This window comes from Gymnogyps californianus, chromosome 1 (assembly GCF_018139145.2).
Source record: "Gymnogyps californianus isolate 813 chromosome 1, ASM1813914v2, whole genome shotgun sequence".
Taxonomy (NCBI): domain Eukaryota; kingdom Metazoa; phylum Chordata; class Aves; order Accipitriformes; family Cathartidae; genus Gymnogyps; species Gymnogyps californianus.
The window spans coordinates 87,230,355-87,341,856 of NC_059471.1; the positions used below are offsets into that span (position 1 = coordinate 87,230,355).

General features: G+C 39.5%; 2 protein-coding genes across 9 annotated transcripts; one reads left to right on the plus strand and one right to left on the minus strand.

The window, feature by feature from the left end:
• Positions 1 to 346: 346 nt before the first annotated feature.
• Positions 347 to 43,147, minus strand: SMPX (small muscle protein X-linked). 8 transcript variants are annotated; one of them, XM_050915260.1, is made up of 5 exons: positions 43,071 to 43,147; positions 39,460 to 39,519; positions 34,386 to 34,475; positions 30,276 to 30,429; positions 347 to 1,456 (listed from the first exon to the last, which is right to left on the minus strand). In XM_050915260.1, the coding sequence occupies exons 2-4, from the start codon at positions 39,496 to 39,498 to the stop codon at positions 30,289 to 30,291; spliced, it is 270 nt and encodes an 89-aa protein (XP_050771217.1). In that variant the 5' UTR covers positions 39,499 to 39,519; positions 43,071 to 43,147; the 3' UTR covers positions 347 to 1,456; positions 30,276 to 30,288. The 8 variants fall into 8 exon arrangements, with proteins under 8 accessions (XP_050771217.1, XP_050771220.1, XP_050771216.1 ...); XM_050915263.1 differs by lacking the exon at positions 347 to 1,456 and adding an exon at positions 20,604 to 20,660; XM_050915259.1 differs by lacking the exon at positions 347 to 1,456 and adding an exon at positions 23,579 to 24,433.
• Positions 43,148 to 54,518: 11,371 nt separating this feature from the next.
• On the plus strand, positions 54,519 to 86,884 carry MBTPS2 (membrane bound transcription factor peptidase, site 2). The gene is made up of 11 exons (XM_050907953.1): positions 54,519 to 54,593; positions 60,694 to 60,842; positions 62,529 to 62,667; positions 66,553 to 66,656; positions 69,115 to 69,242; positions 73,103 to 73,221; positions 74,160 to 74,340; positions 76,775 to 76,869; positions 78,839 to 79,034; positions 84,834 to 84,909; positions 86,251 to 86,884. The coding sequence occupies exons 1-11, from the start codon at positions 54,519 to 54,521 to the stop codon at positions 86,471 to 86,473; spliced, it is 1,485 nt and encodes a 494-aa protein (XP_050763910.1). The 3' UTR covers positions 86,474 to 86,884.
• Positions 86,885 to 111,502: the final 24,618 nt, after the last annotated feature.

A 111,502-nucleotide genomic window follows, 5' to 3' on the forward strand; every position in this document is an offset into this window, starting at 1 on the left:
CTCCTGATGCATTCTACCTCTTGACACTTTCATTTCAACCTGTCTTTTGGGGATGTTCGCCTCCAAGGAATGCATTAAGGGAAATCAGCCATAAGCGTGTAAGGATGAGGCAGGATAGTAAGCAATGTCAGTATTGCATATTGGAAGTAAAAAATACAAGAATGTCCTTTTAATTGAGCTGCAGCGAGTAGGGCTTCTTTCTAATTTCCTGTACAAAGCCATGCAAATATATGTAATAACTTAAAATACAAAAATATTGCCAGTTAGCTTTTGTGTTTTCTGATGGAGCAAACAAGAATTAAATGGATGTCATTGTTGGTAATATTCAACTTGAAATCTGTTTTCTAACCAGAATAATTATCTTTATTTTAATTGAATAAACAAGAGCCAGGCAGAGAGTTTCAGAGCATGTAGAACAGTTTCAATCAACAGTAAGAACAGTTTCAATCAACAGTAGAAGAGTATTATTACAAAACAGCTCCTATTATCCCTTCACAGTAAAGAACACGAGAGAGACCAAGGAGACACAGTGTATTAAATTTCTCTAACAATACGATCTCATTTGCAAAAATAGAATATGCATCGAGCAGTCTTCATTTATGTACAGCCTGTATAAAAGAAGTGTCAGGGATTAGTCGTCGTATGTAACAGTGGGTATGATCATACATGATTTTTGCTCAGCATCAGTATTTCAATGTTCCCTTTTTATTTGGGCTTTTGAAGATAGTGATCCTTCAACCTATATTCAGGAGCATGTTCCATCAAGCCCGATGACCTGTTTATTTGAATAAAGGTTGCAGATTTTCTGTCAGCTAGCTCACATTTTGTATTCTCATTGTACAAGTAAAGGTGACGTATAAATATCAGAACACCAGTGCATTTTAGATTCTCAAGAAAAAGAAATACTTGGCTCTACAACAAAAGAAGAATTTAGCTAAACTCACCAGAAAGACCATCCCTTTTAATATTTTCATTTCCTTTATTACACGATGCATGATTCCTGTTCTATAACCAGGAGTACACAACAGGAAATTAGACGTTACATTCCTCATTTATTCTGCATTTTGTCAAATCATTTTAAAACTCTTTTGTCCATATTGATTTTTTTTTCAAAAGGAAAGAAACCAAATTAATTGCCAATAATGATTTTTTTTTTTTAAAAAGTATTTATTCTACTTTTGCTCAAACTTCAAATTACACTATTCCCTGTTCTCAGGTCAAAATCATTGCTGAATATATACACATTCATTGCTAGTTGCCGTGTTCTGTTTTATTTCAGCAGTACTTTCCTATGTTAAACAAAATGGACAACAAGAAAGTGTTGATAGAAATGTACAAAGAAGATGCTTCCTATGGGGTATTGCAGAGTTAGGAAGTTCATAGTCTTCATACAAATATATAAAATATTTTAAATTATCTCCATTCATTGGAATCCATTTGGTTTCTCCTGTCAGACCTGTGTGATAAATACAAGACCAGAAATTAATCATTTATCAGTGCACTCACAGGTATTTTGAGAGCATACAGAAAAGTACCTGTAAGTTGTGAGGGGGAGTATATTCCCCACACCTGCAATTTTGCTTTCACTGAGTGTACTTGTTTACACCCAAGCTTGGGGAATACAGAGTGAGTGTGAAACAAATCTTTTTGATCCACTAGCTTTTTCCACCCACACTCCAAATCGCTGTCTGATGAAACTTCATGACTCTGTTAAGAGCTCAGGGCTTTAAAGCCCTGAGTTTTGCAGGCAGGGCACAGGAGGCTCCTGGGCTGCCCCTGCCCTCGGGCGAGCAGGGTCCAGCCCTACACAGACCCTGGGATCCATCCCCAGGGAAGCCCTGGCACTGCTTCAGCAGGCACAGGCGGCAAATCCTGCACTATGGCACAGCAGCGTGGCCACGCTGCAGGTAGTAGGGATGCATCAATTGGACAAAAATCAAAATAGTATTTAATTTTAACAGTAAATACTACTTACTGGTATATACATATATGTATATATATTATTTTTTAAATATTTTTTTTCAGCTGCTTTGATTATCCACTTCCCTTGCTTTCTCTGTTCTGCCCATTAGAGTCCTTACTGGTAGTGAATCTCCTTCGTCTCCTGTCCAAACTGAGCAGTCCCAGGGATTTTCAGCCTCTCTTCTTTTGGTAGTGTATCTGTTCCTGTAACTATTTTTGTCACAACTCCACTCCTCCCCTATTTCTGCTTTAATTTTCATGACCGACCAGCACTGAAGACAGTATTCCAGACATGGTAGCGTAGTATTTTCTGTGCTGTTTGTATAAATCCCACTGGAGTTAATTTATTTACTTATGTAAAGCGAGGTGGGGGGGTGTTTAGCTGCTGTCTGGGGAAAGATTAACAATTTCCATTGACCTGTCTACAGTGACTCTTTCCTTCATAGCCACAGCTAATTTGAAGCCCAGCATAGGGTCTAGTCCTGTTCTCTTTGAAGCTAAGAGATATCAGTGGTTGCTGTTGATATTAGTGGTTCCAGACAGCTCAGTACTGAGGAAAACAGGTTGTGCAATTAACTTTCAAAAGTTTAAGACACTAACTTTCCCAGCATATATGTTTAATCAGCTAAGATGTAAGTATTTGAGGTGGAGGAATATCTCTATTTTTGGTAAATTTCTTTGCACTCATGAACCTTTAACAAATGCTTAGAAAGTAGAGAAAAAGCGACAGGACAGAGAAAAAAATGACAACCTTCTATATTTCATGATGTGTTACATAAAGAAGTGAGCTTTTGCTGTGCTCCTGAACGTGTGTAGGCTGTACACATTTGGACAAATATTGGAGGGACATTCAAAAGGCTGGAATTGCTTAGCTTTCAGAAGAAACACTTCCCTGGAGAAAAGAGGTGCTATTAAGAGAAACCCTGCATGGCTTACACTAACTGCTTGAAAGTGTTGGCGACTTTCGAATAAAGAAGTCAAAAGTTAATTAACTTGACTTGAAAAAAAGTGAGGGGGTGTCATTGTCCACAGGAAAGAGGTCATAAAGCCACACGTAGTGCTATTAACATGCTCTGTGGCCATTAGCAATCAAACAACGTAATCATCTCGTAGCCTCATTCAGTAAGCAATGTACTGTTCTGTTTCAGCTGAAATTTCCTTCCAATCAGGTAATTTTAGGTACTTATCTTTCTGATCTCAAAAACAAAATCCAACTTTAAGGCTGTGTTTGATGGCTCCCCAGGATACGCACGCACGTGTAATCCTGTCCTATATAATTACCACCTGCCTACACACGCTCTCCATGTGTTTCAGTCGAGTATTCTGCTTTCTCTTTCAAACTGTTCTGTGCCTGTTCCTGAATATCACAAGGTGACTGGTTTCCAGTGGTGGGTGGATAAAACATTGCTGGCTGTGATTAAACTCGAGCGCTCAAGCCCAAGATCAGGAGAGAGAGTGCAGAGCGCAGCAGGCACACCTGAGCATAATGTGGTCCTCGGTGTCACAAGTGTTTTCTGATCCTTCTGCTGAAAGAGGCCAACGTCAGGTTCTGCCTCCAAACGCATCGTGGGCAGGTTTGTGGCATGAAGAACAGCTGTAATTTGGCATTCTGGTTTTTAGGATTACATGGTATTTTTTATACCTTTCTAGCAGATTCAGCATCTTAGATGGTAAGGCTGTGTTTCCTGCAGGTGTCATCCTGGAGGAGACATCTGCCCTGCGTGGGAGCTCCATGCTTATCTTCTACAAGTAGTTTAGCCTTTCCTTATTTCCTGAGCTCCTAATACCAGCCGTCCTGTGCTGCACACACCAAGCCCCAAGGGATCTTGGTGATAAGTGTACAAAGAAGATGGAGCCAGAGTTTCCTCAGTGGTGCCCAGTGACAGGACAGAAGACAACAGGCACAAATTGAAATATAGGGAATTTCATCTAAACAGGAAACAGAACTTCTTTTACTGTCAGGGTGGTCAAACACTGGCACAGGCTGCCCAGAGAGGTTGTGGCATCTCCATGCTTGGAGATATTCAAAACCCGACTGGACATGGCCCTGGGCAATGACCCTGTCCTGAGAAGGGGTTGGACTGGACAGTCTCCAGAGGTGCTCTCAAGCCTCAGACAGTCTGTGAGTCTGGAAAAAGCCTTTGGTTGTCCCGAGGGAAGCTGTCCTCCACTCACGAGGGCCAGGGTGGATTCGTGGGCCTGGTGCAAGGTCCCTGCTTGCCCCTGCTTTGCTGTAGAACTGTCAGTGAGTTTACAAACTAAAACAACAAGGCGTTACATACTCTATTACTGTGTTGCTAATAATCCAAGTAATCTGGCTGCTGGGATTACTTTTAGCCACATGATCTATTTCTTCAAATACTCCTTTGTCCTCCCTTCATTTCCTCATATATCCCAGACGTTTGACACCCAGCTCCTGCTGAAATCAATATTAATATCACTCAATACCTTTATGACCTCAGGGCTAAAAGGTCCCAACTGGGATCATATCCCATCCAGCTGAGCAAGCACCTCTCTTCTTCCCCCTCCCATGGCACAGGACTCTCACTAGGCAGTGGATCCACCAAAAGATCTGCTGTCTCCAGTTTTCCCAGTCACAACTGAGACATGGAGCTCTAGTCAAAGGAAACCCAGTCTTTTAGGAGGCCATGCATCTACAAGACTAGTTAATTAGCAGGAGCAGCAAAAAAAATACTATAGCGCCCAAGAATCCTGCCACTTGCCATCCAAATGCAGGAGCAACCAAATTGCCACGATGATAAACCTTGCCTCAGTGCTCAGGTGCTGAGGAAAATCAAGCCCACTGTTCTCAAATTTTGTCTAAAGAACACTGCTTGCAAGTAGTGCTATTTTAACACCTGCTAATAATATTATCTTTCTCTCAGGTGTACTCTCTGCTCTTTGGTTGCTTATAATTGCTACCTGAACTCCCCTTGCATTCAGCGGACCCTCTATTATCTCCCCGTGATGCTCCAATCCACTCAGACCTCCCTCCGGCCGGCTCCAATTCTCTCTCTGCCAGCTCCCAAAGGCACATTATTTTTAGAGCCCAAACTCCTCCAGAGATCAATGGGAGTCTGTAAACTCAAAAACAGGTTGCTTATGGTACATTAATAATCCTCACAGTTATGTTCCCTGGTTATTCTTTCAGCTGCTGCAGCTTATCTACCAGAGCCTCCCTTGCCACTCCAATCAACCTTATTATACTGAACAACACTCTGCCATTTTAAAGAAAACAGAAAAGGATGTACTTGACAGCAAATGCTTAAATGTTGTCCTGATTAAGGATGGACATAAGCACATGCTTAGGAGCTTTTTTGAATCATGGAATTAGAGGGTTTTTCAGCCCTCAAGACTTTCTCCGTTCCCTGTCTGAGAATCTGCAGGGCTGTGATTGCAGTCGGTGTGATGCCAGTGTTAGCTTCTGGGACAAAAAAGATTGGGTGCCCGAGTTTTCTAACCACAGGAAAAAGCAATGGCTATTTTTATGTAAGAAATGATTTAATTTATGTGCTATTCAACATAGATGCAACTTCAAAAATAAATCTAAATAAATTAATGAATTGCAAAATTTCGCTTTTTTTCTTCTTCAAAATTACAGTTTTTAATGTTGCATCTCTCTTTTATTCCCTGAAAATATGCCTAAACTGGTTAACAGCAAGCAGATAAAAGATTTACTCTAAAAAAAGCACCAGTAATTCCAACTGTCAGTATTTTCTGTTCTTATACAACACGTTAGCTGAAAGAAGATGAAGCATGAAATGAATCCAGATTTTGGCTGTATCTCCATATATGCAATAAAATGACCACATTCAGTGCTAATATTATATAATTAAAGACCGTGCATGAATCACCTGAGGGCTAAATAAAATTTGTCTTCATTTGAACAGTTTCCAGCCTTATATATTTAACCCTAAGATTCTGTTAAGGCAGCCTGTTTCATAAGAAGTAACTTTACAAAGGAGAAAACAGGCATATCCTATTAGCACTTCATAGAAAATCAGCGATTATAGCAAGTGCAACAAGGTTCAGTAAATGCCTCCCACTCAACAAGCTTCCAAAGTGAACGACCACATGATGTTTACTCCTCACCAGAACCCATTTATAGATCTCTTACTCACCACTATCACAGTCATACATGCAACATTTAGGAAAAGGCAGCAAGAAGCCCTCTATTTGGGAGTGGACAAGGGGGTTACTGTTGGAGAACTGGGTCTTTTCTTTACAATGCTGTTTAACCAAGCTGTGAAGCATGATTTAAATCGTGCAAACTCTAAAGATTATAATCAACTGAAAGCATTCATTACATACCGTGGGCATTGCACATGGACAACAGGTATGGCTGCTTGGAGAAAATTTTGCACCGATTGGAAAAAAGTGATTAAAAGGGTAAAAAAATACCTCTTTAAAAGTGCAAGTGGGAAATGAAGGTAATGACTTTCTATGGAGTTAGGAGACCTAGGAAAGAGTTTTGTTCCCAAAACTTTTAAATGACATCTGGTCATTCCTAGCAAATAGCCCCCTGGGAATAAAAAGGGTATCAGTTTCAGTAAGGTAAGAAGGGGACAGAGTTCATGAACTTTTGTTAGTCTGGAGCAGAATTAGCCTAGAATTACAAACACACTGATCTTCAGAAGGAAAAACTTGGGAAAAAGGTAAGTCGAGGGACTTGTCTTTTTTGATTGCTCTAGTGAATTGGGAATGTGAAATAAAGCTGGACTATCTCCTTTGACTCCCTAATTCTGCTACACGTCTGGTAAAAGCCTTGTCCTTTCTTAGGCAGTAACCTGAAGTGTCAAGGGATCTGCTCTAATTCATCTGCCCTCACTTCCTTTCAGTGGGCACCACTTGCTAAGATCATCTTCTCTTGTGCAACTACTTTAATATTTATATCTTATCGGAATCATTGTCCACACAGACAGTGGAAGAAGCAGTAGGAAGTCAAATGTGCTCCAGGTTAGCGTATTAATACTGTGATGGGATGTCAGAGAGAGGGTTTAGGTTGCAAAGGGGAGTTCATCCTTTGACTCCCTCCCAGTGGTAGCTGGTTGACTAAATGAAAAAGCCTACTTTAAATTAAACTATGCTTTCTTGCACGCTTTTTGCAAATTATTTCAACACATTTGTTTCTGTCAGGATAGTAATAGCAACTCTCATATATCTAAGCATCTCTCATATATCTTTTAGAACATATTTGCTCTCATTTGTATTTTCTGGGCATGGTCCTGGGCAGCCAGCTCTAGGTGGCCCTACTTCAGCAGCGGGGCTGGACCAGATGACATCCAGAGGTCCCTTTCAACCTCAACCATTCTGTGATTCTGTGAAATACTGGAAAGATTAAATAATTTGTCCTATTTTTTTTTTGCACTTTACCTACAGTCAAATGAAATATGTGGAGAAGCAGCTAAAAATGGAGATTCAGGTTGTGCATACACATATACACAGAGTTTCAAAACAAAAAATGTCAGAACTTTTATTCTTTAGATTTGTCTGACAAAGAATGTTAGACAAAAAAGATGTCTTTTCCACTGAAATACAAAAATCATCTTTTTGATAGTGAATTTTGCTTATCTTCACCATGAAGAAGTTATTGAAAGCCATATGCTCACTTTCTCATACATATGTTGTTCCTCAAATTAATTTACATCTGTCTTCAGACAGTATGACATGGGGAACTAAGGACAGTTTTGACCCTTTCCACTGTTTGTGGTTCGGTAGTGCACGCACAAGGGAGCTGCAATTAAGTACTGTGTAACAGCATGTCTAGTCAACCGCAATAGACCTTTTTATTTAAGACAAAAAACCAGTCAAGTGAAAACATTCCTTGTGTTATACTGCTGTCAAAATTTGTTACCTACACTGACACAAAGCTTTGTCAGCAGAGGAACTTGCAAAAGAGAGACAATTTAGTCCAGTGGCTCTCAAGTGACAGCTATCGAATGGAGATCTTTCAGATCAATATGTTATGGCAGCAGATTTATCTCCTGCCAAATAAGGAACAAATCTGGGGCATTTTTGAAAGGTATAAATTGGATACTTAGCTGACATAACACAATTAAGAAGAATGGCGTTGCACTGACCTAATGGCTGCCATAACAGTTTAAGTGGTAAAAAACCAGATAAGATATCAGTATGTGTCTGAAGCTCTTTCTTTGGAGGATTTTTGGCTCAGTGCAGTAGTATTAAACTGTGCATGGTTGCTAGGTTGTTCCCTTAGATATTTGGAGATTGCAACTACTTGAGCACAGCAGCTGATTTATGCAAGTGGTTTCCAGAGAGTCAATAAGCATGAACAAGAGAACATGAACAAATCATATGTGTGAATATCATTCATGGTGAGGCTTGTGCACAGACTCCTGGTTGAAGCCAGGTGAAGCAGCAGCTTGGCTTCTTTACATTCTATACGTCAGATATTTTTTAACTTTCTAAAGCAAATTACTAAGTATTGTGTAAGCACAGAAATCTATCAGTTCCCTGAAGGACCAATATTTCCCATTAGTTGTCATTGGATTAACCATGTAACTACAGTAAAATCCAATGATTTGGATGGTTCAGCTGGTCTCTAGGATATTTGTTATTCAAAACGAAAAATTCCACTATAAATTTTTCAGGCAAGAGACTTGTTCTTCACTTATCCAGCTGCAGGCATCTTCTCATCCTGAGAAGACAACAGTGCAGCTAGCTCACTCAAGGTATAACATCTTGAAGTTTTTCTCAAGTTAGATTTTTTTTCTTTTCTCAAACCTCCTTCCCTGCCGTGGACCAGAGAGCCAAGCAGAGGTGGCAGGTCTCAGAGGGCCCAAGCCATGTTCTGCAGGGCAGGGTCCAACAGTTGGGAACCTGTGGGAGTCTTTCTTACTTTTGTCTAGGGACTTCAGGGCTCTGAATTCTAAGGCGAGGCTCTGAAACCCCTAGAAATTCTGGACTGACCCTGGGTTCTGGTATCTCCAAGCTTCCAGCTGTGGATTTGCCATAAGGGGTCAGGCAGCCCTGGAAACCTTAGGTGGAGCTGGAGCCCTTAGACGTCCCAGGCTCCATGTCCAGAGTGAGGAACTTCGGGGCAGCCACGACACACCTGGCAAGTCCTCAGTTTGCCATCACTTTCCAGGACGCTCCCAGGAGAGCTCCCAAGAGTAAAGGCTGCTGAAACACTTGGGAAAAGTCATACTGAAATATTTCTATTTTTTCTGGATTATTTCTCCTTAGAATTTCTTTCTCTTGAGAAGCAAAACCTCTTATTTTCTTTCTGAATCAGAATCAATCTTTTCCCAAAATTTCTTAAAGAACATGAATTCTAAATTTTTGTTCTCTGAAAAGACCTAATGTCCATAAAGCCATGATACTTGACGTGAGTTATACTGCCTTTCTTTTTTTCTCGGTAAGTGGAACGCAGACGTAGATGACCCAAATGCTATCATATGTGGTTCCTAACAGTCCAAGATGTTGCAACTAGTAGCAGTTTCAAAAGTGAATAAAACCCCTCAGACTTCAGCATTTCCAGTGAAAAAGAAAGAACTTCTTCCCATAACAAATGTCTCTAGTTCCCAACTAGTACTAATTCAAAAGCTTTAGGATTTGTAACGTGTTACAAACGTTGCACTCTCTAGAGCATGGAAATGTGTTCTGAACTTTTCTATCTATCTCCTCAGTCTTATGAGTCTTTTTTTTTTCTTTTGTTTGGGCATCTCTTGGCTGAGATCAGAAAGCTGCCTAAAACTATGTGATGGGCTGCTAGTTACCATTTCGATGAAGTAGCACCTTAATGAGCACAGTTTTTTAGCTTATGGATTCACTACAGACACTGGTATAAATATATTGTTTATAGGGATAAAAATCAACAGTTTCTTAAAGTTGGGAAAGCATATCTTGAAGTTTATCATATCTGAGCAGTTCATAAAGAGACTGAATTTTTAAGGACTGACTATGCATAACACTTCAAAAAGGCATTACAAAAAAACCTATGCAAACTCTGACATACTTTCTGTTATTGGTATTGCTACTGCTGCTATCACTTTTTCTGGAGCTACCCTTAACGTTTTCTCTCCCCAGTTTACATGTCTTAAAGAACAGTGGCCGTAACATACATTTACCTCACATTAAATTCAAGTTTTCATTTCAATTTTCTGCTTTTCATTAACGTTTTCCCTCCAACTTCTTATAACCTAAAGTGTCATCCCTGTAAAAAGGTTTTGCAGATCCATCTTCAATTGCTTTGGAAGTGTATGAGGTCATTTGTGATTTGTAATGGGAAGCAAAGACTGAGCAGTATATACCAAACGCTGTGATTAAAGTTGTTGATGAGGAGTTGCAGTGGTTCTTTCTACCTCTGTTAATAAGAACTATGCTGCAGTACTTACTACCTTTTAAATTACTGCCTCATGAAGGGAAAAAAAAAGGTTTTTCCTCTGTGGCACTTTACTAAGCCCTGCTAAGTTCATACAGATGTGTGCCTATAATTATTATTCTTTGCAATTATTAATCAATATGGGGGCAAACCGTTCTCTGAGTTCATGTTAAGCTATTCTTATTCACCTATACCACCTCTGCTTTAACAAGCATTTGATTCCTAGTGTAGGTATCACTCAAGGGCTTGGTCCCCTTTTTAAGGTGTCATCCTGATCGTATTAGCAAGTACACCCAAATAGTCTGTTAATGAAGCCAGATGACTTGAAGAGCTTAAGTAGTAAAAAATTTATGGCACTGAGATTAGAAGGGGATTTCCAGGACAATTTAGTTTTATTTCATTTTCATTCCCCATAATAGCAACTCAGATTCTCAATACAAAGGCTAACAGACATGGTGAAACTTCGGGAATTATTGTCATAGCAAATTCATCAGTGAGGAAGCCAAGGCCTAAAAGCTGATCCTGCAAAGTGCTTATTACCTCCTTCAAGGTGCTACAAATCCTATTGATTTCTCCAATGATAACCAAAACCACTTAGCAGCTTGCAGGCCCACAGCAAAAAATAACCGGTAGAAATGCACCTGGGTGGTGGTGCACCGTGAAAATGAAAAGATGTTGCTAGGTCCCCTTATGGACTGGTAATTTTGATGTCTACAGGACAAAGATATGTACAGAAGGGGCCAGGCTAAGCACTATTAGAAATAAAACAATGATTGATAAAATATTCAGTACAGAAAAAAGCAGCAATAAAAATCAGCTGCTGAAAGAAAAAGTCCAAAAAAGCTGTGACATTTAAAACAACGGGACATCTTCGTGGTACTGAGAGTGATGAAGGCTCTGTAAGGAAGCGCTCATTGATGCAATATGAAATGCACCTGCTGAGAGTTAATTGTATGACTGGGGTTTCTCAACCGGCATGTGTCTCTGAAAGCAAAGTTTCCAGCCAGGAGAAAATGTATATGATGATGAGTGCTCTTGCTGCAGAGACTCCCTACAGTCAGCGCTTGGTAGCCCACCACAGGGATAACTTGGGGGGAAATGCCTCACAGGTGTCTGCAGCTAAAGTACGAGAGGCAAGAACACAATGGCTGGTATCGCGCTGTGTAACCTGGATTAAACACGGTCGAGTTACTATAAAGCTAAAATCAGAATTCCTGCATTGTTTCAAAAGTGACTTATGAGTGTGGGGGCCACAGCCTTCAGACTGGATCGTGAGCTAACCCACCGCAAGCACAACGGCTCCGAAAGGTCAAACCCTCTCATGTCCCACGTAGGGCAGCACAAGCAGGGGGACCAAAGGCGTTTTGCACTTCTCAAAACCTTGCTGCCTGCTCTCGTGGCAGTCCCATTCATTCCGGTGGAAGCTTCACCCCGCCAGCCTTGCGTGTGCCTTGGCCAGGCACTCAGCTCAGAGCGACCCACAGACAGCTGCATGGGCCAGCCACCGCCAGGAACTGTGCTGGCAGTGAAGGAGGACGTTTGATGTGGCATCTCGCAGCCTTGTCAATCCTCAGTCAGTAGCTTGGACTGTAACATTTGGTAACAATCTTAATGGCCTGTGTCTGCACCGGACCCATAGCGTCAAGGGTTTGAAGCCACTGAACAACAGGTGTTGGAAGTACTTAGAAATGTTATTTGTTATTCGGGGTGGACAGGAAGCTGGAAAACTAACAAAACACAGCTTCTCACAAAAAGTACCTGATTTAGTTTTAAAATTTTGATTCTTTCTCAGGACATTGAAAATCCCCAGATGTTCTGTGCTTTCTGTGAAAATTCAGGCCACCCAGCTTCGTTTTTCTAGAAAAACAGCTGATTTTGGGAGGCTGAAATTTGGAGAAAGGTGTCTTTATTTTTACTGACATTTTTATGGTAGGGTAAAGACTCTTCCTGTTGAATCCTTTCAGCAGTCTTATTGTAGTCCCTCAAACAGTGCAATAAAAGCCTTTGTAGGAGTGGGTTATCACCCTCAAGATCATGCTGTTTCATGCCATATGAACTCTAAAATGTGTAACTGTGCTACATAATTAAATGATGAACAATGATTTTCAATTAAGTTGTTTTACTACACGAAAGAGATTCTGGAGGAAGGCACTTGCCTCGCACTTCTTTTACGCTGGCACTTCATTTGGTGCTAGCTCTCCGATCAAATATTAAAGCTTTACTCTAAATTATGTACCAAACTTTCTCACAAATCTGAATGCAACATATCACACAGCAAAATGCTGCTGCTGGAAAGGTTCCCTGATTTCACACCTGAATGCTCATGTCTTTTGTTATTGTCCTGCTGGCTGCCACTTGATACTCCTGATAAGCTGGCATTTTCTCCAGAGACGCATGCCCAGTGGTAAGCAACACTGCTTGGTATTTGCATGGTTTTCACATGCTGAGAAGGGTTAAAAAAATCATTTGTATTTTTTAAATAAAAAATTGTAAGCAAGAGATTCTGAGTTTTTATTTTGCAGGAGATGGTAGAGTTGTGGGGGCAAAGGCTGCAGAAAGTGAAATATCTGGCACGCTGCCGATTCCTATGGAGTCCACAAGTACGTGCCCTCACTCATGGCATTTCTAAAGTACCATTGGTCTTTGTTGCCTACTGACATTTGTGGAGTCAATGGTTTTTTCCTTTTCAAAAAAATTTGAGGAACTGAATGCTAAAAACCACATGTTAAAACAATATTAAGTTGATAAATGACTCACATAAGCATCAGTTAATCAGTTAAGACTGAACACATAGCCTAATAGTGGTTACTCATATTCAAAAGTTAAGATATAGGTACCAAATTCTCTCTCCCCTATACTTAAAGTGAGGTAGGTTACTTCAGAGATGCACTGGTATGTACAAAAGATGAATCAGCATTACTGTGTTAGTTTTGTAACCATACATAATTTTGCAGATATGAGATGGTCAGGGGAAAATTGTTATAAATCATAGTTTTCAGGTAACACAATATAAGGCAGGCTGTACAGTATGTTAATTCATCTGCACCGACAAACACATAAACACTCCCTCTTAGCTTCCATACTGCCTGATTTTTCAGTTCCTACCAGACTTCAACATTGTTTGAACATTTTTATTTCCTTATTCTTCAGAATTCACATATCCTCAAGGATGCTAGCTCTGCCATTCATTTTTCATTGCAAATAGTCTCCATCTCTTATGCAACTTTAATGTTTGAGGGGAAGGGTCTGAGCATCAGGTGTTAACTTGTTAGACTTTCAAAAGCCATGTGTTCAAACCTTGGCAAGGCAGACTTTGTCTTTCATTTCTCCCTGAAGAAAATGTGCATTTCATGCTGGTTTTAGAAAGGACTATGTCAAAATAATGGTTTATAAAACAAAGTCCAATCATGTGTGTCCTGAAGGTAATTGAATTTTGATGCCGTTTGTACATACATAATTTGGGATTAAAGCTTTATATATTTATATCATGACTGTTTACGAATTTCAAATTCCAGGCCAATGAAACTAGAAGCAAACAGCATCTTGGTGTACTGCAAACACAACTTTTCTTCCTTCAGTGAAGCAAAAGGGGAAAATGACAAGAGAATTATTAGGTTGGATAATTACGGGAGAAAAAGCCAAGTTTGCTTGATTTGTTGCTTGAGAGTTGGCATGGGCTGAGGCTGCTGAAGTTTGTTTAAAATGCAATGAGCTTTTGTACCTTAGAGTATGCCAAGAGTCAAACTGGTCCAACACTTTCTGATGGAACATTTCTCCACTGGGAAAGGTTTATGCTTTGAAAGTGTAACTTTTTATGGAAACATCTTGCTTTCAGCAATTCTCCTGATGCAACATGGAACATTGAGCATGACTGATCTGGGCAGTTTCTTATCAGCCCCCCCGTGCTGGCTCCCGGCAGCCTGCCAAGAGGCTGGTGCAGCTCTTTGCCGGCGGCTTCCAAGGGCCGACAACTTCAGGTCTGCCAGACTCAGAAACCCTAATTCCTGCTCAACACTCCTAACGTCCAGAAGTTGCTAGAGACGGTTAGTTTCTCAAATCAGTGGAGAAATACTCTATTTTTTAAACTCTAAATAGTATGGTTTAACCCCAGCTATTCCTGCACCATTGTGGTCCAGCTGAGGGCAGGGCCCAGCTCTGCAATATAACTTAAAATTGGCATGTCCAAACTGGTTCCACAGCCTCTGCCTCATCTCAATCTCCTGCTGCATTGATCTCAACCTTCATTCAGGTGTGTGATGCCAAACACTTTAATGTTGCCCTTCAAGGTTCATTTTGACAACTCCAAGTCCTAAAAATTATACTGTATGCCCCATCTCCCCCAGACTTGAAGACTGGACCATGAAAAGTTTAAAAAAAAAGAAAATCCAAATAAATTTTCTATTAATTTCATTTCCTCCTTGGCGATTTGACCATGAGGGTTCACTTCTCTCCATTTTTCTCTGCCACTGCAAGGGTCTTTGTAAACATCCCACAGTGAACGGGTCAGAAGCCAAGCCCCATGCAGATGCTAAGCAATACTCACCCATGTAATAATAATAAAAAACCCCTGTCCAGTCCAAAGAGATTTCTAATACACAATAACACACAATTCATGACACAACAACTTTGAGACAAAGGGAGGGATAAGGAAATGGCAACTCAGTTATATTGGGTATAATAATTAGCAGACTTACAATAGGAGCTGCTTGGCTGCTGACACACAGCAATGACTATTATTTTTATGCAATAGGCTTCCTGAGCCATCTCAGGACAGTATTTTGAAAGCATTTAGCTGGTTAAACATGCAAACCCCCTAGGAGTTAGGCACTTAACATTTTTTTGGGAAGCCTACGAGGTACCTATCTGCATCTTTACAGAGCTTGAAGTATTTTAGAAGTCTGCCCTCTAGTTTCCCTTAAGAGTTACTGTCACGATGCAGTATTTACATATCTGTTTTGATTGTGATTTTTCTCTCTGTAACAATTATTTCCCCTTCTTTTCCACCAAAAAAAAAAAAAATCAAATTCCCCAAACCCTACCAACGACCCAGGGTGTAAAGCAACTAGATTCAGCGTTAACCCTTTGGGGGTACCTTTGAGGGTACTAGAATGATGATATGAGTAGAGTCGGTAAAACCACAATTTCATTTGAAAACTAATGCTTTGGGAAAAAATAGCCGTCATTAATGACAAACCCAGGGAGCACAAGAAGAGAAATGACTGTCAGAAATGAGTCTTTTGCATTTCAGCACTTCACAGGGCCGAAGGAGCTGCAGGACACACTGTTCCTTTACGTTACTGTTGAGAAGAGGTTGGGGGGAAGTAAAAAGGCCCACCTCTGCGGTAGCCGGGGAAACCCAGAAGGGCAGCAGCGCGGAGCGCCTTCTTTCCGCTGCTACAGAGGGAAGGACGAAACACAGCGGTTTAACTTCTACAAATCCTTCCTGCACAGAGGGAGGTGACCCCCTGACGCCTTTGCCGGTAAAGACAAAGAAGCCCCTTGGCACTTAAAACCCAGGAAATCCTTGCCCGGCGCGGTGCCTTCACCCTCCTGCCGTGCCCGGGGGCCGGCGGCGCTTCCCCGCCGCCCGCGGCGCCCCCGCCCGCCGCCGCCCCGCCTCGACCCCGCCGCCCCGGCCGCCGGGGGAGGGGGGGACCGTCGCTCGCCGCTTCGAAACTAAACTGCGACTGAAGTTACAGAGAGCGTCGCCCCGCTGCCCTTCAGAAGCTGCCCAGAGCCAAACCCCAGCGGGGGCTTTGCCAGGATCTCGGGCGTCTTTGAAGGGCTCGGCGAAGGGACGTAGCTCTGCCGTGATTTCAGCTCTTTTCAGGATTTTTCAGGGATTTCACGGGCACTCGGGCAGTTTGAAGCTCTGCGAGGCAAAAGCGGCGCTGTTCCGTGCTGCTCTTCAACTGAAAGAGATGTGCCCAGAGATCCCGGTCAGCTGGAGTGATGTTTAGTGGTGCTCGCACCCCGAGGTGCGAAGGCAGGGGAGGTTATTTCTCCTCAACTGTGGGGCTGGTGTGGAGCCGTGCGGCTCGCCACTTTAGTACGGCTGTATTGCAGGAACAAGGATGGGGAGTCTGGGGGTGATGGGGTTGGGGCAAGCCGAGGGCTGCTGCTCCTGAAGCAATACCCATCCCTAAGCTCTCTCAGATTGATCTCTTTGCTTTTAATGCATTTAGCGGCAAGCTCTGTGATCTTGCAGACACTGAGAAGGGGCTCCTCTCCAAGCAAGAAAATAGAAATCTCAGCTGTCTTGATTTGGGCAGTGATATCCAATTCATTCATCATGAATTCTGCCTCTTTTGCCACCTCACCCAGGCTGTACTGCAAATAGCCCACATTTGACTCTCTGTGCTAGTTACAGTTTCTAAAAATGCTACTTTCTCCTGGTCATATGGCTGCTTCTCCACAGAATTCATAATGTATGAGTGAGTGTTGTTGCATATAAATATAGTGTACATCTGATATGCCTACAGATAATATCATAGCACAATTGAACCATGATTAATCGTGGTACTATTCACCCACCTGTTTTCTTTCAATATAACTCTGGCATGTGCAATAAAAAGAGAGGGCCTGAGACAACGGTCACATCCCTGCAAATATAGTTACAGAAGAGATGGAAGCTGGCTATGGTTTTATTTTCAAAATATTCAAATTGGGACTGGGAGGTCTCTGTGCACTTTGCAAACATTTTTTCTGAAATGCTTAGCACTTCATATGAAGCACATTGAAAAAATACAGCAAATGGGAGGAAAAGGAAGGGTGGTAAGAAAGCGATTGCTAACTGTCAAAACCCAGCATAGTCTTTCCCTAACCCACATTCTCTGCAGCCTCTTCTGAATATTTAACACTCTTGTCCTGGATTTTGTGGCGTCCTTGCCATGGAAAAGTGAGAGGTCTTAATCAGCTCAGGAAATTTGACAGCCATCTTGTACATAACCCAGAGGATCTCTTCAGAGATGGATAAGCATGAAGGCAAGACATCATACTCAGGCTGCTAATTTAACTTGACCTGTAACTGACTGTATTAGAAAACTGTGTGTTCTGACATGTGGTCCATGCAGGATATGCTTAATCCCTCACATTGTCTTGCTTCTTCAAAGCTACTGCAGGTAGCGTGGTAATTGTCTCTACTTTGGAACGCTTATTGTTGAGTCATTTAATATTTGATACATATAGCTACAGTACACATGAAGTTCTTTCACATCAGTAACCAGCATATATATATATGTTGTGTTTATAGGGTTTTGTCATTTATTAGAGCTTCAAATGTAAGCCCATTTTTTCCCATGGAATAAATAGATTTATTCAAAACACAAATGAAGGCGTTACAGCATGTTGTCTGTACAAGACTGCACTGTTAATAATTGATTTTGCAATCCGTGACAGGCGAGCATTTAGAAATGAGGTATTAGGATTGAGTGGAAGATATAAGGGAGAACTAAACTTTCCCATGACACCCTGTTTCACAACACAAAATTGGTTTTTTGACTAAACAAACTGAAGAGAAAAAAAAAGTATGTTTTCCACAGAGAAATAGAAGGAAAAGGTGAGAGGAATCACCTGCTGTTAAAAAACACACATGCAAGACCAATTGTTTTTTGGTTTTGAATTTGCACCAACATGATCTACAGTTTCTGTGGAAAAGATTGCTTTTGCTCAGGTCCGCAGAAAGGCTTTTCTCAGAATGTACGTGCAACAGTTCCTGTTGGAGCGCTCGCACAGCTGTATCAGTACAAGTCCTGGATCTGACTGCAGAAGGACACAGAGGCCCATTCACTCTTAACAATTAACAAAATGCAATTTGCATATTCAAATTTGGAGTGGGATTTTGAGAAGCACTTCAGCGATTTAGGAGCATAGTTCCCACTGAGTGGCAATGGGATTGTGCTCCATAGTACTGGGGGACAGAATCCCAGCAATTTAGATGCCTAAGGTGCAAATGGGACGTAGGTGCTTAACTCCAAAACCGCGATTCTCAGAACCATGGTCCATCTACACCGTAACCTCAAACTGTGCTCGTGCCCATCTCCAAATACCTGAGTTTTGATAAACCTGCTCAGCTGAGTACCAAGGAGACATGTAACCCTAAGCAGCACCCAGAAACTCGGTGGGTTTCCACAAAGACCTTTCTCCTCAGCACCTACCTCATTGCATCAGGCTTCGTACAAAAACGCAGCAGCAGCTACCCTGGTTTCTTTCAAAGCACAGCTTGAGGAAACTGTTGCTACACAAATCAGCCTTTAGACAAGGTACACAGCAATCCACAGGCTAAGGCACATGGAAGCAGGTTTCCCTGCTGCCAGCTGAGCTCCGCATTGCTAAGCTGCCGTCAGGCTCGCTTGTCTATAGAATAATTTTAATTCATTTCTGCACAGCAGCCTAGCTTTAGCTCAAATTCTAGAAAGGGTCCCCTCCCACCAAGGTAGTCTGCAGTCTCCAGGGAGGCAAGAAATGTGGGTTTTAATCCTTTTGAGGAGAAGAAGGAATTGACTTGCTTTATTCATGCATCCTGGCTGGGTATGTGTGATAATTGCTGAGCCAAGGCGGAAGGGAGGGGCCACCAGCACATTCCTTCTCTTCAGTGTTTTCAAATCGCTCTTCTTTTTAAAAAAAGTACTCAGGTGCGAATCTGGAGGAGACGGTTCACACTGTAAATCCGGTGTGAGAGGAAATGGCTCCTGGCTCTACTCAGGACATTGCTGAAGCCCCAGAGAAGACAATCTGATTGTTTTCAGTTTTTTCTATTAGCTGTATCTAAATAGCTCTCCACACAAGCTTCACAGTGCTGCTTGCAGAAGTGGCTCAAGGTTTCTTGACAGCATCTGCAGCGCCATCTTCTTGAGATGGCAGAAGAGCAGGTGTTTCTGCAGGGCAGGTGGTTTCTGAATGACCTGTGTGATCAGAGACACTGGGGACTATGGGTGAGACAAGGGTCTCTACCCCACTTTCTTCTCTCTGTAACCTTCTATGTCTCCTTACAGCCAGTTTCCTCTTGGGAGGGACCAGGACTTGTCCCTGAGCAATACTAGTGCACCCTGGCAGGGGAAGACAACGCTGGCCTTCATCCAGCCCTTGGGACACAGCAATCAAGGCAGAAGGTGGTGCCATAGGCTCTGGGCATCTATTCTCCACTCCTGTCTGCCTACCCACAGGGTCTGGGGCACTTCAGCTCCCCTCTTTGATGGTGAAGGCAGCCAGCCAGTAAGTGTTTAACAGAAGGCAGAGTCCAGACAGTTGCATCCACTGGTAGATCATGCAAGAGGATCACCTCCATGGTAAAGAGACTTTGGGAGACACAGAGCTTGTAGTGCCTCTCTGAGGCAAATGAGTAGACAGTGGTGCAATGTGTTGTTCTGCCATCTACCATGGCTACCAGAAAGAGCTGCCTGCATCATTCTGCCCAAAATGTGTCTGATTCCTGTGCTGTTAATAAAATCCCAGACACTGGTGAGGGACATGAAGGAACACTCCATTGGCTCGAGGCACTCTAATGCCGTTGCACATGATTTTCATACCACGGGCTTGCCTTGATGGAAATGGTTAGATGCCAAAACTCTCACTGCAGGTGGGGTCCCAAGGACTTGACTTAGCTGAAGGATGGTCAATCTTCAGCTCAAAAATGAGGCCTTTAGCCTTAGGTCAGCACAAGCTTCTCTGGGAGCCAGTCTCCAGTCACCTCTATGGTGTCTATTAAAGTAAGGCATTGAAGAAGTCGGAGCTAATTGCTCTATTTCTCATCCTGCCTTAGGGAAATAGATTTCTTTAATTTCAACCAAACTGCAAATAACTTCACACTTGGACATGTGACCAAGTTGCCCCATGACCCAGCAAGCTACTGCTTGTCAGCTGAGCTGTGGTGTTTGGCCAGGTTCAACCTCTTATTCTCTACACATGTGAAGCAGAACATGAACATCTTCTGCTGATCAACATCAACATGAACAGGTTTCTACTGGTTTGTCAAAGACTTGAAGCATGCACATGCTCAACAGTGACTCAGGTGTTGTCTACAAACGTGTTAAACTGCAGTAACTTGACAGACAACACTTAGCTGCTCCTTAAATAAGCAGAACTGGTTTGCCCCAGATGTAATTGTTCAAACATACAATAGCAAATCTATTCCATGCCAGACTTAAGAATAAAAATAAGAAAAGCATATAAAGAGTGGAAAGGACTGCAATACCACATCATCGCCCAATTTGGTACTTTTGGAATGAAGGGCTTAAACTAAAAAAAAGGGGTACATATGAGATATACCCATCTGAATTCACTTTACTTTCAGCAAAATGGCCTGAAAAGCTGAAAATATCTCTTGTCTTCACGGAGAAAGTTCTTGTCTTGAGAACTGAAAGGGAGAAAGATTACATTTTTTTCCAAAATAAATGCTTCCATTCAAACCCTGAAGAGACAGATTAATTCAACTATGTTCAGACAAAACCACAAAATGAAGAAAATTGATAAATTCAAAAGTAAAAGGTCTGAGATCCTTAATTAAATGCTTAATTAAGGTCTGAGAGCCTTAATTAATTACAGCAGAGGACATACTCTATTCTGGTCTTTGACAATCTTTGGGAAGGATACTGCACTCAAGAACAGCATGATTTGCAAACACAGAAACAACTGGAGGTTTGCTTTTCCTTGTATTCTGCCTATTTCAGATCAAATATTTGTTTTCAAGTCTTCGGATTTGTATTTTCTTCCATTTCAGTACACACTTTGTGTTGGTTTCATCTTATACATAAAGGCAGCACCTTTCAAACCCTTGAAATAACACCGTCTAGTTATTGTCATCATCCTTCCCTCAGAACAGGAGCAGTTTGGCTTTGGGGGAAGCTTTTTGTTCTTTGATGTTTCCTCAGTAAAAGCAATTTTGCCAGTCCTGCTCTCTCCTTGTGCGCACCAGTATTGCTGCTACTACCACCGCTGTTAAAGTGCACTAACACAGCAGCGGACGTGGGCCGGTTAGCCTGCTTCTCCCGTCGTTCATAGGAAGCAGGGCAAATACGGCCGTCGCCCTCTTCTTCCCTAAGTGCATTCACGGCCGCAGCTATTGTTTGCTCCGAGATTACATTTCTGTACCGTGAAAGGCTCTGTAAGGCCGTGCAGGAGTAACAGCAATTTTAAGATGAGGTTCGCTCCAAGGCAACAAACAGGAACAAAGATGTGGGAGAGCTAAATGCTGAAGGACTCAATTTATTTTTTTATCAGTTGAATAACTGAATTATTAAATTAAAAGCAATATTACGGCTACTTTACCAAAGTGGGGGAGTAAGTTCTGAACACCAAGTCTGAGGGTTTTATTCTGCTTTTATTGAATCCATGTCTGTACATGGAGCTCAGCCATTTGCAGTCAGAAACATACAGCCATACTAATATAACCACTAAATGGAGAGAGAGAAAACCAGACTTTATACTTGTTCCCAAGTTCAAGTAAAGGTTAGTTCAGCTGAGTTTCCTTTCAACTAGCTACAACCTGCAGCAAATCAAATGCGAAAAATAAAGTATGACCAACACTGAGAGTAAAACCAATACATATTCCCATAGGAAATGCTTATTTATGCTGTGTACTTTGTTCTCTTAGTGCATGGAAATACAGTGTATTTGAGACTGCTGCTGCAAGTCAAAGGGGAATTAGGAGTTTAAAACGTCAGCAGATAGGGACAGCAAAAACCAATAACGTCTGCAGCATAGTATTTCCTCAGTAGTGTTGCCAACTGGGCAACAGATGTTGGGATCACTGTAACGGTGAGCTCTACCTATATATGATGTTCTACCTATATACAGTGAGTTCTACCGTTATACGATGTTATTTATTCTCAGAAGGAATTTCCAAACAAGTGTGAAGTAGAGGTAGCCCTGGCACTAAAAAGAGCTACATTTTTCAAAACAAGGCACACAAGGAGCAATTTGGTGGCTGAAGCAGGCATAATGCTAAGTACAGAGCAGGGCTCATGACACTTGTAGATGGCCTGCTCCCAGGCAGGGGTGACAAGGCTCATGCAATATCGAGCCATGTCTGCAAGATATGACAAAGTACAGTGATGCAGTAATTCATGTGGTTCTTGAGCACAAGGCTGTGAAAACATAAATAGGTAGTCTTTTATCAAATGAAACGAATAAAAACTATAAAACAAAATGATGAGGCACTAAATTTAGAAGAAAATTCGTTTGATTATCACTTCAGAGCTGTGATATTTCAGATTGTACTGTCAGCTTAATTGGCTACAATTTATGTAGATTTGATAAAACTATCATCTGAGCTGTTAATAACGTAGGAAGTTGTGCTTCATGTATTCAAAAGCAGTTAGCCTTTTTACTCTGATGTAGGCACTTGAAAACCTTTGTGCTGAGTACATTTTGAACTGTGTAAGGTTAGAGAGAATGCAATTGCTTATTATTTTGGGTTTCTGATGATGCCTGTCATTACAGTGTCTGAGTGCTCCAGGCATACCTAACACTGGCGGGACAGTTCCCAGGTACAGAGAAACAGCATCGCTCTCATCTCACTCATAACTCTTTAATAGTGGTCAGTATGATCTCTTTCCCGCTCTCCAAACAGTTTCTAATGCCCATGGTTCCCTGGTTACAACTAGTTCTGCATGGGTTTATATGCGTGTGCCTCAGCGTAAGCGTCATTTAAGTCCCAGGACCTTCTCTAAATATCAGGATCTGTTCACACAGCAAATAGCTGAAGTTTTAGGGATTCCTGACATCCTGTTCTGAGATTTCCAAGAGGAATATATTCCAGTGGTACTTCTTGTTTAATGCTGCAGTTCCTTCATTCTACCTCTTAATACATACAGCAGAGATAAGCAAGAAAAAGCCTGCTGACTGTGTCCCATCTTCACACTTCACCGATCCCTCCGTGCCTGGTATCTTCAGGAGGCCTCCTGCCTTTCTGAGCTTCATTTGAGGGATGTCATCCCAGAAATTGCATCTAACTCAGGGAATTGACTGAAAAGCTTAGTTCTTACAAAAATCTGTCATGAACAGCACTGATGGAAACATCGGGGTTTCTATATAAAAGAGTCTGACAATAAAAGTTCAGGACCAAGTAATCAACAGAGTGATCACAGGAAAGCAGTTATTAAATAGCAGTGGCTCATTTTTTTTTTAAAAAGGAGAATTTTCAGCTTTCAAACAAAATACTTGGAACTTTCTCCCAGAAACTGACAGTTGTCACTCGAGAATGGAGCAGAGATTTGTGGGAACACATTGCTAGCGTGGGAAGTATTTTGTTACTTTAAGGGCATTAATGTTTCAAAGCGAGAGGCTCAATGAATAAATTTCTTCTGTGTGTAGAGGCCTGTTCATCTCTACATGTCTGCAAACTCTCTTGAGTATGGTGAAGGTAGAGGAGTAAATAACATGCTCATGTTCTAAAAATTAGTAGAGAGTTCTCTGAGTTATTACTTTGTGCTTGTCTCTTCCAGTAATAAAAATGCTCTGCTTGAAGACACAGTTTGGAAATAAAAGACTTTTTTTTGCATATTTTATGTTTTGAAAAAATACGAGTATCCATTCTTGTAGTTTGCTTCGGAGCAAAATGTTTTCTGATTTTTCAGTGCTTGTTTTGAAGTTATTAGTCGGTTTTCAAAACCACAAAACACAATCTTTTCCTAACTAGTTTATGTAGAAGCATTTATTGTTCATAAGAATATGCCCTGTTCTTTACTCAGTAAAATCAACCTCCTAACACATACCTTCAAGCTTTCTTAGGCATCTAGAAAGCAGAGTCTCTCCAGTCTGCTTTCCTCCTCACTTCCACCATTCAACAAGAGAATGAGAAGGAAACCTATCCTCAACTTGCAAAGGCATGAGGAATGATGTGCTGGGGGCTTACCACAGCATTGCGTCAGTGGTAGAGACAAGACTCTTAGTTTGTGACGGACGGCTGCAGGCTATGTTAGAGACAATGAACTAAATTTTTACTTCTGAACACAGAAACTCTAGGAAACAAAACATGAATAACTTTTTTTGCTCGAGGAGATAACATGATTCCAAAGGTTCCTCTGATATTAAATTATGTCCTGGAGATTCCAGTTTTCTCTTTGAAAAGAAATTTCTAGCTCTTCTGTTTTAAAGTCTGAAAGCATGACATAAATAGACTCAAAAAACCTGGAAGGCAAACAAAAAGAACCTTAAACATGCTGTTAAAAAATCCTAAAATCCCTAAAATACCTAGTTTTTTAGGACAATTTTACAAACAGAAGTGACCTGACAAAATTGATGGCTGGCCATGAAATCCCCAAGTGCTGCTAATCTGGGAGTTCTGAACCAAAGACAGCAGGATGGTAGGAAACAAAGGGTAGAAAAACACAAGAAGTACTTTGAAATTAACACAGGCCAAACAGCGAGTGGGTTTGGGGATGGCCCATCACCGGGCACCACTGAAAAGAACTTGGCTTCAGGTACTTATATTCATTGATGAGATCCCCTCAAGCCTCCTCTGACTTTGGCAGAAGGGTCCCGCAGAAATTCTTGCAGCACATCCTCCTTCTTCACCCCATTGTTCCCACTCCAGCTAAGGAGATCTGAGCTCCTGACCTACCTTGGAATCCTCTGAATGCAAGGATTCCCTTCTCTCACACAAGGGCTGGCTACTTGGGCTTAATCAAATATGAACACATTTTCTTAAAACTGTGGGGCTGTTTCAAGAGCTCAAGCACTGTGTGTCAGAGCAGTGACACTGGGAGAGGTAGATGGCTACTGTTAACTGAGATGCAGCTTAAGAGCAGTATATAGCATGAAACTGTAAGGAAAATCCGCAGTACTCAGTGGACAAAGTTATAACGTGTATTTTTAGCCCAGGGTAACTGACATTTTTTGTAAATAATTAATAGCAACACCAAGGAATATCTTGTAAGTATGGATATAAGAGCTCTATTCCCTAAGGGACGACTTCTTTTTTTCCCCCTTCCCCTCTCTTTCTTCCACCAGTGATGCCAATCTCAGAGGCTGCTCTGCTGACAAGATTCCTCATTTTATGCAGGGCAGGATTCCCAATATCTTATAGAGGAGGTAATGCTGCAAGTAATGCAAAGGCTAGGCTGGCCTGGGAAGCTCTTGCTAGCTGTTTATTCTTCTGCCCTCAAAATACAACTCCTTTGCTTCTGTAACCTGACAACAGAACTACCTTCTGCAATTAAACCACCCTCCCCAGTAGAGTTGCAGGTAAAGACAACAGTTTATCTTCAAGTACCAGCTGCATGGTTTCTCACACCTTGAGAAACCCTCTCATCACCATTGTGATGGGGATCTTGACAAGCCCTTTCTCCAAACACGACCAGAACACAGCGCCAGAAGTGCTGCCCGTACGTCTGCGACAGACTTTTTTGTAACTTCAAGGCAGTAAATTTCCCTTTTTGCCTTTTGAGAAGTTCCTTCAGTAAGTATGAAAGCCTCCTTCAAGAGGAAAAGACTAGACCACTCTGGCTGAAGGTTTAGGTCCTTTAGAACCGAAGTCCAGCATTCAGACTCCATGGCCCTTCACGATGCATTGCAAAAAGTCTTGTTACACAAACCCCCACACTTCAGGACACAAAACGTGAAGAAGGGGTACAGAATGAAGAACGAAATGAGTTGCAGCAGTAACTGGCTGCAATTATATATATTCTCAGGTGAAATGCCAGTTTGTGCTCAGGCCCATTTTCAGGTACAATCACCATACTAGTTATCACATGAGATATCACAACAATCACCAATAAATCTCAGCCATAGCAGGCTCCATTTGTCACAAATTAAATGCTTCCTATCATTACTTATTCAGTAGGAAATATATTTAGCTGATTAGTGTGTACTATTTTGTTACTATTTTATTTTGCATATGTTTCACTCTTGTGCATGTAGAAATGTGCACGTGCAAAGTGAGTAGCAAAAAAAAAATTGTAGATGGAGAAAAGGAAAATTAATCACAACTCACGTTGTATATTAAAACTAGCTGCATCAAACACATCATCTACAGGTCTGTGGAAGAAAAAAATTCTTTATGACAAAGAAGAGTATGCTAATTAGTTAATTATAGATGACAGACCAGCAGCAGGGGATGACTACAGGAATATCTTAACTGATAAGAACTTTATGACCTTCAGTGTATCCAGCTTCATGACATCTCACTAATTATATCCCTCCCACAAACTGTTAGACTCACAACTATGATCTTAGCAAGTCTATTCATGTTTCCTAATTTGGTGAAAAAGCAAGACCAAAGATACTTAACAGAGGTTACTCTAAAGTGCAAATTATGTAGGAATGGGATGTAAATAATGAACCAACCTACTGTTTTGCAGGTTCCTTATTTTTGCTGATGGGTTTGAACTCTGTAAAACCGAGCAAGAAAACATGGATCAAAATTAAAGCAAAACTGGTCATGTTCACTTGCAATTTACTGAAACTGTCCGATGAAAAATGACAATACTAGGAAGAAGAGTTAGAAACAACCGTTGTAGTTGTAAAACCTTTGGTATTTTTGACATATTTATGCATATTTTTGATATTTTTATGATATGTTATAGGATCACAGCGTAATGGAAATTATCCAGAGAATTTTGAGTTATTCTACCAGTTTCAGTGGGTATTTCCTACAGAGTACCACAAGAAATATAAAAATACTATCAAAGGGAAATCCCTCAACAGTGAATATCTGAGAAGTTTATTGTACTGATGTGAGAGAGAATTCATTTCCAAACTGTGAAAACCAAAGAACACCCTTCTTTATCAGTACGCACTCTGCACAGGCATATTCTATTGACCAGTCAGTTTACCATTCTTTAGAAAGCATCACATCCAAAGGATGATCAGTAACCCCTTCTTGGAGATGAAGTAAAGTATCAGGCAGATGTGAGCGTGGATTTCTTGCAAATAAAGTTAATCTCCAATGGCGTGGCATGGCCAGTCATAAAACAATTCACTGACTATACCACATTTTATACAAGGCTGCAGGTCATGCCTAAAACAACTGAACTGATGAATGTCCTCTATAGGGGATAATCCTTAGATTCAGTACCATTCAAGGCTGCTGAATGTGGCAAGTGATTGATTTACATCTCAATTTTATGTAGAATTTATGCACATGCTTAGTTCTGCACTGCACCCAACCCCAAACTTCTAGTCTCCAGTGAGTACGGTGCCTGCAACTTTTCTAGAAACTAAGTTTTCAGATATGATCTGTGACTGTACTATCCAAAACCCAGAAATCTGTGTCACTGTCAGAACCTGATAACCAATACAACATCAAAAGAAGGATGGAGACAGAAATGACTTCATAATGACCTCACAGCTTTCAAGATGCCCTTTACTCTGCTGACCTTTCTGTAGAAATCTTTTCTTTAGAGTGAATCTCTGTGCACAACCTAAATGTTTCTGTCAGATTCTCAGTAAGCTAATTATTAAAAAACTGTTTTAAACATTGAAAATAGCAATCATCTGAGAATAAATATGGGGTTAAATTTATGTCTAAATATCTCTTACAGAGAAAAACCTCTTTAAAGCCTCACATTAAAAATTCATATTTCTCTGGGCACTGCTTTAGTGCGATGACTACAATGTTACATTTTACAAAATGTTAATTTTCCTTTTCCCAAGTTTTCTGAAGAGAAAGACTCTGTTATTTCTTTAAAATAACAGGAACATTATGACACAGCAGGGTAAAAGCAAGAAAAAAATAAACACTTTTTCCTTCTAAATGCCATATTTATGCTGTACATAAAAAATAAGTTAATGTTGCAGTGTGTATTGGGGCAATTCACTCAGATTATATGCCATTTCTTTCAAGATTCCTGGTCCATAGCACTTCTGCGTTCCCAGAACCCTTTGGCACTGCTTGCTGTTTTCTTTTGTTCTTCATTTACTTTTCTGTGCGGTAAATTCCAGATGATGTTCTTCTACCCAGCTTAGCTCCTCTGCCTCTCTTCATGATAAAAAGGACTTGTGTCAATAGGCACAATTGGCAATTCAGGTGACTACTATGTGACACAACTATCTTTTTCTTACTGTAGCCAGGGGTTTTTTGTATTGAAACTTCTCTGACATCTGAATTTTAATTGTAACTGCCTGATGCATCTTTACTGACCCAGGCTTTTCAAAGAAAATCAGAGGATAATTTCATGGACAGAAATGATCATTAATTTCTTTAAGGCTCAGAATGTAGAACAACAGAGGCTTATAGGCCTTGTTTGAAATCAGATGGAAATTATTCTGAAATCTGCATTGAGGTGCTGAATGTTTCCTTTTAAATAAAATAACGATAGAATGGTTTGGGTTAGAAGGGACCTTTAAAGGTCATCTAGTCCAACCCCCTGCAATGAGCACGGACATCTTCAACTAGATCAGGTTGCTCAGAGCCCCATCCAACCTGACCTTGAATGTTTCCAGGGATGGGGCATCTACCACCTCTCTGGGCAACCAGTTCCAGTGTGTCACCACCCTCATTGTAAAAAATTTCTTCCTTATATCTAGTCTAAATCTACCCTCTTTTAGTTTAAAACCATTACCCCTTGTCCTATCGCTACAGGACCTACTAAAAAGTCTGTCCCCATATTTCTTATAAGCCCCCTTTAAGTATTGAAAGACTGCAATAAGGTCTCCCTGGAGCCTTCTCTTCTCCAGGCTGAACAATCTCAACTCTCTCAGCCTTTCCTCATAGGGGAGGTGTTCCATCCCTCTGATCATTTTTGTGGCCCTCCTCTGGACCTGCTCCAACAGGTCCATGTTTTTCTTGTACTGAGGGCTCCAGAGCTGGATGCAGTAACTCCAGGTGGGGTCTCACCAGAGCGGAGTAGAGGGGCAGAATCACCTCCCTTGACCTGCTGCCCGTGCTTTGTTTGATGCAGCCCAGGATATGGTTGTCTTTCTGGGCTGCGAGTGCACATTGCCGGCTCATGTCCAGCTTTTCATCCACCAGTACCCCCAAGTCCTTCTCTGCAGGGCTGCTCTCAATCCCTTCATCCCCCAGCCTGTATTGATACCAGGGGGTTGCCCCAAACCAGGTGCAGGACCTTGTACTTGGCCTTGTTGAACCTCATGAGGTTCACATGGGCCCACTTCTTGAACTTGTTCAGGTCCCTCTGGATGGCATCCCGTCCCTCAGGCGTGTCAACCGCACCACTCAGCTTGGTGTCACCTGCAAACTTGCTGAGGGTGCACTTGATCCCACTGCCTATGTCATTGATGAAGATATTAAACAGTACCGATCCCAATACAGACCCCTGAGGGACACTACTTGTCACCGATCTCCATCCGGACATTGAGCAAAATAAGATGAAGTATGAGCTGTGGTGCTAGTCATAAACCTGTGGCTCAACCCATAGGTGTCTGGTGCTGTCTGCAGTGCCTGAGGGTCCCTGCCTGGTCTCCAGCTGCCACTCCAGAGGAGCACAGATCTCCCCAAGGTCCGATATCATATTTCTGAGCCCCGCATAGATATATAGCAAGTCCTTGGATGCCACAAGTGGCATTGAGTACGTTTGTGTGATCAAATACATGGAGCCATTAGCATGTCAGTTTTGAATTACAGAAATAAAATAATATCAAATATCTAATGTTCCAAATACTGACCTACTTGTCCATCACTGCAATAAATTTATTTGCATAGTAAAACATTTATTTGTATTTAGATGTACAAATACAAGTCCTATATTCTGTAAAACTGGAACTTGTGCTTGCGAAGCAAGAAGCTGGCATTTTTAAGCTGGCTTCAATATTCCTAATAGCTGAATGCACTTTTTGTTAGGCCGGTTGATGGGTGCCATATATCGTTGGAAATAGTCTCCTATATGCTCCATGTTTGAAATAACAGAGAATTCCAAGGGTTATGACCTTTTCTTCTTATATTCCGTCTTTGAAATATGGAGTGTGATTCCAGGTCCTTTGAAGTAATTGGAAAGCCATCTTTTGACACAAAGAGGTTTCTGGATCAGCCTGCTTCTCCTAGAGCCATGCAAAGAACCTCTCTTTTACTCACCTGCTTGTTCCAGCTACTGTTCAGCTTTGGGGACAAATTTCAGCTCACTCTTTATGTTCTGAATCTCTGACAAGTTGACAGCAGGACCTGGAAGTTTCTTAGCTCCTGGGAGATGTTTCTTGTCTTTCTCCTCCTCTGTCGAAGCAGGAACACTCTGTACAAAAAGGATACCAGTGACTTTACTGCCGCAACAGCAATCTCTACAGCATGAGCATAGCTCAGTTATTTGAGAAATAGGAAAGGATGTTTTTATACTAAATGCAATCCCAATGGAAATTGGGGGGAGGGAGGGCAGGAGGGCAGGAAGAGATAGGTTATTTTGTTGGTTGTTGTCTAAAATGTCTAAAAACATTCTGAAAAAAATTAGAAGGTGCTCAGTGCAGAGGAATGTGGATCTTTTGGTAAATGAGTAAGAATTTACAGTGTCAGACCATTAGCGGAAAATTAACTGAGTGGAGCATTAAAGGCAACTCCCAGGTCCTTCATGTCTTAGGGAAAAAAAGCAGAAGAACCATTTTTATCATCTAATTTCTTTCAGAGACTCATAGTTGCCAGCCGGTTGGGGAGGAAAACCATCATGCACTTCTGCAGCTCTGGAGAAGAGCTACAATAGTAGGTTATGGACCCAAAAAGCTCCATCCAAGCTCAGCTTAAGTTGATGTTTAATTTTTCTTAACCTCAGTTGCAAGACCAGAAGGGATTTTGTCATTTTATGTTTGAATTAGGGTAGTGCCTGATAGCTATTTTGCTGACACTGCAAAAATTCAGGCTAAATAACAGCACTTACACAATAGGGAGCATCTCAGTTAATTTCCCGATAGACCACAGTATTTCAGCCCTTGGTACTTCCTCAGCTGTACTATCGCTCCTAGGTGAGGTAGAGCATGTATTTTAGACAATTTCTATTCTAGACTGAGCAATGTTTTGAAGGAGTAGTTTTCCAGTAGGGAGTTTAAGGTTCTTCCAGCCTGTTCTGTATTTTATAAAGCTAGCACACAGGGGGAATGATGTAGATTTAAAGATGAATTAATATTTTACTGCAGAAAATTTCACAATGAAATTATTTTCTCTTTTTTGATTACTCTCTGAATGTCCTCTTGGGATGGGCTTTTTGGAGTTAATTCAGTATTTAGATTTATTAGCCACCCTTTTTGGAAAGGTGTATTGACTGTGAACAGTCAATTCTTAATATTTGACTTCATTTTTAAAATTCCAAAGTTATCTGTCAAATATTATTGGCCAGTAAACTCCTCTTTTTTCTGTTGACTAATAGACTACATGCTAATCAGGAAGCAGACTTTTTGCAATATCAAGTAGCAAATAAAAAAGGAATTTTAGAAAACTGAAATTTTCTTCCTATATTTGACCTTTAAGAACTTTCTAGAGATCACCATACATAAGAAAACTGAAGCAACAATTATATTGCTTGGCTTAGTAAACTTGTATTATCTTTTCTCACTTTTTAGCTAATACACTATTAGTTAATACAAGATAATACTATTTAATAACATTATACTATGGTTTCTGTTTGATCATTTAAAATCCCAGCCAGTAATCCAGCCCCAGCTACTATATATACTGTCTAATATCTAGCTTAATGATCTAACATCCTGAAACAGTAGCAAAGCACAGCAGGAGAATAAGTAAATTGATACAGAAGGTGTTTGGAGCGATGCACAAAATTGTATCAGTAGTCAAAGATGCCATGAGCTTGTATTGTTTCCTTTGACAGTTTTCTTGCACAGCTAGCTCATCTGAATAATCGGGAAAAACCACCATTCCCTCAACCCCTTAGTTCTTACTAGTACATGGCAGATACTATGTTAGAAATATCATTTTAAGTCATCTACAATACCATTCCTCTCATAGTAAAAACGGTGCAAACTTGGACCATGTTTTGGAGACTTTGCGCTCCATAAATTGATGTTAACTTTCCCTTCTAATCTCAGGTGTGTGCTATTTATGACTGCACCCCTCCCTATATCACCCACTCCGTGTGCAATGCACAGCTGAGATGAGACCTCGGCCTTCAGTTTTACTGAAGGAAGTCTGAAGAGTGACTTAGATATACGACAAGAGTTAACAAATACATGCACGGAAATGCACTTCTGACTGAAGAAGAGTTATTTTCTGAAATTCCCACCCCCCATTTCTTTTCATGTTAACATGTCTGCTCTGTTGACCTTCAAAAATACGCGTTCCCATCTGACTCCACCATCCCTTTGAGTAAGACCCATATTTCCTTCATCTCCTTTGCCAAGGTTTTAAAATATAGTGAAAAATGCTAAGCACTGTTAGCAAAAGTTGTATTTGTCTAAAGCTGCTCTGAAGAATCACGAGCTGTATTGCAAAACTTAACGAGATGAGAAGACTGAAAAGACCAGTCCACTGGTAGCATTTTATTCTATTCCTATTACAAGATCTGTTTCTGTAGTCTTTACTCCCATTGGTTTGGTTACATATTGGCTATAAAACCAGGGCCAAGAACTTTCATTCCATAATGTCTGTCTCATATATAGTATTCAAGTAGCTGAGAAGCAAAGCAATATTCAATTACCCAACCAAATCTAATCATCAGCACTAGTCATTTATTTTATTTCTCAAACACTACCAGAATTCACACATGCTATATTAGTTTCTGCTTAATAATATGCATTCCTTCACCAGTTGAATTGCTGCAGAGAGAATATGCTTTGATTTCTTTTCAGGGGAGAAAGCCACAATATGTGTTCAAGGTCACTTCGTATGTTTAATTTTGTTTTTTTAAAATCTTCTTAAGAAGAATTAAGTCAGCCTGGGTTTGATTTCTTCAGGAAATTTCACTGTAAACAGAGCACTGTTTATATCAAATATGTCGAAATTCAGACAAAAAATTTGTCCGATTTAGACAGAACAGGAAGAATTAGCTCTTACGTAACTAAACCTGACCATTTTAAGTGCCTGTACCAGGTCAGAAGGAGCTGATGATTTGTCCAAAACTAATCTGGCTGCTTCTTGTTTGGGGCTGAATCACCAGCAGTGCCACTGCATGCCTGGAGAGAAGTGGCTATCCGCTCCCTCCTGATCATCACGGCCCTGCTCTGCGTGAGGGCCAGACTCTCTCCAGCCACGACAGCTTTGCTTCGCCCGCACGGCAGCAAGTCCACCCGGCCGAGTCCTGCCAGAGGCAGCCCGGCTGTATGGGGTCGATTGGAGCCCTTCCTGCCCTTGGCTCTGAGGAGCATCGGCAGCTCTGGCCCAGCAGGACCAGTTCTTGGCTGGGGATTATAAATCCAAAGTAAGCCAACTGGCCAGGAAGCCATAAGCACCCATCTTTACTTGAGTTTTTTTCTTGTTTGGAGGATCTACCACTACCTTTTCCTCCACCGTTGGTTTTAGTTCTTATTTATTATAAAAGGTCATGATAAATAAGATGCTTTAATATTATCCAGAAGTACGATATCTGTGTTTAATTATAACTTTTGTGATCAATGTTTGTTAACGTATAAATTGGATTTTGTATTCAAAACTCAGGGTTAAATACTTCCTGTAAAATATAAGCATGAAAACACAGATTTCAATCTAAAATGGAGTATTTTCACCCCTATGCAGGTAAATGGGTTCACAATTTCTGTTTTTAATTTGCAAGTGTCTTCACATTCAATTTCTCCTTGTTGATAAATATTCCAAAAAGTGTCAGGTTTGAAAACCTGTTCCAATATTGTTAAGCTGTAACGATAAATCACACCATGGGGCAGCAGGTAGTACCATATTCTTCCAAAGCCTTGCTATAACTTTTCCTGCTGTATCCCATCAACTCCCATCTAGATAAATACTGCTGGTGAAATCCTGGCTCTCTTTCCTGACAGCAGATATCATCCTGCTGCTGAAGCAAAGCTATGCACCTTTGAAACAGTTTAAATTCTACAGGTGCCTTGGCATCAAAACCAGAACTATGTATATATGAAGTGTTTAGTAGATGGCCATTTATTTCCATGAATGATCCGTGCATGTTCAGCTCTGGTACCTAAGATTGGTATGCAGTGCTATAAGATTGATTAAAAGGCTTTCTTCCATCAATGGCAGGGATTCTCCCAGGAAAAAAAAATCAAAACCCCCTTTTTTTCTTACCTCCTCCACTTCTTCAGGTGTAAGTTCTTTTCTTTTATGAGGGTGGCCTGCACCAGGTCGAAATGCTCCCATTGGGATGTTAATATTAGCCTGTGAGAAGGAAATTATGATGCATATAATAGTGACTGATAAATAAACATACAGTTGGTAAATGGCAAAACTCAAAAGGGGTGGGACAAGCATATAGACATTATCGTGGTTTCCAAGCACTTACGCCTTCAATGTATGCATCATCACACCGCTCCCGTGGGAAAGAGAAGTGCTTTCATCTCCATTTTAAAGATGGAAAGTGAAAAAACAAAGATACCTAGAAAGCTTTTGAAGTTCTGCCTTTTAGTCTAATGCTCCCTGATTTCATTGGACTTTAAACAAATGAGTACTAGACACCAAAGTATCTTTAGGCACCTGGGTCTGCTTCAATTTGGTCAAGGTCAAACAGAAAGTGAGTGCCAGAATCAGCATTTAAGTGTAAAAGTCACCCAAATCCTACAATAACACCCAAACCACTGGACCACTCTCCTCCCCCAGTGACACCAGTTCTCACCTCATTTAATCACATCTAGTTAGGAAGGAAAGCCCACCCTGAGCCAACTTAAGCCACGAGTGTTTAAAATGTGATTTTACCGACAAAATTTACCCACAGATGCTACAAACTGCAAATGTAATGCCTTAGTCCTAGAAATACGCCTCTCACTTGCAAAGAGAATCTGTGGGAAAAGGCAGGAAGGCTTTTCGACCCTCCAGCCCCTGCTGGGTTTTGCCCAGCCACCCCAGCCCCGTCTGCAGCGGGGGCTCACGGGTCGGAGCAGGCTGAGCCGGCTCCAATGCCAGACAGACTGCTAGCCCCCGGCTTTAGCAAACTCCCTCCAGAATGATATCCGCACGACTGCATCAATCTGATTTTTTTATCTGTGGCAGAAAGCCAGTAGCCATAACATAAATGGGGCTGATAATAGATACCTTAAAAGCAAAGATTTTTGAGAAAAGAATGGCAGAAAACATTGCTTAGGAAAGAGCAGCTAAAATGTATCTACTTCCTGATGTGACCCAGCCTGGATTATTTTAAAAGTCTAATGGTGTGATCAACTAAATGCACAATTTATACCTATTCTTATCTCATGATCTCAGTAGAGAAGCTGCTGCTAGGAAATGTCATCAAAATATCATGACTCCCACTGGTAAAACCAGGGGGTGAATCGGTTATGTTATGGAGCGGAAGCGGAGAACCTTCCAACAGTGAGCTGTGTTATTGTAGTTTACCATCTGACTGATTTGCATTAAATGAAGATGAATAGTCCCATCCTTCTGCTCAAATCGTGGTCTTGCAGATCATGCCCCAGGTTGGGCAACCACAGGAAAACAGCCCACTGTTTTCAGTAACAACAACTGTTCTGGCAGCTGTAATCAAACGTTGAGCAAATTAAGAATCCATCTGCCAGGAAATAAGCACCTTTCCCTGTATTCTATTTATCTGTTTCCCATTATTTTATTTATGCAAGGTGATGCTGCCATTTCAGTGGGGCTGGTAAATGTCTGTAGGGCCATGTAGTTTATAGACAACTGGGTATTCATTTCATAAAGCTTTTTCCCTTAGCATTAGTTTAGATATTGTGAAACCTTTCATCTGCACTTCCTAAGTTCCCAGGAGACAGTGCATTTTCAGCCTCACAGTACTTAACCCATTATTTCATTTATGGGTGGAAAAAAACAGCTTTGCTATTTTTAATTTTAAGCATCTCCCCCGCCAGGCTCTGGTACCTCCAGGCAGCTTCTTTTTTTGCAATATGAAACTTCTCTGCACTTTACAGCTAGCGTGGTCATACAAGTTTGCAGAGTTGAAACATTAAGAGTTACCTCTCCTCTTGGTGCTCGTTTTGAACTTCCCCTTGGAGTCAGTAAAAGCAGAAGCCAGCCTCCTGCGGCTACCCAGGACAGACCACAGCACGGTAATTCTGATACCCAGCCCTTCCATTTCCTACTGTGATTGACGGACCGACTGTGACTAAAAATGGTTCAGGAAACAAAAATGAACCACTAAGTGCCAGACTGCTAATTAAATTAAATAAACCACTCTTTGGTCTGTTTCAGCATTTTCAGTAATCTGTGTCACACAAAAGCGGTTTGAACTATTTTATCTGCATTAAGTGCATTCATGTCAGAGTTTGGACAAGACGTATGCAGACATGAAATACTAACTTGGTAAAACAAGCAGCCTTTAAGACATAGTTTACCACTGTCTGGATTTGATAACACATACTATAAATTAAAATATTTCTAGTGTGAAGTGAAAGTATGACTGATTTCTGAGCAGTTCCTGACCAGAGGTACCAGAGCCCTGAGCTATAAATCTCCCTCTTAATCCAATGCTGGTCCCCTCCTGTGGATGAGCAGCTGTATAATAGGTGAACAGTGGACCATAATCTGTACACCAGTGTAGCTCTGCAAGGACTGTGTTGTGCTGCGATCAGCAAAAGTTTGCAATTTTGTTTTTAAAATATGTTTCAAGGCTCTTGTCACCTGTCTGCTGGGACAGAGATACGAGCCTCAGTGATCTCTTCCTCGTCTGCTCCCCATCCAGTAAAATGCTAAACAGGAAATTTTTTGGTCTTAACTCCTGAAATCCTAAATTATAATTGCTTTAGACAGACTTTCTAGGTGTGATTATTATTTTTAATCATACTAATTATTAAAACTATTGGGTTTGCATCTTCCTTTGTTTTTGGAAAGTGCCTACCGTATTTTGGATGTCATTGCAGTTTTCATGAGTAGGTATGCATACTGATGTACTCTACTAAGGTCTCCCTGAACAGACTGAAGGAAAAATATCTGTAAGCATGACATACAACATATATTGCTGGTTTGACTCAATTAAACTGGTATTTAGAGATTTGTTTGTGTTCTTCTTTCTGTTTAATAGAGACAGGGTATCCAGATTAGGATACTACTTATACAGCCATGCTTGGCTTGAGGACTGTTATGGATAAATTCTTCATGGCATCACAGCCATTCCTAGCTGTCCAGAAGGATGAGTGAATAAGCTGGAAAGCCACTTCAGTATAAACATATTCAATTTAAAAAAATAATAAAGGAACTACAGAGAAAACTGAATGTAATTCGGAAAAAAAATAGGAAACCCCTCACCCTTACCCCTGGGGAAAGCCAAGAGTGGTGTTTGTAGGTAGAATAATTTTCAGCCAGAGCTGTACACAGCCTTTTAGACAGTGAGAGGGGGAGGCCAGCAATGAATGTTACTAGGAATTAACCGTACTTTGGTCCTCTGTCACCCTGAACTACTCTTGGGAACCAGTTGATACCTTTAACTCTCCCACATCTGTATTTAGTGGCTGTTGGCAAGTGAAGATTTTAGCATACATCTCGTACGGTCAGAAAGAAGCCGCTTCTGACACAGAGTACCATGGAATACTTCAATTAGTAAAGTGTCATTTCCATCGCTGCAGCATGATGTATATTCTCCAGGGGATGTCGGTCCTACTATAATAGCACATAATAGCCAAGGATCATAATATATGAATCACAATGTATAAAAGTAATGTGACATTCATTTTGAGTCATGGTTTTTAGAGCGCTCAAAGTGTAACAGACATCAATTCAAGTGCAAGTCTCCCTGCTGGAGCAACCTTTGACACAATGTTTAATAGATTTATTTCAAAGTTTGTGCTGTAATATTTCTCATGATTCAAATTACCTTTGCAAAAATTAAAGTTTCATAAAATCTTAAACTTAGTGCTTAAACTTATTGCACTTTTTAAATGGACAAACTAAAAGCATTTTTTTACATTTAGAAGTTGGAAAGTCATCATAAAAATAAAAAGTAGTCTATAACTACTTCTTTACTTTAAGGACAAAAGTAAACCAAATTCATTCCTTAAAAATATTTGTATGTGCCTATGGAGTTTAAATGTAAAATGTAAATACTTTTGAACTATAGATTATCTACATTTTTTCATTAATCATACAAACATTTCCATAGTCACTGTAAAAGAGGGATGAAAATTTGAACTGAGTGCAATCAATGGCAAACTGCTGCTAATTTCAACTGAATTTGAGTACAGTAGTTTGCATGCCTGTTCCAGTAGAGTTGATGATGATAAAGAGAATTAGCATTTTTACACTGCCTTGCAACTTCAGTATGCTGTCTAGCCACTGGGTAATTAATCTTCTTGATACTCCAATACATTGAGTTAGTATTATCTTGAGGAAACAGAGGACAGATCAGACTTCAGAAATGCTATTTTGTGTTTCTTACAGAATTTCAAGGGAACCTGAACTCGTGGTAAAATTTCTTGCAAGTGCATTTTACAAAATACATGAAAATTCTGTAAAATTCTGCAGTGCGGGAGGTATTTTGGCCTTTTGACAAGAATCAATGATAGTATGAGCTAAATACATTCTTCATGATGCTGCTTCATGAGGATGTTGGGATAATTCTCCAGCTGTTTCTTTTACAAGTGTGTAACAACCAACTTCATCCTTTTGAGTATACACCATTTGAGGAGGTATATGTGACATACAAGAATTTTTTAAATGAAAACATCAACATTTCTCTCATTTTACTTTGGCTTTTAAATAAAATGCTGCTTAAACAAATGTTGGAAGTTGTGGATTTTTTTCCTAAAGGAATGCAGACATGAAAAACTTCAATAACTATGCCATCTTTTTAGCCTATAATTCTTCCAGCATTATATTAACTCTGTGGAAAATCTAATAGTTGCAAGAATTAGTTTTACTCATAATGCTGATCAGTTATGCAGATGTATCACTGTGTTCTGCTTAGCTGATCCACCAACAGACATAACCTAACACTGGAAAGACCATGCAAGCAAGGGATCAACCAACCTATATCTGATCTAGTTTTTCATCAGCTCAGATCATAAGATGCTCTTCAGGTCAAACTTTTTCAGTGCTTTCATATCTACCACGCTTTTCACTTTAAAAGAATAATCCCCAGTTAGCACTTCTGCAGTGTTTTGTATGAGCAAAATGCAGTTTGCCAAGCAGTGGAGGTTGAGATTTATTATTTTATTATATTAGAAACATAAATACTGTCTCTTACCTGAATGGCTTTGACATGTGACGCTGGCTGTTTTGACATTTTTAAGACAGACGCTTGTCCCTGCAAGCAAAATTGGAAAGTGTTACAGGCTCTGACATTCTGATAGCTAAGGGAGATAAGCTAGAACTTAACCCATGCTGCCTGTTGACAGGCATCCATTTCATCTGCCCAGCTCCTGTTTCCATCTCAGTTTCAGAGTTGCTTAGTTATTCCTTCTGAATATCAGAAGGAGACAGAACACCTGAGCTTCTCCAATTAATTTTTCATAGCCACAAATGGAGCTATCTCTTTCACATTAAAAACAATAATGAGTAGAGATAAGGAATCTCTCAAACCTTAACGACATTGTAAAATGAGTAAGAATTAAGGCAAGCATTTGAGGATAGAAAATGTATGATTATCTCTGTCACAGTATGTAAGTGGGATTTATTAGAACTCTCAGTTTAATCTTTCTTTCAAATAAAGCATAACTTGCTGCAAAACATTGATAAATGCAGACATAAACATTTTCTGACTCACAAATCCTTGCAAATCTTTAATGAATATGGACTGAAAATGATCAAGATGGTCAAACTGTAAAGTTCTCTTTGACAATTGCTAGGGCACAAAGTAGCCTTTCTTCAAAGTTGTAGATCATATAGATTCATCAATTCTCTTTAGCAATAAGATAAAAAAGAACAGAGTTTTCCATATAATTTTATGCAGGTGGAGAAATATGGACTGATACACTGTTAATATACAATAACAAAGGGAAATACACCAAAGTCAAAAGATCCTGTAAAGGTTAAGGGAAAAAAAAAAGGCAAGAAATTTTATTATCAAGTTAATTGAAACATTGTCTCGGCCTTTTATTCTTTCACTGAGAATTAAGATTTTAACTGGATAGACCTTCATCAAAGTCTGGTTATTTAACAATTATAATACAAAATAAGATAGTAATACTAAAAGCTGAGAAATGAGTTAACCAGAGAGCTCACTGATCACAACCAAACTACAGCATATTTTTGCTACTATATTTAACCTGAGATGAGAAGGAAAATATTGAGAAAAGTAATAAATGACGTAGGAGAGAATAGTAGAAATATACTGAGAAAACAAAAGTGGGTAAAAGGCTTTGGTACTCCAAAGAGTGTAGTGGAGGTGGTACCAAAGAAAAGTATAGATGAGTTGTAGGTTGGCTTCAGCCTGGAATATCAGCCTGAAATTGTATCACTGGCGCTGCATGGAAGACTTGCTCTTGCATATTCTCACATCGGATTTAAATCTGTGTACAATACTGAGCAGAACTTAAAGTAAAAATGACCTGCCATTAGAGGTCTCCCTCTGACCGCACTCTCGGCTGTAAAGAGTGCTGTCCAAACCAGCACAGCGTTAAGTCAGAGGACGTCATCTTCATAGGTTGCTTCATGTTTAAATTGCTTCCACTAAATTAATAAATCAGAAAAAAATCCCGCCGTGCAAAATAAAACCAGCATGCTTCCAGTGAGTTTTATATTGTGGTTTTACATTTACATTTACAATCTTAAAATCAGAGGTAGTTTTAAAAACTTCAGAATTCACTTTGGGGGATGAAATCTCGGCCACTGAAGTTCATGACAAAATTAACACAGATTTCAAAAAGCCAAAAGGATTTACTGCACTCTCTCTCTTTCCCTTTTGAAAATCTTTACTATGCATAGAAATATCTGTGCTGTTAACCAGTGGCTGTATTCCAAAGATAAATACAAAACAATCCCCCAGTTTATTGGAAAGATAGGACTCATAATACAGAAAAGTTTAATTAATTTTTCTTACCAACTTCTCCTCTTTCTAGTCAGAATGAAAAATGGAAACAAAAGCACAGGAAATTAACATAAAACATTTTTAAACACCGTGGATCTACCTTCTAAATTGTCACAAAGAAATTCATGCTAAGATGTACTTCTCCACCTTGTGTGCCTGTGCATCGCAAAAACACTGATACACAGGTCTTGGGCCACCTAGAGCTAAACGGGCAAGGATTTACATTGAATCTCAACTTTAAAGCAAGCACAGCGATAGTGCTCCTCAGTGAGGTGCTCTGGGTTCACAAGAAGTCTGCGTTCGAAATGATTGCAATCAGACACCGGTTCCTAAAGACGGATGCATGATACAATTGTGTAGGACTGCTTTTGGAGGAGGTGATTTTCCTACCAGTTCGTGCTGTCCTCATTACCGCTAGAGAAATCAGGACAACAGTATGCTACTGAGTAAAAATAGACAATCTTCTCTGGCTCTCTCCCCTTCCCTCCCTTCCCTGAGTTTCCCTCCAGAGCAATACTGACCATCAACCACAGGAAAATAATCCTTAGATTACAGATGCATCTATTACTGAAGTGATTAGTTCATTTTTATAAATTCCTTTGTTCTTTTGCCATGCATCTCAGAGAGTCAAGAGTGCTGCACTGATTGTATTAAGTTATATCTGGCATTCCAATCAGCTCTGCAAACTTGAAAAAATCACTCTTCACCCTCATTTCCACAGCAGTATTTCACATGTACGCAGCCAGAGAAACGCAGACACATGCAGCCTGTATTCCCCAGTGTCTTTTTGGCCTCCCTACACCTCACCTTTTACCTTTTATGGGCTGCATGCTGAGCCAAACTTAGAAAGCAACAGCAATGTTAGTTCACTTTGGAGCTGTTTTATGCCAGACTTCCCTTGCAAATTCCCTTGCTTTGCAGTGAAAGTACTCATGAACAGGACTACTTGTGAAATACGGGACTACTACAGTGAAATAAATCAGTGTTTTGAAAAGAAACTTTGTAAAACAAAGGACCTATCTTCTAACCCTCTGCTAAAAATAATTTCTGGCAGGGCTGCAGCAAGATATTCAATTTGCTTTAAATACGATGAGATATCATAATGCCATCTTTTGTAATCCACACAAGAGATGCACAGTAGCACACAGACAACAGAAAGAGCCCTCCCCCCGCCCCAGCTGGAAGCGGTCCTTTCCCCCCGCCGCACTCACGGCATCAAGCACAACGGGTATTTTGGACACAGAACTGCAGTGTATTATCTTATTAAAAGGCTTTGACAGGAACTACACTACTGTGAGACCCAGCTAGTACAAAGAAAGAAGAGAAACCCCTACTTTGCAGCTTCCAGCCTGTTACACAAAAACTTACTCCATGGTCTAGGCAAATGCGATCACATTTTCTGTAATGCAGTTGTCTCCGCTACAGTTACCTGTTAAGCTTACAGCGAAAGAACACTTCTCTTACCATCAAAACCCCCATGTAATATTTCAATAGCTACAACAAACATATAGAAAACAATAAGCATGTATCTATGTACTACAGTATTCAAGCTAATACACAGTTATGTTTCTTATGAGTCACAAGGTATTTTGTGACTTTCTGTTTTAAATCTTTAAAGATCCCCACAGACTATGAAGCAATAACTATAACAATCTGCTCTGAATATGCTGATACGCTGCACAAGACATTAAAATAACCAGAAACCCACACCTATTGTAGTCACCTCGCAGCAGTTATTAAAGAGTTTTCATAAGGGTCTTTTTCAAGTTTTTAATTGACCCCCTTCAAGATTAGCTTACTTATTTACTTATATAAGAAAAGCTCCAAACCGTCAAGTGAGTATGTGCACCTCCTTTCGATGCTGAAAGAGGTACCTTCTTCTACCAGCTGAGGTATTGACTGTGATCCTTTTAATGTGTCTGAAATAGCTCCGATGCTTTCAGCCCGGACGGCACTGAGAGCTGCTCCAGGCTGGAGTGGGACTCGGCTGAGAAGCGAAGTGTAAAAGGGAATTCCTGTCATAGCTTCCAGTTGTTCTTCCTAAATATAGAGTTTGATTCACCCTGTAACTTGGTCCCCTGTGACACTTGACCATCGTAAAACCAGGGCTCAAGTGTCAAGCAGGAGGTGTTGAAGGAACACACCTTTGGGTCCTTTTCCTGCCCTCCCTCTCCCTGTCGTTCTGGGCTTTTCACAAGCACCGGGCATACGGCGGCAGAAGGTAACACACAACTCCTCCCGTGGTGTTTGGGGCAGCGTGTGCCTCCCTGCTGCCACACCGGAGAAGGAAATAATTATGGAGACGCAATTACGAAGAACTCACCTCGGAGGAACTAACTAGGGGAGGTGAATGCCACACCAACGCAACTGTATCACTGCCAGGTTGGCAGTGAACTCGCACAGCAGCTGCCTCAGGGTCTCGGCGTAGCGTCCCTCCGTGCAGGACAGCCATGCTCACGGGGAGGAAGGCTTCTGACCATGCGAGGCCATAGCGGCCAGCTGCTGAGCCTTAGGGCACGTGGATGAAGAGAAGCTAAAGGAAGAGTGTGGGGGGGAGTTGCTATAGCTCATGAGGGAAGTGAAACGTTATTATACAGTCATGCTCATGCTGGCTGGAGTACTGTCTTCAGTCAAGGCTACCGAAGGAGATCTGCCACAGCAAGTCGTGTGTGGGGCACAGCCTCATGTTTCCATTCCCAGAGGCACGGCTCCTGTTCACTGCATCTTCACAAGAGTGAACTTTCCTCTCCATCACTCCTCTGCTGTACCTGTTCTCCACCTGATCCACCACAGTAATGATGACAACACAGTGTCATTATGGGCAATACTGTACTGGCCACTTGCTGCTGCTACTTGCAACTTTTAGAAGATCAACAGTTTTCAAAATTACTGCCAAAGACATTTATAACAAGTAGTGGTTGGGATAGTGATTTCAGAGAGGATTTCCCTTGACTTGAACTTATTTGACCAATCACTCTTTTCATTTCAAGTACCGCAAAGAGGAAGGTGACCACCCAGACCACTTCATTAAGCCTGTGACTCACTCTCTGCTGCCCTCTTTCCCAAAAGTGCTGTCATCTGGAAGCAGCTGATAAAGCTGATGACTTGCTCTAGCAGCTTGCAGACTACTCATAGCCACCCCCTTCCCAAGGAGCCATGACAAGATGGACACACAACTGGGCATGCAACAAGCACATGCATTTGTGTTAGGTCAAGACTGACGGAGGTACGTATAGCAACCAGCTCGTTCCAAGGAGACGCCTTGGCCTATTCCTTAGAAAGGCTGGGCATGGCTGTTGTCAAATATTTTGAGGCATGAGAAGGCTATTGCACTTGAAACATGGCAGAGTTCACAAGAGGGCTCACAGACCTGTCTTTTGCCTGGAATGGAGGAGTTTGCTGTTACAGTCTAAGGTCCTGCCTTCCAGGCGGTTGAGACCACAGTAAAGCAAAGCTGGAGTCAGATAAGTGACTTTGCGTACCTCCTTGTGAAGGTTCATATTTACAACAAAAGTATAAGAAGGCCATGAAAGAGGCAATACATTTTTGTAACTTGGTCTTGTACATGAATTTATTTCAATTTATATTACAATAGTTATATTACAAACCAGCTCTGGAATACACAGTTCTTCCATGTGTCATTAATTTAGCAAAGGTAGGCCATTGCTTACATTTCATAATCCCATCATCTTGCAAATATGCCTAAGAAATACCAGCTCAACACTGTTTCCTTCAACAAATTTTCATAGCAGTGACAAGTAATTTAATAGATAATCTTAGTGATGTGTAAACAGGAAAAGAATCTACCTCTGTCACATACCTAACACCTATAAACTATCACACCTAAACTGTATTAAATTGTGGGGATAAAAGGAGTAAACCCAAATTTTATCACTAATATCAGAAAATGTAGATCAGAGTAAATTTTAAAGGGAAAAATAGACAATTTTATTATTATTTTGCAGAGTACCATTACCCTTGAATAACCACTGGGATGCCCAGCCCCATGACTTGCAGATTCATCTGCTAAATACAGGCAGCAGATGATTTAGTACATAAATAATGAGGCATATGTGCATTTCAGATGACGGATTCAATGCCTGGCGAGTTAGGGCCAGGTACGTTGACACACACTGCATAAAATTATTATGTCTCATGTACAGAGATCCAGAAGACATAGTAACAATGTATTTTTTTGAAGTATGAAAATCCCAATATAGTTCAAAATATACTTTTGTTGCATTCCTAGAAGCTTGTCTAATTAACATGCTTCCTGGAACAGCTTATTAGTTTCGAAAGAGAAGTTGATGGTTAACAGAAACGTGTATGTATCTTACTTCTTGACTGAGATATTTCACTGTATAATGTCAGAATTGTTTCCTTAAGCTGTCACTATTTAATATGTTTACTTAAATGTTTTGGTTTTTGAGAAACCTCATGAGCACAGATATGACTTCCTTGAGGCTCCCAAAAGAAAAATATTTTTTCTATTATAGTCCAAAATGTTTTAGTGTAATGCAAACAATGTGATACAATTGAAAATGCAAGTCAACAAAGGAGCAGTCACAGCCTCAGCTCACTTGAAATAAGACTTCTTTAAAGTAAAAAGTTAAAAAATACATTCCTGGAGTTTTGCTTCAAATTACCAAGTAGTAGCAACATATTATAGATCTTTGGCAATGCAAAACTTTGCTTCCCTATCTTAATTTTAGCTCTATAAATTACAGTTTATTACTAGGTAAGAATAGTAGACCCACGATATTAAGTATTTGGTTAATTAATTCCTATCACTACCTTCATTTGAATTGCTTGGTGAAGAATACGAAAACTAAAGTTGCAGTGCAACTAGTGCAACTATTCTCTTCATTCAACACACTGAAGTTATTGACTAAGATTTAAAAATAAGAAACCTGCTATCAGACAGATTTATCAGAGGACTAACATAGAGGATCCTGGAAAAAAAATAACACCATCCATTGTCTAATTCACACAGATTTTATTTGTACTTTTGGGCTCTTTTCCCCTAGTGAAGATGTATCTACTCCATGTAACAATGATTTGGCACATGGGCTTGATGAAAGACAGAGACTTTTAGCAATGGTACCCAGCCATATGAGGTTAGACAGAACTACAAAAATTTAAAATACAGTGGAGCTAGCAATTACCAGGCATCAGAGCCCATTCTTACTCTTGCTTTAAACTGAAAAAAATTTTCAGTCCTAGATTGCAGAAAGAATATCAGACCTCAGCTGCTTTGTCAAAAGAAAAGTTGAGGAAGTATCATCTACTGTTTGATTGTTTCTCCTCGTTTCCCCCAATCTATATGTTTCTTAATATCAAGAAAAAATCAAGCACTTTCTCTTGAGTTTCTACTTGTACAGCGATGCCAACAACAATAACATCAGGCTATTTAAATAATGAATGACATAAAATAGCATGCAAAAATGTTTGCTATTATCTAGTGGACAGGAAATCAACAAACATATCTAAGTTAGCTGATTTTGTTTCTGTGACTTTTCTGAGCTGCTAAATATTAAATCAACTCCTGCATGCTCTCTTTCTTTTCCATATAAAAGCATGGTGATTATTATCACAGACTGTTCCATCAAGAAATAATTAGCCCTGTATTAAGAAGATGGTCTCATTAGAGGCTGCCAGTGACCTTGTTCTAAATTTCAGAGTTCCAGCATCTTTTAATAGCATTGTTAGCATCATCTAAGAATTTGTATTAAGTTCTAAAAACCGCATTATGAATATAACCCACACAAATGCTAGATCATCATAGCTTTGACCACTGAATTACCCAAAAGCCATATTCCATGTTGCCTTGTATTCTGTAAAATTCTTACTTACCAAAATGTTTTGAGTAACTGAAATGTGATGATGACGTCCAAGCAACAAATTTGTTTCCACTTTTCTCCTGGGAAATTTTAGCCACTATACCTGGCAAAGCTGATACCATAAGAAAGAGCAAGGGCATTGGCAGATTTTGAAGACAATATGAATTTTAAATGACATGCTGATTTTGTGAACATCCTGTCTGCTATAATGATTCAGCATCATTTGGAAAAGAAACACAAAACATGACATTGCACCATCAGATATTGTTCTGGGCAAACAAGTTTGACAAAATAGGAACTGACTGAATCATTGGTGAAATTTTGAACAGAAAGACTACTCATAATTTTCACAAATCAGGATAATCCGAATAGGCATCTACTCTCTTTTTCAATCCCATAATGGACTTCTTTTGATGAAGGCCATCCCCGTCAGCTGATTACATCTGCTGAACACTATTAGCTCTTGTCTTCAACGGTCAGATTAAGACCTCACCTGACGTACAGTAAGGAATTTTGCCATTGTACCCATCCGACCCAAAGATGTACAAGAACTAGGCACAGATACACCAGAGGACTTGGGGACTCAGCACCACACAAAGCAATGTACTTATCTCTTGTAATAAAGCATGAAACAAAATTGCAGCTGTGCAGGTAATCAGCTCACACACAGCTATGATCCCACTGTGAGAGCAATCATCTGAAGTCTAACAAAGAGAAGAAAGACTAATTTCTGATGATTCCTCATCTAAATGGCATATTAACAGGAATAAACACATGGTTGAGATGCAAAAAATCTGCCTGGTAGAAAGATGCACCCAGAACAAGGAAGATGAGGCAATGGGCTGGAGGAAGCAAAATATCAAGGACATTATAAAGAAATGAATGCCTTTAGATAAAAAATGACCAGATTCAAGGACAACTGCACCAACCTGCTGAATCATACGTGATTTGGTTTGTATTTGCTGAACAGAAAATAAAGGATGAAGATTGATAAACTGTGAGTGTGAACATTTTTAAAGTTTGAATCAATATCAGGACACTTATCTTAGTTCCCATGAGTCATAAGGAAAAAAATCCTTAGCTTCTCATACCTCCAACGTTCTGAAAAATAAGGCAATTAAGAATGAATGCTTTCCATGGTGAAGATATGAATAAATCTACCAGTTATACCTATCTATCAAGTAGTTAAACATGATCTATATCAAACTTTCCTTTTATTCAATCAGATCTGCTACAGGAACATTTTTCAGTCATCTGTGGTCTCCTGCCATACAAATGTTGTACCTGTTCAGAGAGAAATTGCCAAAAGAAATCAGTGTTGGCACAGAAAGACCAGTAAAGTCCTCCAGCTGCTGATTTCTAAATGATGTTTCCCAACACAATATCAAATCTCAAGTATTAAAAATAGTATAAACAGTTTCTCTTAGGAAATTATACAAAGTAGTTTTTAAAATTTTCACATCTTACTTTACGCCCATATGAACTAGGGTTGTGGACTGGCAATATCTTCTATCCAAGGGTAATAACAAACCTGAAAAAATAAACTATAAATATTAAGCTGCTTCATTCAGTCACATCAGGCTGTGCAACACAGGGGGTAGCCCTTTGAAGTACAGTTCAGTTCTCCAGATCTGGAGCTAAAAGTGGTGCTTGAAAATCATCTGTCCTGGAAATGACTTTTGAGAACTGCAGGCTGCTCTCTGTTTTCTGTGCCCACCAACTGTCAGTGAGGTGCTAGGCCATAATCTTTATACTCTGACTAGAGTATCCATGGAGATGTTCACAGCTTTATTGCACCCAACTCTCAAACTGATTATTTATTTTTATTAGGAAGAAAGGAGACATTCTTAGCTCGGGTTCCTAACATAAACTGATCTATGTAAGGCAAAACCGCTGTTTTGTCACGGGTAGTTCACAGGTGCTCTGGCTGACAAGGGGCAGAGGGGATTTCTAGTACTGGGACACCAGTCAAGACGACAGTTTATCCACTGCGTGGAGGGCTATGTGATCATGAAGCAGCTCCTTACAGCCTGGTCCTTGAGATAGAGCAAAGTCAGTGCTGGTTTAACTGAGTGCTATGCTGTAGGATGAAGCAATTCAGGAGCTACTTCAACCATCTGTACAGTCCAGGTGGACAGTTATGGTGATATCCTCATCCATTCATCCTGTGCAAGACATTCCTATTATTCAAAACAGCTAAATACCATATATGCATAGGTGAATACAAATGCTACAGGCTTTAACACTCTGTTAAACGATGAACTACAAACTATTTTGTCTTCTCCAAAGTGTTATCTCACTTTGACTTACTCAAGCTAGGTGCACTTCTTTCCCTAGGGTTCAAGGCTGCCCTACAAGTTTTGGAGTTCAAACTTGATAGGTCTAATACAGGTTACAGTAAGCATGAAACAATACCCGTTGGACTGAAACTATTCTATATTTATTTTGCATTCTGCAGTAGAATAGAGGATCGTGTACATAGGGACGTCACAGGTATTTTAAAGCAAAAAAAACCCCACAACAAGTGTTTGGCATTAGCTTCCCTTGTGTGCTCTGCTCCTTCACTAACTGAGCCCTTTCTTTCCTGCAGTTTAGGTAAACTCATGAGCAAGACTATCAGCTAAAATGAGTAGCTGAAGCCCCAAACTAATATTCTTGCAGAACTGTATTCTAGAATAATATTCGAGCCACATCTCTCAAGTTTCTCCTTTTCCTTTGTTTTTCTTTGGAATTTGACACTCATTTCTCCTTGGAGTGCAACAGCTTTGGAGGACCTTCTTTTAGATATAATTCCAGTCATGATGTGCCTAACAGAATTATGATGGATGGGTAAATGCTGCAAATTGATAACAATTAAGAAAAACCTGTCATTTGTCTTGTTATTGATCAGCACTAGTAATTAACAAATGGTGAAAAAGCTACTCTTTGTAGCAGATAAACCTAGTAAAGACATGTTTCTATGAACGCTTGTGCCTTTCCTTTACTTGCATTGTTCATATGAACAGTGACTTAAGAACAAATTTCATTTGTTTTAAGAGTCAAAATCCCACCTTTCCAGCATGTATTTTTGGTAACCAGGTTAAATACTGCAAACAAATCCTGAACCTTAACAGAATATTTTGACCTCATTTCTATTTAAATAAAGCAAGACTGTTTTGTACTGTAATTGGAACATAAAAAACTATCAAGAAAATTGTGTAACATTCTGCTCTTTTCTTTTCTAGGCACAGCAAGGATAAAAGTTTTTTTTCTTTTCTTGTTTGGGTTTCAGTTTAAAAGATCACACATATTACATGTCTCCATAATTCCCATTAGCTGAATTTCTCCCATATACTGAGATTTTTACATAATAACATTAGTAAGGTAAATGAAAATGTATTTGTCCTTCAAACATTTACAACCAATGCTATATACATCTCTGTAGTGTGCCAGTCTCTGTACCTCTCCTCTTGTGTCTCAGATTTCTTCTTTACTCTGATCTTTTTATTCCCTCCAGAAGCAATCTCCTAAGCTGCAGAAGTGCTTAATGGACCATCTATTTCATCTTTACCCATCTATTTCTTCTTTCATGCATCTTTGCCTGTACTTTAAATTCTCAGCTAGACTTGGGCGCTCATTCTGCAAACATTCACGTACTCCATGAAAGCACCCCTTCATTTCAAGTTACGCTGGCACATAAACGTTTGCAGAATCACGTCTTATTCCAGCCTTCCTTTCCTCTCTTTAGCTCATCTCAATGACCAACAATCTGTTGATGAATACTACTCAGAACACATATAAAAACCGATTTGCTCTCCTCAAGGCTTAAACACTTATCCAACCAAGTCATGTTCTGATTGCATTGTCTTCAAACTGGCAAGATTTACAACCTCTCCATGCCAAAATCCACATCTTAGCTGATTTTAGGTCTGAGCCTGCAATGAACTGTGATCAGGTACAATTTCCCTGAAGCCCTGCAAACCCCTCTAACATCAGAGCTTTTGAAAGTGTTGTTAAGACTGGTTTTACTTTTATTTTACAATGTGTCTTCTATGGTAATATCTGAATAATCACATATCTACTTCAATAGCAGATCAAAGTTGAAGAGATTAATTATTAGGCATGTTGATAATTCATTTTAAGATAAATATATTTACTATGTCTAGAAAAAGATGCCTATGATATTAAGCCGCTAACTGAATTTGATAATATCTTAATTATTATTAACACATTCTGTTTGATATTTACTTGCCAAATTACATTTAATCAGTATTATTATGCTTATGAGAGTATTCTTTTTCTGTCTAAAAATGTTTTTGCATGGACTTAGATACTCTTGTACGATGACTGATATATATCCTTTTCTAACATTCTTTGATACTTGCCCTTTTGAGGTCCACGCACGCCCTTCCATTAACATACACCTCAGCTGTGACTTCTAAAACTCTGATAGTTACACTGCTTTGTAACAACATATGGATACCGTGCACTAACCCGATTACTGTATGGCATTATGCTTTAGTCACTACTTTAGCTTAATACGTGGCTGCAAGAAAAAATGAGCAGCGGTAAAAAGTGTATCAATATGTGTACTACCTCCTGAACCATTTTGAAGTGGAAATCTTTAATCCTGAATACCTTAACTTTCAAAATGCAAAATGCAATCTCTCCTTGTAACACTTCACAGTCTGCAACAGTTTCATTCCATGGGAACAAGGATTAATTTTGTCTTTCTGCCAGGGGCAACATGCCCACTCAAGTTACACAAGTAAAAACGGCAGGGCTGGCCGTTCACTCAGAATGTCTATCTTCTGCATTCTACAAAATTCTCATTTTTGTTTGTTTTCCTGTGATAAACTTTCTAGCAATAAAATACAGACTGTGTATTTTAGTTGCATTCCTTTTTAGTTGCACTGGGAATTTCTATGCCAACTCAATAAAATTCAGGTCTGTATTTTATACAGTATACTAAGTGAACATGGAAGAAAAACACAATAATGTTACAAAAGCTGTTTATCAACTGGATCATTTAAACATGCCCAAACAAGCAAACTAAACATTTAGTATGCTTGATTTGTGTGAGGCTATGCCACTAGTAAAATACTCCTGTTCTTAACTGTTTAAATATGATTCCCCTCCATTGCTTCCAAACACCACTACTAGGATAAATTTTGTATATTTATATTAAATGCATGTTGGTCTGTGGAACAACTTGAGTTTTCAACCAATAAGGTGTAGAATTAACCATATTTGCATCATTTCTCAATGATTTGCATTTGAACTTGCTAGATTGGGAACCAGTGCAGAAAAGTCATAATCAGATCTGACTATTCTGGGACTCTGTTTATAATTTCTTTTAGATGCTGGGGACATCTCAAAGTTGTCTATGTCAGTGCACAAACTCAAATCTGATTGCATGCAGGGCTGGATACACTTCCTGTAATTCTTCAGCTTTTATTTTGGAATGAAATTCTTTCCGAAGTTCTCATAACGCATCAATTAACATGAACAGCTCCCACCAAAGGGTAGGGGTTTAAGGATGATGGAAAATCTAAACTTGGGGGAAAACCATCCCTGACTTGAGATGAAAGGCAAATTCACCAACCAGAGAACAAGTGAGAGCAGGCGTGCATCACCAGTTCTCACTTCCCCCTCTGCCCCCACAATGGCCAATGATGAGATTGGCCAGGGCTGTCTCCCTTTACTTGCTTGCTGATCTAACCATCTCCTGGGGTACAGCTCCTTATTCCCCCTCAGCAATGCCATGTTATCAGTGAAAAGAAAGGGAGCTGAAAGGAGCCAAGGAGTTCAGAGCTGAGATGTTCTTCCTGCTGGTAGCATAAGAAAAGCTCACAGCATCCATTTTGGGAAGGACAGGATGAAGAAGCATAAATGGAACAAAGGAAGAGCTTAAAAATCTGAAAATGTGACTGAAAAACAGCATTAAAAACACATAAATTCTAGCAAAGGGAGGGCTCGATGCATTTTTTGATTCAAAGAACAGACACTGCTATATCTTTTTTAGAAACACAACTTCTACAAAGCTTTTTGTGTGGAAAAGACAGGCTGTGGTTGGTTTTATAAACCCTTCTCCTAACAGCAGTCCCAGCTCTTCCACAGAATGGTCCATGAACCCACAGACTAACGCATCACAGCTGAAGGATGGATGGAATAAGCATCTTCAGGAGAGAGATGCCCTTCTGAGTGGTTTCTCACAAACCAAGGCCGAGGAAAGTTTATGTGGAGCACACAGGAAAAGGTGGACTGGAAGCCACAAACTGCAGAGGGCTCTCCCACTGCTACTGTCTTCATTCAAACTGCAGAGGGCTCTCCCACTGCCGCTGTCTTGATTCCCGAAAAATCTTTAGAAATAATGAGAAAACTGAGGGCATGATAGTGCATCTTTTTCACAGGGGGAAGGGAGGGGAGGGGCAGTTCAATTTGCATAGTTTGTGTAGGCAAATAAATACTTTCCCTCAACCTTTGCCAAATCTTGTACTTGTTTGCTTTTAGTGTTCAAGCTCTGAGTGAAAGTTTTTAAACTAAGAAAGGCCCTGAGAAATCAGCTCTCAAGATTAGCGACCTCATGGCATGTTCCACTTCTAGTAACAGCGAAAAACATGCACGAGAGGAGCGGGAGAGATCAAGAGAGGCACACAATCAGAGAATTAGTATGGTAGTGGACTGGGAAGGAAACACAACAGCCCGGAGAGCGCTTGCCTGAAAGTCACTCTTACAACAAGCTTCATGAAACGATTTTGTTCTGTCATGAAGTCAGTGTTAAATTTCTGGAAGCACGTCAGCAGTTAAAAGGAATCCTATCACTCCCTCATCACTGCAGTGCTTCCACAATCCGCTTTAATCTCATCACCACAAATTACTTTTATTCTCCCCCATGTTTTCCTGATCATTTTCAGTATAGCCTCTCCAGAGGACTCCAGCTCCTCCACCCGCAGCGCCACGGGCACTGTCGGGGCCTCACAGGGAGCGGCTGCTGGGCTCTGCTAAGGGGGGGCTCGCCTGCGACTGCCTCTGTCATTCAACAGGAACATAAAAAGACCACGCGGGTGCATCGTTACAACTCTTCACGACGTACGTACACATAAATAGCTGAAGTAAATTTAGCAAAAGGAGGAGGAACGCCGCCAGGCCGCCCCTCAACGTACAGCCCCTTCCCGCCCCCGCCAGCCCGCCGCGCAGGCGCAGTCCGCCCCGAGCCTCGCGGTGGCGGGAGGGGCGGCCTGCTCACTGCGCACGCGCACCGCGCGGCGTGGTGACGACCCCCGTTCCCCTGCGCACTAGGCCGTGACGTCACTCCGGCACCTGCCCTCGCTCGACGCGGTGCCCGGAAGCGTCCGACCGGGCAGCATAGCTGATGGAGAAAGGTTCCGGGGCAGGTTTAGTTCCGGGGGCTCCTCCGCATGAACCGCGGCCGCCGCCAGCGCCTCGGCTGCAACAATGATCCCGATCCCGGTGGTGGTGTGCGTGCTGGGGGGCTGGTGCGCCATCTACCTGGCGGATACGTTGCTCAAGGTGAGGGCTGTGGACGCAGAGCCGAACGGGAGCCCTTGGCCCCGCGCACGCCGGGGCAGGAGCTCCGCTTCACCCCTCGCACCCCGCCGGGGCCGGGAGGAGGGCACCGGCAGCCCCGTCCCCCCCCCCCAGGCGGGGTCTGGAGTCGCCACCGGGGAGCGGCCTCCCCGCCTCGCCCACCCTCCGAAACACCAGGGCTGGCCACGACCCCCCTTTCTCCCCCCCCCGCCACGCAGACGGAGGTGCCGCTCCGCTGCCCGAGCCTGCAGGCCCGAGTTGGCGGCGCCCGGCCTCTCTGCAATTCGAATTTAACGGCCGGCGCGAGGCTCGGGCCGCTGAGGGCGCGTGACCGTGCGGCCGTTCTCCCCCTGCCCGGGTTTGGCAGGTGCCGGGCTCTGCCGGCCGCGCCCGGGGCAGCCGGGGCCGGTCAGGCTCGGTGCCGGGGAGGCGGCCGCGGGCCTCCCCTGCCCGCCCCGCTGGGCTCGGGGCGGGCGGCGGGCTGTTCCCCGCGGCGCAGCTCTGGGGAGGGTGCGGTTGACAGGGGGGTTGTGCCTGCCCCTCACGCCTTGCTGTCATCCCTCAGGCTGCTGAGGCGGTGCTTCCCCCGAGGGCAAGCCTCCTCGTCCTAAAAACGGGGCCCTTCAGCCCTGCAAGAAGCCTCAGCGGCGGCGCCCAGGGCGGTGGTGGGTTGCTTCCGCCCATGGCTGGGGTTGAAAGCGCCTCCCAGCCGGCTGCAGGGGTTTCGGGTCTGCATTAAAGGACCAAAGCTGTGAAACGTTAGGGAAGCCAGCTTTTAGTCTGCTGCTTGAACAGTTCTGTGGCACTGTAATGTGCTTTCTGGAGTTTAAAGTATTATTATGTTTAAAAAAGAACAACCTTGATTTATAAGTTTGCTTATAAATTAGAGTATGTGTTTTATAATGATGATTTTTCTAAAATTACCGTATGTAAAAACATGATTAATGCACTTTTTTTTTTTCATTTGAATGTCCTTAGCTTTACTGGAAAAAAGAAGTTGAGACAGAGCTCAATACAAATACTTTTTAAAGAAATAAACTTTAATCTTTGGAGACTATTATAAGACTCATCTCTTTCCTCCTGATGGAGAGGGGAAGGTTTAAAAAGAAAATACGCCAACAAGACACCACTCATTATATCTAGGGATGCATTTGTGCATTGCACAAGTTTCACTAAGTGGGTTTTTTTTTTAAAGCTCGAGAGGTATGATTTCTAAGCGATGACTGAAATTGCGAAGTACTGTGTGCAAAACAGAATGTATGCTGGTTAAATATGAGGGAAAATGAAATGAAAGGTTTGCTCTGTAATTGTCTTTCCTTTTTCTGTTAGTGTTACAGTCCAGGAGCTGCATCTGTTTCTGGCAAGTGCAGATAGGGCCTAGCGATTTCAAAGTAAAAAACGTTCATTTTGTCACTCCTGTAAAATATAGGAAGAAATACAAGAAATTTTAGGTCATGAGAAAACTTGGAAAAATAAGTAGCTCCCCCTGCTGCTAATTGTTGGAGAGCAAATGTAGCTCAGTAAATGATGAGAGCTATTAATTATCAAATATTAGTCTGTACGTAATGACAATTAAAAATACAGTAATTTATCTGAAGATTTTTCAAACTTTATTACATCAAGTCTTATATTCGGTATTTGGAAACAAATGTGGCATTGTTTCGAAACACAGAAGATTGGCTGGATACTAGAAAAAACGTGCTCCTGACTGTAGCGAGGCACACCAAAAACCACGGGAAAGGTCAGCCAACAGGCTGGTTTTCTTTTGACAGTAACTTTGTGTCTGATGATGAATCTTAGAATGTGAAGCAAGAGCTGAATTCAGGCAGTGGACCTGTTGTGCCACGATGCTGAGAGCCATTTGTATCTCTGAGATTCTGAAGATGTCCTTCAGCATTAGACTTTAAAATAATTCTCTTTTGTAAGTAAGAATAGCCACTGCTTTTCTTGTTAGAACCTCTGGTAGAGCTTAGCAGCAGCAAGGGAGAAAAAAAAACCCACATTGTTTGGAGCCAACTTAGTGCCTGATTTATGTTGAAAAAGAAGGGGGAATGCCTGGAATGCAATAGCAAGCAAGAGAGTCCAGGAGTTAAAATTTAACTTTGATCTTTTAACTAAAAGTTGACGAAGGTTGTTAATCATCAGGAAGTATGTGGGAGCTGTTGGGTTTTAGTGAACTTACTGGTAGATCTCATGTGTGTACATCTCAACGATAAGTTTCACTGTGAGCACCACGGCGAAAATAGAATTTGGATTAAATAACCAGATTTATATAATTAGGAAGCTCAGGGTTGCTTGTTTTATTGCTGGTACTGTAAATCTCCCACCACATTCGTAACCTGAGGCTGCTGGCAACTGTCGCAAAAGGCAGTCCCTGCTTAAACCTCAAATCACTTACAGTTTAATTACACCAAAAGGACGTACAGAGCGTGAGTGAAAAATAATACAGGAGTACTTTTCCATGCATGAGCCTGTTGATATTTTTGGCAAGAGAAGGGTGTGTGCTGTAACTTGCAGTTGATGTTTATTCTGTAAACTTGCTCAATGTGCAATATCTCTTGCTCAGTTTGTTCCCTTACTGGTTTTATTCAGATTTCAAACATTTTGTTAGGCAGTCTGACTTTTAGAAAGTCTACAATATAGAAGGCATAACTGTGTGTGTAAATGCATTTTTGCACAAATAAATTCACATATTATAATATTGCTAGTGTTACATTACAAGATACATTTGTGTTAGCGAACTAAAAATATGCTGAATCAAGCTGGGACTTGGAATTTTAAGTCCCTGTTGTTGCTCTTCCTTGAACCACTGGCATGAAAGTTTCCATTGAAGCTTGGATCCTACAAAAGGGAGTCCCTCAGGCAGACCCCTAAATTCCAGCTCCCCAGCATCCTAAATCATCCCATTTCATTCTGCCTGAAAGGATCAGGAATGAGCAAAGGGTAGAAGGTTGTCCCTCCTCCTGCTATGAGAAATAAAGGATGCATTAGATGCATTCAGTCAAGGTTAGCCTTCAGCTTTTAAGGTCAGGAAGCTGAAATGGTTCAGAGCTCTTGAACAGATTTTGTCAGCAAAGAAGAATGTTAAGGACTCCTGCTTGCTGGCAGATATTTATGGAGCTCCTGGAGTATTTAGCAGACATTCATTATTTTGAAGGCTTGCATAAATAAAAAAGGTATTGCTTTTATAGTAAAATTAATATAACAAAGATCACTTAGAACTCAACTTAAAGAAGCAGAGCCAAGGCCTGTGTGAAGGAAGTTTGAAATGAAGCATAGGATACCAACATACCTCATACCAGGGCACGAGGGTGTACGTGGTAATGTGGTGATCCTGCTGGGCTCAGGACAGAAGGACCAAAAGTTTGCATCGAGCTTTTTAATATATTTTGCAAAGGGATGCAGTCATTTAGTGGTCATGAATACCATTTACACAACTTGTGAGGAAAATGCAAAAGGAAAATGAATTTTGGTACCTTTTATTTTTTTTTCCCATTTGGCAAATGCATGGTAAGTAATCCCATATTTCTCATGCAAAACTTCATATTTAGTTATGCCTTGCTAGTACAGTGGGGCTGTGATGTGGTTGGAATGAATCTGAAGGGATGAATTTGCAGCATTTCTAGGGAAAAAGTGGTTTTTGCATGTGATAAAAGGAACACATTTTTAAAGTGCCAAATGAGTATGTCCAATTAGCTTTATTATAATAATATGTGGTTGGTTGGGGTTTTTTTGGACTCTACTTAATTCCCAAAAGACAGTTTCTCATATCAGCGGTACTTAATGTCATATGTATTTTTGTTCTTAATTATCTGGTAGAGTATGTGAGGAGGTGGGTTTTTTTTGTTTCTTTGGCTTATGTATTATTAATTGTACAAGTGTAGTCATCTTTGTGATCTCTTCTGTTAAAGTCAGCAAATGCTGGATTAGCAAATGCTGATCTGGTTGTGGACACTGAACTTGGTGGTGTCATAGGGAGTGACTAGTGTTGATTAGGGAATACATTACGATGAAAATTTCTGTTGGTGCCCTTGGCTGACTGAACAAAAATGTGGCTGAAATCAGTAGGGTGAAGAAGAAGGAAATGACACAGATCTATATAGGCAGAAAGGATAAATGGTGTAATAGGTGATACACGAACAATGACCTGAGTAAATGTGTCTCATGTCCTAAGAAAATTGTTACTTGAAATAAATTTTTAGTGTTCAAATTTTAATTAATTCAACAAAATGAGAAAAGCTATGAATATAGTTGTGCAAGATGAGATCCTCACTCCCCACCACCATCGCGGCAGGACAGGAGGAATGCAAGGAACTTGGCAAGTTCTAAATTTGTTTAAAGAACCACGGACGACAGCCAGAAACTTGTGAAGTTCCTCTTGGGGGAGGAGAGGGGAGCCTGTTGTGAACTACGCGTTCCCGATGCCTTCAGTAGGTGCTGCTGCTCATAGGGAAACTTGGGAACAATGCTCCAGTTCAGACAGCTCCGAAGACTTGTCTGGATTATGTCAGAGACACTCCTGCCTTGGGAACTGCCCGAAGTTGGAAGGCTCAAAGCTCTGGTGTGCTTTTCCTGAGCTATGAGTTCCTCTCTCACCTCCAAGGAAAGTGTTTCTTCAGTTGGGTTTCTGATACTAGCTTCCATGAAGCAGGCTGAGTAAAGCCTATTGAGAATACAAGTGCCATATTCTATACAACATATAAAATAGCAGTTGCAAAACTATGTCTATCGGTCTATAATATCAGATAATACTGCAGATAAGTATTAATCATATAGTTTATAGGTCACATTTCTCATAAAGAGAAGTCTTTGGAACTACTAGGAAGGCATTCTAGCAGTATCTTGAAATGCTGGGAAGTTATCGTAGTGAAATTGCTGTTGCAATACAGGTTGATAATTTAAAATTCCTTCTGGCTTTTTGTTAGTATGATCAAACATTTTCGAGTCTCTTTAGGCATAGTCTTTGTGTTTGAAAAGTAGACCTCATTTTTACCCTTACTAAAGGGTATCTACAGTACTGATCCAACCTCACCAATATTAGAAACAGTTTTTTCAGCTGAAGCCAAAAGAAGCATTTTTCTTTATTGTAGTTTTAAAAACGTTTACTGGAATATAATTGCACATTGAAAAAATACCGTAAACAGTTCAGTCCTTAGCCCTCTAACCAGACAGTTAAAAACTACTGAAAGTGATTTAACACTGGGAAAGATGATATAAGATCTTGTTTGTCAAATACCGCTGGATACCCGATCTCTCTCGCAATCCTAGAGCTGTTGCGATATACATCAAAACAGTGGCATAACTTTTTCATGTTACATGTCACACTTACCTATGTGTCAAAATATAAATAATGTGCAGGACTGTCGTGGTTTAACCCCAGTCAGCAACTCAGCACCACGCAGCCGTTTCCCCCTCCCCCTCCCAGTGGGGTGAGGAGGAGGAAAGGAAAGAAAAAAAGTAAAACTCGTGGGTTGAGATAAGAACGGTTTAATAACTAAAGTAAAATATAATACTAACAATAGTAATAATGAAATATAATAATAATAGTAATGAAAAGGAATATTAACAAAAAAAAAGGAAGGGGGGGGGGGAGAACCAGTGATGCACAATGCAATTGCTCACCATCCGCTGACCGATGCCCAGTTAGTTCCCGAGCCGCAATCCGCACCTCCCGGCCAACTCCCCCCTGTTTATATACTGGGCATGACGTTCCATGGTATGGAATACCCCTTTGGCTAGTTCAGGTCAGCTGCCCCGGCTGTGCTCCCTCCCAGCTTCTTGCACACCTGCTTGCTGGCAGAGCATGGGAAACTGAAAAATCCTTGGCTTAAGATAAGGCTACTTAGCAACAACTAAACCATCAGTGTGTTATCAACATCATTCTCACACTAAATCCAAAACACAGCACTGTACCAGCTACTAAAAAGAAAGTTAACTCTGTCCCAGCTGAAACCAGGACAAGGACATTTACCTGAAGTTATATATCTGTTTTTATATAAACAGATCACATTTACTGCTTGGTCACATAACACAAAATCTTCCTAGAAGTTTTTGGTCAAACTAATTTTCCATTGTTTTGCAGTCATCCAACTCTCTGAAGGCATCTTATGAAGACTGGCTGCTGACATACGGCTTGAGCGTCTCTCCTTTTCACATGCGATGGCAAACGGCTCTCTTCAACCGCCAGTTCTACAACTGGGGGAGATGGAAACCCAGATTTCTGTATTTGTGGTATAAATTCAGGATTTTTTTTCTTCTGTCAAATACAGAGTCAACAACAATATCTGTGCCTTTCATCCTTAAAAGTGCAATGGATAGACATGGTTATTTCACTAGGCTAGTGATGAAACCAAACTAGCGTGGTTGCCATAATTGTACTGTGCCAGTATAAGTCTTTCTCCTCTGCTAAAAAATACATAATTGTAATATAGGTTGCATACTGAGATGCTATATGGTTTGAACTATGCATAGTTCTTAAGAGTACAGCTATTACGTGTAATACTGCATGCAGGAGGAGGTCTGAAAGCAGCTTCTCATATCCTAGATCTGTCCATCATGTACAGAGTTCTCCCCTGATCACTAGAGTTTACAAAGTATTCAAGGACAGTTGTGTCCCTGTTGTCAATCATTGCCCAGACATTCAGCAACTATACCTGCTCAGAAGCACGTTGCTCACCTTCTGTCTTTTATCTGCCTGCACCTTTCCCTGCTAAAATTGCACAGACTGCTGGGAATGGGTAAATAAGCAGGGTGGTTAGTATGGGTGCTCCTGGACTGGTTTAGAAAACTATTGCTCAGTTGCGTTCCTAGCATTACTTTATATCTGCTCTGAAAATATAAAATGAGTAAGGTTCGAATTTCTTTTCATTTCCTGTATTGCTACATTCAGTGAGATAGTAAATAAAAGAGAGGTTTGCTTCATATTGGTTTCTCTCATATGTAATGATTTTACTATTTCAGTCTGAAATAGTTCTATGTCAATCAGAATTTTTTAATGTGTATAATTTATTATAGTATAATGTTTCCGCCAGTCTCTTTAATTAACATTACAAGTACATGTTGCTTTACTAATTCCCAGTGAGCTTCATTAAGGATGGTAAGAGAACAGTTATGCTGTTGTGAGAGGAAGAAGGACTGGTAGTGAATTGAAGTGTTTTAGCTAGAAAATAAACTTTATCACATCCTTCAGCTATTGGACAGTGTAAAATAAGAATAATAATAATGCTGAATAAAAATTCACCACTAGGTGGACTGACGTAAATTGAAATGATTTTCAACGCTGATTTTAATGAAAAACAAATCGGTGAGAAGAACAATGTGTTTTAAATAATTGATTTTAATCTGGTCTTGCAGTTGTACTTTTTAGTTGTTCTTCGTTAGAAGAGTCTCATTTATTGTTCTTTAGCGCTTTTTATTGTTTGTGAGGAAGATGCAAAATTTATTGAAAAAGCTTATATAAATAAATATGTATGCTACCCCATCATTTGATCCAGGTCTCTAAATATGTGATGGTGTGGTGCAACATGGTAAATTATACATTGCTAGTTATGTTTTTATATTTATAGCTAATGGCAAGTTACATGTATTGGGTAACTGAATAAAATTTAGAATGTGTAAGAACAAGAGAAAAATATTTGAAAATTAATCAGGATGTGGTTTGGATGTAACACATTTATTAAACAAGGAAAATATTATAATTTCTTAGTCAATGTTATTAGTATATGTTATTATTGTTATTAGTTTCCGTTAGCTAATATTTTTGTACTGGATTGCTGATACATGAATGGTAGTAGCATCAGATAAGTTTTGCCCTATGAGTTTGATGTGCTAAGTTGTGCTAAAGCAGTTACATATCTGGAGAATATACCCTATCTTCTCATGGCTATGCATTGCTAAACTATTTGCCTCTCTTTATAGGTTCAGCGTAGGAATGGTGTTTGGTATAGTTGCCATGTTTGGCTCTGTTATTCTTCTCGGAAAGACACTGATGCAAACACTGACACAGATGCTCACTGAGGCACCGAAAGCCCAGAATGATCGTATGCTGCAAGTTGTGGTAAGTATTCTCTCCTCAGGTCTTTATTTGAGAGTTGTGAACTGATCCTAACCAGCTTCTTAATGGGGTATGTGATGCTTAAATCCTCCCATGCGAGAATAACCTAAGTCCTGATATTCATCTACATAAAAATTTGTTGGTTTGTTATCAGCCTTAAAAATGGGGAGTGGAGGTAGTACAAGAGGGGAATACAAATGAAGGCAAACATGTGGAAGAGTTTATATTAAAAATTCTCAGGAGTAAGAATTGGCTAGTAATTTTGAAAAGCCCTAAATTATCATAGTACTAAGAATACAAAACAGAGCTAAGAATTTGCCGCCTCTGAGCTGTGCAATGTAGAGGCACTGGTGGCCTTAAAGTTTGCAGAGCACATCCATAATCCACAAGACGAGAGGAGTTCTATTTCATTTATTGCAGTAAAAAACATCAGTGGAAAAGGAAAGAAGTGTAAAGAGCTTTGTGTGATAGTGGAAGCAAAGATTCATTAGTGAGGAGATGGCATATTTTTTGATTGTTCAAAGACTTATGCCCTGATTTACACTGTGAAATTGAAAGTGCTGTTTCTGGCAGTATCTAGTCAAAGGCCTAATAACAATGTATTTAATTGTTTTATGGATTTCTGATGCTGGACAATATATTGTAAGGTTTTAGAAAGGAATGTATTTCACAGAATGGGAGAGATTGCAAATACTGTCTTTTTTATCTCTATGCAAGGCAGCAATGGAAGAATTGACATTGCCTTACAAAAGTTTTAAGCTGGAAGGATTCCTAGCCACCCTTATTTCCCCAAGAGTGCTATCTGGCCAGAATGTATGGTCATATTTGCAGAAATGCAGAAAGTCCTATGAGATTGCTCTGCCTTCTGCTGCATGGCGTAGAGCAGGGGTGCCCAACCACTTTACTCTAAAGTACTCAGCTAGTCTGGCGAGCAGAAGTTGGGAATTGTATGCTGCCATGATAGGCCTTCCCGTAAGTGCTGAACTGACTGCATGCAGCTAGACTTAAAAAATTGCATGAGTGCAGGAAGCCTGATCATTAGTGTGTGCCATAAACTCAGTGCCTTCGGGATGGTTTGGGTCTGTTTCACACATGCAGGGTGAATATAGCAAATGCACCATGTGTTGGCAAAAGCAGGCAACGAGACCTGGGAGGGAACTGCTGGTACTACCACTGTAGTCACCTGGTCCACAGCCTGCTCCTGAATTATCTCCAGAAGCAGACAGGAGTGGGCAGTCTGTGCATTCAGTAGAGCACAAGTTGAACATGAGACAGAAAATTTTTAATTTACATGCCAACAGGGTCTATGCTAAGCATGGCTATTAGATTCTGGAGTAAGAAAAGCCTCCCTTACATCTTCATTTTCTGAGATCATTATATGGGTCTATCCACTTTTGTGACACCACAGTAAAGTGGTCATTTGCAATATATTGCTCTTTGGGGAAAATAAAATAGAGGCAACCAAAGTAAAGGTGAGCCTTTGAAATTAATCTGGTGTGAACTGGAACTATGACAGCAGAAATCGAGGATAATGTTCACAATTTCAGTGTGGAATTGATTCCTCCGTGACTGCCTACTGGCAATATCACTGCATTCAAACCAAGGACAGACTGGCACTGGAAAAGGTGTAATGTATAGGGATAATGTAATGTCATGTATGGGGATAAGGTTACTTCTCCTAAGTTGACTTGTGGTTCTCTTTCTTTCCTACCTCATTCTTTCATTTCTGAACGGTCACAGTTGTATAATTCTGCCTTTAAAGAGTTTCAGTATTCTTTTTGAGGGGAATGTGCTAGCATAAATTGACACAAAAGAGTGACCTGTGTGTGGTTGCAAAGAGGTGAAGAACAAGTCAGGAGGACCTTCTCCTCATTTAAATTAGTTATTTGTATTTGACTGCCTGGAGGAGAGTGAGTTAATTTAAAAAAAAAAACAACTTTTTTTTAAACTCAACTTTAGCCTATGGCATACATTTGTTTAGCCTTTAGCCTTTGGCTATAGAGAGAGGGAGATACAGTTCTGCTTATGTTTTATTGATTAAGATTTTTGTACCCTTCCTCTTTCGTTCAGTCATGTACTTTATTTAAAATACCTATCTGTAGGTAACTGGGTTGTTTTTCTTCAGCTGGCCCCTCTTGTGTTGGTTGCCTTTTGACAAAAGTGGGAAAGAGGCAGATCAGTTACTAGCAAAGATCTTCTTTTCCTAAAGGCATCTCCAGAAGACCATAAAATATAAGATAACCATACTTATTAACAAAACACTGCTATTGGTTTCAGAACCCTTCATTAGAGATAGCTTCCCTTTTAGGTGAATCTTAAACTAGGTTCTTTGACGTGAAGTCTGAAAGCATCCGGTGCTGTGTTCTAACAGGCTATAGTCATGGTGGTATTAAGATGGGACCTCTTGCTATTGCTGTCTGTCCTCCCATGTGCCCAGAGCAGAGGGCCACTGGCAATGCCAGTTAACTGATGCATTAGTGCCACCAGCTGATGCTGTAATACAAGCAATGGATGCTTAAGGAATGAAAAGCAACTGTCTTCATACAGTGAGGTACGATAGTTGTGCCATTTAAGGTAAATATCTTGGTCACGATCACACTCTGGACAGAATTTGTGAAATGATTCAGTTTAACATTAATGAAAACAGTCTTTCGAAGGATTTCTTTTAGCTAGATTGTCTCACCAACCTATTGTAGAGTTCTGCTGTATGGGTAGGTGAATGCATATAATTGAGGAATGTGCAGGACTGAATGAAGGTAGAATCAAATCGGATCTGGTCAGTTGGATCTGCAGCCTTTTGTGTCCCTTAGAGGGTCCTATAGACAGGCCAGGAATTTTTGCCCATAGCATCTCTTTTCTGCCACTAGATTGCAATTCAAGTTGTGTTCACATCAGCTGTTAGTGACTGTAGTGGAGTGCGCCCTGCCTCGAGCAGGGAGAGCTGTGGAGCAGACAGGAGAACTGTCCCAGAGCAGGCAGCAGAAGTGGCCTTATCCCACTGCAGCACGGCAGCTGAGCGGGGATGGGAACTGAGCAGGAGGAAAGTCTATCAGGAGGAAAGAGGGGATGGTTCCTCATTCTCTGACTCGTGACTGCTTTGAAGTCCATCTGGAAGCAGTTGGTGTCTCATGACTAGTGCAATGAAGGACTTGGGGAGTGGTGGGAATCCACAGCAACAGGAGGAATGTGAAGGGCCTGCATATTATGTCTTACATAAATTAAAATAGTATACTCATTTCAAGTGCTTTTTTTTTAAAGGTAAAATTGCCATATGTAGACTGCAAAAACTTGAACCATAGACAACAGTTACCCTTTTTTTGACCTTGTAAATTTGGCATAGTCTCGTGATTTGGATAGGGAGAGAGAAGGGAGACTGACAGTTCCAGTTGTAGGCTCATTTTTTAACTTTTAGGGCTCATAGTGTTTTAAGTGCCATACAATCTTTTTTTAAATTTTTTTTTGAACGGTGGATCTTCTCTATAGCTACATGACTGACTGCAGGAAATTGTAAACTAATGCTCAGAGTTGCCAAGCCTGTTTCATTTGAGTGGAAGTCTGTGTACATTTTTATAAATTTCTCGAGCTTAATATAGAGGAGGACACATTCGGTCAGGACTGTGGGGAATAAGTAGGGCAGGGAGAAGGCTTTTGCACCTGGAGAGCTTTTCAACCTTCAACAAAAGAATATATATTTAATATATTTTAAAATACATTGAATAAATTAGGAGAAGAGGTACAAACTGATAGTGCTGCGTGAGAACGGCCCCTGTTCTGTTGCGGGTCTGAAGAAGCTGAGTGAGAGCAGCAAGTTTAGGGGCAGAATGATTTGTCTTTGTACCTCTTGGTTTCCTCCTGTGTTTTGTTTTGTTGTCATGCCCACATCAACAGGTGCCTGGTGTAAATTTGCCTGTCAGCCAGCTGACCTATTTCTTCTCTGCAATCCTCATCAGTGGTGTGATACATGAAGTCGGCCATGGGGTGGCAGCTATTCGGTAATACAAATTACTTTTCTCTTACTATGTGCCAACAGGGCCTAATAATCCAGAGCATTTACTTACAGGTGAATGTTGTTAGCACTGCTTCGGTTTATCTAGAGAGTCTGTTTATTCTGTATTTCATAGCTTCCTTAGATTTTAAGTTTGGAAGGGTGTACAATTAAGGACAGAGTTTTAATACAGTGTCTATTCTACAGATCATGAGAAAGGACTTCCACTTGGCAAATATACCATGCTGCATCAGGTTTAAAATAATACTTCTTTTAAGTGGTCCTGTTTTTCACACAGCAATTGCATTTCTGCAGCTGTGGCACTTGAACAGGACCCATGCGTTGTTGCACAATGGTACTTTAAAATAGACTTTAAATTGATTTGTTTAAACATAGCTTGTGAAGTAGCATACAAACAGGCTGAAGAAGTAACTCAGTCAAATGTGATTTGCCCCTATTAATCTCAGTGATGTGTTAATTTTGATCAAAGATTGATATTTTTAATGTCACTTAACTATGATGATTACTTCACAAAAAAGTTATTTGACATGGTTAGTCATTACTGTTAAATGACACTCTAGCATAAGAGGGTTAAGTGGTGGTTACTGGGACTGGTATTCAGGTGTCCTCCGTATTTCTCCTGGACATCATCATTATCTGTCCCATGAGCATGCAGCCCTCAGTTGTTTCTCTGATTTTCTTGAGTGTAGGGAGTCATGACTGCATCTTAACCAATTACTACCTTTTTCATAACCCCAAAAGTTCTCAAATAAAGGAGTGGTTGGGGACCCTCTGTGTTTCATATGCTCTGTTTGTCTTTCAGCTTTTTTCCCCTAATATTCACAGGGACTTTTCTGTGGAGGGTGAAGCTCTTGCTCTTGCTCATCCCACCACAGGAAGAAGCAACAAAATTTCCTTTCTCTTGCAGAGCCTTCACATGCTGCTGGCTAACTGCAGAGAAGCCAGGAGTAACTATAGAGCTCTTTTTAAGCAGAATGAATAATTCTTATACCTTAGTGGTGTGGTATCTTCATTCAAGATCTGGAGCAAATGCTCTGAATATTCAAGTTTGGGTTATGTTTTTGTCAAAAAGTTGATTCCCAGCTATTTCCAGGGGAAAAATTAGTTTGTCCAATGTACGTTGCTGTTGCTGCTGCCGTTTTCTGCTTGACTTTTTTTTTACCCCCCCTCCTAGCACAGTTGCATCTATAGTGCTGTTATGGTCAATCCTCAGGGTTTAAGCTTTACTAAATAGCTGTGCTGTGGGCAAATTTTATTATTCTGGCAAATCACTTTGACTCCCTGAAATCTAATACACTTTTGCCAACTTCAATTCAAGATAGTATTGGCTGTGAACTACAAGAGCCTTAGCTTAGTCAAGGCTTGTGCCAAAAAGTCTTTTTCTTCTTCCCTCTGTACCTGCTACCCAAGTCATGAAAACATGTATAGGCATTAGACTGCCTATTACTAATTGGTAGCATAGGTAGGTCTGCTGAGTTTACTCCAGAATTAATGTGTTACTTCATTCAGATTAATTTTGTATAATTCTGTGTCTTCTTTTATTGTATATGCACAATAAATAAATAAATGTGAATAAATAAAATACTATGCCCAGTGTACTGTCTCAGTAAAGATATGGGATTAGCTGATCCGTGCCTGGTTTGTCTTGGAACGTGATTGTCTTGGAATAGTGATTGGAATGTAATTGTCTTAGAACATGATTGTCATGCCCCTATAAATCCCTTATGAAATTTCTAGCTTCATAAAACCTTTACGTAGTTATTCCAAAAAGTGCCATTTAAAAGCAATTGTAAAGCCTCTGAAAAATACATATATATATCATCTGTATGATAGTGTCTTCTACTAATATATTTAAATAGCATTTGTCCTTTTAACCTCTTGACTTGTTTTCATTTTTTCCGATGACATTTCCCTCATTTTTGTTAGTTTGCAATTTACTCTAAATTTCATTTAGGAGAAACAGAGAAACGATAAATTCCAGAAATCTATAAGTGTTTCTTTAAAAGGAAAGCAATTGCTTCTTCCAGATAATATTTCATAGATTAGTTTGAAACTGCATCCTACAGGCTGCCATTTTTTTACTTAAAAGAAAAAATCCCCTAAATGTTAAAATGTATGTTGACTTGAAAGTAGTTTGTGGGTTTTTTTAAAGTATTTTATGTGTTACTGTTACCAGGAGACAGAAAAGAAGTTGAACTTATCCTTTATTTTTTACGGGGCTCACAAATGTGTGCTGCTTAAAAGTGGCAACGACTGCAGAAAACATCCTTTAGTTTAATTATCTTTTAATTGTATTCATATTCTTAATATGAAGAATAAGTTAGTTTTGTAATTGTAATTTTAATTATTCTCATTGTCAAAAATGTGTGCTATGTAGAATCTCTCATTTTTTCATTTTTCTGTTTACAGTAACACCATTTCATTTTTCTTTTCTTCTTTTTAAGAGAACAAGTACGATTTAATGGATTTGGGATTTTTATCTTCATTGTCTATCCTGGAGCATTTGTTGACCTCTTCACAACCCATTTGCAACTGATATCTCCAGTCCAGCAATTAAGGATATTTTGTGCAGGTAATAGTTTGTGCTTTTTTATTAAATCTTTGCTTAGCACAGTTACTTATTATACAGGCATCATTTGTGAATCCTTGATGGAGGACTGAAGGTTTGAAATGAAGAAGTACAAAAGCTTCTCTTTACCTAAAGGTGATCCTTCTGTCGTGAACCTAAATTGTGATTTCAGAAAATCATTTGATCATTACTGTCCCTATTGTCCTGTTTTCTGGAGGAGAGATGTCAGTTTCTAGGAGCTTAAATGAGTCCCAATTTCCTGTCATGAAAAATATTATTATATCCTAGATCTGATTCAGAATAGTTGTGCATAAGAAATTCCAGTTGTGTGGTTGGGGAAAAAATGTGGTTTCTGACCTTCCTCTCTCATTAGAAAAAGCTCTTACACCAGCTCAGGTGCAGAAGTTCCTTTGTCTTCTTTTTTTTTTTTTTTTTTTTTTTTTTTTTTTTTTTGCATATTGTATGGCCTGAGTAGCAAAACCTTGGAGCACATAAGCTCGAAAATACTCAGCCAGAAGACTGGTGGTATGAGAACATGACTTGCTGTCACAGGTGAACACCCTTGAGCAATTCACTACCATTTTCTGCAATAGGAGCAATCTATTATGTGATTTTTCAGTATTGTGAGTGATTTTCAGTGACGTGTGAGTTATGTTATTATACAGTTCACTATGTTTTAATGTTGCCATCAGGAGGAAATACAGGCTAAACCACAAACATCCAAAGAGAGTCACAGATTATGGCTCCAAATAACCTCCAAATGTTTTTGATTTGATGTTTTTTGAAGTCTCTGGCTACCAGGAAATAGGGCCTTGTTGCTGTGGGAAGTTAGACTGAGACTGTGTTATGCTACCTGAACCACTTGTATTATTGATTTCTAGAGACAAAGGTGGTTCCCAAACTACTGAAATAAAGATAGAAAAGTTAGCATCTTGGTTTAGTTCTTGATACTGATGATTTTCTATTGCGGGGGACAGTAGGATAGCAGCCAGCCTGTTGTAATGTTTAGATACTAACATTGTTTCTTGAATATTGTAACTAAAACATTATATAGAGGGTTTTAGGCTGGGCATACAGAAGCCTTTAGCAAAGCATATTTTCAAGCTTTCATAAATCAAGTAAATGATGATAAACGTTAGGTAAGTAAATATATCTATATTCCAAATACCCTAATGAAGCAAAATCATTCACTGCAATAGGCTAACTTTTATGAAGCCCTGTTTCTCAAATTAATCAATTTCCATTTCCAGCTACTGTGAACAGAACTGAAAGAGAAGACATACCGATTTTCAAAATGGGTTGCTTATGTACATTCTTGAGAAATTATCTAGAAAAATAAGATTATAAGCTGTAATAGAAAATAATTGCTTGCATGTTTTTGATGACAAGCAAACACCTATAATAATTTTTCAGCTTTCTTGGGAAACCTGAAATAGGGGAATACAAGGTAGGAACAAGCATGTTGCAAGACTGGTTAGTATCAATGGCTTGTTATCAGTTAGGTATAACAAATATATGCATTTTTTTACAGCTAATGATAGGTATGTTTCGGAACTGGGATGTTTGATAATGATAAAATGTGATATTCAGTAAACTTGACTCAGTTTTTCTTAATTGTCAGAGCAGTTGAATGAACCTATTCTCAGTGTTCTGAAGATCTGAGTTTACAGAGACATGCTTTCAGATTTTTGTATGGCAGCTAAGTAAAAGAGCTAGAGTAGAGAACAACTCTGAATATTCCTTTCGTAGCCCACCTATACTCTGGAGATTAAAGAGTATATTAGTTGTACAGCAGATGGCATCATGAGTTCAAGAACAGCGAATGAGCATTCTTGTAAGACTTGTGATATTTTTAGCATTAATTCTATGCCTAGTAGATGAAAAGTGCTTCTGTGCAGCACTTTCTTATAATTAGTTCAAATATTCATATTATTTTTTATGATCCTTTTCAATATGTTTTGTCTTGTCTTTAACAGAAAAAGGAGTTAAAGATTTTTAAAACATTGTTTTAAGGTCTTTTAAGGGTTGTGTAAAGTGTCCCTTTTTAAATATAAGGAATTAGGTATCCAAGAATGAGGCTGTTCTAGCAAAATGAAATTGATGGTATACTCAGCAGTGTGCCTCTACAGGTATTCTCATTTTGAGCCTGTTTATTTTTCTATGGATTGCCTGGGATGAATTTGAAGCCTTTCTATTTTAGACTTTTCTGCTGTATTCCACACAGCAAACTGTGTAGATTATGGTATTAAGGCCCATGTTTTCCTAGCTGTTTGAAAGTATTCCTTGTCACCCTCCAGCAGTTCCATCACCTCTTTTTTTTTTTAATTTAAATTTTTTTCCAGTTTACTCTCTCTAGCAGCCACACTGTTACAATGGAATTTTGTTTCTGTCTTAGATCCTTTCTTAAGCTGGAGAAAATAAAGTTTATTTTTAAGATTAAAAGGTTAAAACAATTAAGTTAAAATATTTACTTCATACTTTTGGTTTTGTTGCACATGTGTGTGTGTATGTGTGTGTACACATATGTATATGCGTGAGATAAAGAGAACTGAGTGCTGAAACATTTCATCTATCTCATTGCCTTTCAATGAGATGATTAAAAACTTTCAGAAAGAGAAATCACTTTAAGAAGCATCTACTGGTGAAAATGGCAACAAACCCTTAGTTAAAGTACTCCAAAAACGTCTCTCAGTTCTGCAGCATCAGAAACATTGAAAAAGAAGACCAGGTGACATGTAGAGATAGCCAGGGGAAATAAGAGTTATGTTATGATTCGTGTGTTATATACAGTGGCAGAAAGATAGGTTTAATATGTTTTTAAATATATTTACTTCAGTTCCTGTCCTGTAACTGTACTGTAAATACAGAATTGAATCAAACGCCTCTTAACAAGATGAAGCACTGTAAAAAGGAAATAAGGAGTCTTCAACATTCAAAAGTTTTCCTGCATTGGTCATACAAAATGTTTGTCCAAGAACACAAATGAAATGAAAAGTTGGTGTAGTACTGGATGTTGAAGGAAGCCAAGTGTGTCTTATGATAGCGATTCATTTCTTCCTATGGAGAACAGCATACTATAAAGATTACAGTTGAAAATATGTTGCCCAAAATAATGTGTCAGGAAATGCTGATTGCACAAATTAGTTTCTTGATGTGGCTTTAGATCCAGATTTTCTTGTAAAAGAAGCCTTTTTTCAAATAATTTTCTGAACTTATTTGGCAAATATACAGGTAATTATTTTCATTAATACAATGGAGATAACCATGAAAAATACTGAATTGCAACTAAATTTCATCCATCTTGCTGACTAGGACAAACAGTATTTATTCACATATAAGCCCATTGATTAAGATTTTTAAATTCAACAGTTTATTGTGGTAGAAGGTGACAAGTAATACATTTCATTCCACTAGTTTTTTAATATTTATAATTGATGACAACTCTGTAGATAGAAACTGTAGATTAAGAATTGATTCAGAAGCCCAGTTTTTCTTCTGGATACTCTGCCCACTACATACTACATAGAAAAGTAGTATTATGTGATGAAATATCAATATGGTAGAATGACACCTTAAAAATGGACTTGGCACTTCCCTGTCTTTTCTGATCCTATAATTCTCAGGCATTCAGAGGCTTCTCTAAAACTCCCCTACAAAGTGACATCACAGAAACTTAAGTTTGTGAAGTAATATATTACTTTATTCTTCTTTCATGCCTATGTTCACAAATTAACTTTTCATCCATTCTTACGGTAATTATTTCAGGAAAGTTGATTAGAAGGTAACTCTAGAATCTTGCATTTCAAAAACACCCCTTTGTTATTAGTGTTTATTTAGAAATGTGATTTTTTCCTTCTTTTTAGGAGTGTGGCATAATTTTGTTCTTGGTGTTGCAAGTTTCATGGGTTTGTTTATGCTGCCAGCCATTCTTTTCCCTTTCTATTACACGGGTGTTGGGGCACTTGTCACTGAGGTCGCAGAGGTAAGAAAAGTTCTTTACTGTTTTCATATTATATGCTTTGTAACCTGAAATGTACCTGTGTCTCTTATTATCACAGTCAGATTTGGTCAGTGTAGCACTCTGCAGAATCTAATACATTGAATTTTTTGTCTGCTTGAAGTTTCCTTCTCAGTCTCATGTTTTTTAGTATTAGTAAGTGAGGAACATGGCATAAATAATTATAGACTATTCAGCATACTGTAAAACTGTTTAGACATTTGAGATGAGTTTGCAGGCTTATTTCTGGGGGTTTTTTTAACTTCTTTTCAATATTGGCACCAAGTAAATCTACTGGAAACTGCATTATCGCTCTAGTTATTGCTATCTGGTTTTAATGTTAAAGATTATTTTGTGCTGATTTCCTTGCTTGTTTGGTCAGCTGGAAGCAAAGTAGAGATAGACTGCTGAGTTTCTGGAAAGGACTGATTTTTTTTCTGACTTAATCAAATACAGCACAGTTGAACAGCAGAGCTGAAAGGATTCAGTCTTTCTTGGATCTAAAAGTGAACTGATATAACTCAGGAGAGTGACATTTATTATGCTTTATACCTTCGAAATCTGCTTTGTTGAAAGATTCAGGGTATTAATTTAAGCTTCTTGAACTTAAAATGGTAGGAAAACCCACAACATATTAACTTGTATGAAAATAATTACTCAAATTTGAAGACGTCCTCCGGAACACTTGGAGACTTGCCCTTTTCTTTTTCTTTGCAATAAATAAGTTATTCTTTGTATAGGATGTCATTTTTCTAATGCTCTATCATAAGCTGAAATAATCAGTTCTAGTGGACCCTGAGATTTTCTGTTTCTCTGGGAATAGTGTCCTAACCTAAAGATTTCATGGCTGTTTGGCAGAACTGTAAACAAATCCTTGTAGTTTTAACTATAATAACATAACTGACTTCACTGTTTCTTCTCAGGATTCTCCTGCCAATGGACCAAGAGGTCTTTTTGTGGGAGACCTTGTCACTAACCTACAAGACTGCCCAGTTTATAGTGTGGAAGACTGGAACTCCTGTCTGGGAGACATTACAGAGAAGTCACAGGTCGGCTACTGTATAAGTGCAGCCACCCTACAGCAATTAAGCTTTCCAGCTAGAGGTATGACTTTAGATGCTCTCTTCATTAGTTTATCATGTCTTAAAGACTATTTTGGATTTAGGATTTCTTGGTGGGGACAGATTTTGCATAAGTCGAATCTGCTATCCTGTCTTAAGCAGTGACCAATATGCCATTCATTTTTGTGAAATCTGAAAGTGAGCAAGAGGTAGATAGAAGAATTTCTCTGGTCTTCCGGTTATCCTATACAAATATCCTGTGTGATCTGAATAATGAAATTTGCCTCTTCAGGATATTGCATAACATGGTCATTAGCAGTAATACAATTATCATCTCCTCTATTTTTAGTTCAGTTATATGGATCAACTCCGTGATCTTTTGCAGATGTAAATTCCACACATTACCTTACTGCCTTGTTGATCAGCATGACATTACAAATTGTATGGCTTAACCCAATGATGTGGTTTATTATGGCCACTTCTTCTGATGTGTCTCACTATATGGGTTTTATGTTTCATTTGCTTCTTCAACCTCACAATGTCATTGCCCATAAACTCAGTTTTGTCTGGATTGCACATATTGCTTCTAGAAGTCAGTCTATTTCCTTCTGTTTTCATTTATACATTAGAATGCTTGTTGCTGTAACGGCTTACCCCTGAGAAACAAAAAAATGTGAACTGAACTGAACTAGAACAATAAATAAAAATTAAGTAGAACAAAAAAGAACAGTCAAGTTAAATTGTCTGAATGTCTTGTGACATGCCCTAAAGCTCTCTAGAGTTTGTGTCATGCAAGCATCCATGGAGACTGAATTCCAAAGGTAAGGGGCTGCTGCTGAGCAAAACTTATATGATGCTGTTCAGAGCTTTAAAATTGTCACTGCATTTTTCCATCATACTGGAAGTAAACAGCAGGTGAGGCAGCTCAACTACCCATGTTTTTTTATGCATTATAGTTCTTTTGTGAGACTTAAAAATTAATTTTTTTTTTAGCATGTAAGGAAAGTAATCTTACAGCTGGAACTAAGATAAATATTTAAACTGGAAACTAGCGGAGTATGGGTAAGATCCTGCTTTTAGAGACCTAACAGTTTGAATTATCCCTCTGAAGAGGAGGGCAACTTTGGCACATGCTTTCAGCTGGGCAGGGATGGCAAGTAAGAACCAGTTCTTAGATGCTGTAGGTATATATGCTCACATTCTGCTGTTCTCTGAAATGCAATTTCAGAGTCATGGATAATAAAACTGCATATTCTGCAACTGAACCAGTCCTATTTAGATTGAAATACTAGAGACTTAATACTAGAGACTCAATATTGCTTCCAAGCTTGGTTGCTGTATTGTGTTAGCAGCCCATTGTCCCACTGCTGCATTCTAATCAGACCACTGTCTGCATTTTCGGAGCCATAAGCCTCCAGCAGTGAGAAATATTCCTCTGAAATTAAATGAACTCTGTTTGGTCTCTAGCAGCTGTCATTTGTCAAAATCTTGACAGTTCACAACTTGACATAAATACAGTTATCAATAAAAATGTATCTAGCAAATGGACCCTATCTACTTGACCATAAAACAAATGGAGAGTAAACTATTTGAGTATGAAGCTAGACAGAAAACAATGCCCCAAGGACCTTCTTGAAATTAAAAAAAAAAAAGTGTTTTCTATGTAGTTTATAAGGAAAGTAATTTCATGGTCATTCACTATTCAAAAATATATGTGGTTGCTTAGCCTCAGGGTACTTTAAAAAAGGATTGTACGGTACAGTGCTTGCACCTGTAAGCCCCAAACATAAAGCTCCATGTTAGTGGACTGCAGGTTATGCAGTGATAAATCAGCAACCAGTATTGCAGGCTTGATCTACCTAAGAAAGGTACTGCAGTGTTGCTGTGACACAGATTCTTACAGTGACTATTCTTTTGTGCTTTTTTTAAAAGCTGTTGTTGTAGAGTAAGTTAGGTTTAATTCATTTAAAGAACATCTGTACAAAGATTCTGTACCAGACTATTTAAATCATGGTTTAAAACATCATTTATTCACTGCTGCAGCCTTCAAGGCTTGGAAAGCTTTCAAAATCTGAGTCTTGTAAAGGCTTTCCCATTTTAAAGAGGACGTTTTGAGTCTTCATCATATCCATAGCCAGCCAGTGAAATCAGTACAGTAGCAGGTAACAAATTTCTATGCCAAAGCTTAATGCAAGTTGAGGGCAACGGATAAAAGTATTTTGTAACTTATAATGCTCAGAACATTGCAGTGGTAGATCCCCAGTATCTCAAGGAGATTTATTAAGATGAAAAAATCAGTATATGACATGATTGAAATCAGGTGACATTGTTAAAGTGGTGAAGCTTATTTTTAGTTACGACTGAACCACAGCTAGGCTTTGTGAATTACTATAATTCTTGAAGGCTACAGAAAGACTAATCTCTTTTTAGGAAGTTACTATAATATTGATCATTTGCTCTATGCCTATGTTCTTTAGTCTATAGAAGACTCGATGGCACAGTTGAATGTTGTAGTAACAACAGCCTCACAGACATTTGCTTTTCATATAGCAATAACTTGGACAGCCACCTGGTAAGTTACTTAAACTGCTAATTCTGTTTGGTAAATCTGAAATTATTTAAATTAAATTAGTAATATTTGCCAACATTTATGCAGCATACTTAAGTGCTTAAGAATACCTACAGTTTGTAATAAAGGTGTATGTGTGTGTTATTCTCCCCATTTACAGCTTAAAAAACCAAAGTATTAGTTATGATTTTTCCCATGATTTATTAGGGAGTCTCTGGAAGAACCAGAAAAGATCTTATACCCCTCATTCCTTTAGGCAGAAAGACACTGCCTCCATATTCACCACTGGATGAGAATATTGGTGAGAAAAAACAACTTTTGAGAACAAGGTGAAATTGCTTATTTTGGTGCTTCAGTCTTTAAAGGTACTAAGCACTACGGGCAAAGCAAAGCACTGGACTATCAGTTCAGTTATTTTGTCTGAAGCCAGCAGTGCTGCTCACTAAGTTGAACTAAAAACATGCAAGAGAAGATCCTAGAGATTGCCCAATTTCTCAAAATCAGGGCCTCTATTTGATTCCTTTCTCACCATGTTGATTTTCTTATAACATGTGGAAACGTATAAAGTGTCTCAGTAGGAGTTTGACTTACTCTCTTCAAAATACAGAAATGTTTGTTAAAATACATGATCCATATTGACAGTCATGTAATATTTCTAACAGCTGTTTACAAGAAAAAGAGCACAAGTACCAACTGTGTAAACTTTTCTACCCATACCAGTTATTGTTCTGACCTCTAGTGATAAATACCTAAAGAAACGGATGTAAGTCTGTTCCTACATCTGCTATATATACAGTTTCTACGATGGTAAGCTTCCCACTCCAGGGTGTTTTTGTGGTATTTAACCACTAAGAATTGAGCACAGACCAGCAGTTCATTTGAAATGTGACAGTGGCTGGTAACATCCTGGAGTTCAGCAAGATTTGATAAATCACTACCCCACTGAGCTTTGACATTCTTAAGCTCATAGTTGCTACTTAGGAACAGAGAAGAAATAAAAGCATCCAGAAGCCTGTAACCTTCAAGTGTCCTTAGACGGGCTGTGAGTTTTTGAACAATTATTTTAAATAGTCTTTGCAGTGCTATGCAGCAGTATTTGAAAGATTTGAAAGTGTGCCCTCTCCCCCTCATTAGAATAGAAAGAGCTTGTATTGAGGTTAATGGAGAGTGTCTGACATTCATGCTTCTATGGGGAGTGTAACTATCAGGCTAAGAAGCAAAAAAATCTTTTATCTTTTTTTTTTTTCTCTAAGGCAAACAGTAGATGAAGATCTTGCCTTGCTTGTGTTTAAGAACAAAAGGAAAATTATCACTGAGCTTTTACGAGAGACATGAGGGGGAGAAACAATTTCCTGTTCCTTTCTGCTGTACTCTCTTTGGCCTGTGGGGAGCAAGAAAGATCTGATCTTTCAGACTGCAGAGTGAAAGAGCGTTATAGGTAGGACTTGGGACACAGCGCTGCATTAAGTCCTGTGTTCATCTTAGTTGAGAATGGTTTCTTAGCTACCACACAGCCGGTAGGTTTGTTAGTTTGTTTGCTGAACATAAGGTTTTGCTCAGCCAAATGAGGTTTTAGATCAATGAAGACTAAAACTTCTTCAACAGGTAAGTCACTAGTATGTTGATGCAGGCTCTGTTCATTAGAAATCACTGACTTATGTTTAGATGCCTTGATTTTTTGTTGTGCATGTGTGTACCTTTTTAAAAATAGTTAGCTTTTATTTTGGTACGTGTGCACACCCTCTCTTCCACATTCCACCAAAAAATGGAATGACAGGCTGAATATATATCAGGTGGAGGTTCTGCAGGATTTGACAAAAAAAACCCCAAAATCAGATTTCAGCTCTTCATGGGCTGGTAGTATATCAGTGAGGCACTTCCTTTGCTTTAAAAAGGAATGTATAGTACCTTTTATTCTGATCTGTTGGAAAATACCTTTAAATTTTATAATCATTTTAAATGCCCTTTGCAGTATGCCTGTCTGCCAGCACGAAAAGTTATTGAGGCCAGCAAAGTTTGTCGAACCAACATGGACTGCCAGAAGGACTTTGTTCCAAGCTTTTGTGTGACTCCTTCTTTAGAGAACCAAACAAGGCTAATCAGGGTAAAACATCCACCCCATATTGACATGCTGTATGTAGGACACCCCATGCATCTTCAGTACACAGGTTGGTATTATTTATTAAAAGAGTTTAACAAAAAAGATTTCTAGTATGGTTTACTTTGCCTGGCTGCTTGAACAAGGTCTTGGAGCGCTTGTCAGTTAACTTGTTTAATGCAGAATCCATTTCTTGTTACAGCCAGTGGAGAGACATGGACTACTCAGGCCTAAAATGAAATGTGCACAGTGCAATGAGTTTCAAAGGTAATAGAAACCATATGTGATATGAGATGGTTGTTTTTGCAGAAAAGTATGAAAGGGCTATTTCTATAACAGATCTCACTCAGGTTAGTCATGGGAACCAGGCGCCTGCATTTTCATAACACGTAATCTTCTCAAAATGCCATTGTAAAATCTCTAGGGCATCTTGCTCTAACACCTTGCCTGGAATATTAGCATGACTGCTTAAATCACACCTAATATCCAAGTATCTATGACAGATTCCCATGACTACTGAGCCACAAGTACAATCACAACATAGTTTTTTCCTGAATATTTTTTTATTTATTTGAGTGCCCTAAAGTCAATAACATATAACAGTTTAGTTCCTCACTTTGAAATGGACTATGGCTCTCCTTTAGACAAGCTTACACCCTTGAGCCAGGTATACAAGTAAAAAGTAATTCTGCTCTTGGAGCAAGTATGGAAAGAATGAACAAACTCATTAACATCCCTACTTAGTAGCTTGAGTGGCATGGTGAAAATTAGCTTCAGATGGGCTTAAGAAAGAATGAAGTGTTAAACTACTGTCCCTTCCTGTGAGGAACCTGTCTGTTCCTGACAGACAGCTATACCTCGCAGGAGGAGATTTTACTTCAGACATCTTGAAGTACCTCCTTAGCAAGGAATTGTACTTTTCTGAATAAGCACTGGAATTAGGTACGAAAGAGCTTAGAAACAGTGATGAAATCTGGTAGTGTAAATCCATTAGCATTCTTGCATAAACATATTTTTAGTTAATCTGTCAGCCTTTATCTTGCTGTGCTGGTCACATTTTGATACTCTGTGACAAATTATTTATTTCTACTTATTTACACTATACCCTCATTTAAGCCCAAAATATGATCTCTTCACTTGTTATTTCTGCCCTCTTGCCCTTTAGGAGGAAAACATTGTTCACCTGTGTGATAGCAACACACAGTTTTATATCTGGTGACATCTATTCCAAATGCAGCAACAAATTTTAAGAATAGGGTTTGATAATTATTTTAAGTTCCCTTCCTTGGTCACTAACAATACAAACTGTAGGTACTCTAGAACAATTGATATTGTTCTCTTTTCCAATGTGTTGGCGCAATGGAGTTTTAGTCAGTGTTTCCTACTGAACAGTAATTCTGCAAAACAATCGAACCTGTCAGTCTTTCAGAAGTCAGAAAAGAATGTTATTGCATCTAAAGAGGTAGTTCTACTTTAAGAAGTTACTGTGTGAAAATATAAATTACTGTGTATTTACAGGAATATAATTCTAAGGTCATTTACTGTACCCTGGGAATTGCACATTGAATGTGTTAATTTGAAAGCTAAAAGCTTGACTTTATTACAAACTTTGCTGCAAATGCAACCTATGCTCTATGCTTCCCTTGGAAAAACACCAGAGCTAAAATTATAGGATCCTGGCTTGGGCAGCAGGTAGTCTACTGTACCATCATAGAGTTCCGTGCATTCCAATGAAACAACTGCTAAATATTTCAGACTTAACTTTGCATTGTACAATACTGGCTTGGGGCCAACAGGTTTGATTTTTTTTTTTCCAAATGTGACTGATCAGAATGTGGTAACCATTTTTTTACAGTTGAGAAAGGGAAGTAGTTTCTTCCTCTACTGTGTGAATTTTGAAATAGGAATACGTTTTAGTGAAATGCCTTATTCTTTAGTGTGATCTTTCTGCCTGCAGGAAACATTACTTTTTAGAGCGGTGCTACATTTAACAGACAACCTGATATGGGAGTTGCACTAGTGTGTACTATGACTTTACTTTCTCTAGAAATGTCACTAAAGTAATGTTTGAAAAACATTCTAAGATTATGCATGTATTATTTTCTACTCTAGGCTTATATTGTTGTCATGATAGTCCTGATTTATGGAGAAGCAGTAATTACTTAATATTTTCATTTGAAGCTAGCTTCCAGATACAATATTTTAAAAATTTATATCCATGTTAGCTACTTGCAAGAAATAGGCTATACAGCTTACTTCTATAAAATGTTTCTGTTTCCTTAAAGTAAAATATCCTAGCAAAAATATTTTTTGTTGATATGGATGCTATATATAGCTCTTGTTTTCAGTATAAAAAAAACCCTGTAAAGAATCATAATCCTAAATGAACTTACAGTGCTGGAGATTTGGCCAAAACTAAAACAGAAGGAATGATTAGGAATGCATGTTGTTTAGGATGGACACATTGATTAATCCTTTTAATTAGCATTCTCTCTGTAAAAAGTATCTGATGTAATCCAATATAAATTCATACTGTGGGTTTAATTCATGTGGTATTACTCAAGACTTTTAGACTTTTCTTATTGCAGACCAGTTATGCTCTAGAGGCTCTCCCTGTGTTGAAGAGGTGATATGTAAGGTTGAAATGGAGGGCCCTGTCATTATTGCCATGCAACTTTGCAGTGTTTCTTCTTTATTTTGTATGGGTTTTTTATATTCCTTCTTGTCATTTCTGGTATTGCAAAATCTTGGCTTCCTTCTCTGGCCCTTGTTGGTTGGGAAGAATTTGGTGACTAACATCCACATTTGGAATTCACACTGCTTGAGGGAAGATCATATCCCTGAATGTTACTGTATCTGCATCGCCCATCAGGGACCAAAAACTGCAAGATTTCCTTCATGAAAAGAAGATGGAACTTACCTAGAAGATAATTTCCCCAAACTGGACCAGTCTCCTACTTCTGTTGTATCCAAGTGTTCTAAAAAAAAGCCACTGCCTAGCTTTGGGGAGTTTTTTGGCAACAACAGCCATAATCCCTGATGAAGGTCCATCTGGTACAGTCTGGTTTCTCAGTACTTCCATGCTTGTTTCCCCTCATTGCTGAGGATGATCCTTCTTTGCTTTCAACCCATATTTAAAGGGTTACATGTACAGTTCTTCTGGAGACCACGCAGAAATATCTCATGCTGTATTGTCCCTCTCCTCCATAACATACATGCCCTTTCCCCCATGAAGAGGTTTTGAAAAGCTCTTTGGTCAACCTAGTCTCCAAACCACTTCTAATTAAAATTGTGTGCGTTGTGCATTCTTCTTAATATTTGCCAACACCGTCTAGCATTAGCCAACAAAAGAAATGTTAATTCCAGGTCAAAGAATTGTTTAATTGGAGTGGGAAAACAATGACTGTTTTCTCTCACTCAGCCTCATTGCTGTTCACCTTTTCCCAGCAGTGTCTTGTGAATACAAGCCTGGAGAACATAATTTCTGTAATTCTTTTGTTATTCCTTGAAGGACAGATTTGCCTGCTGCCATTAGGTTTGATCCATTACAGCCACTAAATTCATTGCCTTCTATTACAGCGTCTAGAGCTCAGTCCAGCAACTTCCTGAAGAGTTTCTTTGTGTTTTGGAGATTGCTTCAGCAGCAAGGTTTGGAGTTTAGGTCCATGTCTAGTGGCTGTCAGGGACAACAGTTTGTTGTAACAAAGAGGGAAGGAGATTAGTGATCCATTCTCAATGTAGGCACAACTTCAGGTTTGGGATGGTGACTTGTTAGTGGCCATTAGGTGTTTGTCAAGAGGCAGTCAAGCTTTGAAATTACAGTATATTGCAGTGTGTGTCTTCTGAAACCTTTGAATATGCTGGCTGCCTCAGCCATTTTGCTGTTTTGGCTCATGAACGAGAGCTCTGATCAGATGTTCTGATACCAGCCTTCAGCTTGATGAGTTGTTTGCTTTGGATATCACTTCACTTGGATGCCTCTGACTTTCTGAGCTGGGTGGTGTCCAGGCTTTCTGTCTGTTATATTCTTCACTCAATAGTCCAACAGACTTATTTATTTTCTCTCAGTTCCCCTAAATCAAAGGTCTTTCTTAAGCTAAGGTAAGAGAGAACACGATTTTCAAGCTGTCTTGGCACAGCTGCAGCAGTTTTGGTATTGGAAAGTTCTCTGCTTGTTGCCACACCAAACCCATTCTGGTTTTGTGACTCCTTGCTATCCAAATCTCTCCATCCCATGGTATGCTTGCTGGTTGGACTAATTATCACCTCTGACTCATCAGAAGGGCCTCTATTAGCAGAAGAAAATGTGTTTATGTGACTGAGTGGACCAGTTCTCTGCCTCATGTGCCTTTGGAACTACTTTCCCCTCATCTCTGTTCCAGTGTCCGTGAATTGTTTATTGAACCTGAAGAAATTTGATCGCGTTCTTAACTAAGATATACTTAGCAGCACTTTTGGTATGTTATGTACTAGTGCTGTGAGGTTACCAGTGTTCTCTTAGCCTATAGTTTTAAAATTTCTCAAAGGGTGGGTTAAATTGTTCCTTTCCCAAGGGATGTTTGTATTGAGTGGGATTTGAACTCTTGCTTTCACATATCTCTGTGGAGATGGTATTTCTTATGGCTATAACTTTTTCCCAGGTTGGTAGGGAAAATTCAGGTCATTGTGGCTGGCCTCAACTCACGTCCAAAGTTGTTCTTTAGGGACAGAGTGACTATTGTTGATACTGTGCAAGCTCATTCTTAAGGTGATTTTCTATTCTGCCTTAATTTACCTAAACCTCTTCCTTCTGGGGATAAGACTCCGCTATGCTATGAGTGGAGCCTTCTAGTAGGAAAGGTGTCTTTCTTCCAGCTGTCACAGAACTAAGTCTTTCAAACGGTCCCTGAGGCTGGCAGACTGAGTGCTGTTTACTTTGAAAGACTGCATCAAGACTTTTTATGAGACAACCCAGATGGAGCATCCCTGTACTAACAGAGTGCACTCTGGGAGGTCTCAGGCTACCTCAGTTTTCTTTGAGGAGTCTCTCATAAACTTTTGATATGCAGTCAGCTGAAGCTTCATGTACACCTTCAAAGAAGTTACAGTAGTAAAGACGTGTTTCAAGGTCATGTGGTGCTTGAAACTGCAATTTTCCAGTCACTATTTATAGAAAGAATGCTGACTCCCACCTCCCAGGTTTTTAAGTTGCACTAAGTTACATCTTGGAGTCACTTACAGTATCATCTGAAGGCAGAAAAAGAAGCTACTTTTGTACTGGCTAACTGGTGTTAAGATGTGTAATGCAGCTGTGCATCATCTCCTAGCCTTTGCTTTCTCAGAGTGACTCCAGAACTCTGCTCCCTATCTGCCCCGCTCCTGTACACCATGAGCTCAGCCTCAGGTCGGGAGGATCTTCTGCAGGTACTGCAAGAGAAGAATTTTCTGGCCTTCAGAGAAAGTACACGTGTGCACCCACAGTATGAATGTATACATGTGGACTGCATATGTTGAAAAAGTCTGGTAACTATAATCTCTTTTTATATGTTTTTCTTTGAAAAGGACTTAAATTACACAATGTGGTCTTTATGACTACAGATGTCCAGTTGCCTCTGAAAATATATATCTTAGATCTACTTTTACTGAAATCATGGTAATTGTATTTTATGGAGTGACTTTATTATGATAGTGACCATGTTTAAGAAAGATTTAACAGCTGCACTCTTCTAAAAACAAAACCCAAGCAAAACCGTATTTAGATTGGTTATTCATTCTTGAAGAAATGTCATTTCAGATCTTATTTTTCTGCAAAATTATAATCTAAAATTCATAATGTTATAGTCCTGGAATGACTGTTCATGTTTTGTGTATCTTTATATTTTCATTTCAGTAAGTCTCAGCAGTTTTGTACCACGACAAAACTTTCTAAGCATCGATCTGCCTGTGGTGATAGAGACATTTTGCAAGTATCCTTTGAAGTATGTTTGTTCTTTTAAGGCAAGAAGGGAACTGTTTAGAATTTGGTGACCCAGCAAAATTTCAGTTGGTTATCATTTTAGACAGGATGCTGTGAAACATTTCTGTAGAGTTTTGACATCTTTATCCCATCTCTGCATTGATTATTGTCCATGTGCCAAGCTCAAAATGAAATCTCTCACTTTCTTGTGCTTAGCAGGATATTTTTGGTCGGTGCTTTTTTTAACTCTTTCTTCAGGGTAAGTCTTAACAGCTCAGATGATAAAGTTAAAGTAAGCCTGAATTTACAGCAGGACAAATGAGATGTTATTGCTAGCTTTGGTATGTCAAGAGTTTTATCATTTTTGAGTCATTATACTGAACTAAATAACAGAGTATGGTTGTGCTTTTTTTTTTTTTCTTCAACAGAAAAGAAAACTTAGCCTATTCAAAAAGCAGGATGATAATTCAGTGAAAACATGCTTATTAACGAATGAGATGATATATATAAGCATACATAAAGGTTAGTAGGCTTGAATATGGCTAATCTAAGAACCCTTAGCCTTAGAAACTGAAATGTTTATGCGTGGCTATAGAACAATTAAATGGTGTAGTTCAGTGTAGTCCGTAAAACTAGAGTAAAGATGCTACATAAGCTCTCCTTTTGTGGGAACACACCAAGGTTCACGGTGACCCAGCTGCTTTCTGAGTTGTATGTCGTCTTGTCCAGCCATTATAGGATGGAGGTAGGTATTACAGTTAGCAGGCCTTTACCAACAATAAAAATGATCTACCCTTGCCTCATTCTCACATGCACATGCATGTGCAGAAATCCACTCAGCTTTTCTGGCTAACAGGTAAGTAGGAGAGAGAGGCCAGATTTCCAATTATATTCTAGCCATTTACTTAATCCAGCGAGCGATTGTTTTGGAAAATATTCCTAATCATTATTTCATACTTAGGTCATAGGTCTAGAATACCTTCTTATTTCAGGCATGGTGTCAGAACTATAACCTTCCTCCAAAACCACACAGAGCAAGGGAGGACGATGGGCAGTTTTAAGTGTAGTTTTGCTGTCTCCTGCTTTCATCCAAGTTGAGAAGAGTGCAGGTTGTTTAAGTATCCAAACCTAGTGCTTAAAAACAAATCTATAAAGGCAATTCTCTGAGCTGATATGTTATGGTGTAAAATTCATTGTACTCATATAATTTCTGTGAAACAGAATGGCAGCTAAAAATATAACCCTCATATGTTTCTCTCTGCATACTAGAAATAAAAAATACGGTTTGTATTAATTTTTTTTTTTACATTTTTTTGGATATTAGTTATGAACCTTAACTAATGTCAACCAGGTACCTAATTTCACTGTCAGGAGCACTGGCAGTTATCAATGCTGTACCTTGCTTCGCTTTGGATGGTCAGTGGATATTAAATTCATTCCTGGAAGCCACTCTGAGCTCCCTGATTGTGGAAAAACAAAACAGAGAGCTTGTGGGCTTTTTAATTTTGCTTGCTGGTAGTGCACTTTTGGCTGCCAATGTTGCACTGGGACTTTGGATGGTGACAGCACGATAGAACATTGGATATGCTTCCATCAGCTCTCAAAGTACACAGAAATAATGAATCCATTGCCTTTTAAAACTTGTTCAGTACTGAGATTGAAATAATTCCCTTAAAATTACACTGAAAGAACAATCACTGGTGGCTGCTCTTTTAATTTAAAACTGTACAACGTTGTGCCTGTGGTCATGGAAGATCTGATAGAAAGAAGTAGGAACCTTTTTATGTACTCTTTAAGCACTGTACTAATTTTGGAGAAATTGCATTGTAAAGTTTCACAGGAAAAAGCCTAAGACTTCATTAATTTAGATCTCAAAATAAGGGAATTATTTGGCCTCAAACATTTGTAAAGTGGGAGAAAAAAACACTTAGATTTTATTTTATAATTTGAATAATTGTCAGAAAATCTGTGTGGGCTCTGATCATTTCTCAGTCAGCATAGTCTTGAGTGTCTTGTTTTGGTTTTATAGTCTGGTATTCTACCAAACTGGACTCTAAGAAGCCCTAAAGCCTGATCTCAAAATGGTGAAAAGCTAAGTAAATGCTTACCATGTGTTAATGAGGAGAGAGAGGCCATATGGGTTAGTATCTTTCCTTTTCAGCTGGCCAAAATGACTGGAAGCATGTTGTCCTCAGGATGTAGATGAGAAGTGCCAGCTTCTGTTAAGAATGAGGCATGTGGGAGGATAACAAAGCCCAGATGTCTGTGTTTCTTACACATTCAGTTGTATATTATCATACGCAGCTGCAGTTTTCTTAAAGGCAATATTTGTCAGCAATAGCTACAAGATAACTGAAATTTAGTTTCTGAGTGCTGAAGTATGCTGTGCACAATTATTCCTAGGTGATAAGTAATGTTTGTGTTGTTTTACTCAGAAAATAATACTGTATTATACCTGTTTACAGTTAAAAGTGAAACCTGTTGTTTTTATGGTGTCTGTCTTCTGATGCTATGCATGTAATATGTACAGTAACTCACTGATGGTTTTCTGTCTTTCAAAGGGTTGTTTTCCTTTGCTAGGATTCATTCTGTTCAAAGATAGCTAACAAAGATGTTTAGCTGAAGCTGGTCTTGGATCAGAATTGTTTAGAGGAAGAATATGATTGTGAATTGAACTATTTAAACATTTGGCTTTGTTTTCTGAAATGAATACAGACCATATCCGTGTTCTTAAATGAACAGTGGAAGAACAGTCAGTGTTTTGCTGACTGAAGTATGTCTGACCTACTTTGAAGCTCTTTAAGTCTGTAATATTTTGTACCCAATAGGATTATATACTGACTGTCATGTCCTCCTGTGATACATTGCCTAGTTTATATAAATCGGGTTCAATCAGAGCCTTGCCTCAATATAGGCTGATATTTAAAAAAAAAAAAATGCTCTAGTTTGGGAGCCTAAATATTTGAAATAGGAAAATTTTGAAAAATACCCTGCAACTTCTGGCTTGTACAGTGCTCCCCATAGGAGCTGCTGCAGCTCAGAGTTCCTTTACAGAAATGGCCTTTCCGTCAGGAACTGAAGTGGAAGCTAAGCTCACGGATACCGGCCTGCAGGGAGTACTGAAGCATTCACGGCCTGCTAACATAGATTCTCTTGGCACTGGAGGTAAAAGCCTGGGTAGTTTTAAAAGTGGGGTTGAGCCCAGTTCCTGGTGCTACTGCATGGATTCATAACTACGATGTTTGCATTTGCCCACTGATGTGTTACTGTATTTTTGCAGTAACCTTCACATTTACTTAAGATGTATTCTTTTCTTAAGATGTTGCAAGCAGTAATGAGAGAGCATGTTTGTTTATTTGTTGTGTTAGTTTACTTACCTCTCCAGTGCTGTCACAGGCTGGGTGGGCCTCTTGAAGTTCACCTCTGTGGAGTGGCAGGCCCGTGCTTCTCATTTTCAATCATTTCAACCCAGGCATGTCTGCACAGGTCCCAGTAAGAGAGAGTAAATCCTCCAGTCAATCCAGCGTGAGTTGGTCCCTTTGGGGACTGTTAAAAGTCACACAAAGTGCAAGAAAGGAAAAACAAACTATCAGAAACTGCCAGTAGGCTGCTCTTTCTTCTGGAGACACCCTGAAAGTCTAACTTATCATCACTCCTGGAAACATATAGAGGTTTCAGGATAGCAGTTCTGATGGGCCACTCTGCCATCTCTCCATGGACAGGAGGGATAGGAGCAGCCTGGTTCTTGCACAAAGCCTGGCTCTGAGGCTATGCTCCAGAAGCCTGCTCACTCACCTAAGTGGCTGCTTACTAATCTGAGCTCTTCCTTTCAGTGGCTCTGTGCCACTTTCCTCTGTCTCTGTGTCTTGTTCAATCTACAGTGCACAAAATAAATTGCACTTAGAAGTTTTAATGCAATTTAGTAAGACAAGATATTTACTTTTCAAAACCGCTTCTATTTATGTATCAGAGTTGCAGTGCTGTCTTATTATCTAAAGCAACAACAAATGCATCTATGGTGATTTCAAAAATAGCTTGTGAAAAACATTTCAAGTTTGATACTTTATATATTCATGTCGACTAAAACTGCTTGGGACAATCTTTTAGCATAGTACCCCTCCTGGAGATGTAGGCAAGAAATTTAAAAAACCAAAGTTTCTGAATTAACATACAAAAGTTACATCTGCTATAATGAGGCTGGCAGGTTGTTCCTGGTTATTTAATGTGCTACCAAAACATGATGTTTTATCAAAGGAAACTAAATCTAGTTTATTTTACTTTACACAATCACTGAAAGCCACAATTATACTAAGTAGAACTTCAGTCTATGTTTGACCTCATCATCAAAAAGAGGGTGGAGAAGACATCGGTCATGGTTTTAGCAAAACAGACACACTAGTACACTGTAAAGACCCTGGTTATCTTATATGGGAGAGATAGTACTAGAAGTGTTTAAAAATAATTCATGGGTCCATTTCTCCATGTGCTGGAATTCTACTGAATAAGGGTTGATTTGGGTATGTACAGGTGCTTTGAATCAAGACTTTAAGCAAACTGGATGAGAATGGTGACCCAGCACATCTTAGATTACCTGTGGACAAAGGTAATAGTTAAGTTGGGCCACTCTCTGAAGAAAAAGTTGTTCAGTGGATCCATTTCATTCTCCTATAATCCTAATGTATGGATTACATTCTGATAAGCAAGTGCCATACATACAGTTATTGGGAGGGGGTTTGCTGGGGTTTTGTTTGTTTGTTTAGCAAGAGAGAACACAGAAGGACACAGAATGTTTTTTATGTGTTGGATTTTTACTCTGGAGTATTTGTGATGTTTCTTCTATTTCTATTTTTGTAAAAATTGAAAGGAAGCCTTTCCCTAAAATTAATTTTTTCTACTTCTCATTCTAATTAGCCCCTCAGAATGTAACATATTCTTTAATACAGAATTCATCAATATAATTATAGGGCATATTGACTGGGGTATAAAACAGAACACTCTTAAAGATTGGATGGATACTACTATTTATTTATATACTATGCATTTTAAATCTGTATCAGATGGAAAAAGTAATGTCTAACACTGGAAAGTGTTATACGTAGCTTTTACTTGAAAATTGCCAGAAGAATTCCATAATTATAATCAGTCATTGTTCTGATTTTTTTTAATGAGAATTTTTTTATATCAGCAGACTTCCATAGCATGTTCTGATAATGCATGATATGACATGAAAATGGCTAACTTCTTAGCATGTGGGATGTTACACGCTCTTTGCTAACTCACGAAATTAAAACCAGCTTGCTTCCATACAAGTTAAATGAAAGAGACTTCACTAGAAAAAGTATAGACAAACTTGCAGATTAGTCAGCCCAAATTTATAAGCCACAGTGGAAAATGTGTTAACTCACCCTTTTTATTTAGACTGAAACAAGCAACTGTATTGACAGTTATTTTTTTCAGTGATGATGATTCTGCGTTTGTGTATATGTGTGTGTATACATGCGTACCTACATATAATAGATACATACACAGCCACAGTCTGTATTGCAGCTTTTTAGGGATAATTTACAGCAGTCCTCCATACTCTGCAGTGTAGGCTTTTTTTTCTTTTTCCTTCTCTCTATGAATTCCGTGGCTTTCTCTGGGTTTTAAAATTGCAACTATGTTTTTCTCCCATCACAGATCTAACTTCTTTATTAACAGAAGACAAGTGATGGACATAATGTAACCACAGCTGCATGAGTTCTGTTCAGCTGATGTTTAAAATATGTTTCTTGCTTTCTGTGAGGCCTCAGCTACAGGCATGGTAAACACAGATTTTTCAGGGCAACTAAAAGAGGTCAGCCTTAGAATCCATCACTCTCTAAATGCTGCTATTTGTGCTGTTCTGGATGATAACTGGGATGAGTGAGACTGTGTAGAGCATACTGAAGAAATAATGTTTTCAGGACGGATCTCCCCATGGCAGTCAGGGTGTTTCAGCTTTCATGAAATAAGGATATATTTTTGTTCAGTTTAGAACATCAACAACCCAATTTTTCCCAATAGTTTCCTATACATTTTACACGATGGCAAAGGGTGACCTGTAGCAAATATTTTTTTAAATAAACTCTGTATGTCTTCTATCTGAAAGATCTGAATTTGTATCTGGATATCACTTATGACAGATGAAGAAGGGTTATAAAGGTTTATGTAGCCTAGTCTGTATTTAATTGTTTTAAAAATATGCGAGTTAAACTCTATAAATAAATAGTTATTTGTAAAATATGCATTCTACACACCTGCATTCAGACCAGCTCCCACAACCAGCCTTGCCTCAGCTTTGTTCTTGTGACCTTGTGAGTAAGGAAGCTGAATCTAACTCAGGTACGATCCAATATTAGCAGTTACTTTATACCTTCTTTATCCTGAATTTCGTGTAACACTATATATAGATTAGTTATTTAATGTGGCTGAGTTATCTGGGGTACATATCCTCTATTAATGCAGCATTTGGGAAGCATTGTACTAGGGACTGCCAGAAAACGGCAGCTCTGTGACTCTTGTTCCTTGGACTCATCCACTACGTTCATGTGAAGAGCAGATGGCAGCGACTAAGGGCAGTGAAGAACCTCAGTTTATGGCAGCTTTATGAAACCTTCACGCTGCTGACCCAGTGTGAAAGGACAGGAACAAAGAGCAGGATATGACACTGCAATTCCATTCATTCCATTTACATTGGCATGAAATGTGAAAAGAACTTGTAATTAACATTTCAGAGCATGCAGATATGTTTTCCAGCCCTTCACTGAATCATTCAGTGACTGGTGATCAAACTTTTTGGTTTTTTAAACACTTACTTTGTCATTCCATTGATAAATACGTGCTGAAAAAGTGGTATGGGTAGTTGTAGCTTATTTAGTAAAATGGACTTGGATGTTTCTCACCTCTAGATGTTCATCTTGGGTTGGTTTTTGCAGCATCATAGTGTAATTGACCTTCACTTGATACTCATTTGAAAGTTTGGAGGATATTTCCAAGCCATCACTAGGGAAATCTAGTTTCTTCCTTCCCAAGTTGTTTGTTAATATTTTAAATTCCTCTTTTCCTTACATAACTTTGCTTTTAGGTTTCATATGCTCAGATGATCTTATCTAAAGCCTGTCAATGGAATATGTATTGTTTTGAAATTCACTGTGGGGTTGTCTTCCTCTACATAGCCTTAGTTTTCACACTGACTCACAGCTGTGGAATGTTAGATTTCTAGACCCTTTGTTCCCACTATGCATTGTTCATGATCATGGTTTTTTTTTAAAAAAAAAAAAAAAAGAAAAAAGCTTCATTTTGAAAATGTCAGCTAACAAATATATGGAACACTTTGAATAATGTATTGTGTTTTTGTTTTGCTTTTTTTCTCTATTTAATCAACCAAACAATAAGTATTGTTTTCTATGTATGATAAATGTATCCTGCAAATAAATTCATTGTTTGATTGTTAATGTGCTTAAATCTGTTTTTAAAAATGAGTGACATAATTCCTTATTTGTGGCAATTACCATATTCTCTCATATATTCTCATACTCTTCATATGTAATTTATATTCTCTCTTTGGGTACTGACAAGGTACCACAGGGTACCACTATCCTTTTCAGTATCTGACCACCTCCTAAAATTAATAATAACTATCACTTTACTTTCCCTTATTTACCAGGTTACCACAGTAATAGTTTGAGTTATAATAGAAGTACCTCCAGACAGACACCTACACGTTGTTCTAGAGTAAAGCTAGCTTTATTTTAATGTGACCAAGGTGCATAGTGGCTGCCTTATAGGAGCAAATGCCTTTCTCTTGGCTTAGTTCCTGTGTAATTCTTCTCTTATGGAGTTACGGACTATCGTTCGCTTGGTTTGTAGTGAAATATTTGACACGGGATGCCATAGTCAAGGTAAGTGAAACCACCTCTCTGGGTGTTAAGGCCAGTCCTATGTGAAGAACTTAGAGAGTCAGATCTTCGAATGACGTTAAGGTGATGTTATGTATCACAACCTTTGATTTGTATATACAGGCCAGCCCAGAGCTGGGCACATATCCTGGCTAGTTCTAAACAAGTTTACTTAGGTATCCAGATGCTATTTGGGGCTGCGTTAGCATGGTGTAACCAGGTTGTTTAGCTTTATTTGAGAATGAAGCTTTATTGCTCTGTTTCTTGAGCAGGCTCATCTAGAGTTAGCCAGGTTATTTGTACTGAGAACTAAATTGTCCTTTGTTGCTTATTGGACAAGCTGTTACTTTATACAAGCAGAGCTGTTTCAGCAAGCATGGCTTTGTTCCCAGATAAAAGATTACCATGAGAAACAGGCACACAGCACAGATTGGACACATTGGTAGGATTTCCCAGCTAGGTCGCAATGAAATTTTCTGAATAGTTGCATGAGGAGATGGCTTTTTTCCCCCTCTTTTTCTTACCCATGTTAAAGGTAGAGACAGTAGTTTATTTTCTTCTGAAGCATTTAAGCTTCTAGGAAGGTCCTGAGGTTTTTCAGTTGATGTTGAAAATGTTATCCCTTATTCTGATTATGTATGTTCTGTAGTCTAGAATAAAATCAGTGATGTCTTAATGTCATCTTGAGGAATGTTGCCTTAATCCCTAATATAATTTCAGGGTAAGATTTAAAAAGAAATAGTGTATCTATGAGTCTTACTGCTGGTAACTTTATAAAGAAGGCTTAATATAATTCTTCCTCTGATCATACCAGTTTGAATCACCAAGCAGAAGCATTCCTAAACATCTTTAGTAGATCTGCATGCATTGAACTCACTGACTTAAATCTTTTTTTAAGATTTTTATGAGCTTTTGATGTGAACTACCCAATGAAATACAATTTAAGGTTTGATTCTAATCTTATGGTGGTAAGCTGGGAGAATCCACAACATTCATGAGGTCTAAGCAGCAGTCACCCAGACTTCTACTAACTTTTTTCCCCTTTTTTTACCTCAGACAGATGTGGGTCTGGTGTTTACTTTGATGCTTTTAAGGCTCCAGTGTTGTTGAAACAGAATTGGATGTTCGTACCAATTGTGTATCTTATTCTTTACGTTTCTCATTAATTCTACCTCTTTTCAGTTCTTTGTAAATATAGTAGTGGCTGAATGCTATGTAACCGCCAGTTCTGACAGTCTTGAAAACACATGGTCATACATCCTTTTTCATTTCCTCTGAAAGGAATCTTTCAAACCAAAAAGAAATACTTTTTTTTTGTTGTTGTTAAATGTCATCCTTTTTACTTGCTATTGTATTATGAAAGTCTCTGTATCTTTTTCCCTTTCACAACTCTGTGAGGATCTCTATTAAAATATTACCAGATATTTTTTAAAGTGTAAATTCCTCTAAGCCTACTGAATTTGATTCAGTTACCCACATAGGCATCTGGTGTGGTCTGAGATATCCTAAGGTGTTCTTAGGTTAATAACCTGACTTGGAACAACGTTTCAAAACTCATCCCCCACTTGTCTCCTTTTGTCTCCTGTTGGTTTAGGTCTTAGGGTTTCTAAGACCTACGCATGGGGCTGACAGATGTGGGTGAGGCCCTATAGGAGATCAAAGACATTCTGGACCAGCAGCTGGATACTAGGAGGGGTACCTGAGGGCATTTTGTATCACGCCAGATGGTTATATGTGGGCAACAAATCAAGCCAGACTGACTCCTTTTCTTTTTGCATTTCTTTTCTTTTTGACTCATGAATTCAAGTGGAATGAGGCTTTTTGAGTGAGTTTTATGTGACATAAAAATATATCTAAGCTTTTCTGTTTGTGCATAATAGCGCTATACAGGCTGTTTTATAAAAGTTAGGCTAGCAAAATGCATGCATTCTCCTCTTGCTCTTGGATCTTAGGTCTGGAAGCAGCAGAAATGAGTATTGCTGTCTTACCTACAGCAAGAAAAAGGAAGGCTTATTTTATAAGGAAAATACCATCTGTCTCCAGATGTGGAGCGGTGGTAGCAGCAGTGTACAGATTTACAGAAAGCGATGAAGAGGCACCAGGTGGAGACAAGGCTGCATGAGGGGACTATGATCATCTTGGCCAACTGCCACAATTGTGTACTTGACTCTTTTTTTCCTTGCAGGAGAAAAGAAGTGGTGAGACTTACAGTTAGGAATGGGATAAAATCAGGGAAGGGCCATGATAGAGAGAGGTGGCTTGTTCATTTACAGAATCTTTAATTAAGAAAGAGAGCATGTATACTTTACGAGTGGAGATATAAGTGCTGTTTAGTAACTCCACGATAAGCATTTTTACTACTTTTTTTTCCTTGAAGCATTTATAGAGCTGACCTGCAAATAAAACTCTACTTTTTTTTTCCTTGAAGCATTTATAGAGCTGACCTGCAAATAAAACTAACTTCCATCATTGGTAGAAACATCCCATGTAGTAAGATCAGAGAGGCAATAAAAGCCTGTCCTTCTAGATAACAGGTCAGGGCATTTAGACCTCAGAGTTGTATCCCTCTCCCTGTTGAAGGATCAGGCCCGATCTTACTTTCAGTTAGTCTGGATGTGAAGTCAGAACTTTTCTCCTGTTTCCACATTCCCTCTTCAGGACGAGTTGATCTCACAGATGCAATTATTAAGAAAAAATAATCAATCCGTTTTTATAATGTTTTGCCCCTTGGCTTTGTTTTCATTCCTGCAGCTATTTGAATAAATAGCAGAAACTAGGCCAAACCACCTGTATCTATCATCGCTGCAAAATCAACAAAGCCAGATTATGAACATGCATTATAAACCACAAATTCCTGGGTACTTACCACTGTTTATACCAACAAGTTTTTGTTTTTTTTTTTCACTGCAACTGTTTACGGCTCTTTATTAGATGATTGAGTTTATTCCCTGGAGATGTGCTGCAAGGCGCTTGCAACGCTCAACGTGCTGCAGCGCTGAAGGAAAAAATGGCCAAAACAAAACTTGTATAGTATGCTTTTTACAACTAGACAAAATTCACTGTTTCATTTACTGGACCAGTACGGCTAAGTTATTATTTTGTCATATATGAAGGCCCTGGTTATTTTTCCAGCATTTATCTTCAAAGTTACTCCTAAGGAGAGCACTTCAGTAGTTAACCTAACTGGCCTCTGCATACCACTTTAACTGCGATTAAATGTAACTGAATCAGAAGTTAAAATATTACTGAAATAGTTGTGAAAACTTTAGCATATTATCAAGCAGTGTTTTTTCATAAACATGCAGAAACCTGTTGTTCACCTGAGACTTTACCTAACTGGGAACTGCACAATTTTTTTAACCTTTATTTTTTTATCTTGACATGAAAAATACCAAAAGCAATTCTGAAGAAAACATCTCAGCTTTCACTTACAGGGTTATGTAGAGGGGCTCACTTCTAGCATGTGCAAATGATGGTGTAAAAATTAAACTATATCATTTAACAACATGATATTAAATGTGACACAAAATGTGATAAATCACTCTGTTCTTATATATGTGATCCTCCAGTTCATTTCTTGTGCTCTATACTAAGTCAAATGCAATTGCAATGCAGATTATTTGCATGAGCTTTTATAGCTGTACAGTGTACCTGAAGACATTAAGGTTGCAGCCAAACCAGTTCATCATAGTAACAAGGAAAAAAAAATCTAGATAGTGAATGTAGCTGATTAAGGAGTCATGAAACCAAACTTGCCATACTCTGATGTAAAATAGCAAAGAGAATCCAGAAAATGAATGGTCATGCGGGTTTAAAAAATAATATTTTTTATTATTAATTACAAATAAATAAGTAAATAACTTGAAAAAATGCCCCTTAAATAAAGGCACTCTTCTAGATCAAAAGGGTGCTTTGAAATGCAAAACAAACCTCTTTTCTTCTGCCAGGCGTTTGTGTATACACACAGATGCTAATTTGAGAAGCACTTGGTTAACTTCCGCTGACCTGAACCATCATCAGTTTAGATGATAAAAATAATGATTGTTAGTGGCCTTAGAAAGCTGTGAAACATATAGGCTGTAGCTGCAGTGAAGGAAACTGAAATGGCATTGTCAGATCCATAAATCGGAGCTTGCGGTGAAGAAAAGCGGTTCAGCAGCTCCGTATGGGCCTAGGATGTGAGACCACCCCGCGGGATAGATAGGCCGCTGTGCTATGCCTTCCCTGTGTGACCTGCAGCAGTCTGTTAGGGCCAGACTCAGAAAGGGACCTACAGTCCTAAGGAGGGACTTAGGCCAGTGGTGCTCACTAAGCTCTACTATTAGGGCCTCGCTTACCCTGAGGTCAACAGGCCCCCAGAACGAGCTCAGATTTTTACTCAAAATAGCCCTGAAGTCTTCTTCTGCACATGCCCAACCCCGCCGCAGCAGAAGAGCTCACGCACAACGTCCAGGCTGGGGTCCGGCAATGACGAATGCCGTTCCTCTTGCCCGAGAGGCTCAGTCGAGCACTTGGTCTCAGCGTGGAAGTTTTAAATCAAGCATCCCACAAAATGCAGCAGGGGTTACTTCTGTCTTTGAAATGCTGTGTGCATGGGTGGGAGCAGGACACGGCAGATGGGAAACAGTCCGGGTAAAATCCAATGTCTGTTTAGTGAACCACTGTCCAGACTATTTGTATAATACTATAGGTGAATTCGAGGTCTTGGCCAGGACCTACTTACAATCTCCAGGACAGAGACAAGATGCTTCCAGGAATGTTTTAAATTGTATCTTTTGGTTGTTGGGGTTTTTTAATCTTTGCTGTATTTGTTTTGGAGCAGAAAGAGTTTGGTATCCAGGGCCATTAATGTCATGTAGCAGTCTGTGTGGGGATGCTTCCTCTACAGATGTGTACAAACCTTCTAAGAATGAGGTCTTTTCTTGTTGGAGAGGAATGTTAAAGAGATACTGTCAATTTTAAGCTTTAGGGAAAAAAAGACTATTATTTTAAAGAATAGAAGTGCTTTAATATTGAAATAGCTCTTCTGCTTTTCTACAGTATTTGCTGACATACCTTTTCTATGTTTAAAAACCCATAAATCTAACTTTCTTCGCAGCCTTGGAAGCGTACAGCTTTGGCCATGGAAGCTTATGAACAAAGGAGCTTTGAAATGAGCTGTCTCCTCTTCAACCGCTCCAAATGTTTGACCTTGATGTATCATTGAGAAGAAACTGGCAAGCTTGTTGCTGATAAAAGCTTGCTGTTCTCCAGCCATAAGGAAAGTCATCTGTTTTAAGAACAGTTTAAATTATTAGCCAGTTGGGCATCTGAAATTAGAAATTTCTGCTGGGGCATCCCAGGTTTTGGAATGCTGTCCTATGAAATCTAACACTGCAGCAAGACAATTAGACCTGATACCAGAAAATCGTAGGTCCAAATTAAACGGAGTCCATGAAATAAGTAAGCCCTGAATATGACATTCACATGAAAACAGAGCCAAATTATGCATGAGTAATAAGTCTGTTATCAATATGAAAGTATAAAGGACTCCTTTCTTCCATCCTTATTCACTACAGACGTGATCTGGCTACACTGACGTCAGTGGGAAACATCCTGCCCCTATATGGAGTGAAATATCAAGTATTAAAGTAATAGTAGAATAAAGTGACATAGCCTAAAGAACAGTGACAGAACTGGACCTGCTGAGGTAGGAAAACAGTTTTCTTGCCCCAGTTTCTTCAATCTATAGAATGAAGCAAGGGGTTTCCCTTGTTACAGTTAATGCATTTTGCAAAGCTCCTTACTCGCATAGTGTAAGACATAGGCCTATTCTTCTAAGCACATCTTGTACAAGTTATTTTGTCTTGAAGTGTAAGGATGTAGCAATCAAATGGAATTTGGAAGTTTTCTCTGCTTTGGACTGTAACAAGCTTTCAAGGCTGCCGGTTGATTGAACAGGGTGCTGCTTATGAGGGGAGGAATTCAGGGATTCAACCCCACCTAGCTTGAGTCACTTGCTTTAGGCATTTGGATAGTCATCTTTTCCTCTCTCTACAGTCAATAAAGGAAGAGATACCACCACAGATAGCCATCTGAGAAGCGATCACGCTGTGGGGCTGTTTCTCACCCAACATACTATAGACACAGCCTAGGTACGCAGCCTAGGTACAGCCTGCTCCACAGCCATGCTGAGGAAGGAATACATTAATAAATAGGATTGCTCAGAGCACCTGGACAGGCCGTATATAGTGTAATGGGATAAAACAGTACCCCACAAAACCCATATAAGTAACTTGAAACCAATGAGGATTACGCTGCCTTATTTCTTCTTTCTTTCTTTGGTCCATAGCATGTTAATGAATTAAAAGCGTTGCATGAATAAACACTGGTTTGTGGCTGATTACCTTACTCAAAAACTCTTTATTCATGCACACCACATTCCTCTAAAGAATGCTTTAGAACAGGTTAGAAAAATTGTAAGTATTCGTCTGAATCATTCCCAATTTTAAAATACTTTAGTCTAGTAACAGATTATCACTTCTTATATATGCATGTGTCATTAAGATCACTGAAACATGATGATGAACAACTTGTAATTGCTAGGTAACTGACATTATCAATCTCTTCTTATTTTTAAAGTAAAAATTACAATAAAATGAGTCAGAAAAGTAGACAATGATGCTTAAAAATATTGATTATGAAGACAGTGGTTTAGAAATCAACCTAGCTAGGATAGGCTTAGAATAAGCCAAATGTATGCTTAAAGACAGGGATTCTCAATTACATGTGTGGCCTCAAATGTCCCCTTTCCACCTTCCACACTGTACATCTCTGCTGTAGTTGTAAATAATTAAGTTTTTACCTACGGAATTGCTCACTAGCCTTTCCTCTGTCTTTCTGCCAAGATCAAGACTGAAGATTAGAAAGCCAGTTAGAAATACATCTTCCCTGTCAGAGCTGATTACCACATTCATTACCAGTTTGACAATGAATTCACAACCTGTATTTCTTCTACCTCCGGCCTTTCCCAGCACCTCCCCCACCTCCCCATCTTGACTTCACCATCTCACTAACAAATCCGGAACCACTTTGCAGAGTTATTAGTATCTGCCTGCCTTTGTTTTGTCAGTAAAAACATGTTTTTTAAATGAAAGTGAGAAAAAGTGAGACTTTCTCAGCTAGCCATTCCAATGCAGTCAGGAGGAAGGAAAGGAGGAGGAAGGCATCTGTGTGTTTTACTCTTGATTTAGCTGAGGACTTAATTAGCAAATATATTTGTCAACCTTTCTGTTCTTTACATCTCTTTAAAAGAAATGACTGTGGTGATATGATTGAGAAGGACTGTTATAGAATTATGACTCCCTACCTAATTATGTTCAGTTTGCCAGCTGTGGCATCTATTTGAAAGGCTGCACTTCTGGCTGGGGATTATTAGCAGCTTATATATACCAGGTTATATACTTTCATACAATCCATTGCTTAATGCTTTATCTCCCTTGAGGGCATTAGAGCTGTTCGGGTAAAACCTGGATTCATGTTGAAGGGTAATTTGCTTCAGAAAGAAAGAGGTTTTTACAGTGAATAAGCATTGCATGCATCATATAAAGATGTGGCCAAGATTCTGGAAAGCGACTACTGAATCTGGGTATGTTTTTAAGATTCCCATTCTAAAGGATTTACTTTTCCAATGCAACAGAGCAGAAAATCAAGTCCTTTAAAAAGAGCCAACTTGCACACCAGAAACATTACTTACTACACATTAACATTTGTGTTTATATCTATGAAAGTTTGTGATCTACTTCTCACTGAAAGAAAAAAGAAAAAAGTTGGAAAAACTGAAGACAGTTGCCAGTAAGGGCACTGACCATATTGTTACATACAATCACACTAGTTTCCTGGACAGCTGAAATACTAGCAGGCTGTTTTAGTGCCCTTGAACCAGTTTCTACTGGTTCATTGCAGTTCACAGTAAAGTCTGCAACACAACTGTCATCAAAATCGGCAGCACCTTAATTGTGACACCAAGTAACTACGGCAGATGCTGAGGAAATCTCCACATCTGCCCAGGCTTGGTTTGGCTTCCAGGAGAACCAGGGAGATGACAGTCCAAGTCGCAGAATATTTCCACCATTAACAAATCGGACTAAGTTTTACAAGGTCTGAATTAAACTCTCAGCTCAGCCATGGTAAAACAGGAGCAATAATGTTTTGATGTTTTGCTGATCCCTTTTATTTTCAGTATTTGGATCATAAATTCTCTGGGTAGAAACTCCCTTTTCTGAGTGCAGCGATGTGAGGATGTAACTCAGTTTGGAGACGGGGGCCTCCGGGTATTGATACAAAGATGGTTTGAGAGTAGTGTGCACTGGAAAGACTGGCTTCCAGAAAAGAGATACTAGCTCTTAAACATGATCTCTGTCACACAGTCCAAACCCAAACAGCAGTATGCATTTAGAAAACGAATTCAGTCAAGAAGTCAGCAACAGTGCAGGCAGAGCAAGAAGAAGAGGTTGTAAACAGCAGAGAAATCAGAAACTGATGGAACGAACATTATACAAAGGACTCGCAGCAGGAGGGGATGCAAATTACTAGTATCAAGCAGAATAAAGTATGGCTTAGGAAAAGAAGAGGAAAGAAAGAAAGATCTGAGAACAAACAGTGCTTTATTCAGAACAGGTTGGGCAAGTGACTGTGCAGTTTGAATGGGAAGAGAGAGAAAGCTCCACTGATTTCTAAATAACAGATAAAGATGCTAAGATGAATGAAAGATAATAAAGCGAATTAGGTATCAAAGAGCTATAGACAGAAGCAGGGATGGAGTAGCACGCGGCAAATGAAAAACCAAGCTGACGGAGGGGAAATAATTGGGAGAGCATTAAAGAAGGAGGCCTCCAGTCAGTGAAGGTGTTAAGTGATGATTACACAAAAGAAAGAACACAGAATGGAACTGAGAAGATGGGATGTTCCGAGGGGGAATGGGAGAGATGACTGGGGCTTGAAACTGCAGAAGGGATGAAAGGATTAAGGAAAGGTCATATACATAGCCATTGCTTCTCCTTCATTCCGAGGTATCTCATCTTTTTTGTCTTTTTATCTCCCTGTCTTGTTAGTTAGACAGCACTTTTGTATTTACACCACAGTTGCATTACTTGTTTTTAACATTTGTTATTTCAAGCAGCTTGCAATATGACCTTAGGGGAGGTTTAAGGTTTTATAGCAACCTTTTACCTACCCACCACCTCTTCTCAAGCAACTTCCAGTTCATTCCTGCCATGATTGAAATGCTGCATGATAGCATCTTTGCAAAGCCTACAGAAGCAGCATAGGGCCAAAAGCATCTTATTGCTTCTCAGTTTGCATTTTCTTAAAGCCAGTTTAATCCCACATATTTAGTGCTGTAAGCAAGCAATTTCAGAAAATTAAATAGGAATTTCCCTATGTGTTTATGACATAGCAGTGATGATAGATTTTTGTTTGTAGTTAAATACTTCCCTGCAGTGTTTACCGATTAAACATTCAAGGCACACAGGGAAAGTGATTGTGGGCTTCACTGAAAGCCAGCTGAAGAGAGAAAATTTCATTGATTCAGCTGGGTTTTAGAATTGATAAAACCAGTCCAGAGACTGATTTGCGAATAAATGTGTCCATTTCACTAATACATTGGAAGTGGGAACTCTTGCTTTTATGGACAGGAACATTTACAAGACATTTAACTCTGAAACAGTTTATAAATAGAGCTCGGAACACTTCTGTTCTGCAAAAGGATATACTGTAAATGTGTTACTTGGGGTCACCATTCAGACAGACTGCATATAATCCAGGCAAAGAAATATGCCATGCATGATGTATATCATATGAATAGGACTAGTCTGCCAATAACACATGCACTATCCCTTAAAGTTAGGTTCCATTAATTATTATAAAGGTAGAAGTGAGGCTCACTAACAGAAGTATGCCTAAAGCTAATGCTACTGACAACATATAATTTGACTAAAAATATTACCTACAAGCAGAAAACTATGGTCTCTTTCCCATCAAAAAGCACCATTTTTGTTTTGAACAAAACTTATGTAAAAAATTTGTTTAATATATTTTTAGCCTGATATTATCCATGAATGAGAAAGAAAAACAATAGGAAAATAAAACTCATTGAAAGTAAAGACAATTTGTTGCCAAGTGGTCAGTAGTCTAAACAGTCCTATATGCGTAGTAATAATAGACTTGCTCTCTTGTCAAGAAATTCAAGAAACGTTTAAAAGAGTCCCTTAGGTTTACCCTGCAAGATCATAATCATGTGGTGTCATAATTGGAAGGAGGGATCCAACAGTAGGAATGCTGACAAAAATGTATTTTCAGGGAAGCTGAATACTTAAAGAGTATTATGCTTACTTAAAATGCTTACTAGCACTTCCTCCGACCATCTTGACTTCCTCCTGCAACCCTGTTGCGGCTCCTCCCAGCGTGATCCTACGGAGCTTGTTTCAATACCATTAGAAAGTGCTGCAGCAAATAACGTTTCCGCGGATCAGATAGGCATGAGGCGCTCCGACATCATTACTCGAGTCTGGTTTATGACCGGATAAGCTTTTATCTCTTAGGGCCAGGTCTTTTAATCCAGCTGAATGGTTTCAAGGCAGGACAGTGTGTGGGACAGCAGAGCTGTACGCTGCTTCTACACTCTCACAGTGCTGGAGCCAGCGAAGGCTCCACGGTAAGTCTGGCTGCACATAATTGCCCATAACACAAAGGACAATTGGTCTCATCTGCCAGGAAAGCCCTGGGCTCCTTGTGTCAGCAGCTCTCAGTGGCATAGTGGAACCATGTCAGAGTGTAATAAAATCTGTGGAAAAGATTTCTGAAATAAAGGAGTCAGGCAACTGCATAATTTTGTTCCAAAACGTCTGCATGGCATATTGGCTAAAGTTAAGTTTTATGGCTTTGTTTGATGTAGTCAAAAGTGGCTGTCACACAGAAATGATCGAGATTATATTCTTGACTCAGTATTATCTTACTCTATTGTTTTTTCCCTTGGAAAACTCATCTCTCTTTCCTAAGCACATGTTGTTTCTTATTTACAATAGAAAACGAATGGAGAAGTTTGTGAAAAAGTTTCTGCTAAGGAGAAAACTTTTAAAAAGTAATCATGGCTCTAACTCCCCACGTGGCAACTCTTATTTCATGTTGAGAGTATCTCTGAATAGAAGGAAATGAATTTAATCTGTGCAAAGCACTCCATTGATGTGGAATTCACCTGAACTGTTCATAGTCAACAGACAGAAGCAGAGCACATTTTATCTGATCTGTCTTAGACATCTACTGCAGGGTGAGATGAATCGCATTTTAAAAATGTCTCTCTGCTGGTTGTGAATGCAGTCAAGATAACCAGATCAAATACAGGCTTCTGGACTGTAGACATCTGAAGTTAGATGAGACGAGCTTCACGCACAGGGCTTGCAGGAGAGCCTGATGTGGAACAGCTGTTCTGCACTGACACTCCGGCCTTTTAGACAGGCATCTTTATTTAATCTGGAAATCCCTTTGAGGAAGAAACCATCTTTTTACCTGGAATTTGTATTGCACTTGCAACCAAAAGGTTCACTTGTGACAGGCAAGATGGTAATACCTCGTCTCATAATAAAACAGCTGACCTAGTGAACATAAACTAATACCCCTTATAGACTTAGGACAGCATACTATGACTTAATTGTAGTTAGTATGATTTATCAGCATGTATTTAAGCATTTTATTCATTCTCCCTGGTTTTATATTTTGAATGCAGTTATGTACAATTCTGCCTGGAAAGTCAAATGACCATGTAACAAACAGAGTATTAGTCTAATCTTGTCTGCAGTGCACCAGACAAAGACTGAAATTCTGGCTCCCTTGAAGTCAGCTGTAAGTCTGTCTTTGACTTTGGTGGCAACAGCATTTCACATAGGAAGCCCTGAATCCAGTGCATAATACAGATAAAAGAAAAAAATTCACATTATCATTTACCAGTATTTCTCACAGAGTGCACAGAGGCATCATCACTCAAAAAGGAATTAGAAAAGATAACTAAAAGGAACAACTTTATGAGAAACAGTATTGTACAACATGCATATAAAGTAAAGTAAGTATTACTGGTCTCTACTTCAGGTAAAACATCTTTTCCACTGTCTTTTTTTACACTGCCTCTCTTTTGGTCATCTGTTTTACTGCCTCCTCATGCTGCCTGGATGAATTAATAATTCTAATTTTAATCAATTTACCATCCATTCTTCTCTGTGCAGGACTTCCCTCCCTCCCTATAAACACTTTGATCAGAAAGAATAGTATTTCCTTCATGTTATGCAAGGCTAGGGTTACAATTATCAACCCATGTATATTTTCCCCTAATTTACAGAGTTTTAAAAGGTATAAAAAGAAAACCTCTCTCCCTGATCAGTTTTTTTTTAAGATTTCGTTGCTCCGGTTTCATTTTTACATTATTTCAACTGTAACTGCTAATCTTGATCAAAAGAAAGGAGAATGCTATCCACTGGATACAGAGTGCTGTGATGAAAAACATAGGGGATTTATCTGTTCAGTGTGGTTTTTTTTATATCCAGGAGCTAACCTCTTCCTGAAGTCACCTGCATAACATGGAAAATGATCAATCGATAGACAAGATGCTGTGACTTGACTGGATTGGGAAAATCTGTGCATTACTGGTTTTGTGACTGTAATTATTAGGAAATAGAAGACAAAACAGAAGGAGAACAGAAAAAAACTAGCTTATGGTAATAGAAAAATGACTCTGTTCTATTGCTTATGGAAACGAGGAGAGGGCTATCCTAAAGTCCCAACCATATCGCACACAGCCACCCCCAGCACTGGTTTTCTGACCTCACCTGACCTTGCCATCCTTCTGCTTTGCATACAAGGAAGCAAGGCATCAGAATCCAATTTTTTCTGTTATGTTCTTTTTGATTGTGAACCACAGGTCCTGTTAAGATATTCTAACAAGCTGATGCAGCTATCAAACGTAACTTCTATAGCTTAGGTCATAAAGGAAGGCCCTATCAATGTCTGAAGAGGTATATCCGGACTACACGACAGGCATGATAAAGAAGGTGGACAAGCCAGGCCAGCCCTTTTGTTGATATCCAAGATAATGATCATCTGATGTGGGATTGGGAATCACCTGATGAGCTGCCCATGGGATCAGATGATGACTGGGGATGAAGAGGGAGTGGGGGAGGTCATCTGATAGAAGTTATAAAAAGGTTTGTCAGGGGCTATTTTCAAACACCAAAAGGAACTGCTTATAGGATGTAGCTGTTCTGAGAGATGACACAGACGTTAAGGAAAAGCTTGACCCTGTTTTGCTGCATCATGTGATGGGTTCACAGGCAAGACTGTGGTTGGGGTGGAAAAGCAGTGTTCATCTAGCCTTCTCTTGTATTGGGTTTGGGGGTGAGGAAATATTAGTTGGGATTCTGGGGAATTCTCTTGTATGGTCAAGTATCTATAGAGAACCACAGAAAGAAACTCTGTCAGGCCTGTGGCATTTTGGCAGTTGGGGAAAAAAACAACCCCCAAACCCCCCACATGTGCAGGTTAGAAGTACGACTCCGGGCTAAGTTTAGAGGATGCTGGTGGGGAGGCAAAGGTAAGGAATGGTCTGTCAGTGGTTTCCGTGGCTACTTCTCAGTGTTATCAAAATAATTTGCTAGTTTCTGTCAAGCTTGAAACCTGATTAGTGAGTGTGCTAACACAAGTAGGGTGTCCCTGAAAAAGGCGTGCAGGGTGACCAGGATCCTGGGGCCACTGGACTTGAGGTCTCACCTCCATGGTAAATAACCTCTGCCCAAAAGAGACAGACTGGAGTCTATTTGGATCAAAGGAAATCCCATCATAAGGGTTCAAATGCAGCACCCTGGCTGAAATCCAGCAGAGGGCTCTCAAAAAGCAGAGACTATAATAGCTGCTATAATTTATGGTAGCACTTATTTAAGCAATTAACTCTTATCTGAGTTCACTAAAACTTCCTGAAATTGTTCTCTTGTTCTGTGAGAAGTCTCACACCCTGTGATATAATTTGACTCTCCAGGGTCCTTGTTTGCAGAACTTAAAAAAAAAAAAAAAAACAAACAAACTTTACTCATCTTGTTATCAACTTGAATGTGTTTCCTTGTTCAACTCAATATGCTTGTTTTTAAAGTTAGAGATTTTTTCATGGTTTCCAGTAAGATGTAGGCTCCATACTGCCTAAATTTAATTTGAAAGAGACAGTTTGCTATCTTTTTTTTTTAAGTCTCCAGAGCAATGCCCCAGCAAGCCTACATATTTGATTGTGAGCGTCCAAGAAGGGGGAGATAAATTGTATTTGTTTTAGTAAACAGTAACATGCTCAGACACAAAAGTAGAAATAAGAATGAAAGAAGTAAATTCATTAGAATACTGAGTTCTAGTTTTCTTAGCTGTATTAATGTCGTGGTTTAACCCCAGCCAGCAGCTAAGCACCACACAGCCACTCCCTCACTTCCCCCTCGCTCCCAGTGGGATGGGGAGGAGAATCGGGAAAGAAGGTAAAACTCGTGGGTTGAGATAAGAATGGTTTAATAACTAAAGTAAAATATAATACTAACAATAATAATAATAATGGAATATAATAATAATAGTAGTAGTAATGAAAAGGAATATAACAAAAAAAAGAAGAGGGGAAAAAAAAGGAAAAAACCTAGTGATGCACAATGCAATTGCTCACCACCCGCAAACCGATGCCAGAGCAGCGATTCGCCCCTTCTGGCCAACTCCCCCCTCTTTGTATACTGGGCATGACGTTCCATGGTATGGAATACCCCTTTGGCTAGTTCAGGTCAGCTGCCCCGGCTGTGCTCCCTCCCAGCTTCTTGCACACCTGCTTGCTGGCAGAGCACGGGAAACTGAAAAGTCCTTAACTTAGGACAAGTGCTACTTAGCAACAGCTAAAACATCAACATTATTCTCACACTAAATCCAAAACACAGCACTGTACCAGCTACTAAGAAGAGAGTTAACTTTGTCCCGGCCAAAACCAGGACAATTAAACAGATGTTCACCTCTAGAAAACATTTATTTGTCTTATATAATAAGATATCATTGTTTTGCAAAGAGGTGAACTTCATTTTTGGTCATACTTGTGGTACCACATTCTTACCTCAAGTCATTTTCTAAGAACAACGATTAACTTACAAGACCCTTTTTTCGCCCATAATACTTTTCTAAAATGAAGTATTATCTTCCCTTTCCTACCCCTCAAAATTTACCATGACTTCTATCAATTATAAGCAAATACTAAAGGACTAGAGCTGTGCTTAAAAAAAGAAAATGCCTGAGCAAAAAACTGACCCAGTATGATGCATAAACAGTGAAGGTGATTAAAGTACTTCCAGGCATTTGCATCAAACTCTAACCCTCTTTTGTTTACAGCCCCTGCTTTTCCCATTTTGGTAAGCAGTCACTTCAGCATGGGGCTACATGTTTGCACAGGTTATGCTGCTCATTTAATTGTACTGTATAAATGCCTCTGCTTAGCATAAATTGATTATGTTTAACAATACTTTGAATATACAGAATCAGGCATGGGGAGAGAACCTGTGTGCACGCGTATACTTTAAATAGGTATGTCTGATTTCAAGGTTTTAATTAGCATTGTGAGATGACCACACTATTCATGAGTGACAAAGCCATGAGATATACAGCTATTCCTAAACAAGTGCTAACACAACCTTTGTGAACTCCTGTCTCAAATGTGTCATCACTTTGGAAACTTGTTTAGCCATTCAGGAAAAAAAGTCTACTAACGTCAAGCGATCCTAGTGCACCCTGGGTAGGCCTCAGAAGGACCTGAAGTTAATGGATTTCTGAACAGGTCATAAACATGAGGAAAAAAATGTTTTTGTTAAAGGATATTTCTTAGCTGTCTATGAGAAAAAGTTGGTTTTAACTTTAACTCCTGAGGTGAACTTTGGATTGTGGCAGTTGTAGGTGAAGCATTTTCAGACCAATGAACACAGGCAGATGTAGCCAGGGAAGATGAACAGGGAGCCTGTGGTTAAAAATGCTACTACACTCTGCTTAAAAAACCTTGAGACTTGAAACACTTGGTATTTCAGCCCACCATGGTCCTGTACAGAGAACAGAGGTGATGCAGGCTAAAACGCACCTCTAGTGCAGGTTATTGCATACCACGCAAGACCTTTGTCCCAGCTATTTTCCAGTGCAAGATTGTTCCCGTCAGTCGTCTCTTTTATCTAATCTGTGCGATCTACCTGTAGAGGGTAGGGCCTCTGCCATTGCTTTTCAGCACAAAGCTTTCCATAACTCGGCAAACACTGGTATCTCAACCTTTTTTTCCCCGTTGCACCCACTTTTGCAGTCTCTACTGGTTTCAAAATATGCACGTAATCTTACACTGAATAAACTCTTTCCATGCAGCCTGTGCTAATCTTAACAATATGATGTCATCCAAACTCCATAGCATTTGTGAAACATGTTTTAATATTCCAGATCTTTTGATCTCATGTCATAAATCAATCCCTCCATCTCTTTAATTATTTTAATTGCTCTTCTTTAAATTCCCTTCAGTGTAATTTTCTAACAGGAAGATTCCCAAAAATATCCCAGGCATGACCTAGTTAAGTAGTATGCACAGAGTAGTCATGCCAAAGAAGCGGAAGAGAAAGTCTATTAGTTCCTTCCTCAGCAATGGGATCCTTCACACGGTGGCTCAAATTCTGTGGGCTTTGTTATTATGCTGTTCTGTAAGACCATATGTCATTTACTGTCCACTTTCACTCCTACATGTTGATATCACAGATTTCTTCCTCTTGTTGAATGTTTTCCTACAGCTCTACCAACGTTTCCAAGATGAACCTCTTCTTTTCCACCCATATTCCTTTTCTGAATTTGTTCACGCTGTTTTGCCAGCTTTCCCAGCTCCACCTAACGTAATGAACAGCTGTGAAAGCCATTTATGGCTAATAACTGTCCTTTAAGTCAAAGTTTAAGAAAGACTTCATACTGTTCTCTGAAATAATTCATTAGCCTTTTCAGCCCTTCAGTTTAAGTCCACTACTAATCCATAAAATTCCCATCCATATAAAAAAGAACGTGGAAAGATGACTGTTCTGTTTCTTTTTTCTGTAGCAAATTTAATTAAAAAGATGATGCTCCACCCCTCTTCAAGTGCCAGTCCAGAATCGTCCACCTTAAGTAGCAAAATTAATGCCAGGAAAAGATTTGCATGACAAATTGGTGTTCTTTTTTTTCCCCTGTAAACCCAGCAAAGCTACTCATGTGTATATAAGGGCATAATTTAGCTAGGCACCTGGCACGTATGAACAAATACATTTGAAGGTACTTAGGTGACAACATCACTATTACCTTCTTCCAACTATTCCACAATGGAAAGATAATGTAATAGGTTGAACTGAACAAAAGGCATTGGTTAGTTCCTTGCTGCCATTGAAGTTTAAGACAGCAAAAAACAACGCAGTAAGCTCCTTTATGTAATGAGGTAACTGAAACAACTGCAGCTGCCACAAACAAAGGTAAGAGACGTTAAGAGATCATAAAGTACAGGGATTTTCCTGGCTGTCTTGTGGCAGCTGCATGTCTGAAAAAACCAGCAGAGAGATCAGAAATGGCAGCAAGGAAGCCCTGATTTTGGTTACCAAAAAAAAAAGGGGGGGGGAGAGGGGGCACGGCACTAAGAAAAAGCAGAATTCCTGGTGAAATGGCAACAAAGATACCCAATCCACCCAAACAGGACTATGTAATCCCCTGTAACATCCAGGATTGGATCAAAGATGTTGAATGGGAATCTGCAAAGCCCTGTGTTTTAGCTAATTAATCATAAAAGAAAAAAGCCTCTCATGGATCATCTGTGTCAAATGAACACCAGCTGACGAAAGTGTAGTTATTACAGACCTGCAGAATGTTTTTGCTTTGCTTAGGATGCATGTGTGGAACTGTACTGTTCAAAACAAGGATACCGTAAGCTTGTGCTGAAAAAACGTTATGGCAATTTACAGAAATAATCATGGTAGCATGTTAGATTACACAATGATTACTTGTAAACCTCTTCTTTTAGTTGTGGAATCACATGAAATCACTGATGCCATGGTATCGTGCAAATTCGATCTCAATCCTGCAAAGAAATTAAACAAACCAAGAGCTGGCAAAACTTGTAGTAAGCGACAAAGTTAAACATCGGTCCTATCATTAACTACTTCTAGATGGTATTTTTCTGGGTTTGTAACTACACGTGGCTTATGTCATTTGTGGCTTCAGCACGCTATTTTACAGTTATCCTTTCCGTAAGAAAAAATGACCTTACATAAAAAGCTTTAAAGATTGTCTCGTGATGGTCCCTCTGAAGCCACGGGAAAAAAGAGCACCCTCCCCGCCCAGCGAGGGCAGCGGGTGACAAGCAACCCTGCGGCAGCTCAGCAGCCCCGACGCCGCGGCCACCATGGCTGCTTCAAGTTGATCCGTGGCCTCAGCGCCGGGACACCGCTAAGGCATTTCACCGGGGTGGGGCGGGGGTGTGAACTGAATCCTAAAGAAAATTCGGGCTCAGCAGGGTATGTTTCGGACGTATAGACCAGCCCCAGCCCCAGCCCCGGGGGCCTGAGGCGGGAGCTGGCGGCCCGGGAGGCGCAGGCACCAACCGCCGCGCTCAGGCGCCGCAGC

Excerpts from the sequence above, each read along its gene's own strand:
- MBTPS2 (XM_050907953.1), top strand. The coding sequence starts at position 54,519 with ATGATCCCGATCCCGGTGGTGGTGTGCGTGCTGGGGGGCTGGTGCGCC. Across the intron at positions 60,843-62,528 it reads CCCAGATTTCTGTATTTGTG|GTTCAGCGTAGGAATGGTGT; the intron begins GTATAAATTCAG and ends CTCTCTTTATAG. Across the intron at positions 73,222-74,159 it reads TTGTCACTGAGGTCGCAGAG|GATTCTCCTGCCAATGGACC; the intron begins GTAAGAAAAGTT and ends GTTTCTTCTCAG.
- SMPX (XM_050915260.1), bottom strand. The coding sequence starts at position 39,498 with ATGTCAAAACAGCCAGCGTCACATGTCAAAGCCATTCAG. Across the intron at positions 34,476-39,459 it reads CACATGTCAAAGCCATTCAG|GCTAATATTAACATCCCAAT; the intron begins GTAAGAGACAGT and ends TCCTTCTCACAG. Across the intron at positions 30,430-34,385 it reads CACCTGAAGAAGTGGAGGAG|AGTGTTCCTGCTTCGACAGA; the intron begins GTAAGAAAAAAA and ends CTTTTTGTACAG.